Source organism: Oncorhynchus kisutch, unplaced genomic scaffold, assembly GCF_002021735.2.
Source record: "Oncorhynchus kisutch isolate 150728-3 unplaced genomic scaffold, Okis_V2 scaffold3826, whole genome shotgun sequence".
Taxonomy (NCBI): domain Eukaryota; kingdom Metazoa; phylum Chordata; class Actinopteri; order Salmoniformes; family Salmonidae; genus Oncorhynchus; species Oncorhynchus kisutch.
In genome coordinates this window covers 190040-331694 of record NW_022265771.1, presented here as the reverse complement: position 1 = coordinate 331694, position 141655 = coordinate 190040, and the positions used below count along the sequence as shown (strand labels likewise).

The 141655-nt window shown below is 41.5% G+C and overlaps 7 protein-coding genes across 7 annotated transcripts; 4 read left to right on the top strand and 3 right to left on the bottom strand.

Annotated features, from left to right (window-relative positions):
- Positions 1-4729: 4729 nt before the first annotated feature.
- Positions 4730-13492, bottom strand: LOC116371921 (zinc finger protein OZF-like). Its single transcript, XM_031821060.1, has 5 exons — positions 13315-13492; positions 12120-12368; positions 10566-10802; positions 6758-7003; positions 4730-6140 (listed from the first exon to the last, which is right to left on the bottom strand). Exons 2-5 carry the CDS (start codon positions 12220-12222, stop codon positions 5152-5154), a joined length of 1575 nt encoding a protein of 524 aa, XP_031676920.1. The 5' UTR covers positions 12223-12368; positions 13315-13492; the 3' UTR covers positions 4730-5151.
- Positions 13493-19007: 5515 nt separating this feature from the next.
- Positions 19008-35393, top strand: LOC109877139 (zinc finger protein 501-like). The gene is made up of 4 exons (XM_031821061.1): positions 19008-19099; positions 23638-23870; positions 31287-31529; positions 31784-35393. Exons 2-4 carry the CDS (start codon positions 23780-23782, stop codon positions 32764-32766), a joined length of 1317 nt encoding a protein of 438 aa, XP_031676921.1. The 5' UTR covers positions 19008-19099; positions 23638-23779; the 3' UTR covers positions 32767-35393.
- A 2357-nt stretch (positions 35394-37750) lies between these two features.
- Positions 37751-41584, bottom strand: LOC109877140 (zinc finger protein 135-like; the record flags this gene model as incomplete). The annotated part of the gene is made up of 2 exons (XM_020469459.2): positions 37751-40143; positions 40228-41584. Coding segments are annotated over 2 exons (1461 nt in total), but the record flags the coding sequence as incomplete, so codon positions are not given.
- Positions 41585-54278: 12694 nt separating this feature from the next.
- Positions 54279-59031, top strand: LOC116371919 (uncharacterized). The gene is made up of 2 exons (XM_031821058.1): positions 54279-58049; positions 58982-59031. Exon 1 carries the CDS (start codon positions 54774-54776, stop codon positions 55683-55685), a length of 912 nt encoding a protein of 303 aa, XP_031676918.1. The 5' UTR covers positions 54279-54773; the 3' UTR covers positions 55686-58049; positions 58982-59031.
- A 5253-nt stretch (positions 59032-64284) lies between these two features.
- Positions 64285-75294, top strand: LOC116371916 (zinc finger protein 501-like). The gene is made up of 3 exons (XM_031821056.1): positions 64285-64528; positions 71630-71803; positions 72621-75294. Exons 1-3 carry the CDS (start codon positions 64297-64299, stop codon positions 73718-73720), a joined length of 1506 nt encoding a protein of 501 aa, XP_031676916.1. The 5' UTR covers positions 64285-64296; the 3' UTR covers positions 73721-75294.
- Positions 75295-80280: 4986 nt separating this feature from the next.
- On the bottom strand, positions 80281-81504 carry LOC116371920 (zinc finger protein 135-like; the record flags this gene model as incomplete). The annotated part of the gene is made up of 1 exon (XM_031821059.1): positions 80281-81504. A coding segment is annotated over one exon (1146 nt), but the record flags the coding sequence as incomplete, so codon positions are not given.
- Positions 81505-109752: 28248 nt separating this feature from the next.
- Positions 109753-117812, top strand: LOC116371917 (gastrula zinc finger protein XlCGF17.1-like). Its single transcript, XM_031821057.1, has 3 exons — positions 109753-109863; positions 115217-115417; positions 115930-117812. Exons 2-3 carry the CDS (start codon positions 115315-115317, stop codon positions 116943-116945), a joined length of 1119 nt encoding a protein of 372 aa, XP_031676917.1. The 5' UTR covers positions 109753-109863; positions 115217-115314; the 3' UTR covers positions 116946-117812.
- Positions 117813-141655: the final 23843 nt, after the last annotated feature.

The window sequence follows — 141655 nt, the reverse complement described above, 5'->3', positions numbered from 1 at the left end:
GACAAGAAGTTATCTTCTTCACTGCACCGTTCTGGCGCTTTCTTTACATGAATAATGGTGCGCTTCTGTCCGGAACTTCCTGTTCCCCCCACTAACACCGTCCGGCATTCGGGATCCTTGGGATGACCCAACCCCATCACATAAGAAGTGGTCCGCCTCCTCCGGGACACATCTATTTTGCAGCGAGTTGATTGTGGCCTGTAGAATGTTGTCCAATCCCAGCTAGCACAGTGGATCTGGGCCGATTCAAGAGAGTCGCGGTACTCCGCTGAGAGTCAGACAGGTCCGACGTCTTGTGGCCCGAGTCTGGGCCGCCTTAGGCAGTATCACTAAAAGCTAGGATACCGGGATTGAGCTCGGGCCGATTCCGATGTGATAATTATTTGGCCCAAATGTATTACTTGTGGTTCGGGCCGATTGGGGCTACTCTCTGGCAGATGATTACACGGGCTGCTTTATATAATTAACATTTCATTATTAATTTATTTATCCATATTTATCATTGCTTCTGTGATCAAAAAATACTATTAAACATTTAAATTAAATAATTTAATAGTCCTGTTTAAGTTGTATTTTAGATTTTTGATACTTTGTGCAAGGCAATTGATAAGCATTTAAAACTTTTCGGATGGGGATGCACAATATATCGTTGAGCATATCGGAATCGGACGATAATAGCTAAAAATGCCAACAATCGGCCCGATTTAATGCGGATGTGAAAAACCGATGTCAAAGTAGACATGCATACCTATATAAACGTAGGTAGATGACGTAATGACGCCACAAAAAATACAGCACGACTCAGAACAAAAGCAGAAAAAATACTAAGCGCACACTTCCAACAACTAAACAAGTTCAAGTCAAGCAGTCATTTGAAAGAGTAAGAACATTTCAGCGAGACAACTCAAAGGCGAAATCCGTTAACGCCAAGATAAGGGAATTCATTACCCTTGACAATCCTCCGTCCTCTGTCGTGGATGACGTTGGCTTTCGCCGACTGGTCAATCCAGAACACAGTATTTTTCATATGGTGCCCTACCGGGGTACACAGAATTGTTAAAACGCACATCTATGGGTGTCACTGCTATTAGCTTCTCAACTGATATTTGGACAGCGATGTCAGCCCCATGAGCATACGGAGTCTGACAGCACAGTGGGTCGATGAGGATTTTTTAGAGGAAAGCCCTATTGCAACTGCAGCAGAAATGATACCCTCTGTCATGGCATTGAAACCCCTGCTCAACAAAACTGCCCGACACAGACCGTGGGGTTAACTTACAAAAGTACTTGATGCTGTGAACAAGCGATTCGATGGCATTCTCTCTGAGTCTCTTTACTGTGTCGCCATCATACACTCGATGCTCGGTACACAGGACCGCTACTTCGATGCAGACAAGTAAACAGGGTTCAGGTTACATGGTACATAAACAAACCGGACAAGATGGAAACGGACACAGTGAAAGAGCACATGAGGAAGAGAGGCTACGGACAGACAGCTGAAACTTCACTGCTTGACATGAATGATGAACTCCTGGTTGAGAATGAAACGACTGAACAAAGAAACAGCACAGCAAGTGAAATAAATAGGTTTTGATTGATGTTTTACTGGTAATGGGGACATACGTAAATGCCAACAAAATAACTGTTTGGTCGGTGTGGTTTGTGGGTTGTAACCTTTACTCAACTAGGAAGATCCTTTAAGAACAAAATGCTTATTTAAAGGACGGCCTACCCCGGACCAATTGTGCCGGCCCTATGGGACTCTCAATCACATCCGGATCCGTGTGTGTGTGTGTTAACTATTTAACTGTGCTAAAATGCTTAAAGGGCCGCTAACATTGTAAATATCGGTATCGTTCTTTCGGCAAGGAAAATATTGGATATCGTATTGGCCAAAAATGCCATATCGGTGCATCCCTAGTACAAAAATTTGAAACACCTTCCTAATATTGAGGTTGCACCCCCCTTTGCCCTCAGAACAGCCTCAAATCGTCGGGGCATAGACTGTCCAAGGTGTTGTGTGCGTTCCAAAGGGATGCTGGTCCATGTCGACTCCCATGAAGGGATGCACCTGATTGGCAATGATGTTTAGATATCCTGTGGCAAATTCCTAAGTAAATAATTTACTTTTTACTCCAAACATTTTCCTTGACACCCGAAAGTATTCTTTACATTTTTTATGATTAGCATGACAGAAAATGGTCCAATTCACGTACTTATCAAGATATCATCCCTGGTCCTCCCTACTGCTTCTGATCTGGCAGACTCACTGAACACAAATGCTTTGCTTGTAAATGGTGTTAGTGTTGCCCCATGGTATCCGTAATATAAAAAATAAAACACAATTGTGCCGTCTGGTTGCTTACTTCTTTAAGGATTGTACACTTAAAAAAAAAAAACATTTTCGCCTAAAAATACATACCCAAATCTAACTGCTTGTAGCTCAGCACCTGAAGCAAGGATATGCATATTCTTGATACCATTTGAAGTTTGTGGAAATGTCAAATGTGATGTAGGAGAATAATTCCCCATGGCTCAATTCCCAATCTGGCCCTCAACCATCATGGTCACCTAATAATCCCTAGTTGGTTACAATGGCTCATTCATCCCCTGTAACTATTCCTCAGGTCGTTGCTGTAAATGAAAATGTGTTTCTCAGTCAACTTACCTGGGAAAATAACAGGAAAATACATACTTTCAGATAGGAGTCTAGGTGTAATTTAGATTTTTGCAGTGTGCAAAGTTTCTGACTGATCCAGTAAAGAATTACATTACTGCACTGCATCAAGTCTGCCAGGAGTTTCCCCAAATGTGCTGAATTGGTCAATTGATACATTTAAGTACAAAACTATAGAGAACATATAAAAATGCTATGGTAATAAAACATTTAAGTTTACACACGACAGGAATTTTATACATGATGGATCATTAGCTTATTCACTAACTTCCACAGCTAGATGGCTGGGCAGGGTGGGTGTGGAGCCAGAGACAACAGGGGTTCAAAATGTAGAACCAGTTGCTACATTTGAACATAAAAATACAATTTAAGCAAATTAAACTATGCTACATTTGATCTTTTTATTATTTAATCTCCCTCAGGATGACAAATCAGAGCAATATTACTGAATGCAAGTACATTATTGACCTTCAGAGGTGAATGTATTATACCAGTTGCCATGATAAAAGTTGTGCACTCTCCTCAAAAAATAGCACGGTATTTTGTCACTGTAATAGCTACTGTTAAATTGGACACTGCAGAAGATTAACAAGAATTTAAGCTTTCTGCCTATATACAGTGGGGCAAAAAAGTATTTAGTCAGCCACCAATTGTGCAAGTTCTCCCACTTAAAAAGATGAGAGGCCTGTAACACTTCAACTATGACAGACAAAATGAGAGAAAAAAAATCCAGAAAATCACATTGTAGGATTTTTAATGAATTTATTTGCAAATTTTGGTGGAAAATAAGTATTTGGTCAATAACAAAAGTTTCTCAATACTTTGTTATATACCCTTTGTTGGCAATGACAGAGGCCAAACGTTTTCTGTAAGTTTTCACACACTGTTGCTGGTATTTTGGCCCATTCCTCCATGCAGATCTCCTCTAGAGCAGTGATGTTTTGGGGCTGTTGCTGGGCAACACGGACTTTCAACTCCCTCCAAAGATTTTCTATGGGGTTGAGATCTGGAGACTGGCACTGCCACTCCAGGACTTTGACATACTTCTTACGAAGCCACTCCTTCGTTGCCCGGGCGGTGTGTTTGGGATCATTGTCATGCTGAAAGACCCAGCCACGTTTCATCTTCAATGCCCTTGCTGATGGAAGGAGGTTTTCACTCAAAATCTCACGATACATAGCCCCATTCATTCTTTCCTTTACACGGATCAGTCGTCCTGGTCCCTTTGCAGAAAAACAGCCCCAAAGCATGATGTTTCCACCCCCATGCTTCACAGTAAGTATGGTGTTCTTTGGATGCAACTCAGCATTCTTTGTCCTACAAACACGACGAGTTTTTACCAAAAAGTTATCTTTGGGTTTCATCTGACCATATGACATTCTCCCAATCTTCTTCTGGATCATCCAAATGCTCTCTAGCAAACTTCAGACGGGCCTGGACATGTACTGGCTTAAGCAGGGGGACACGTCTGGCACTGCAGGATTTGATTCCATGGCGGCGTAGTGTGTTACTGATGGTAGGCTTTGTTACTTTGGTCCCAGCTCTCTGCAGGTCATTCACTAGATCCCCCCGTGTGGTTCTGGAATTTTTGCTCACCGTTCTTGTGATCATTTTGACCCCATGGGGTGAGATCTTGCGTGGAGCCCCAGATCGAGGGAGATTATCAGTGGTCTTGTATGTTTTCCATTTCCTAATCATTGCTCCCACAGTTGATTTCTTCAAACTAAGCTGCTTACCTATTGCAGATTCAGTCTTCCCAGCCTGGTGCAGGTCTACAATTTTGACAGCTTTGACAGCTCTTTGGTCTTGGCCATAGTGGAGTTTGGAGTGTGACTGTTTGAGGTTGTGGACAGGGTATTTTATACTGTTAACAAGTTCAAACAGGTGCCATTAATACAGGTAACGAGTGGAGGACAGAGGAGCCTCTTAAAGAAGAAGTTACAGGTCTGCGAGAGCCAGAAATCTTGCTTGTTTGTTGGTGACCAAATACTTATTTTCCACCATAATTTGCAAATAAATTCCTTAAAAAAGCCTACAAAGTGATTTTCTGGATTTTTTTTCTCATTTTGTCTGTCATAGTTGAAGTGTACCTTTGATGAAAATTACAGGCCTCTCATCTTTTTAAGTGGGAGAACTTGCACAATTGGTGGCTGACTAAATACTTTTTTGCCCCACTGTAAAGACATGTCTATGTCCTGGAAAGTTGGCTGTTGTATACAACATAATTCTAGTCACATTGGAGAAGTTAGCAACAACCGTCCCGGTTAAGGGACACCCATCGCGTAAAGGTTCATTTAAGGAATTTTAAATGATTCACTTTTACTTTTGATACTAAGGTATATTTACAACCAAATACTTTGACTTTCAATCAAGTTACTCTTGGCAAATTAAGAAGAGTTATAAGGCTTCTCTCCTGTGTCTGTTCTCTGATGACCTTTTAGCTTGGCTGTTTTAAAACATTTTCAACAGTCAGATCAGTGGCAAGGCTTCTCTCCTTCATGTTTACCTTGGTGTCTTTTTAAGTGGCACAATTGAGAGAAACTCTTTCCACAGTCAGAGCAGAAGTAAGGCTTCTCGCCTGTGTGTGTTCTCTGATGGACTTTTAGTTCAGTTGATGTTGTGAAGCATTTTACACAGTCAGAGCAGGAGTAAGGCTTCTCTCCTGTGTGTGTTCTGTGGTGGACTTTTTGCTCAGTTGATGTTGTGAAGCATTTTACACAGTCAGAGCAGGAGTAAGGCTTCACTCCTGTATGTATACGTTCATGTCTTTTTAAGTGGCCCAGTTGAGAGAAAATCTTCCCACAGTCAGAGCAGGAGTAAGGCTTCTCTCCTGTATGTATACGTTCATGTCTTTTTAAGTGGCCCAGTTGAGAGAAAATCTTCCCACAGTCAGAGCAGGAGTAAGGCTTCACTCCTGTATGTATACGTTCATGTCTTTTTAAGTGGCCCAGTTGAGAGAATATCTTCCCACAGTCAGAGCAGGAATAAGGCTTCACTCCTGTATGTATAAGTTCATGTGCTTTTAAAAAACCCTGTCGAGAGAAACTCTTCCCACAGTCATAGCAGGAGTAAGGCTTCTCTCCAGTGTGCACTCTCTGATGAAGTTTTAGCTCAGATGATGTTGTGTAGCATTTTACACAGTCAGAGCAAGAGTAAGGCTTCACTCCTGTATGTATATGTTTGTGTCTTTTTAAGTGGCCCAGTCGAGAGAAAATCTTTCCACAGTCAGGGCAGGAGTAAGGCTTCTCTCCAGGGTGCACTCTCTGATGAACTGTCAGAGCCCTTGATGTTGTGAATCTCTTCCCACAGTCAGTACAGGAATACGGATCCTCTCCTGTGTGTATTTTTAGCTTTGATAGAATTGGGAAAATCTCATCACAATGTGGGCAGTGGTGAGACCTCTTAGCTCCATGATCTTCCTGCTCTTTCTCTCTGGATGTAGAGAATGTCTCAACATGGTCTCCTGTGTGAACAACATCAGAAGAAGCAGTCAGCTGGTGTGATATACATGTCAATCAAATGTACATTATGAAGCCCGTTTTACATCAGCAAATATCAAAGTGCATAACAGAAACCCAGTCTAAAATCCCCAATGAGCAATGCTGATGTAGAAGCACAGTGGCCAGGAAAAACTCCCTAGAAAGCAGGGTCCTGCAGGGTAGAGAGGAACCAGACCCAGAGGGGTGGCCAGTCCTCTTCTGTCTGTACCGGGTGACATATGTATTCATATCAGTAGGCTGTACAATATAGTGGAATAAAACTATTCTAAAAGTGGGTTAGAGTCCTCCACTCACTATCACAAGGGTTAGTAACTACACAAACTAATTTCATAGAACTTTAAAACACTGGCAGTTTGTCTACTTCACTTCTTTAGTCTACTCTCTGATCACTCCAGACAGCTCAGTAAATAAAACAAATGGTGGCAATACTGATGTCAAACCATGCAAGTGTCAGTAGCATGAAATAACATCTACCTTCTCATTGAAACAGTTCATCATGAAACAGTTCTACTGCAACTTTTCCTGCACAGTGAGAAGTTGGAATGAACAACAAACTTTGTTAGATATAACCTGCTCTTACCATGAGAAAGAGATTTCCCAATCTGCTCCTCCTCTTCTTCATCTTTAATGTTGACAATCTTCTCCAGTGTTTGACCGCATTCGAGCTTCACTGATGCCATCTCTGGATCCTGCAGAGCAAACTGAGCTCTACTGTCACAATCAGGACCCAGTGACTGTAGGTTCCTACTCAGTGTGGAAGGAGAGATGCAGGCTGGGTTTGTCCTCACTGTTGATGTTACCGGCTTCAGACTTAATTCTAGTCGTCCTGTAGTAACAACGAGTAACAGAAAAATAGTTGTCTTGACAGTTCAGGCACTTTCTTTACTCTCAAAAAGATATATTATATTTATGGTTCAATTATTTAATTCAGTGCTTGACTTGGACTGAAATAGGTGCCGTTTATGTTTAGGTGCAGCAGCTCCACAATACAGTTAAAATTCTATAAGAGGAACAGGAGCTCAAACATTAGAAATTTGAGGTGGCGGTAATCAGATCCTGTCCAATCTCCTGTCCATCTCATTTCAAAAGAGGAAGTAGGTAACAAAACATGAATTCATTCAAATTGGACAAAGTACACCCTTTAAAATGAGTCTACACAACGTAAATTAACTTAACCTACAGTAGATTTCCCAAATGCGTAAATGACTCAAAAACCATTTAGTACAAGGTTGCAGTTTGTTTTAAGCAGCATTATGTACTATTTTCCTGAATAACTGTCTTCACATTAAAAACCAATCGTATTTCCCGTTCACACCATAATTTACAGCTAAATAGAGAAACTGGACGTGTCTGAATACTACTACACATGATAATCATTACATTCAGCTTCAAAACTGTAGTGTGACCGTGAAATTGTCTCTGCACCAGCACTGAAGTCTGTTGGCGCAGACAGAATGGGCGCCACCATGTTACCAGCTTGTGAATTTCACATAAAACCAATAACATGCTAAACAAACTCAAATAGATTTTTTATTAAATTACCTTGAAGTTATGTACATCCATTCAGACAAACCTTGTTTCTAGCTGTGTGACTTGAAATAGTTTCACGTTCACTTGGTTTGACACAAAAATAACAAACCATTAACCAAACGTGATAATACCTTAACGGATGTTACGTAGCGTGGTATGACATGTTATTTTGATATTAGAACGTTTATACACGCTTTTACATACCTGTCGTAATAAATAGAAACGGACACATTGACTGCACTGATCTGGCGCTTTCTTTATTGTGAAGAATGGTGCGTGTGTTACGGTTTTCTAGGTGTGAAGGAGAGTCGGACCAAACTGCAGCGTGTAGATTACGATCCATGTTTAATGAACAACGTACAACACGAATAAACACAAACACTACAAAACAAAGAACGTAACAAAAACCGAAACAGCCTATATTGGTGGTAACTAACATAGAGGACACTAAGGACAATCACCCACGACAAACTCAAAGAATATGGCTGCCTAAATATGGTTCCCAATCAGAGACAACGATAAACACCTGCCTCTGATTGAGAACCACTCCAGACAGCCATAGACTTTGCTAGATAACCCCACTAGCTACAATCCCAATACATACACACCAAAACCCCAAGACAAAACACACCATAATACAAAAACCCCATGCCACACCCTGGCCTGACCCAATACATGAAGAAAAACACAAAATACTTAGACCAGGACATGACAGCGTGCCTGCCTGGAACTTCCTGTTCCCCCACTACCACAGTGCAGCCTCAGATAAAACAATAGGGGAGTGAGAGGAAGCCCACTGGCCGGCAGTGGGAGAAGATGGATCTATGAAACATCTGATCTTAATACAGTTCTGTTCCCAAAACTAAAATCTGTTATGAACAGAGTGGACTAAGTTTTGTAGACTTCACGCTTTGCAAAAGTTTTAAATAATCACGTTATTTAGAAGGAACGCCGAGGCGAATTGAGTTATTGCACACAAGTTCTTCACAGAGCCGTTCCCTAACAGAAATATGCAGGATTTGTGCTAGAATGCACCAATAGGAGCTCGGGCTTGGCACTGCCCACTATGACTCATCTGTTCCCATTGGAAACGACCAGCTGTGGTCTATCTTGATTTAGTTATAAAAAAAGATTTGTTGCAACCGTCCATGCATTCAGGGATCCTTGGGATGGCCCTACTCCATAATATGAAAAGGTTGGTACTTCATTTGAGCCGGATCCAACCGCACCTCTCAGTTTTGTAGTCTTTCGTTCCGGGAACCCGTTTGACAGGATCAGGTAACCTACCTTTAAATATCCTAGCTGTGGATTGTGTGTAGCCAAATCACAAGGCATGACTACTGTCGGGAAAGTCTAACTTTCACATTTTGACCAATTTCTCTTCTGAAATCCGACTCAAGAATTAGTGCTAAAGCCTTAGCCAGGAGATTGGATAGACTGCTCCCATATCTAATACACCAAGACCAAAATGGTTTTGTGAAAAACCAAGGTTTTCACAATGTAAGGAGAGTACTAAACAGTGCACATGTGAAGGGTCCCCTGATACTGCCATACTCTCACTTGATGCAGAAAAGGCATTCCATAGAGTTGAGTGGTCTTATTTCAGAGATTTGGGAACTACTTCTGTAAAATGGATTAAGAGATGATATACTGACCCCACTACAGACATTGCCACTAACAACTTGATTTCACAACATTTAAAGATTTTTCGGGGGCACGAGACAAGGATGTCCAGACAGTCCAGGACTCTTTCTTTTAGCTATAGAACCCTTTGACATTGCAGTAAGGGCCCAACCGTTAATTAGTGGAATTAAAACAGATTTTGAACAAAGAGTGGAGCTGTATGCTGATGATATCCTCTTATTCCTAACAGATCTAAATAACTATTCCCTCTCCAATTTAATTAATAACTTGTCCGTTTTTTGGGTTTAAAGTTAGTAAAACCAAATCTTCCATCCTTTTCCTCAAACAAGATACTGAATCCAGTTGTACAGCATCTATTTGTGAATACAGAACAAGGTTTCACATATCTTGGTATTAAAAATCTTGGTATTAAAAATTAAAAACCAGAAATTAGCTCGAGCTCAGCAAATTATGAACCCATGGTAACAAATGCAACATAATCCATCAACAGATGGACATCATTGCTTGTATCTATTATTGGTAGAATAAATATCATTATGACTCATTCTGTAATTGTTGATTGTCCTAATTGGAACTAATAAATATGTGTAAAAAAAATTGTTCTTGGGGACCTTCAACACTTCAAGGGGCTCCCGAGTGGCGCAGCGGTCGAAGGCACTGCATCTCAGCGCTTGAGGCATCACTACAGACACGGGTTCGATTCCAGGCTGTATCTCAACTGGCCGTGATCGGGAGTCCCAAAGAGGTCAAGGGGTCTAAATACTTTCTGAATGGGAGAGGGGATACCTAGTCAGCTGTACAACAATGCATTCAACTGAAATGTGTCTTCCACATTTAACCCAACCGCTTTGAATCAGAGAGGTGCGGGGGGCTGCCATAATCGACATCCACATCTCTGGCGCCGAGGGAACAGTGGGTTAACTGCTTTGCTCAGGGGCAGAACGATCCATTTTTACCTTGTCATTCGATCCAGCAGCCTTTAATTGACTGGCCAACTCTCTAACCACTAGGCTACCTGTACGTATTCAGAAGGCTGTGCAATACAAAAGGGGAATAAAAAACTATTAAAGTAAGTGAAGAAAATTATGAGCTAAATCATCAACTCAACATCACAAGGGTTATTAGTAACTACACACTCATTCTATTGCAACTTATCATGCACAGTGGGAAGTTGGAATAAACAACAAACTTAGTTAGTTAGAACCTGCTCTTACCATGAGAAACAGATTTCCCAATCTTCTCCTCGTCTTCTTCTTCATCTTTAATGTTGACATTCAGCTCCAGTGTTTGACTGCAGTCTTCCAGCTTCACTGATGCCATCTCTGGATCCTGCAGTGTAAACTGGGCTCCACTGTCACAATCAGGACCCAGTGACTGTAGGTTTGGACTCACTGTGGAAGGAGAGAGGCAGGCTGGGTTTGTCCTCACTGTTGATGTTACCGGCCTCATACCTGAGTCAGAAAGTGGTATAAGAGAAACAGACAAACATTATTGTCTTATGTTCTGGCACTTTCTTCATTCTCTAAAAATATATAATTTTTTCTTGTTCAATTCTCTAATTCAGTGCTTGACTTGGACTGAAATAGTTGCCGATAAACATTTTGGGTGCCGGTACTGTTTATATGTAGGTGCAGGAGCTCCACAATATGGTTGAGACAATACTTAACCTATAGTAGAAAAATGCATGAATGACTCAAAAAACATTCAGTACAAGGTTGCAGTATGTTTTAGGCAGCACTGTGCTATTTTACTTACTCGTATTCACTGTTTTACTTCAAAAACCAATTGTATGTCCTGTTCACACCACAGTAACATTTATAGATGAAGACAGAAACAACTTAATGTGTCTGAATATGACACATGCAGAAAACTGATAATCATTACATTTGGTTTGAAAACAGCAGTGCAACTGTAAAATTGTCTCTCTGCTGCAACCTCACTGCCTGCACTGAAGTGTGTTGATGCAGACTGACTGGGTGCCGCCATTTTACCAGCTTGTGAATTTTTCCTTTCATGGAGCTCTACGGACAATTCCTTCAACCTCATGACTTAGTTTTAGGTCTGACATGCACTGTGAAATGTGGGACCTTATATAGACAGGTGTGTGCCTTTCCAAATCATGTCCAATCAATTGAATTTACCACAGGTTGACAACAATCAAGTTGTAGAAACATCTCAAGGATGATCAATGGAAACAAGATGCACCTGAGCTCAATGTTAAGTCGCATAGCAAAGGGTCTGAGTACTTATGTACATAAGTTATTTCTGTTTTAAATATTTTATAAATGTGAAAACATTTTTAAAAAACTGTTTTTGCTTTGTCATTATGGCGTATTGTGTGTAGATTGATGATAAAACTATTCTAAAAGTATCTCAAAAATCATGAAAATGATTAGCTATATCATCCTCTACTCACTATCACAAGGGTTAGTAACTACAGACTCATTTCATAGAACTTTAAAACACTGGCAGTTTGTCTACTTCACTTCTTTAGTCTCCTCTCTGATCACTCCAGATAGACCAGTGAATAAAACAAATGCTGACAATACTGGTGTCATCCATACAAGTCTCAGTAGCATGAAATAACATCTACCTTCTCATTGAAACCGTTATACTGCAACTTTTCATGCACAGTGGGAAGTTGTAATGAACAACAAACTTAGTTAGATGGAACCTGCTCTTACCATAAAAGGCCAACTTCTGCAAGTGTCTCCACCCCACTGCTCTATGCCAGTACACAAACTTGGATAGATAGAACCTGCTCTTACCATGACTAACAGATCCCCCAATCTTCTCCTCCTCTTCTTCATCTTTAATGTCAATATTCAGCTCCATTGTTGGACTGCAGTCTTCCAGCTTCACTGATGCCATCTCTGGATCCTGTAGTGCAAACTGGGCTCCACTGTCACAATCAGGACCCAGTGACTGTAGGTTTGGACTCAGTTTGGAAGGAGAGAGGCAGGCTGCGTTTGTCCTCACTGTTTATGTTACCGGCCTCAGACTTAATCTGAGTCGGCCTGTAGTAATAAAGAGAAAAAGACTAAAGTTATTGTCTTATCAGTTCTGGCACTTTCTTTACTCTCAAAAAATATTCTTTAAATCTAGGTGCAGGAGCTACACAATACTGTTGAGCTAATATTCTATAAGAGGAACATGAGCTCAAACAATATACATTTGAGGTGATGGTACTCAGCTCCTGTCCAAGTCACGCACTGATCTCATTTCAATAGATCTGGTAGCTCAACATTGACAACACAACATGAATTCCTTCACATTAGACAACGTTTACGCTTTAAATCAGGCTACACAGGCACTTTATCTATGGTAGATTTCCTGAATTCACATAAATGCAGAAATGACTCAAAAACCATTTAGTACAAGGTTGCAGTATGTTTCAGGCAGCACTATGTACTATTTCCTGAATAACATTGTCTTCACTGTGTTATTTAAATCAAAAACCAAATAGTATTTCCGTTCACACCATAGTAATATGTATAGACAACGATAACTTAAGAGTCTGAATATTAGTACACACGTAGAAAACTGATAATCACTACATTAAACTTTAAAACAGTAGTGTAACCGTGAAATGGTCTCTCTCTGCTGCAGCCACACTGCCTGGAATGAAGTCTGTTGACGCAGACCGAGTGGCGCCGCCATTTTACCAGCTTGTGAATTTTACACAAAACTAATATATTGTAAAACGAATTCAGAAATTTCCAGTCAATATATTCTTTATGAAAGTACCTTGAGAAAACTATGTACATCCACTCAGACAAACCCCAAAGGCTCTAACTATGCAACTTGTAAAATAGTTAACATTATCACGTTCTTCACTCGGCTTGACACAAAAATAACACATCACACCTTTACCCAACGTGATAATACCTTAACGGATGTATTACCTAAAATGGTACGACATGTTCTTTCGATATTAGAATGTTTAAACGTGCTATTACATACCTGTAGTAATAAATAGAAAAGGACAAGAATGTTATCTTATTGACTGCACCGTTCTGGCGCTTTCTTTACACTGAATAATGGTGCGCTTCTGTCCGGAACTTCCTGTTCCCCCACTAACACCGTCCGTGCATTCCGGTTTCCTTGGGATGACCCAACCCCAGTACATGAGAAGGGGTCGCTGCCTCCTCCGGCACACATCTATTTTGCATAGAGTTGATTGTGGTCTTTAGAATGATGTCCCATCCCAGCTAGCACAGTGCATCTGTGCCGATTCCGGCTGAGAGTCAGACTCGGCCGACGTCATGGCCCGAGTCTGGCCCGCCTGAGGCAGTATTACCGAGTTATCGGGCCCAAATGTATTGCTTGGGTCTCGGACCGACTGGGGCTACTCTCTGGCAGATGATTACACGGGCTGCTTTATGTAATTGACATTTCATTATTAATTTATTTGTCCATATTTTATCATTGTTTCTGTGATCAAAAAATACTATTTAAATTAAATGATTTAAGAGTCCTGTTTAAGTTGTATTTTAGTATTTTGATACTTTGTGCAAGACAATTGATAAGCATTAAAAACTTTTCGGATGGACTGTCCCGATTGGCGCAGCGGTCTAAGACACTGGGTTACTACAGTGAAGTAGAGTGTCTTAGACACTGGGTTACTGCGTTACTCCACCTGGTAGTTCGATGACGGTATTGTACCGAAAATCTCCACACTGCCCCATTTTCGGCACAACACCGGTCCCTGGAAGAGGGCCGCTTCTGGGCCGATTCCTCATTGCTAGCTGTGACTCCTCTTCAATTGCTGTGCGAAGTTCCTATATATTGGCGGGATCTGGAACAAGCTGTGGTACACGTCGATCCAGACCACCCCAAACAGGCTCAATGGGTGACATGTCTAGTGAGTATGCAGGCCATGGAAAAATTGGGACATTTGCAGCTTCCAGGAATTGTGTACAGGTCCTTCAGACATTATGGCGGATGATTGGCAGGACAATGGGCCTCGGGATCTTGTCATGGTATCTCTGTGCATTCAAATGACCATGATAAAATGCAATTGTGTTCGTTATCCCCCATACCCTAACGCTATGCTACCATGGAGTGCTTTGTTGACAACATTGACATCAGCAAACCGCTCCCCACACAACACCATACAGGTGGTCTGCAATTGAGACGCTTGTTGGGCATACTGCCAAATTCTCTAAAACAACTTGGAGGAGGCTTGTGGTAGAGAAATTAACATTAAATTATCTGGTAACAGCTCTGGTGCACATTCCTGCAGTCAGGGTTAGGGTCCTACAGTCACTGGGTCCTGATTGTGACAGTGGAGCCCAGTTTGCACTGCAGGATCCAGAGATGGCATCAGTGAAGCTGGAAGACTGCAGTCAAACACTGGAGCCGAATGTCAACATTAAAGATGAAGAGGAGGAGAACATTGGGAAATCGGTTATTCATGGTAAAACCAGGTTCTATATGCTATTCATAAATTAAACCTACATAAATTATGACCCCGTCTATTGCTGTGTTGAATTCTGACCTTACACATCCATGAAGAACTTCCGACTGCACTAATGTAGTTATGAAAGTTCAATCAGTAAGGCTGGTCTGAATGGATCGTCACTTCATTCATCTAGTAAACTCTATCCTGCAGCTCTGTGGACATAGATTAAGCCTAATCCTAGAATAAATTGCACTTTTAAACTTTAGTAACTAAATTAGTTTTTTGCAGATATGGTTTAAAATAGTATGACTTACCCTAGTCTAGATTTTCTGTCAGGATGATTTCATCTAGATCCAAGCAGTGGGGAACCATGAGGGCCTTCAGAGAAGGCTAATGGCTTGCTAAAAAAATGTAAAAAAAATACAAAACATTTAAAAAAAATAAAATGACATTTTAATTACGATCGTTTTGATTTATATTTCGTCTTTACAATAATTGTAATAATTTTCTAATTTAATCTCTTCAGTTGTTGTTGGAAAGAGAAGGGTTATTAAGAGAAAAGCATATCCAATCAGGATATTCTTTGGTGGTCTCTGGGTAGAAACATCTAGATAGCTCAGCCAGCCATTGGCTAGAGTCATGGGTAACAGCATATATAGAGTGTGTCTAAAAGTGGGCCTGTTGACAGAAGTGGGAGGATCAACAGAAGTGAGTGTATGGAAAGTGAATCAGCTAATTGAGAAGATTTGTTGCCACTCAAGACCGTTTTGTGTGGCTGATATGATTGTTGAACAACCAGTTGATTGTTTGACAACTGTAGCATTTTATCTAAGCAAAACCCTAACCTTTTTCCTAACCTTAACCTCATCATCCTAACCTCCACGTTAATTATCCTAACCATTTTCCTAACCTTAACTTCATTATCTTAATGTGAATTATCTTAACCTGCTACGTTAATTATCCCAACCTGCTAGGTTAGTTCTCTTAACCTGCTATGTAAACATTAATCTGACCAGCATGCACCTGGCTATGGCTGGTCTAACCAATAATGGAGTGCAGATGTAACACTCATCACTGTTGATCCACCCACTGATGTTACACCCATCACTGTTGATCCACCCACTGATGTTACACTCATCACTGTTGATCCACCAACTGACGTTACACTCATCACTGTCGATCCACCCACTGATGTTACACTCATCACTGTTGATCCACCCACTGATGTTACACTCATCACTGTTGATCCACCAACTGATGTTACACTCATCACTGTTGATCCACCCACTGATGTTACACTCATCACTGTTGATCCACCAACTGACGTTACACTCATCACTGTTGATCCACCCACTGATGTTACACTCATCACTGTTGATCCACCCACTGATGTTACACCCATCACTGTTGATCCACCCACTGATGTTACACTCATCACTGTTGATCCACCCACTGATGTTACACCCACTGATGTTATGCTGTGTTAACCATACTTGATTGGCCTTGCTATTCAAATGTATTAGAGCAGAATTTTAGAGTGACAAGAGAAAATAATCAGTGGGGCAAGCAGTAGTTTTCCCAAGTTAACTCTAGTAACTTTAGTTAGCTTGTGTTGTGGTAGTTGCGTGACAATGGCGGCTACAGCAGCTGTTATCAACATCAAGGTGGATGTTGTTGCTAACTTGTTAGCATCACCCATTTCAAGATTAACTTTTAAACTTTGTTTACAAATGATCATCTGGTGAGTGTCGTCGTTTTTTTGTTGTAGCTCCTTGCTGTTCGCTATCTCTTTGAAAAGAATGACTGTACAAAAGTCTAGGATGTATTTGAAGTTAATCATATCAGTAATGTTAGTCAATCTTATCAGAGCTGTAGCTCCGCCCACCGGTGAAGTGGTGCAGAGCATGCTGGGTGATCTCCAGCTCAGAGAAGATCAACTGGAGAGAAGTGAAGTATATGCCCTGTAATTGTATAGGGGTATGGTGCATATGGGTATATTTTGGTATTACATTGTATTCAGGTTCATTGTGCTGTTGTAGCTCTGTACTGAAGATGATGGTGCTGTGCTTTGTAGAAAATGTGCGGCGGCACCCCTTTGATCTCAAATGAGTGCAGTCACAGTCACGTTGTATTGAGCTGTATGGTCCTGTACAGCATTATGTCATCATAGTCATGTTCTAGCCATGCATGTTGTTTATAAGAGATGTGAATTGGAGATTGTATTCAGTTATTCACTAGTGTATCTTGATGTATTTCTTTATTTGCAGACACCCACAGACTTTGTTTGAGGCAAGTTGCCAGACCACTAAGTTCCTTAGCCCATCCATACTACTTACACTGTGCGGTGCTGTTCTGTGCCTGTACATCTTCAGTGTTATTAAGCCATTTCAACGGGAATCCTACATGTCTGTCATCTGTGCCCTTACCAGCACCAGGAAGAGAAATACATAAAGTAGAACCTAACCTAAAGAATATACTGTCCACCAAGTCCTTACTTACACCATGAATGAATCATGCACAATGTGCTTATTTTATTATTCCATTTTTTTTGTGTATGAAATTGTTTGGTGAAATATGCATAAAATGAGAGTAATTTCCCATAATTCTGCACCTTTTGATAGTTGTTCTTCCAGCTTTTTACAGGCAGTCATTTTCTTTTGATTAATGTATTTGCAATTTTGACTGTATAATATATTTTTTTATTAATGTTTTTATGTTTTAAAAAGACAACTACATTTTTGAAAAGCATTTGCTGTTTTGCAAAAGTTGTGTCTTGCTGACTCTGTTTTGCTTGTTGGCGATTGAGAGAAACTGTAATACATAAAGACGGTTGCTCCCTGATTAAATAGTGCAATAGTACACCCTGCTGGACAAAAAAGCTTACTGCACCTGGTATTCCCAGGCAGCGTACCATCCAAGTACTAAACAGGCCCGACCCTGCTTAGCTTCCGAGACCAGGCTTATAACAGCTGGTATGGCCGCAAGCCAATGACTGTATTGTATATATGATAGGTGATATGATAGGCGATATGATAGGCGACTCCGGGATGCTGGCCTTCTACTTCTAGACAGAGTTGCAAAGAAAAAGCCATATCTCAGACTGGCCAATAAAAATGAAAGATGGGCAAAAGAACACAGACACTGGACAGAGGAACTCTGCCTATATGGCCAGCATCCCGGAGTCGCCTCTTCACTGTTGATGTTGAGACTGGACAGAGGAACTCTGCCTAGATGGCCAGCATCCCGGAGTCGCCTCTTCACTGTTGATGTTGAGACCCTCTAATGTACTTGTCCTCTTGCTCATTTGTGCACCGGGGCCTCCCACTCCTCTTTCTATTCTGGTTAGAGCCAGTTTGCGCTGTTCTATGACTGGAGTAGTACGAGATCCCCCGTTTCTTGGCAATTTCTCGCATGGAATAGCCTTCATTTCTCAGAACAAGAACAGACTGACGAGTTTCAGAAGAAAGTAATTTGTTTCTGACCATTTGAGCCTGTAATTGAATCCACAAATGCTCATGCTCCAAATACTCAACTTGTCTAAAGAAGTCCAGTTTTATTGCTTCTTTAATCAGGACAACAGTTTTCCGCTGTGCTAACATAATTGAAAAATGATCAATTAGCCTTTTAAAATGATAAACTTGGATTAGCTAACACAATGTTCCTTTGGAACACAGGAGTGATGATTGCTGATAATGTAGATATTCCATTAAAAATCAGTCATTTCCAGCTACAATAGTCATTTCCAACATTAACAATGTCTACACTGTATTTCTTTAATTTTTTGGTTATTTTAATGGACAAAAAAATGCGCTTTTCTTTTCAAAACAAGGACATTTCTTTGTGACTCCAAACTTTTGAACGGTAGTGTATATATATCAAAAGTCAGTAGTCATTAGAAGTTATGTAATCTTATTGTGTTACTTAAAAAAAAAATATAATAATAATAATAATAAAAAAATATATACTTTAGTTTATTTAGCAAATATTTTCTCAACTTTATTTCTTGAACTGCATTGTTGGTTAAAGGTCTTTAAGTATGCCTTTCACGGTATACTTAAATACACCTGTTGCATTCGGAGCATGTGACAAATACAATTTGATTTGATTTGAGTGATATACTTACACTGTGTGCTTCATTGAGGTTGGCCATTTTGTATCATAAAGTGTAATGGCTTTATTTTATAGTCCAGTTGGGGGCGGTACTGCTACATATTCGATTCCAACCGCCGTTAAACTCCAAAGCAGAGGAAGAAGTAGTTCCGGGGAAGCGCGCACCATTCTTCAGATAAAGGAAGCGCTAGAACTGTGCTGTGAACACGGTATCCTTTGGGTCCATTATTACAGGTATGTAATAGCACGTTTAAACTTTCCAATGTCGAAAGACCACGTCATAACATGCTAGGTAACACATCAGTCAAGGTATTACCACGTTTGGTAAAGGTTGTGTGTGTTATTTATGTGTCAAACCGAGTGTATGAAAAACGTGATAAACGTCACGTAGCTAGATTTTTCTTTTTGAACGTGTATCATTCAAATGTAATTTAATAAAGAGTCAATGTATTTGAGATGTTATTGGCTTTGTGTAAAAATATAAAAAGTCCCACGTGCTGGTAAAATGGCGGTGCGCAATCTGTCTGCATTTAATGATATGTATTTTTATTTTATATATATATATTTATATCCAGTTTATTTTGTACTCAATTAGTTCCATCTTCTCCTCCCCTGAGAGTCCGTCTGGGGACCTCCGAGAAAGGGATGTTAATGATCACCTTTTCCTCCTCAGCTCTTCTGGTCTTAGCAAGATTACTACCATATTTTCTAAGATATTTGGACACCTCAAATTTAAAGAGCTCCCAGTTCTTGCAATAAGATTTTTCTTCACAAGCCCTTTCCCAAAAGTGTGAGAGCAGATCTTTAACCTCAAATTTTACTATATCATTATTTAATAATGAGCTATTTAGCTTCCAGTAGGATGCTCTACCAAGGTTAATATAAGGGGTAAATATTTTGATGCCAATGTAAATGGCCCTATGGTCTGTGAGGGGAGTTGTACAAATATTAGTAGTAACAAACTCACTATCAATACATTTGGATATAAGCCAAAAATCTAGTCTGGATTGTCTGGAACCTGTTTTGTTTCTCCAAGTGAATGATCCGTGGCCGGAAACCTCTCTCTCCATATATCAGTAAGATCCAACTTTTCCATAAAAAGTATTAAACGAAAATTCTGATTGGTTGGCCTACCTGGGGGCCATCTATCAGTTGAATTATCTATTGTAATGTTAAAGTCCCCTCCTATCAATAATAACGAATTGGGAAATTTAGATAACCAATGAAGTATATGTTTCTCTATAGATTCAAGCAACTCATCATTCTCATGTTTGGTGTTGTACCCGTAGAAGTTTACAGTAATGAGAGTAATGTCATTGTAACTGATCATTCTCATGTTTGGTGTTGTACCCGTAGAAGTTTACAGTAATGAGCGTAATGTCATTGTAACGGATCATTCTCATGTTTGGTGTTGTACCCGTAGAAGTTTACAGTAATGAGCGTAATGTCATTGTAACGGATCATTCTCATGTTTGGTGTTGTACCCGTAGAAGTTTACAGTAATGAGCGTAATGTCATTGTAACGGATCATTCTCATGTTTGGTGTTGTACCCGTAGAAGTTTACAGTAATGAGCGTAATGTCATTGTAACGGATCATTCTCATGTTTGGTGTTGTACCCGTAGAAGTTTACAGTAATGAGCGTAATGTCATTGTAACGGATCATTCTCATGTTTGGTGTTGTACCCGTAGAAGTTTACAGTAATGAGCGTAATGTCATTGTAACGGATCATTCTCATGTTTGGTGTTGTACCCGTAGAAGTTTACAGTAATGAGACGTAATGTCATTGTAACGGATCATTCTCATGTTTGGTGTTGTACCCGTAGAAGTTTACAGTAATGAGCGTAATGTCATTGTAACTCATCATTCTCATGTTTGGTGTTGTACCCGTAGAAGTTTACAGTAGTGAGCGTAATGTCATTGTAACGGATCATTCTCATGTTTGGTGTTGTACCCGTAGAAGTTTACAGTAATGAGCGTAATGTCATTGTAACGGATCATTCTCATGTTTGGTGTTGTACCCGTAGAAGTTTACAGTAATGAGCGTAATGTCATTGTAACGGATCATTCTCATGTTTGGTGTTGTACCCGTAGAAGTTTACAGTAATGAGCGTAATGTCATTGTAACTCATCATTCTCATGTTTGGTGTTGTACCCGTAGAAGTTTACAGTAGTGAGCGTAATGTCATTGTAACGGATCATTCTCATGTTTGGTGTTGTACCCGTAGAAGTTTACAGTAATGAGCGTAATGTCATTGTAACGGATCATTCTCATGTTTGGTGTTGTACCCGTAGAAGTTTACAGTAATGAGCGTAATGTCATTGTAACGGATCATTCTCATGTTTGGTGTTGTACCCGTAGAAGTTTACAGTAATGAGCGTAATGTCATTGTAACGGATCATTCTCATGTTTGGTGTTGTACCCGTAGAAGTTTACAGTAATGAGCGTAATGTCATTGTAACGGATCATTCTCATGTTTGGTGTTGTACCCGTAGAAGTTTACAGTAATGAGCGTAATGTCATTGTAACGGATCATTCTCATGTTTGGTGTTGTACCCGTAGAAGTTTACAGTAATGAGCGTAATGTCATTGTAACTCATCATTCTCATGTTTGGTGTTGTACCCGTAGAAGTTTACAGTAGTGAGCGTAATGTCATTGTAACGGATCATTCTCATGTTTGGTGTTGTACCCGTAGAAGTTTACAGTAATGAGCGTAATGTCATTGTAACGGATCATTCTCATGTTTGGTGTTGTACCCGTAGAAGTTTACAGTAATGAGCGTAATGTCATTGTAACGGATCATTCTCATGTTTGGTGTTGTACCCGTAGAAGTTTACAGTAATGAGCGTAATGTCATTGTAACTCATCATTCTCATGTTTGGTGTTGTACCCGTAGAAGTTTACAGTAATGAGTGTAATGTCATTGTAACGGATCACAAGACAAATAAAGTGACCAAAGGGGTCACATTCCGAGTGTAGAATATTACCACCAAAGGTATTTTTCATTGTAGTGACACCAGCGGAGCGTTCAGATCCATGGGAAAGCCAAATATCTTTGCCCCACTGTGACCTCCAGAAGTTGGCATCAGCCGAAATTGAGTGAGACTCTTGGAAAAAAGCAAAAATCTGTTGGAAATTGTTTAGCAAATAAAAACAAGGCCTTATTATTCCCATTGTTTTGTAACCCCCTAGCATTAAGATAAACTATAGACAAAGACAAAACAACAAAGATATAAAAGAATAAACTGTAGTAGGATGAGCCAAAGACGTAGGAGTAGTGAACGTAAACGATAAGGAACCGAGATCAGCACCATTTAAGTCAATTTAATGTGAAAATAGCTTATTCCATAACCTTTGAGCTAGACGTCATCCGGTTTTGAAATTCCACTCAACTGAAAATTATGTTCAAGACCAAACCAAGGGTTCTTGTAGTAAGAGAGACTAAAAACCCACTTTAGTGTAATTCAGGAACTATTCTGAGAAATAAAATGCAAAATAATCATTTAAATAAAAGGGTACCTACTATTTTAAGTGCATATGAAAACTGATCATAAAATAATTGAATCAAAAATGCTTTACACGTTCCTAAGACCTTTTTTTTGTAAATGAGTATTAATAACTAAATAGAACAATAACCGTGTAAAGTCAGAGCAGACCATGTATGCCCTTTAAAACAGTATCGTATCTGTATACATAGCAATCTGTATACATAACAAATAAATGCAGCTTGCAATCTTCTTTGTAAGTTTGTAAACAAAATAGGTCTTCTGGTGATACAAGAACAAACTAATAAATTGAAGTACCTGAGTATTCCGGGAAAAAAAATAGTCACCTGATGCTTGTTCGGTAAACAACATAAGGAAAATGAGAATAACATGGCTGAAACCATCAACCTGTTCCTTCTGGTGAGAATTTAGGGAGGAATATGGATTTATGAACTGTTGAGGAAACCTCGTCCTCTGACGAAGTAAGCAGCCTTCCCCTCACTTCGTTCTGCCTTGATCGTTGGCCACAACTTGTTCCTTCTTTCTATGTCCTCCGGGCTGAGATGCTCGGTGAAACGCATAACCATGGCTCTGAAGGAAGGCGTTCTTCCTCGCAGCTTTCCAGACAGCATCACTGTAGAATCTGGCAATGAAGAGGATGGGGTAGCAGTGCAGGTGTACTAAAGCAGTTAGCATCTCTGAATGGGGTTGCAGTGCAGGTGTACTAAAGCAGTTAGCATCTCTGAATGGGGTAGCGGTGCAGGTGTACTAAAGCAGTTAGTGTCTATGAATGGGGTAGCAGTGCAGGTGTACTAAAGCAGTTAGTGTCTATGAATGGGGTAGCAGTGCAGGTGAATGAGTGAGAGACAATTTCACGGTCGCACTATTTTGAAGCTGAATGTAATGATTATCAGTTTCTACATGTGTACTAATATTAAGACACATTCAGTTTCAATCTTTATCTATAATTGTTACTATGGTGTGAACGGGAAATACAATTGGCAGTGGTGTAAAGTAACTAAGTAAAAACACTTTGAAGTTCTGCTTAAAGGAGACGTTTTCTTTTTTATAAATGGCATGTTATGGTTACGTGCACTTGTGTTGTTTAATTTAAAGTATGTAATTTGTCTAATGTGAATTAATTAATGTTTTGTTGTTTGTTGTCAATAGCTACCTGATCTATTGTAATTACATAATTGGCTTAAAAAAATATTTTTAGAGAATTTGAACGTGACAGAACTGTCAAGACAATAACTTTTGTGTCCGTTTCTCTTTATTACTACAGGACGACTCAGATTAAGTCTGAGGTCGGTAACATCAACAGTGAGGACAAACTCAGCCTGCCTCCTTCCACACTGAGTAGAAACCTACAGTTACTGGGTCCTGATTGTGACAGTGGAGCCCAGTTTGCACTGCAGGATTCAGAGATGGCATCAGTGAAGCTGGAAGACTGCAGTCAAACACTGGAGCTGAATGTCAACATTAAAGATGAAGAAGAGGAGAAATCGGTTTCTCTTAGTAAGCACAGGTTTTTTCTAATTAAGTTTGTGTTCATTCCAACTTCCCACTGTGCATGAAAAGTTGCAGTATAACTGTTTCAATTGAAAGGTAAATGTTATTTCATGCTACTGACACTTGCATGGTTTGACATCAGTATTGTCAGCATTTGTTTTATTTACTGAGCTGTCTGGAGTGATCAGAGAGTAGACTAAAGAAGTGAAGTAGACAAACTGCCTGTGTTTTAAAGTTCTATGAAATGAGTCTGTGTAGTTACTAACCCTTGTGATAGTGAGTGGAGGAATTTTACAATTCCTACCAGGTGTGAAATTGTCATCACACCAAATGGGTGTAAAACTGGATAATACCGGGGATTCACCCAGATATTGCTGTACTTTGTGGCATATAGTTGGTGTTTTTAACAAAGGGATTAGTAGTATTCTTCTATGTTAAAGGTGGCAGAGTTGTTTTATTTGATTTAACCTTTATTTAATTAGGCAAGTCAGAACTAATTCTTATTTTCAATGATGGCCTAGTAATAGTGGGTTAACTGCCTTGTTCAAGGGCAGAACGACATGTTTTACCTTCTCAGCTCGGGGATTCGATCTAGCAGCCTTTCGGTTACTGGCCCAACGCTCTAACCATCCAAAGTTAAGCCTTTTGTGAATAGCATTTCAGTCTGCAGCCAGAGTAGGTATGGTTTCTTGGAGAACCAAAACATTGCAGCTCTAATTTGTGCAGCCCAGTAATACCACTGTATGTTGCAACCCCCCTCTGTCATAGGCCAGATAAAGAAGAGGAAGTCTAAGCCTTTGTTTTGTGTTGCTTCAGGTATCTTTCAGATCTAAAGTTGGTGGAGCCAGAGGAATTGATTGAAATAGATGAAGGAATTTGGGCAGAATATGAATCTTAATGATATTTATTCTACCAATAGTAGATACAAGCAGTAATGTTGAAATATACTTGTACAAAGATTTCGGATTGAGAGGCCTTTATTTTTGTTTTCAACACCTTTCTGGAGTTGGAACTTGCCAGCGTCTGTCTGCGTGCAAGGCCTGCTACGCCAGCGCTGGTGCACACTGAAGGTTAGGAGCGTCTGTCCGGGGGTATCATCGGATGGGGCCACAGTGTCTCCTGACCCCTCACTCACCAACCCTATTTAATCCAGAATGGCATTGAGTAAAGAGTAGGCACAGTAACAGCTACGCTACGCCAGCGCTGGTGCACACTGAAGGTTAGGAGCGTCTGTCTGCGCGCAAGGCCTGCTACGCCAGCGCTGGTGCACACTGAAGGTTAGGAGCGTCTGTCTGCGTGCAAGGCCTGCTACGCCAGCGCTGGTGCACACTGAAGGTTAGGAGCGTCTGTCTGCGTGCAAGGCCTGCTACGCCAGCGCTGGTGCACACTGAAGGTTAGGAGCGTCTGTCTGCGTTCAAGGCCTGCTACGCCAGCGCTGGTGCACACTGAAGGTTAGGAGCGTCTGTCTGCGTTCAAGGCCTGCTATGCCAGCGCTGGTCACACTGAAGGTTAGGAGCGTCTGTCTGCGTGCAAGGCCTGCTACGCCAGCGCTGGTGCACACTGAAGGTTAGGAGCGTCTGTCTGCGTTCAAGGCCTGCTACGCCAGCGCTGGTGCACACTGAAGGTTAGGAGTGTCTGTCTGCATTCAAGGCCTGCTACGCCAGCGCTGGTGCACACTGAAGGTTAGGAGCGTCTGTCTGCGTGCAAGGCCTGCTACGCCAGCGCTGGTCACACTGAAGGTTAGGAGCGTCTGTCTGCGTGCAAGGCCTGAATTTATTCAGACCCCTTGACTTTTTCCATATTTTGTTACGTTACAGCCTTATTATAAAATAGATGAAATGTTTTTTTCCCTCGTCAATCTATACACTACCCCATAATGACAAAGCAAACACAGGTTTTAGAAATTTGACAAAACAAAAACATTTACATAAGTATTCAGACCCTTTACTCAGTACTTTGTTGAAGCACCTTTTGGCAGTGATTACAGACTCGAGTCTTCTTGTATATGACGCTACAAGCTTGGCACACCTGTATTTGGGGAGTTTCTCACATTATTCTCTGCAGATCCTCTCAAGCTCTGTCAGGTTAGATGGGGAGTGTCGGCACACAGCTATTTTCTGGTCTCTCCAGAGATGTTCAAGTCTGGGCTCAGGCTGGGCCACTCAAGGACATTCAGAGACTTGTCCTGAAGCCACTCCTATGTTGTTTTGGCTGTGTATTTAGGGTTGTTGTCCTGTTGGAAGGTGAACCTTCGCCACAGTCAGAGTTCCTGAGCACCCTGGAGCAGGTTTTCATCAAGGGTCTCTCTGTATTTTGCTCCTTTCATCTTTCCACTCGATCCTGATTAGTCCCCCAGTCACCTCCCTGACCAAGGCCCTTCTCCCCCGATCTCAGTTTGGCCGGACGGCCAGCTCTAGAAAGATTATTGGTGGTTCCAAACTTCTTCCATTTGAGAATAATGGAGGATTTTCGATCATATCCTTGGACTAAAATGATTGTCACTCACATGCAAGCCTAACATCATGTGCAAAGGGCCTCTGGGTAACGTAGCACATTATTCAGTGGTATCACTTTTTCTCCACAGGCTGTTCATTTCTGATCTTTGATACTTTCTTGGTTTATTAAGGTATCATGGGATATATACTACGATAACGCTATATATGTATGGACCATTTTGTTACTTAGTATTGTTAGGTTCTAATTCTCAGAGTAAAAACTCAACGGACACTATGAAAGCTCAAACCAAGTTTATTCTTCTCAGAGGATGTAGCTGCATTAGAGAAAGACATTGCTCACACAAGCACTGATATTTAACCCTTTCTCCTAGGCTGAGTCTCCTCCTACACATCTGAACAAACAGTTAAGATACAAAGTGATACAGCCATAAACGTGTCTTTCTCACTTAACGTATTCTTATCGGCAGACTCAATAGCCTTGGTTTCTCTAATGACTGCCTCGCCTGGTTCACCAACTACTTCTCAGATATAGTTCAGTGTGTCAAATCGGAGGGCCTGTTGTCCGGACTTCTGGCAGTCTCTATGGGGGTACCACAGGGTTAAATTCTCGGGCCGACTCTTTTCTCTGTATATATCAATGATGTCGCTCTTGCTGCGGGTGATTTCCTGATCCACCTCTACGCAGACGACACCATTCTGTATACTTCTGGCCCTTCCTTGGACACTGTGCTAACTAACCTCCAAACGAGCTTCAATGCCATATAACACTCCTTCCGTGGCCTCCAACTGCTCTTAAACACTAGTAAAACCAAATTCATGCTCTTCAACCGTTCGCTGCCCTTTTAGCCACACTTCTGACCTAGAATATGTGGACAACTATAAATACCTAGGTGTCTGGCTAGACCGCAAACTCTCCTTCCAGACTCATATTAAACATCTCCAATCCAAAATTAAATCTAGAATCGGCTTTCTATTTCGCAACAAAGCCTCCTTCACTCACGCCTCCAAACTTACCCTAGTAAAACTGACTATCCTACCGATCCTCGACTTCGACGATGTCATCTACAAAATAGCTTCCAATACTCTACTCAGCAAACTGGATGCAGTCTATCACAGTGCCATCCGTTTTGTTACCAAATCACCTTATACCACCCACCACTGCAACCTGTATGCTCTAGTCGGCTGGCCCTCGCTACATATTCGTCGCCAGACCCACTGGCTCCAGGTCATCTATAAGTCTATGCTAGGTAAAGCTCCGCCTTATCTCAGCTCACGGGTCACGATAACAACACCCACCCGTAGCACACGTTCCAGCAAGTATATCTCACTGATCATCCCCAAAGCCAACACCTCCTTTGTCCGCCTTTCCTTCCAGTTCTCTGCTGCCAGTGACTGAAACGAATTGCAAAAATCGCTGAAGTTGGAGACTTATATTTCCCCCACCAACTTTAAACATCTGCTATCTGAGCAGCTAACCTATCGCTGCAGCTGTACATAGTCCATCTGTAAATAGCCCACCCAATCTACCTACCTCATCCCCATACTGTTTTTATTTTATTTACTTTTCTGCTCTTTTGCACACCAGTATCTCTACTTGCATCATCTGCTCATTTATCACTCCAGTGTTAATCTGCTAAATTGTAATTATTCACTACTATGGCCTATTTATTGCCAACCTTCTCATGCCTTTTGCACACACTGTATATAGACTTTCTTTTTTTCTACTGTGTCATTGACTTATTGTGTAATTGGTTTGTTTATTTCATGTGTAACTCTGTGTTGTTGTCTGTGTCACACTGCTTTGCTTTATCTTGAACAGGTCGCAGTTGTAAATGAGAACTTGTTCTCAACCAGCCTATACCTGGTGAAATAAAAATTAAAAATAAATAAAAATGTGACCTGACCTTAACCCCCTTCATCACTAATCCATGGCTCTCTCCCCTTATCAATACCTGACACATGATTGCTTTCCTTGCACTCAGCACATTCCAAGCTTAATTGCACACACTATATACCTTCCCCTACAGATAACCATTTACTTCTGGTGTAAGCTCTCAATATTTCAATAGGATACCTTATAATTAACCCTATCCCAAGGTCAGGAGTTAATACCCAGAATCCATCAGTAGCTACAAGCCAAATACCCTGTGTTGTGGTATCAGGCTAGGAATATGTTATTGGAAGTATGTGAATGTAACATTTTGCAACTGTGATGGGGGTCATATTCTCGAATTCCCAGAGTGCCCTGTTAGGTTGAAAGTGATTGAGGTGTCAAGGATCAGGGCTGTACAGCAAATCTCTTATGTGAAGGTGGAATAGATGTGGAGTTGGTGAAGAGAGTTATCGGGGCAAAAGGCCACAGTTCTGATGCAGATATGGAGGTGGATGCGCCGCAATTAGTTGCAAATGTTGTACGTCAATCAAGTGATCTGGATACACTTACTGTGAAGGTGGATGTTCTTAGTATTTATAACCACAGCTATTCATTGTACTGCAGAAGAAGTCCAAGAATCTGGACCTCATATCTGCAGCGGAGAAGTTTTTGGGCCTCCAAGACCTCAAGGACTACTGTTGCCAGAGAACGTAATATTAATTTCTCTACCATAAGCCGCCTTCAATGTTGTTTTAGAGAATTTGGCAGTATGCGAAACCAGCCTCACAATTGCAGACCACCAGTATGGAGTTGTGTGGGCGTGCGGTTTGCTGATGTCAATGTTGTGAACAGTGTGCCCTGTGGTGATATCGGGGTTATGGTATGGGCAGGCATAAACTACAGACAATGAACACAATTGAATTTAACAATGGCTATTTTAATGCACAGAGAAACCATGACAAGATCCTGAGGCCCATTGTCCTGCCATTCATCCTCCGCCATCACCTCATGTTTCAGCATGACAATACACTGCCCCATGTCGCAAGGATCTGTACACAATTGAAAATGTCCCAGTTCTTCCATGGCCTGCATACTCACCAGACATGTCACCCTTTGAACATGTTTGGGATGGTCTGGATCGACGTGTACGACAACTTGTCCAAATGTAATTACTCTGATTCCTTTAATTAGGATGTTTACTTTGCTAACAGTGGAGGTAGGCTACCTGATTCTGGCAAATGGGTTCCAGAACGAAAGACAAAAAAAGTGACAGGTGCTGGAGGATCCAACTGAAATTAAGCACTTCCCTTCTCATATAACAGGGTAGGGCCATTCCAAGTATCCACCAAACCAAGATAGACAACAGCCGGTCGTATCCAATGGGAAGAGATAAGTCATAGTGGGCAGAGCCAAGCACGAGCTAGTGAGATCCTATTGGCGCGTTCTAGCGCATATCTGCATATTTCTGTTAGGGAACGCCTCCTCTATGAAGCACTCGTGTGCAATAACTCAATTCGACTTTGCGTTCCTTCTCAACGTCTTTTCAACAAAAAAATTTTGCAAAGGGTGAAGTCTACAAAACTTGGTACACTCTGTTCACAACTGATTTTAGTTTTGGGAACAGAGAACTGTACTAAGATCAGATGTTTCATCGATTAGAACATTTGCAGAATGTCGACCAAAATCCTTCTCGTTCCATCTTCTCCCACTGCCGGCCAGTGGGCTTCCTCTCACTACCATATCTGATAGTGAGTGGAAATGCTAAGCAGATTCTTCACATTCCTACATCCGGTGAAATATCTGTCTCATTGTTCTACCTGTGGCTGCACTGTGGTAGTGGGGGAACAGGAAGTTCTGGGTACACAACATTCTTCAGAATAAAGAAAGAACCAGAACTGTGATGTCAAGAAGATAAACTTTTGTGTCCGTTTCTATTTATTACAACAGGTATGTAACAGCACGTTTAAACGTTCTAATATCAAAAGAATGTCATACCATGCTAGAACATGTCATACCATGCTAGAACATGTCATACCATGCTAGAACATGTCATACCATGCTAGAACATGTCATACCATGCTAGAACATGTCATACCATGCTAGAACATGTCATACCATGCTAGAACATGTCATACCATTCTAGAACATGTCATACCATGCTAGAACATGTCATACCATTCTAGAACATGTCATACCATGCTAGAACATGTCATACCACGCTAGGTAACAAACCTGTTTAGGTATTATCACGTTTGGTAAAGGTTTGATGTGTTATGTTGTGTCAAACTGAGTGAAGAACATGATAAACAATTTTACAAGTCACATAGCTAACGTTAGATACTTTGGGTTTGTCTGAATGGATGTACATCATTTCCTCAAGAATCTATTTATTTGAGATATCTGAGTTTGTTTAGCATGTTATTGGTTTTGTGTCAAATTCACAAGCTGGTAAAATGGAGCTGTCCACTCTGTCTGCTCCAACGGACTTCAGTGCTGGTCCAGAGAGACAATTTCACGGTCACACTACATTTCTGAAGCAGAATGTAATGATTATTAGTTTTCTACATGTTTACTAATATCCAGACGCATGCAGTTGTTTCTATATTTATCTATAAATGTTACTATGATGTGAACGGGAATACTATTGGTTTTTGATTGGAATAATACAGTGAAGACAAGGTTATTCAGGAAAATAGTACATAGTGCTGCCTGAAACATACTGCAACCTTGTACTAAATGGTTTTTAGTCATTTATGCGAATTCGGAAAAATCTATTATAGGTTAAGTGCACTTACGTTGTGTAGACTAATTAAAACAGGTACTTTGTCTAATTGTAATGAATTCATGTTTTGTTCTAAATGCTTATCTACCTGATCTAGTGAAATGAGATCGGTGCTTAACTTGGACAGAATATTAAGAGTATTTTGGAGCTCCTGCACCTAAAAATGAGTACCGACACCTATTTCAGTCCAAGTCCAGCACTAAAATAGATCATTTAACAAGAATAAATATTATATATTTTATTGAGAATAAAAAAGTGCCAGAACTGTCAAGACGATAACTTTCTGTGTCTGTTTCTCAATGTTACTACAGGACAACTGGAATTAAGTCTGAGACCGGTAACATCAATAGTGAGGACAAACCCAGCCTGCCTCTCTCCTTCCAAACTGAGTCCAAACCTACATTCACTGGGTCCTGATTGTGACAGTGGAGCCCAGTTTGCACTGCAGGATCCAGAGATGGCATCAGTGAAGCTGGAAGACTGCAGTCAAACACTAGAGCTGAATGTCAACATTAAAGATGAAAAAGATAAGATTGGGAAATCTCTTTCTCATGGTAAGAGAATGCCAAGATTGTGCAATGCTGTCATCAAGGCAAAGGGTGGCTATTTGAAGAATCTCAAATATAATGTATTTTGATTGGTTTAACACTTTATTGGTTACTACATGATTCCATGTGTGTATTTACTATATACAATGTAGAAAATAGTAAAAATAAAGAAAAACCATTGAATGAGTATGTGTTCTAAAACTTATGACCTGTAGTGTATATCACACAACTGACTGGTTCTTCTGATGTTGTTCACACAGGAGACCATGTTGAGACATTCTCTACATCCAGAGAGAAACAGCAGGAAGATCACAGAGCTAAGAGGTCTCACCACTGCCCACATTGTGAGGAGAATTTTTCAATTGCATCAAAGCTAAAATTACATGTAAAAATACACACAGGAGAGAATTTGTATTCCTGTACTGACTGTGGGAAGAGATTCACAACATCAAGGGCTCTGACAGTTCATCAGAGAGTGCACAGAGGAGAGAAGCCGTATTCCTGCTCTGACTGTGGGGCGAGTTTCTCTCAACTGGGCACCTTAAAAAGACATGAACGTATACACACAGGAGAGAAGCCTTACTCCTGCTCTGCCTGTGGGGCGAGTTTCTCTCAACTGGGAGACTTAAAAACACATGAACGTATACATACAGGAGAGAAACCTTACTTCTGCTCTGACTGTGAAAAATGCTTCAAAAGATCAACTGCTCTAAAAGTTCACCAAAGAAATCACACAGGAGAAAAGCCTTACTCCTGCTCTGACTGTGGAAAGAGTTTCTCTCAACTGGGCGACTTAAAAACACATGAACGTATACATACAGGAGAGAAGCCTTATTCCTGCTCTGACTGTGAAAAATGCTTCAAAACATCAACTGAGCAAAAAGTTCACCAGAGAACACACACAGGAGAGAAGCCTTACTCCTGTTCTGACTGTGGAAAGAGTTTCTCTCAACTGGGCGACTTAAAAACACATGAACGTATACATACAGGAGTGAAGCCTTACTCCTGCTCTGACTGCGGAAAGAGCTTCTCTCAACTGGGCCACTTAAAAACACATGAACGTATACATACAGGAGTGAAGCCTTACTCCTGCTCTGACTGCGGAAAGAGTTTCTCTCAACTGGACAACTTAAAAAGACATGAACGTATACATACAGGAGTGAAGCCTTACTCCTGCTCTGACTGTGGAAAAAGTTTCTCTAAACTGGACAACTTAAAAAGACATGCAGGAGAGAAGCCTTAATCCTGCTCTTAATGCGGTAAGAGTTTCTCCCGATTGGGCAATGTAAAGACACACCAACGGATACACACTTGACTAAAGCCTTATCACTGCACTGACAGTGAGAAGAGATTCTACAGATTGGGCCATTTAAAAAGACACCAATGTGTACATAAAGGAGAAAAGCCTCATCAGTTCTCTCAGACCAGCTAAGATTAGACACTCCACTTAATTGTCATGTCATTAAATAATTGGAAACATTAAATTGGATCAAATGAAGCGTTGAACGCTCTATTGTAAAAAAAAACATTAAGGACACTTTCCATGACAGACTGACCAGGTGAACCCAGGTGGGCTAAGGAATGAAAACACTGGACACTGAAAATTGTAAAACTGTTGCCTGGTCTGATGAATCCTGGTTCCTGCTGTTTCATGCTGATGGGAGGACTGGGGTATGGAGGAAACCACGAGTACATACATCCAGTGGTGGAAAAAGTACCTAACTGTCATACTGAGTGAAAGTAATGAAACCTTAATAGAAAATTACTCAATTAAAAGTGAGTCACCCAGTAAAATACTACTGGAGTAAAAGTCTAAAAGTATTTGGTTGTAAATATACTTAAGAATCAAAAGTAGAAGTGTGAATCATTTCAAATTCCTTAAATTAAGCAAACCAGATGGCACAATTGTCTTGTTTTTTTATATTACGGATAGCCAGGGGCGCACTCCAACACTCAGAAATCATTTACTAACAAAGCATTTGTGTTTAGTGAGTCTGCCAGATCAGAGGCAGTGGGGAGGACCAGGGATGTTCTCTTGATAAGTGCATGAATTGGACCATTTTCTGTCCTGCTAATCATAAAAAAATGTAACAAGTACGTTTGGGTGTCAGGGAGTAAAAAGTGCATTATTTTCTTTAGGAATGTAGTGAAATAAGTTGTCAAATATAAGTAGTCAAGTACAGATACTACTAAAGTAGTTATTTAAATACTTTTACTTAAATACTTTACACTGCCTGCATCCATGACTTGTGTCAGCATTGCAGGGTGGTGGTGTGACAGCGTGGGGTGTGTTTTCAGGGCACACTTTGGGGGGGGGACTTGATAAAAGTTGAGCAATGTTTGAATGCCACAGGATCTCTAAACATCATTGCCAATCAGGTGCATCCCTTCATGGCAGCAGTTTATCCATCTGCAAGTTGTTATTTTTCAGCAGTATTATGCCACAAGGCTTGTCCAGGAATGGTTCCAAGAACAGCTCACTGAATTCACTGTAATTGTGCATCTGTGGGAGGAGATGGAATGAGCTATTCAGAGTAGATCCACTTCCAGCCAACTTGACACAATTGTGTGAAGCATTGGAGTCAACATGGGCCAGCATCCCTGTGAAACGCACACAACACCTTTGACAGTCTATGCCCCGACGATTTGAGGCTGTTCTGAGGACAAAGGTGGGTGAAACTCCATATTAGGAAGGTGTTTCTGATGTTTTGTACTCTGTGTATATCAGAAAAGATGGTGTGATGATTAGTTTGGGTGGATTATTTTATATTACTAAATAATCTTTGTTCAATGATAAATGTAGAGCTTGTATGTTTATTATGTATTTTTTGTGTTTCTGTTTGACCCCAGGAAGAGTAGCCGCTGGGGATCCTAATAAAAATACTAAATGTATCAGATGTTGATCAGTTTTCACCATTAGTCATTTAATGAATGTTTCATTCAATGTGTTTTGATGGGATATAGTAGTAAAGGCCAAATTCTGTATTTTATCAAATCATTTTTAAATATATATTTTTTTTATACCTAATGTCCTAAAATACCAAATAAATGATCTAAACAATCCATGGTATGACCTTCTTAAAACCATCCCATATGTCAGCATTGTATTGTAATGCATTATTAGTCTTTTTATGGTGCCAAAGTCCAGGGACAGCATTACAACCAGGATCCAATAATGACCCAGTTACTATTGGGGGAATGGAACCAGAGAGGAAGCTTGTGTTACCTTTCTCACACCACTACAGTATTCATTTCAACAGACCTTTTCCACGACCCATTGTTAGAGCTCAATCTATACCAAAGACTATATAGAGGGTCAGACTGTTAATGGAGTGGTAGGCTCTATGACTGTTAATGGAGTGGTAGGCTCTATGACTGTTAATGGAGTGGTAGGCTCTATGACTGTTAATGGAGTGGTAGGCTCTATGACTGTTAATGGAGTGGTAGGCTCTATGACTGTTAATGGAGTGGTAGGCTCTATGACTGTTAATGGAGTGGTAGGCTCTATGACTGTTAATGGAGTGGTAGGCTCTATGACTGTTAATGGAGTGGTAGGCTCTATGACTGTTAATGGAGTGGTAGGCTCTATGACTGTTAATGGAGTGGTAGGCTCTATGAACACTCTAGGCTCTATGAACACTCTATTGTGCATCTATCAGCGTGGGGCGGCAGCGTAGCCTAGTGGTTAGAGCGTTGGACTAGTAACCGGAAGGTTGCAAGTTCAAACGCCCGAGCAGACAAGGTACAAATCTGTCGTTCTGCCCCTGAACAGGCAGTTAACCCACTGTTCCCAGGCCGTCATTGAAAATAAGAATGTGTTCTTAACTGACTTGCCTGGTTAAATAAAGGTAAAATAAAAATTAAAAAATATTAAAAAATGAAAGGAAAGTTACAAAAAAAGTTTCTCTGTGTATTTTGTTCATTAGTCCACTGTTACTACAATGCCAAAGGCTGCATGTTCGCAATCAAGTTAGAGCACTTTCAGTACAGAGAAAAAAGTGGGATGCTTATGCAAAATATATGCAAATGAGCCAAATATTTGCATCATCACACCTTTTGGTATGTGCTACATTGTTTTCCAATCCTGGTCCTGGGGATCCATAGAGGTGAGCTTGTTTGTTTTTGCCCTAACACTCACACACTGGATTCAACTAAACAACTCAAGCCTTTGAACTGAATATGGTATGTGAGTGTGAGGGCAAAAACACACGTGTACACCCCTTTGGGACCAGGATTGGGGAACACTGCTGTACTGAAAGTCCTCCATCTTGAGAACTTCACTGCTGAAGTGCACATTATTTGGATTGTTTGAGGAAACCAAGGTGGACATTTGTAATTTGATTGAACTATCCCTTTAATTAGAGTTCCATTAGATATGCATTTGCTCTAAGCATGCGCTAAATTCATTTATTTTATAAAAGTGCTTTTGTCATCACTTAAGAAGGCTAGACGAACCTAATGTGTGCTCGCATACTCCCTTAAAAGACCTTCGCTTGAAAAATGAGAAAAAGTGGCAGTAGCACTGTTTGTCCATTTTGAGACGCCATAGAACCCTTTCTCTGTTCACAAATTATAATTGGATTTTAAGGTTTGTATGAATGTCCTGCTTCATAAAATGTTTGTCATCACAAATCAACTGCATTATACTTAAACACTTTAATCAGTAAAATGTTTTTCGCTATAGCCTATATCAATGAACATTCTGTAATCTTAGCGACTGTTCAACAAAGAATAAAACAACATTGTAAGGGTATATAAACCCAAAGTTATTTGTTTGGAAGTAATAAAAACGTACATCTAGACTACTGCTGCCAAGAGTCGCACACCTCTGTGAGTGACGTCAGTGTGTCGAGTACAGAAAAAGGCTCTATCGCCACTTCCTCAAAATAGATAACTCAAATCTGTCATTAATGTTGAGTGCTGTTGACCAATGAAGGGGCTTAAACTTCGACTACCGACTTCAGCAGAAGACTTGCCTAGAGGAAAAAATAAAAGTATGTACATGCTAGGCCTATTAATTTAGACATTGGTGATTTTACCACTGTAATCAGATCAACATTATGTTATGGTCATTCAATTGATTAGCCCACTAACCACGTGTTAAATGTGTAGTGTAGCCTACACTGTGTAGGACTATGAATCGGGAAGCTATAGGCTATTTGTTAATAGGTCAATTATGTTCTGGCCCGCAGACTAGCTACAAGCCCAACAACAAATTGACTGGAGGCCAAACCTAGTTGCCAACCCCTGTTCTATATTGTAAATTCAATCTTCCCCTTCACCATCATCATCAGAGAATTCAAACGTGTGGATATCGTGCTAAACTTGAAGGACTCATTGTCTCTGTGAATATAAATTATATTGTTCCCCACCAGTGCCCTCAGAAGAGGAAACAACGATACAATGTAGTCTAACAACATCTCTCTCAAACAGCACAGATGTGATTCACTGTAGAAGCACTGGTCCTCTTACATTTTAATTCCAGGTTGCATATTACAATATTTAAAGGCATATCAGATGGTCTGTTCTGACCATAACAGTCACACCAAGCATAGGGTTGGTTGGTATAAGATTGAAATGGGTAAATAATGTACCCATGAAAACCCTATGAAATAGCTCCCCAATACCATCTGATGTATATATTTAATGTATTACATGACTGGTGACCACAGCCCTTCCAACAATACATTTAAATCATGTTTTACTGTGATTGTTTCCACCCTGCTGAATGTTTTCAATGTATTCCATTTCAAATGTGTCTCCCAGTGCAGCTTTACTTCCAGGCTATTATGACACATCTGGCAGTTCCTTCTATGTTTCTAGGCCCAGTACAATGGAAAACATGTAGTGTTTTGGTCACTACCATTCCACGAAAATACAATGCTGTATTGTTTTCATTGTACTACAATCTTACATTTTTGTAAGGGCTGTTCTTCACATCAGGGTGCTGCTGCAGGTTCTCTGCGTCTCTTGACCATGTAAGGCGGGCCGGGCACAAAGATCAAGACGTGCTCTCCACCTCCCTCTGGTAGTCATTTAGCCTGATAACACATCACATCCGACCGACACAGGCAAAAACTAAATGTTGCAGCCTGTACACCTAATCATTAGCGAGCTGACATGCTGTACTGCACTAACAGCAGCAGATACATAGTCTAGTTTACTATGGTCCTGTACCTCTGACCAGGGTAAACAAAGTGGTAATGTTGTGTATTGTATATACAGTATTTCACTTCAAACCATTTATTTTATTTAAGAGAAAAAAGTGGTTGCCCAGCATATATTCATGTACAAAAATGTTTCATTATATTTGTGTCATTTAGCAGATGCTCTTATCCAGAGCGACTTATAGGACAAATAAGGGTTAATTGACTTGCTGAAGGGCACAATGACAGATTTTTCACCTAGTCAGCTCGGGATTCAAACCAGCAACCTTTCAGTTACTGGCCCAACACTCTTAACCGCTAGGCTACCTGCCACCAGATCAATCGACTTCAATACAGTTATTCAAATACATTCATCATCAATGACTAAAATAATGAATCTAATGTTAAAATACAGTTTAATAAACAATTAGTTGATTCATAGCCTGTTCATCATTAAACAAAAGTTGTTTAGTAATATAAAATAATCCACCCGAACTAATGCTAAAAACTGATCATCAATCAATCCTTACCTGATATACATTGAGTGTACAAAACATAAGAAACACCTTCCTAATATTGAGTTGCAGCCCCCTTTGTCCTCAGAACACAGGGATGCTGGTCCATGTTGACTCCAATGCTTCGTACAATTGTGTCAAGTTGGCTGGGAGTGTATCTACTCTGAATAGCTCGTTCCATCTCCTCCCACAGATGCACAATTACAGTGAATTCAGTGTAATGTACTTGGAACCATTCCTGGACAAGCCTTGTGGGAGGGATACACTGCTGCCATGAAGGGAGGCACCTGATTGCCAATGATGTTTAGATATCCTGTAGCATTCAAACATTGCTCATCTTTTATCAAGGGGCCCAATGTGTGCCCTGAAAACACACCCCAACCATCACACCACCAGCCTGCAATGCTGACACACGGAGTGGATGCATGCAGTGGTGTAAAGTACTTAAGTAGTTCTTTAAATCACTTTTACTTAAGTTTTGGTGTATCTGTACTTAACTATTTATATTTTTGACAATTTTTACTTTTATTTCACCAAATTCCCCCACCCAAATTTGACTTTTTACTCCATATATTTTCCCAGACACCCAAAAGTACTAGTTACATTTTATATGATTACCAGGACAGAAAAAGGTCAAATTCCCACACTTATCAAGATAACATCCGTGGTCATCCCTACTGCCTCTGATCTGGCAGACTCACTAGTTCGCTAAAAACCTCTTAAGGATTGTACCCTTTCTTTTCTTTACATTTCCACCTAAAATGCCATACCCAAATCTTACTGCCTGTAGCTCAGCACCTGAAGCAAAGACATGCATATTCTTGATATCTTTTGAAATTAAACAATTTGAAGTTTGTGGAAATGTGAAATTAATGTAGGAGAATAACACATTAGATCTGGTAAAATCATACAAACAAAAACTTTTTTTCATTAACTTTGAAATGCAAGAAAGGTCATACTTTCAGAAAGGAGTCTAGGTGTAATTTAGATTTTGGCCACCAGATGGCAGCAGTGTGTGAAAAGTTTGACTGATCCAGTGAAGAATTACATTACTGCACTGTATCAAGTCTGCCAGGAGTTTCCCCAAATGTGCTGAATTGGTCAATTGATACATTTAAGTACAAAACTATAGAGAACATATAAAAATGCTATGGTAATAAAACATTTAAGTTTACACACTGCCAGGAATTACACACTGCCAGGAATTTTATACATGCTGGATCATTAGCTTATTCACTAACTTTCACACATCTAGATGGTCTGGCGGGGTGGGTGTGGAGCCAGAGACAACAGGGGTTCAAAAATGTAGAACCCAGTTCCTACATTTAACATAAAAATGTATTTTATCAAACAAAACTATGCTACATTTTATCTCTGGGACCCTAAGGATGACAAATCAACTGGTTTGAATGTATCAAACCAGTTGCAGTGATAAGTTGTTATTTTACACTTTACTCAAACAATAGCATGGTATTTTTTCACTGTAATAGCTACTGTTAATTTGACACTGAAGTTTGCTTAAATTCTTGTTAATCTTTCTGCCCATATAAAAGACATGTCTATGTCCCAGAAAGTTAGCTGTTGAATACAATGTCAATATAGTCACATTAGCAACTGTCCTGTTTTAGGAACAACCATCCCGTAGAGGTTAATTTAAGGAATTTGAAATGATTCATACTTTTAGTTTTGATACTTAAGTATATTTAAAACCAAATACTTTTACTCATGTGGTATTCTACTTGGTGACTTGAGTTACTCTTGCCACATTAAGAGCAGAAGTCAGGTTCCTCTCCTGTGTCTGTCTCTGATTAACTTTTAGCTCAGCTCTTGTTTTAAAACAGTTTCTAGAGTCAGATCAGCGGTGAGGAATAACTCCTGTATGTATACGTTCATGCGTTTTTAAGTTGCACAGTAGAGAGAAACTCTTTCCACAGTCAGAGCAGGAGTAAGGCTTCTCTCCTGTATGTACACGTTCATGTGTTTTTAAGTTGCACAGTAGAGAGAAACTCTTTCCACAGTCAGAGCAGGAGTAAGGCTTCTCTCCTGTGTGTGTTCTCTGATGAACTTTGAGCTGACCTGATGTTGTGAAGCATTTTACACAATCAGAGCAGGAGTAAGGCTTCACTCTTGTATGTATACGTCCATGTCTTTTTAAGAGAATCAGTTGAGAGAAACTTTTTCCACAGTCAGAGCAGGAGTAAGGCTTCTCTCCTGTGTGTGTTCTCTGGTGAACGTTTAGCTCAGCTGATGTTGTGAAGCATTTTAAACAGTCAGAGCAGGAGAAAGGCTTCACTCCTGTATGTATAAGTTCATGGCTTTTTAAGGGGCCCAGTTGAGAGAAACTCTTTCCACAGTCAGAGCAAGAGTAAGGCTTCTCTCCTGTGTGTATACGTTCATGTTGTTTTAAAGTGCCCAGTTGAGAGAAAGTCTTTCCACAGTCAGAGCAAGAGTACGGCTTCTCTCCTGTGTGTGTTCTCTGGTGAACTTTTAGGTCAGTTGATGTTGTGAAGCATTTTACACAGTCAGAGCAGGAGAAAGGCTTCACTCCTGTATGTATACGTTCATGTGTTTTTAAGTTAAACAATAGAGAGAAACTCTTTCCACAGTCAGAGCAGGAGTAAGGTTTCTCTCCTGTGTGTGTTCTCTGATGAACTTCTAGCTGACCTGATGTTGTGAAGCAATTTCTACAGTCAGAGCAGGAGTAAGGCTTCTCTCCTGTGTGTATACGTTCATGTCTTTTTAAGGGGCCAAGTTGAGAGAAAGTCTTTCCACAGTCAGAGCAGGAGTAAGGCTTCTCTCCTGTGTGTGTTCTCTGATGAATTTTTAGCTCAGCTGATGTTGTGAAGCATTTTAAACAGTCAGAGCAGGAGTAAGGCTTCACTCCTGTATGTATACGTTCATGTCTTTTTAAGGGGCCAAGTTGAGAGAAAATCTTTCCACAGTCGGAGCAGGAGTAAGGCTTCTCTCCTGTGTGTGTTCTCTGATGAACTTTTAGCTCAGCTGATGTTGTGAAGAATTTTACACATTCAGAGCAGGAGTAAGGCTTCAGTCCTGTATGTCTACGTGTATGTGTTTTTAAGAAGTCCATTCGAGAAAAACTCTTCCCACAGTCAGAGCAGGAGTAAGGCTTCACTCCATTGTGCACACTCTGATGAACTGTCAGATTCCTTGATGTTGTGAATCTCTTCCCACAGTCAGTACAGGAATACGGATTTTCTCCTGTGTGTATTTTTAGGTGTATTTTTAGCTTTGATAGAATTGGGAAAGTCTCCTCACAATGTGGGCAGTGGTGAGACCTCTTAGCTCTGTGATCTTCCTGCTGTTGCTCTCTGGATGTAGAGAATGTCTCAACATGGTCTCCTGTGTGAACAACATCAGAAGAACCAATCAGTTGGAGTGATATACATGTCAATCAAATGTATATTATGAAGCCCTTTTTACATCATCAGTTGTCACAAAGTGCTTTATAGAAACCCAGACTAAAACCCCTAAAGAGCAAGCAATGCAGATGTAGCAGATATAGATGCACAGTGGTCCCTAGAAAGCAGGAACCTTGGAAGAAACAGGCCCAAAGGGGTGGCCAGTCCTCTTCTGTCTGTACCGGGTGACATATGTATTCATATCAGTAGGCTGTACAACACAGGGGAATAAAACTATTCTAAAAGTGGGTAAGAGATGAAAGATAAAAAGGGGCGTGTCATCCTCTACTCACTATAACAAGGGTTAGTAACGACACAGACTCATTTCATAAAACTTTAAAACACTGGCAGCTTGTCAACCTCCCTTATTTAGTCTCCTCTCTGATCACTCCAGACAGCCCGGTGAATAAAACAAATGCTGGCAATACTGGTGTCAAACCATGCAAGTGTCAGTAGCATGAAATAACATCTCCATTTTCATTGAAACAGTTCCACTGCAACTTTTCATGCACAGTAGGAAGTTGGAATGAATAACACAAACTTAGTTAGATACAACCTGCTCTTACCATGACTAACAATTGTCCCAATCTTCTCCTCCTCTTCTTCATCTTTAATGTTGGCATTCAGCTCCAGTGTTTGACTGCAGTCTTCCAGCTTCACTGATGCCATCTCTGGATCCTGCAGTGCAAACTGGGCTCCACTGTCACAATCAGGACCCAGTGACTGTAGGTTCTGACTCAGTGTGGAAGGAGAGAGGCAGGCTGGGTTTGTCCTCACTGTTGATGTTACCGGCTTCAGACTTAATTCTAGTCGTCCTGTAGTAACAACGAGTAACAGACAAAAAAGGTTTGTCTATATTATTATTTCTTCTTGATCAATGATCTATTTCAGTGCTTAACTTGGACTGAAATAGGTGCCGGTACTGTTTATACTTAGATGCAGGAGCTCCACAATACTGTTGAGGTAATATTCTATAAGAGGAACATGAGCTCAAGCAGTAGAAATTTGAGGTGACGGTAATCAGCTCCTGTCCATCTAATTTCAATAGATGAGGTAGGTAAGCAGTGACAACAAAACATGAATTCATTCAAATTAGACAAAGTACACGCTTTAAAATTAGCTACGCTACACAACGTAAGTGAACTTAATCAAAAGTAGATTTCCCAAATGCATAAATGACAAGGTTAGTTTGTTTTAACCTTGTTTTCACTTCACACCATAGTAACATTTACAGATAAATCTGTTGACGCAGACAGAGTGGGCCCAGCCATGTTAACAGCTTGTGAAAATCACACAAAACCAATAACATGCCAAAAAAACTAAATGTCAAATAAATAGGTTTTTATTAAAATGACCTTGAAGAAAATGATGTACATCCATTCAGACAAACCCAAATATTCTAGCTGTGACTTTTAAAATAGTTTATCACGTTCACTTGGATTGACACAAAAAATAACAAACCTTTACCAAAAGTGAAAATCCTTTAATGGATGTTACCTAACATGGTATGACATGTTCTTTTGATATTAGATAGCACGTTTAAACTATTAAATACCTTTAGTAACAAATAGAAACAGACACAAGGTTATCTTTTTAACATCACATTTCTGGCGCTTTCTTTACTCTGAATATTCAGGATCATTGCTACTCGAACTTCCGCGATGCATTCAAAGCCCTGCCTTCGGCAAATCTGACCATGAATCAATGTTGTTGTTCCCAGCCTATAGACAGAAACTAAAACAGGAAACGTCCATGCTCAGGTCAATACAACGCTGGTCTGGCCAATCAGATTGCTTCTATCATGTGGACTGGGATATGTTCCGGATAGCCTCAGACAACATTGATGTATACGCTGACTCAGTGAGCGAGTTTATTAGCAAGTGCATCGGAGATGTCGTACCCGCTGTGACGATTAAAACCTTCCCAAACCAGAAACCGTGGATTAATGGCAGCATTGGCGTAAAACTGAAAGCGCGAACCACCGCTTTTAATCATGGCAAGGCAACCGGGAACATGACCGAATACAAACAGCGCAGCTATTCCCTCCACAAGGAAATCAAAACAACAAAAGCGTCAGTATAGAGAAAAAGTTGAGTCACAATTCAAACACGAGACGTATGTGGCAGGGTCTACAGTCAATCACGGATTACGAAAAGAAAACCAGCCCTGTCGCAGACGTCTTGCTCCCAGACAAACTAAACAACCTCTTTGTTCGATTTGAGGACAATACAGTGCAACTGACACGGCCCGTTACCAAACCTGTGGGCTCTCCTCCGTGGCCAACGTGAGTAAAACATTTAAACGTGTTAACCCTCGCAAGGCTGCCGGTCCAGTCGGCATCCATCAGAGCATGCGCAGACCAGCTGGCTGGTGTGTTTACGGACATATTCAACCAATCCCTATCCCAGTCTGTTGTCCCCACGTGCTTCAAGATGTTCACCATTGTTCCTGTTCCCAAGAAAGCATAGGTAACTGAACTAAATGACTATTGCCCCATTGCACTCACTTCTGTCATCATGAAGTGCTTTGAGAGACGAGTCAAGGATCCTATCACCTCCACCCTACCTGATACCCTAGACCCACTCCAATTTGCTTACCTCCCCAATAGGTCCACAGACGATGCAATCGCCATCACACTACACACTGACTGTCCTAACCCACCCGGACAAGAGGAATAGCTATGTAAGAATGCTGTTCATTGACTACAGCTCAGCATTTAACATCATAGTACCCTCCAAACTCATTATTAAGCTCGAAACCCTGGATCTCAACCTCGCCCTGTGCAACTGGGTCCTGGGCTTTCTGACGGGCCGCCCCCAGGTGGTGAAGGTAGGGTAGGAAACAACAGCTCCACCCCGCTGATCCTCAACACTGGAGCCCCACAAGGGTGCGTTCTCAGCCCTCTCCTGTACTCCCTGCTCCCTGACCTCGTGGCCATGCATGCTTCCAACTCAATCATCAAGTTTGCAGACGACACTACAGTGGTAGGCCTGATTATCAACAATGATGAGACGGCCTATAGGGAGGAGGTGAAGGCCCTCGGAGTGTGGTGTCAGGAAAACAACCTCTCACTCAAAGTCAACAAAACAAAAGGAGATGATCGTGAACTACAGGAAACAGCTGTTATGAACAGAGTGGACCAAGTTTTGTAGACTTTACCCTTTGCAAAAAAATATACACTGCTCAAAAAAATAAAGGGAACACTTAAACAACACAATGTAACTCCAAGCCAATCACACTTCTGTGAAATCAAACTGTCCACTTAGGAAGCAACACTGATTGACAATACATTTCACATGCTGTTGTGCAAATGGAATAGACAACAGGTGGAAATTATAGGCAATTAGCAAGACACCCCCAATAAAGGAGTGGTTCTGCAGGTGGGGACCACAGACCACTTCTCAGTTCCTATGCTTCCTGGCTGATGTTTTGGTCACTTTTGAATGCTGGCGGTGCTTTCACTCTAGTGGTAGCATGAGACGGAGTCTACAACCCACACAAGTGGCTCAGGTAGTGCAGCTCATCCAGGATGGCACATCAATGTGAGCTGTGGCAAGAAGGTTTGCTGTGTCTGTCAGCGTAGTGTCCAGAGCATGGAGGCGCTACCAGGAGACAGGCCAGTACATCAGGAGACGTGGAGGAGGCCATAGGAGGGCAATAACCCAGCAGCAGGACCGCTACCTACGCCTTTGTGCAAGGAGGAGCAGGAGGAGCACTGCCAGAGCCCTGCAAAATGACCTCCAGCAGGCCACAAATGTGCATGTGTCTGCTCAAACGGTCAGAAACAGACTCCATGAGGGTGGTATGAGGGCCCGACGTCCACAGCCCAACACCGTGCAGAACGTTTAACATTTGCCATGGATTACCAAGATTGGCTAATTCTGTGCTCTTCACAGCAGGTTCGCACTGAGCACATGTGACAGACGTGACAGTCTGGAGACGCCGTGGAGAATGTTATTCTGCCTGCAACATCCTCCAGCATGACCGGTTTGGCGGTGGGTCAGTCATGGTGTGGGGTGGCATTTCTTTGGGGGGCCGCACAGCCCTCCATGTGCTCGCCAGAGGTAGCCTGACTGCCATTAGGTACCGAGATGAGATCCTCAGACCCCTTGTGAGATCATATGCTGGTGCGGTTGGCCCTGGGTTCCTCCTAATGCAAGACAATGCTAGACCTCATGTGGCTGGAGTGTGTCAGCAGTTCCTGCAAGAGGAAGGCATTGATGCTATGGACTGGCCCGCCCATTCCCCAGACCTGGATCCAATTGAGCACATCTGGGACATCATGTCTCGCTCCATCCACCAGACTGTCCAGGAGTTGGCGGATGCTTTAGTCCAGGTCTGGGAGGAGATCCCTCAGGAGACCATCCGCCACCTCATCAGGAGCATGCCCAGGCATTGTAGGGAGGTCATACAGGCATGTGGAGGCCACACACACTACTGAGCCTAATTTTGACTTGTTTTAAGGACATTACATCAAAGTTGGATCAGCCTGTAGTGTGGTTTTCCACTTTAATTTTGAGTGTGACTCCAAATCCAGACCTCCATGGGTTGATAAATTTGATTTCCATTGATAGTTTTTGTGTGATTTTGTTGTCAGCACATTCAACTATGTAAAGAAAAAAGTATTTAATAAGAATATTTCATTCATTCAGATCTAGGATGTGTTATTTTAGTGTTCCCTTTATTTTTTTGAGCAGTGTATATAATTGCGTTATTTATAAGGAACGTAAAGGTGAATTGAGTTATTGCACACAAGCGCTTCACAGAGGAGGCGTTCCCGAACAGAAATATGCAGATGTGTTGTACAACACACCAATAGGTTCTCGCTGACTCGTGCTTGGCTCTGCCCAGGATGACTCATCTGTTCCCATTGGAAACGACCAGCTGTGGTCTGTTTTGGTTTAGTTATAAAAAGTGCAATCGTCCGTGCATTCAGGGATCCTTGGGATAGACCTACCTCATTATATGAGAAGGGCGGTGCTTAATTTGAGCCAGATCCTCCGGCACCTCTCAGTTTTGTAGTCTTTCGTTCCGAAACCCATTCACAAAGATCAGGTAGCCTACCTTGCGACGCAAAAAAATATTTCCACTGTTTGCAATGCAAAAAATCCTCATAAAAGCAAATCAGAGTAATCACATTTGGATTCCTCTGTAATTATCAGCCCCATAAAAAACACAATGTGAAAACGTGCCTGATATTCTAAGAATGTATTAATGTTGGGCCGTACTAGGTTTATGGTTTATGCAACATTGTAGCCTATTTAGACCAAGGCGTGGCCATTGCTGTGGTGAGAGAGAAGTATGCCTGTATCTCTCACAGAACTAAAATGAGATTCACTCTCTATGATCCCTCTCCCTCTCTGTGTTGTTATAGACATGAGCCTGCAACTCTCATCTCTCCTAACAGGCCTTTCACAATATTTTTAATACAAATTGCAGGAAAACAGGTTGTAAAGCAAATGGATCCTGCTGAAAAGAAATTACCAATCTTTCTTTGTTACCAAGTTATCTTTCAAATAGGCCCATTGAGCGAACAGCATTGTTTTACAAAGTAAAGCAAGAGAGAGAAGCGTTTGTCTGGTGAGTGAGCTGCACATCATTGTCTGGTGAGTGAGCTGCACATCATTGTCTGGTGAGTGAGCTGCACATCATTGTCTGGTGAGTGAGCTGCACATCATTGTCTGGTGAGTGAGCTGAACATCATTGGGTGAGTCAGTGAAACTGGAAAGCTTTGTTTAGGACTATAACTTCCTATAACTTCCTATAACTTCCATATTGTACAATGTGTTTCTCCTCACACCTGGCCTAGGCTATTGATGGATTAGAGACAAGGTTGTTTTTATTGATCTCAGATTCTCAGTTTGTCAGTGTCAAAGTAGCCTGTCAATTGTGAGGTATTTAAAAAACATTGTGCGAAAGTCTCCAGTCATCTAAAATGATGTATAATTGCATGAAATCTGTCTATAAAAGGCCAACTTCTGCAGGTGTCTCCACACCACTGCCAGTACCCAAACTTGGATAGACAGAACCTGCTCTTACCATGACTAACAGATTCCCCAATCTTCTCCTCCTCTTCTTCATCTTTAATGTTGGCATTCAGCTCCAGTGTTGGACTGCAGTCTTCCAGCTTCACTGATGCCATCTCTGGATCCTGCAGTGCAAACTGGGCTCACTGTCACAATCAGGACCCAGTGACTGTAGGTTTTGACTCAGTGTGGAAGGAGAGAGGCAGGCTGGGTTTGTCCTCACTGTTGATGTTACCGGCCTCAGACTTAATCGGAGTCAGCCTGTAGTAATAAAGAGAAACGGACACTTAAATTAGTCTTGACAGTTCTGGCACTTTATTCTCTAAAAATATGGTTTATATTTAGGTTCACTGATCTCATTTCAATAGATCTGGTAGCTAAGCATTGACAACAAAACATGAATAAGTTCACATTAGACAAAGTTAACACTTTATATTAGGCTACACAACTTAAATGCACTTAATCTATAGTAGATTTCCTGAATTCACATGAATGCATAAATTACTCAAAAACATTTAGTACATGTAGTATGTTTCAGGCAGCACTATGTACTATTTTCCTGAATAACCTTGTCTCCACTGTATTATTCCAATCAAAAAACAATAGCATTTTCCTTCACACCATAGTAACATGTATAGATAGACAGAAACAACAGAATGTCTCTGAATATTAGTACACATGTAGAAAACTGATTACATTAATAATTTAGCGCAACCGTAAAATGGTCTCTCTCTGCTGTAACCTCACTGCCTGCACTGAAGTGCGTTGATGCAGACCGAGTGGGATCCGCCATTTTACCAGCTCGTGAATTTTGTACAAAACCAAAAACGACATGTAAAACGAACCCAGAAAGCTACAACAAATTGATCGTTAATGAAATGACCTTAACGAAATGATATACATCCACTCAGACTAACCCACAGTCTCGAACTGTGACTTGTAAAAACGTCATCACGTTCACTCACGCGGTTGGACACAAAAATAACACATAAAACCTTTATCAAACGTGATAATACCTTGACGTATTTGTTACCTAGCATGTTATGACATGTTCTTTCGATATTATAACGTGCTATTACATACCAGTAATCATACATTTGAAACGGACACAGAAATAGTCGTCTCGACTGCACAATTCTGACGTTTCCTTTATTGTGAAGAATGATGTGCGCCTGCGCGGAACTTCCTGTTCCCCCACTACCAGTTTCTAAACCCAGAGACGTAACAACGCGAGACTTCAGAGAAGGCTTGCGAAGCAGACCAAGCCGGGGTTTGAGAAGTCAATGAGAGAAGTGTACAATTCTGATACTTTTGCAGCGGCTAATGGGGATCCTAATAAATACCAAAAAGATTCTGTCGTCACACAGGTGATACATGGCCATTCTTTTATCAATTTCATAACTGCAGTGGCTTATTCACAACAGCTCTCACTGCATATGAAATATCCTAGCATCACAGGTAGCCTAGTGGTTATTGCGTTGGGTTGCTGGATCGAAACCCCGAGCTGACAAGATAAAAATCTGTCGTTCTGCTCCTGAACAAGTCAGTTAATCCACTGTTCCTTTAGTAGGCCGTCATTGTAAATAAATGTTTTTTAACTGACTTGCCTAGTTTCAATAAAGTTTTTTTTAATCACATGTGTTGGTTTTATATTCAGACATTCATTCGCAAAAAACCCATTTAAATTGCAAAAATCAATAACTAATTCATTAATTGTCACAGAAACAAAAATATTCTATAAAAGTCTAGCATAAAATCTATCAAATATCATTTAAAACTGTTTAAATCAAGAACTAATTCACCGTTTGTCACAGAAACATCAAAATGTGTATGATTCATTCTATTAATGTCTAGTATACTTTTACAACCTTTGCTTTGAGTAGAAATTCCAGTTTTGATTTGATAGAAATACATAAAATATCAAGTATTGCATTTAAAGACGAAGAAATCAATAACTCATTCAGTGATTGTCTCAGAAAAAAGTGAGAATATGCATATAAAATAACTTTAAATAAATGTTAATTTCAAGTGCAATTTGTTCTATATGAAGTTAGACAATGTTTACCATCTTAAACTGTATGTCAAATCAATGTTTACCATCTTAAATTGTATGTCAAATCGATGTTTACCATCTTAAATTGTATGTCAAATCGATGTTTACCATCTTAAACTGTATGTCAAATCAATGTTTACCATCTTAAATTGTATATCAAATCAATGTTTACCATCTTAAACTATATGTCAAATCAATGTTTACAATCTTAAACTATATGTCAAATCAATATTTTCATTTTTAATGCAACAGTTCCACATGTTAAAGTAGTTACAAAGCACAACAGTCATTTATTTATACGTCTCTAATTTAACAGCAAAGCTGATATGGAGTGGGAGGATGAGGGCCTAGTATGTGAATGGTCTGTAGTGGAAAGACATAGGAAGAACAGAGATAATGATACTGGAAGCAGTGGCGCATGTGGTATAGAAACTCTAAAGAGGCCCCTGGTAGGGAGCTAGAGTAATAACATGTCACAGTGGAAAGTTGGGATGGTGTTTGAGGAGACCACAGGGCCTCATTTACACTCTGATGTAAGGTTAACCAAGGCCATAAAAAGAGAGGTGAAGTTAAACTGGGCTTCACCCGTGTAAATGAGAACTTGTTCTCAACTAGCCTACCTGGTTTAAAGGTGAAATAAAAAATTGGAAATGGTAGATTGTTAATATATTGTGCTGGTCAGTTTCAGCAAGGGAAGATTCTTCAAATAGAAAATCATAATGGAATGAAGCTCAGAAGCCATGACCCTGGAGCTGATGCTAAATTGAAAGGAGTAATAATCTCTGAGGTCCCAATATCTATGTCCATGGATGATATTGTTAAAGAACATGTGAAGGGAGACAGTGGTTGAAGCCTAAAGGTTGATCAGTAGGAAAGAGGGTTAAAGAAGTGAAAGCTTATCAGTGATGTTGAGGTGTTAGAAGGTTTTGATGGAGTTTACATGGTTGGTCCCGTAGTAAGAGGACCTACTGACAGACTGATGGAGCTTACATGGTTGGTCCCGTAGTAAGAGGATCTACTGTCAGACTGATGGAGCTTCCATGGCTGGTCCCGTAGTAAGAGGACCTACTGTCAGACTGATGGAGCTTCCATGGCTGGTCCTGTAGTAAGAGGACCTACTGTCAGACTGATGGAGCTTCCATTGCTGGTCCCGTAGTAAGAGGACCTACTGTCAGACTGATGGAGCTTCCATGGCTGGTCCCATAGTAAGAGGACCTACTGTCAGACTGATGGAGCTTCCATGGCTGGTCCTGTAGTAAGAGGACCTACTGTCAGACTGATGGAGCTTCCATGGCTGGTCCCGTAGTAAGAGGACCTACTGTCAGAATTGTCTTTCTACTAGTCCTGACATGGTTTCGAGGCCTGTTCAGAAATCTTGCGTCCATAAATGCACTGTGACAAAGGATACTTTAATAGTGAATTAAATGTACTTCATAGCTTTCATTGGTAAGGTTATCAACAACTTGGATTGTATAAAGCAGAAATACCAGGTTTAAAGTATCTTGTAAACTGCAGCAGAGTTTTTGGGGGTAACAGATGTTACTGTCGGTATGGTTTTTGATCATCTGGATAACCTAAGGGTGGATTGTCTCAGCATCATATAGACCCCAATGTTTGCAAACGCAGAAAGGGATCTATTGATATAGTTTATTGGGGGGTGTGGGAGGGGTTTTGGGGAAGGGGAGGGTGTGGTAGAAGTTAATAGGGATTTCTTGGTTTATTTTCTTAGTACAGAGTTAGACAGACATGGACCTTAAATGTTTGTTTGTGGACCTCCATGATACCATAGGAGTTCTGCATCAACAGACTTCAGTGCAGGTAGTGCCTCAGAGAGAGAACATTTCAGTTGCTCTACAGTTTTGAAGCTGAATGTAATGATTATCAGTTCTTTACATGTGTACTAATATTCAGACACATTCAGTTGTTTCTATATTTATCTATAATTCAGGGTTTTCACATGGGGCTTAAAGTAAATAAATATAAGTGCTTGAAAAAGTACTTAAGTCCTTGAATTTGACTTGCCACTGTACGAACCCTGTGAGGTTTTCTGTCTATGCTCTATAATCCACTACTGTATCACGCAAGATTGAATTGTTTGAACAGCAGTTGTGTGTGTGTGTGTGTGTGTGTGTGTGTGTCAAGGACCGAGCAACATGCTGAGACTGCTGCATGTTGCAAAACTGTAGATAACAGCCCAGCAGATGCTTTGTCCTTGTGTTTGTATGTGACAATATTGAGCACATGGTGTGACTTGCTGTATCTTACAAAGTTGTGGTTAATCAGGTATAGGGAGGAGTGGTCATCACGCGGAGGTATAACTGAGATGGAAAAATACTGAACAACACAATAGCAGGAACTGAGCAACTGTTATAACTAGGGTGTGATACCAGAACATTAAGAATCTATACATCAACGGAGGGTGGACTCCAAGAAGCGCCAAGAGATTAGGACTAGTCTGAGCGCCTGCGATAGGCTGAGCAAGTCTAAAACCACGCTCAGCCTCTACTGTGATAGGCCAACAGACGGGTTGGAACTGTGTCTATCACAGTATAAGAACAACTGTTTACGTACATCCTGTCAGTTCTCTGTTTGCCCTGCGAGGTGGGACAGAGAGCCCGTATATGCGAAAATTGCATTTAGCATGTATTGCTTGAATTTAATTAAAGATAATTAACGACAGATTCTGACTTTTATTCTTCCTGTTACCGGAACTCTAACAAGGTGACCCCGACATGATCCGGTTAAAGGCCCCCACTGGACATTGGTGTGCCAGCCGATTGGCCAATACTGTCGTCGGACGGTGTTTCTCACAAAAAGACCAGTCTACTAAAAAGGTAAGCAGATACCTATTGTAATAACTGAAATTCTGCATATTGGCATTATAAGTAAGTAACCAAATTATAACAAATTTACATTGATAAAAACAAGTCACTGGAGATACGCAGTGGTAAATGCAATGTTGACTGGCCAGATATTCTATGACATAACGAACGAATGTAATGTACTAGGTGAGATGCCAAGTGTGAATGTTTAAAGGGCGAGATGCCCTATTTTTAAGGTATGACTGAGGGTGGGAATTGATGTAACAGTGAATGAAGTGTATTAAGTTTATATGGTGTAAGTTGAAGTTTACTGGCGTGAATGAAGATTTGTGAGACTCAAATCGTGTGCATGAAATACGCTTGATATTCAGTCGGGGACTAATATCGGTATGAATGAGGTCGGGGACCTTCAGATGAGATGTCTGAGTTGTATTAATTTGAGCCTGCCAAGCTAGTGTGGTACATTAGGTATTTCAGTTGGAGCTGGTACCGGTGAGAATGTTGAAAAAGTTGCGGACTTGCAGATGAGATGTTTGCACAGAGTTATATCATAGAATATTGAGGGGGTGTGCATGACTATTGGAAAAAGTGTTAAACTCTATTAACGTAAAATTCTGTGTGTAGATTTATATTATGAGGTTTGAACCATACTAATATTGTAGAATTACATAATCAACATCTGAACATACGTTAAACATTAATTGAGCCACTGAGTAATAGATAAGACATACACTAGGTACGGAGACGAGGCGACGGGTGTGGTCGACGTAAGACGGGAGGGGTGTTATAACCAAGTCAAGCGAATAAACGTATAGCAGATAACAAACCGACAACACCCCACCATGGAATGCTTAACTATTGAAAAAGTATTGAAAACATTGAAATCCACCTTGAAAGTGAATGGTGGTAAAGAAGGCAAGGAATGGAAGCAGCGGGGTGAAACGATGTATAAAGAATGGATTGAGGAAGGCCATATCATCTCCCCCACCGGGCTCCCTGCAGAGGGCGAGCCGGGGCGCATCCTAGACTCGCTCAAACGGAAAGTGCATAAGACAAGCACCGAATGGAAGCAGGGGGGGAACCAAATAAAGGGAAGATAAGAGATGCAATGGAAATGCAATGGAAAAGGCCAAACTGAAGGAGAAAATTGGGTTGGCAATGCTGGAGAAGCTGCGGGAAATGTGCAGCGAGTCTACACCATCCACACCCAAGCCCAGCTCCACGGGGAGATTATATCCCCAACTACCCACAGCCCCTGAGCCCCCATCTTATGAAGTGTCGGAGTTGATGGCCCCAGTACTGGATGTAGCAGCAACTGTCAATTATAACAAGAGACCAGAAGGGCATCACGACCAAGCTTGGGTCCCTTTGGCTCAAGACCGAGGGCCGGAAATTGATGCGCTACTAACAGCATCCCGCTCCCTGAGAGATGGGATAAGGGAGCTGAGCAGAATACAGAGAGAGGAAAAAGGGAGGGAGTGCACAAGCGAACAACACAGTATGGAGGGCAGCCATGGGAATGGATGCTCGGGAAGCGCAGAGATGGACAGAGAAAGTGTAAACGACAGGGGTCAGGTATGGACAGAAGACAGCCTGACCCAGAGAAAGAGAGAGAACGAAGGAGAGTATGGGAGGAGCTACAGCTGAGGCGCATGAAGCAAACTCTAGATAGAATGGAAGAGGAACATAGACTGAATGAGGAAGTGAGAAAGCAGCAAGGAGGAACAGGTGACAATGGGGACACTTCATACAACATTATATTATTATTATGATGTGTGTCAGATATGGAGGAAATGGCCACTATGCCAGGAACTGTGGACGACCCCCGCATATCAACAAGGCCTAACAAGGGGCAGGGGATATTCTGGGCCCCCACGGGGACGCAGTAACTGGACACCACGTGGGCGGGGAAATTGGGGCGGATATGGAGGTGGTCACCAGCCTCAACAGCCATACTACCAGCAGCAGCCATCTGGTCCCGGTATGCCTGCTGGGGCAACAACTTCCTAATCCAAGCTTGATCCCAAGTATGGCCTGGCTAGGCCAAGAAACCGGACCTCACCAATGAAGCTGCCCAGAGACCCCAGTTAACGTAAATAACACCACCAACTACACATTTCCGCCTAGTGAGGAACCAGTAGTTAAAATTGCATGATTGGGGGTAAACAGCAGAGTATGTTGATTGACACAGGATGCACGTGGTCTTCTGTGCAAGCATCATACCGAGACATGACCGAGAGACGACCTATTGTACATAGCAGTCACTTATATGTGCTCAGAGGGCGTGGCAACAAGCTGCATTACTACAGTGCACAACTGGACAACATTGAAGACGCAAGCTTTCTCAGGGGTCTTGGGAAATATTATGAGAAAGCCATTTACCGTGCCACTGGATGTCTACTGGGATGACCTGAAAGTCACTCATCAATTCCTATACAACTCGGAATGTTCCATCGGTTTGATGGGAAGGGACCTACTCTCTAAACTTGGCTGTAGCATATACGGCAATGGACAGGGTATGCATGTAACAAACATTCCTCCAGCCGAACTAATGCCGATGCTGATGACCGAAAAGCTTGACCCTCCCCGAATGTTGTATTTGGGGGATACAGAAGAACCGGAAGAGAAATCACATGTATACTGGCTCAGGCTCCTGGATTGTGACCCAGACACTCCACGTGTCTGTCGTACTTTCCAGAGGTGGAAACCATGGATACAAACACTGAATGCTTACTACCCACCGGACGACCCACCACATGTTACAATGAACTACTCCAAGGAAAAGGACGAGATATATGAAGAAGCATGGTATGAAGACATGACCGAGAGACGACCTATTGTACATAGCAGTCCCTTATATGTGCTCAGAGGGCGTGGCAACAAGCTGCATTACTACAGTGCACAACTGGACAACATTGAATGTGGCCAAACTGATTGCGCGAGACACATTGCTGCCCTGTCTAAGGCAATAGGGAAAACAGCTCATATCGTTATGAGACATCCTCTGGAAATCAACACAGATCGCGGGGTGACCGCCTTTATTGGCTCCAAACTGTTCACCCTATGGAGCAAGAGGAAGTCGAACATCACAAAAAACGATCACGGCCAAACACATCACCTATGTGACAGAAGTAACCAACATGACGGATGGGATGGGAAACGGAGAACCGCACATTTGTGAAGACAGGGCAGCAAAACAAGTAAAGGTCAGGATGGACCTCGAATGTCCCGTTGGAAGGAACAGCAGAGACTCTGTTTACGGACGGTTGTTGTTACAGGTCACAGGCACCAGGAGAAGGTAACATAGCATCCTATGCAGTGGTGAAGCAAGGAGGAGGGACAGGAACACACGAGGTGGTAGAAGCAAAGAGATTGGACCCATCTGAGGCCTCAGCCCAGCAGGCTGAACTCCGAGCACGAAGAAGAGCTCTGGAACTGAGCAAAGGGAAAAGAGTGAACATCTACACAGATTCTGCATAAGCACATGGCATTGCACATATAGATGGTCCACAATGGATGAGGAGGGGCTACCTGACCAGCTCAAACGAACCCATAAAACACAAACAGGAAGTGCATCGACTAATTGAAGCGATACAGCTGCCAAGAAATGTGGACATCATGAAATGTAAAGGGCACAGTAAAGAGGGCACCAGTGTGAGACGAGGCAACGACAGGGCAGACCAAGAAGCTGGAGGTTACACGGCACAACAGATGGTGCAGAGAACTGGAGAAACGCAAGATGAACTAACTATGGACACAGTCAGGCAGCTGCAAGAGGCCCCGGATGTATATGAGCAGACTGTTTGGAACAGGCATGGAGCCAGAAGAGACCATCAAGGGAGTTTATAGCTCTTGGACATAATTATAGTTTGGAGAAAGTGGAATTGAGGCAGGACAGATTATGGGGAGCGGGGGAACAAACTCGAGTGAGGAAGAAGGTCAGGTTCAGGATTCCGCTTTAAATATTGGCTGTGAAAGTTTCGAATTGGCTACTTTTGATTGAGATGTCCTTATATAGGTTAATTAAGGTTTTTAGAAATTGCCACCATAGACATGTTACCCGTTACAACCATCAAATATGTTAACCCTGCTTTCCCGCATTACTATCTAGCTAGCAAATAAGTTAGTGTTAACGTTAGCTAGCTAGCATGCAGGTATCCAACCAGAGTTTCGCATGTTAGCCTAGAGAAAATAATAGTTTGCGACATTAATGGAAACTGATCATTAATATAACAACCTTATCAAATTAGAAATGTTGATGCTTACAATTATCATTGTGTCGTTGTGTTACCGTCTTGAGGAACAAATGTCGGGTGAATGACATGCTCTTTCTGCTTCTCCCAGTTTTGAGACATGACGGTTATAAATTGTAATCAATTCCATTGTGATATTGTAAACTAATGATTTGAAATTACAGGTCATTTTCAGTCATTCTGTCTATATCAGAACATCTAACAAGATATTAGATTTTTTAAATGTATTTTAAATCAATATATTTCATGATATTGTGTATATAAAAAAGATCATCAAACTTATACTATATGCAATATTGTATAGTTGTATTCGTGTATCTAATGCATTTCAATGAGTACAAGCTGATCAGCCTGACCTTCAGATATATTTGGATCAAAACAGACGGACAATTTTGGGCTAAATAAAGTCAATGATGGATGGACCTGATAGAGCCGAAATTCGCTGTCCATGGACGTCGCCACTGATGCTATGGCAAAGCCACGGTGAAATCCCCCTTTAACCTGAAGTTTTGGGCTTTTTTCAATGCAGGATTCAATGCGGGGTGTGTCTGGTTTTGGGGAGGGAAATATGGCGAAGCGGAAGTGCTGTTCAAGTCTGATATCTCCCATTTGAGTAAAATTGGTCAGAAGGAATGGAAGACGGAGACAACGAAAAATGGAGCAAACAGACCAAAAGTTGTAAACGAACATTGGTTTCTTTTGGAGTGCGATTCATCAACAATTATGTATTTTGGGGTGATCATTTGATGTCAGGAAGATGGTAAAGGAGGCATGAGGAAAGGTAGAGTCAGTCAGAGTGACCAGTAATGGTTTTGTTTTGATTATCATGCGTCTCAGAAGAGTAGGAGAGAGCATTGTTTTTCGGAGCAGGGCACCGATAAAATGTGTTATATCTGGAGTTTCGTTGAAAGAGTGAAGAATGTTTGCCTACTCATGTGACGCTGCAATATGTAAGATACGCGAATAAACCACTGCAGTTATGAAATTGATAAAAGAATGGTCATATTTCAAGTGTGTCGACTGAATATTTTTGGTATTTATTAGGATCCCCATTAGCCGCTGCAAATGTATCAGAATTGTTCACTTCTCTCATTGACTTGTCAAACCCAGGCTTGGTCTACGACAAGCCTTCTCTGAAGTCTCGCGTTGTTACGTCTCTGGGTTTAGAAACTGGTAGTGGGGGGAACAGGAAGTTCCGCGCAGGCGCACATCATTCTTCAGAATAAAGGATACGTCAGAATTGTGCCGCCGAGACGACAACTTCTGTGTCGCTTTCAAATGTATTACTACTGGTATGTAATAGCACGTTATAATATCGAAAGAACATGTAATAACATGCTAGGTAACAAATACGTCAAGGTATTATCACGTTTGATAAAGGTTTTATGTGCTATTTTTATGTCAAAACGCGTGAGTGAACGTGATCACTTTTTTTTACAAATCACATAGTGACTTTGGGTTAGTCTGAGTGGATGTATATCATTTTGTCAAGGTAAATTCATTAAGGATCAATTTATTTGAGATTTCGGGGTTCGTTTTACATGTCGTTTTTGGTTTTGTGTAAAATTCACGAAATGGTAAAATGGCGGTTCCCCCTCGGTCTGCATCAACGCACTTCGGTGCAGCAGAGATGGACCATTTTACGGTTGCACTACTGTTTTGGAGCTGAATGTAATGATTATCAGTTTTCTACATGTGTACTAATATTCAGAGACATTCAGTTGTTTCTGTCTATCTGTAAATGTTACTATGGTGTGAATGGAAATACTATTGGTTTTTGATATGAATAATACAGTGAAGACCAGGTTATTCAGGAAAATAGTACATAGTGCTGCCTAAAACATACTGCAACCTTGTACTAAATGGTTTTTGAGGCATTTATGTGAATTCAGGAAAACTACTATAGATTAAGTGAATTTAAGTTGTGTAGCCTAATTTAAAGTGTATACTTTGTCTAATGTGAATTAATTAATGTTTTGTTGCCAATGCTTAGTTACCAGATCTATTGAAATGAGATCAGTGCTAGACTTGGACTGGAGCTGAGGACCAGCACCTCAAATTTCTACTGTTTGAGCTCATGTTCCTCTTATAGAATATTAGCTCAACAGTATTGTGTAGCTCCTGCACCTAAAATAAACCATATTTTTTGAGAATAAAGTAAGTCTTGACAGTTCTGGCCCTAACTTTTGTGTCCGTTTCTCTTTATTACTACTGGCCGCCTCAGATTAAGTCTGAGGCCGGTAACATCAACAGTGAGGACAAACCCAACCTGCCTCTTTCCTTCCACACTGAGTCCAAACCTACAGTCACTTGGTCCTGATTGTGACAGTGGAGCCCAGTTTGCACTGCAGGATCCAGAGATGGCATCAGTGAAGCTGGAAGACTGCAGTCAAACACTGGAGCTGAATGTCAACATTAAAGATGAAGAAGAGGAGGAGAAGATTGGGACATCTGTTTCTCATGGTAAGAGCAGGTTCTGTCTAACTAAGTTGGTGTTTTTCATTCCAACTTCCCACTGTGCATTAAAAGTTGCTGTAGAACTGTTTAATTTTATTTCACCTTTATTTAACCAGGTAGTCCAGATGAGAACAAGTTCTCATTTACAACTGTGACCTGGCCAAGATAAAGCAAAGTAGTGCGACACAAACACAGAGTTACACATGCGATAAACAAACGTACAGTCAATAACACAATAGAAACATATATATGCGGTGTGTGAAAATGTAGTAAGATTAGGGAGGTAAGGAAATAAATAGGCCGTAGTGGTGAAATATTTACAATTTAGTATTAACACTGGAGTGATAGATGTGCAAGTAGAGATACTGGGGTGCAAAAGAGCCAAAATAAATAACAATATGGGGATGAGGTAGTTGGGTGGGCTATTTACAGATGGGCTGTGTCGGGTGCAGTGATCGGGAAGCTGCTCTGACAGCTGATGCTTAAAGTTAGTGAGGGAGATATGTCTCCAGCTAAAGCGATTTTTGCCATTTGTTCCAGTCATTTGCAGCAGAGAACTGGAAGAACATGTGGCCAAATGAGGACTTGGCTTTGGGGATGACCAGTGAAATATACCTGCTGGATCGCTTGCTACGGGTGGGTGTTGCTATGGTGACCAGTGAGCTGAGATAAGGCGGGGCTTTACCTAGCAAAGACGTATTGATGACCTGGAGCCAGTGGGTTTTGTGACCAATATGAAGCAAGGGCCCAGCCAACAAGAGCGTACAGGTGGCAGTGGTGGGTAGTATATGGGTCTTTGGTGACAAAACAGACGAGACTGTGATAGACTACATCCAATTTGCTGAGTAGAGTGTTGGAGGCTATTTTGTAAATTACGTCGCCAAAGTCAAGGATCGGTAGGATAGTCAGTTTTACAACGGTATGTTCGGCAGCATGAATGAAGGAGGCTTTGTTGCGAAATAGGAAGCCGATTCTAGATTTAATTTTGGTTTGGAGATGCTTAATGTGAGTCTGGAAGGAGAGTTTACAGTCTAACCAGACACCTAGGTATTTGTAGGTATAGAGTAGTGATGCTAGTCGGGCGGGCGGGTGCGGTCAGCGATTGGTTGTAGAGCATGGATCTAGTTTTACTAGCATTTAAGAGCAGTTGGAGGCCTTGGAAGGAGTGTTGTATGGCATTGAAGCTTGTCTGGAGGTTTGTTAACACAGTGTCCAAAGTATACAGAATGGTGTCGTCTTGCGTAGAGGTGGATTAGAGAATCACCAGCAGCAAGAGCTACATCATTGATATATACAGAGAAAAGAGTCGGCCCGAGAATTGAACCCTGTGGCACCCTCATAGAGACTGCCAGAGGTCCAGACAACAGGCCCTCCAATTTGACACACTGAACTCTATCTGAGAAGTAGTTGGTGAACCAGGCAAGGCAGTCATTTGAGAAACCAAGGCTGTTGAGTCTGCCGATAAGAATACGGTGATTGACAGTCGAAAGCCTTGGCCAGATCGATGAAGATGGCTGCACAGTACTGTCTGTTATCGATGGCGGTTATGATATCGTTCAGGACTTTGAGCGTGGCTGAGGTGCACCCGTGACCAGCTCGGAAACCAGATTGCATCGCAGAGAAGGTACGGTGGGATTCGAAATGGTCGGTGATCTGTTTGTTAACTTGGCTTTTGAATACTTTAGAAAGGCAGGGCAGGATTTCATGATGAACTGTTTTAATGAGAAGGTAGATGTTATGTCATGCTACTGAGACTTGGTGGTTTGACACCAGTATTGCCAGCATTTGTTTTATTCACTGGGCTGTCTGGAGTGATCAGAGAGTAGACTAAAGAGGTGAAGTAGACAAACTGCCAGTGTTTTAAAGTTCTATGAAATGAGTCTGTGTAGTTACTAACCCTTGTGATAGTGAGTGGAGGATGATATAGCTCATCATTTTCATGACTTATGAGATAGTTTTAGAATAGTTTTATTCCCCTTTTGTATTGCACAGCCTACTGATATGAATACGTACAGTACCAGCCTACTCATATGTATGCATACAGTGCATTCGGAAAGTATTCAGACCCCTTGACTTTTTCCACATTTCTTTACATTACAGCTTTGTTCTAAAATGGATTAAATGAAAAACGTTCCTCATCAATCTACCCACAATACCCCATAATGACAAAGCAAACGCAGGTTTTTAGAAATGTTTAAACATTTATAAAAAAAAACGTAAAACAAATGCCTTATTTACATAAGTATTCAGACCCTTTGCTATGAGACTCGACATTGAGCATCTTGTTTCCATTGATCATCCTTGAGATATTTCTTCAACTTGATTGTTGTCAACCTGTGGTAAATTCAGTTGATTGGACATGATTTGGGAAGGCACACACCTGGCTATATAAGGTCCCACAGTTTACAGTGCATGTCAGAGCAAAAACTAAGTCATGAGGTCGAAGGAATTGTCCGTAGAGCTCCATGAAAGGAAAAATTCACAAGCTGGTTAAATGGCGGCGCCCAGTCAGTCTGCGTCAACTGACTTCAGTGCAGGCAGTGTGGATGCAGCAGAGAGTCCATTTTACGGTTGCACTACTGTTTTGAAACCAAATGTAGTGATTGTGTTTTCTACATGTGTAATAATATTGACACATTCAGTTTGTGTTCATCTATAAACGTTACTATGGTGTGAACAGGAAATACAATTGTTTTTTGAAGTAAAACAATGAATAAAGGCTATTAACGAAAATATTAAAGTGTCTAAGATGTCTAAAGATGTCTAAAACAAACAGTAACCTTGTACTAAATGGTTTTTGAGTCATTTATGCATTTATCTACTACAGGTTAAGTTTTAGCTCAAAAGTATTGTGGAGCTCCTGCACCTACAGTGAGGAGAACAAGTATTTGATACAATACATTACCAAACAAAGTCTTTAATCCCAGCCTTCAGCCACTCTCAGCCCATCCCACCGAACACCATAGACTGTCCTTGTTTGGTTTCCATGTGCCGTATATTTTTCAATTGTGTTGTGATGTTTTACAAACTGTTTGAATCTTTCTAATCGTATATTATCCACAGATTGCGAGCTAAAGATGAAAACCTTTCCTACGAGTATTATTGTATTATTGATTGATTGGCTATGGCTTTCCAGATCGCCCAACACTGCTATTTGTAATGTTCATTTTAAGTGCATGTTGTGATTTTTTTAACCATTCCTGAAGGGGCAATACATAGGGGCAATACAAGAATAAGTGATCTATTGATTCTGTCTCTTCGCAACAAAATCTACAGAGCTGAGATTGTTGTATGCCCCATATACAGTGGGGAGAACAAGTATTTGATACACTGCCGATTTTGCAGGCTTTCCTACTTACAAAGCATGTAGAGGTCTGTAATTTTTATCATAGGTACACTTCAACTGTGAGAGACGGAATCTAAAACAAAAATCCAGAAAATCATATTGTATGATTTTTAAGTAATTATTTAGCATTTTATTGCATGGACATAAGTATTTGATCACATACCAACCAGTAAGAATTCCGGCTCTCACAACAGACCTGTTAGTTTTTCTTTAAGAAGCCCTCCTGTTCTCCACTCATTACCTGTATTAACTGCACCTGTTTGAACTCGTTACCTGTATAAAAGACACCTGTCCACATACTCAATCAAACAGACCCCAACCTCTCCACAATGGCCAAGACCAGAGAGCTGTGTAAGGACATCAGGGATCAAATTGTAGACCTGCACAGGGCTGGGATGGGCTACAGGACAATAGGCAAGCAGCTTGGTGAGAAGGCAACAACTGTTGGCGCAATTATTAGAAAATGGAAGAAGTTCAAGATGACGGTCAATCACCCTCGGTCTGGGGCTCCATGCAAGATCTCACCTCGTGGGGCATCAATGATCATGAGGAAGGTGAGGGATCAGCCCAGAACTACACGGCAGGACCTGGTCAATGACCTGAAGAGAGCTGGGACCACAGTCTCAAAGAAAACCATTAGTAACACACTACGCCGTCATGGATTAAAATCCTGCAGCGCACGCAAGGTCCCCCTGCTCAAGCCAGCGCATCTCCAGGCCCATCTGAAGTTTACCAATGACCATCTGGGTGATCCAGAGGAGGAATGGGATAAGGTCATGTGGTGTGATGAGACAAAAATAGAGCTCTTTGGTCTAAACTCCACTCGCCGTGTTTGGAGGAAGAAGAAGGATGAGTACAACCCCAAGAACACCATCCCAACCGTGAAGCATGGAGGTGGAAACATCATTCTTTGGGGATACTTTTCTGCAAAGGGGACAGGACGACTGCACCGTATTGAGGGAAGGATGGATGGGGCCATGTATCGCAAGATCTTGGCCAACAACTTCCTTCTCTCAGTAAGAGCATTGAAGATGGGTCGTGGCTGGGTCTTCCAGCATGACAACGACCCGAAACACACAGCCAGGGCAACTAAGGAGTGGCTCCGTAAGAAGCATCTCAAGGTCCTGGAGTGGCCTAGCCAGTCTCCAGACCTGAACCCAATAGACAATCTTTGGAGGGAGCTGAAAGTCCGTATTGCCCAGTGACAGCCCCGAAACCTGAAGGATCTGGAGAAGGTCTGTATGGAGGAGTGGGCCAAAATCCCTGCTGCAGTGTGTGCAAACCTGGTCAAAAACTACAGGAAACGTATGATCTCTGTAATTGCAAACAAATGTTTCTGTACCAAATATTAAGTTCTGCTTTTCTGATGTATCAAATACTTATGTCATGCAATAAAATGCAAATGAATTACTTAAAAATCATACAATGTGATTTTCTGGATTTTTGTTTTAGATTCCGTCTCACAGTTGAAGTGTACCTATGATAAAAAAATTGCAGAGTAAGTAGGAAAACCTGCAAAATCGGCAGTGTATCAAATACTTGTTCTCCCCACTGTAAATATAAACTGTACCGGCACCCAAAATGAGTATCGGCAACTATTTCAGTCCAAGTGAATTGAATTAGATAATTGAACAAGAAAAAATATAATATATTTAATAGAGAATAAAGAAAGTGTCAGTTCTGTCAAGAAAATAACTTTTTTGTCTGCTTCTCTTATACTACTTGCTGACTCAGGTATGAGGCCGGTAACATCAACACTGAAGACAAACCCAGCCTGCCTCTCTCCTTACAAACTGAGTCCAAACCTACAGTCACTGGGTCCTGATTGTCACAGTGGAGCCCAGTTTGCTCTGCAGGATCCAGAGATGGCATCAGTGAAGCTGGAAGACTGCAGTCAAACACTGGAGCTGAATGTCAACATTAAAGATGAAGAAGAGGAGGAGGAGATTGGGACATCTGTTAATCATGGTAAAAGCATGTTCTATCTAATATTTTTGTTCGTTACAACTTCCCACTGTGTATGAAAAGTTGCTGTAGAACTGTTTCATGATGAACTGTTTCAATGAGAAGGCGCCGACAGAGATGGCCGCCTCGCTTCGCGTTCCTAGGAAACTATGCAGTTTTTTGTTTTTTTACGTGTTATTTCTTACATTGGTACCCCAGGTCATTTTAGGTTTCATTACATACAGTCGAGAAGAACTACTGAATATAAGATCAGCGTCAACTCACCATCAGTACATCCAAGAATATGATTTTCACGAAGCGGATCCTGTGTTCTGCCTTTCAACCAGGACAACGGAGTGGATCCTCTGCGGCGACCCAAAAAAACGACTCCGTAAAAGAGGGAAACGAGACGGTCTCCTGGTCAGACTCCGGAGACGGGCACATCGTGCACCACTCCCTAGCATTCTTCTCGCCAATGTCCAGTCTCTTGACAACAAGGTTGATGAAATCCGAGCAAGGGTAGCATTCCAGAGGGACATCAGAGACTGTAACGTTCTTTGCTTCACGGAAACATGGCTCACTGGAGAGACGCTATCGGAGGCGGTGCAGCCAGCGGGTTTCTCCACGCATCGCGCCGACAGAAACAAACATCTTTCTGGTAAGAAGAGGGGCAGGGGCGTATGCCTTATGGCTAACGAGACATGGTGTGATGAAAGAAACATACAGGAACTCAAATCCTTCTGTTCACCTGATTTTAGAATTCCTCACAATCAAATGTCGACCACATTATCTACCAAGAGAATTCTCTTCGATTATAATCACAGCCGTATATATCCCCCCCCCCCAAACAGACACATCTATGGCTCTGAACGAACTTTATTTGACTCTTTGCAAACTGGAATCCATTTATCCGGAGGCTGCATTCATTGTAGCTGGGGATTTTAACAAGGATAATCTGAAAACAAGACTCCCTAAATTTTATCAGCATATCGATTGCGCAACCAGGGGTGGAAAAACCTTGGATCATTGTTACTCTAACTTCCGCGACGCATATAAGGCCCTGCCCCGCCCTCCTTTCGGAAAAGCTGACCACGACTCCATTTTGTTGATCCCTGCCTACAGACAGAAACTAAAAAAAGAAGCTCCCACGCTGAGATCTGGTCTGACCAAGCTGACTCCACACTCCAAGACTGCTTCCATCACGTGGACTGGGAGATGTTTCGTATTGCGTCAGATAACAACATTGACGAATACGCTGATTCGGTGTGCGAGTTCATTAGAACGTGCGTTGAAGATGTCGTTCCCATAGCAACGATTAAAATATTCCCTAACCAGAAACCGTGGATTGATGGCAGCATTCGCGTGAAACTGAAAGCGCGAACCACTGCTTTTAATCAGGGCAAGGTGACTGGTAACATGACCGAATACAAACAGTGCAGCTATTCCCTCCGCAAGGCTATCAAACAAGCTAAGCGCCAGTACAGAGACAAAGTAGAATCTCAATTCAACGGCTCAGACACAAGAGGTATGTGGCAGGGTCTACAGTCAATCACGGACTACAAGAAGGAAACCAGCCCAGTCACGGACCAGGATGTCTTCCTCCCAGGCAGACTAAATAACTTTTTTGCCCGCTTTGAGGACAATACAGTGCCACTGACACGGCCTGCAACGAAAACATGCGAACTCTCCTTCACTGCAGCCGAGGTGAGTAAGACATTTAAACGTGTTAACCCTCGCAAGGCTGCAGGCCCAGATGGCATCCCCAGCCGCGCCATTAGAGCATGCGCAGACCAGCTGGCCGGTGTGTTTACGGACATATTCAATCAATCCCTATACCAGTCTGCTGTTCCCACATGCTTCAAGAGGGCCACCATTGTTCCTGTTCCCAAGAAAGCTAAGGTAACTGAGCTAAACGACTACCGCCCCGTAGCACTCACTTTCGTCATCATGAAGTGCTTTGAGAGACTAGTCAAGGACCATATAACCTCCACCCTACCTGACATCCTAGACCCACTCCAATTTGCTTACCGCCCAAATAGGTCCACAGACGATGCAATCTCAACCACACTGCACACTGCCCTAACCCATCTGGACAAGAGGAATACCTATGTGAGAATGCTGTTCATCGACTACAGCTCGGCATTCAACACCATTAGTACCCTCCAAGCTCGTCATCAAGCTCGAGACCCTGGGTCTCGACCCCGCCCTGTGCAACTGGGTACTGGACTTCCTGACGGGCCGCCCCCAGGTGGTGAGGGTAGGCAACAACATCTCCACCCCGCTGTTCCTCAACACTGGGGCCCCACAAGGGTGCGTTCTGAGCCCTCTCCTGTACTCCCTGTTCACCCACGACTGCGTGGCCACGCACGCCTCCAACTCAATCATCAAGTTTGCGGACGACACAACAGTGGTAGGCTTGATTACCAACAACGACGAGACGGCCTACAGGGAGGAGGTGAGGGCCCTCGGAGTGTGGTGTCAGGAAAATAACCTCACACTCAACGTCAACAAAACTAAGGAGATGATTGTGGACTTCAGGAAACAGCAGAGGGAACACCCCCCTATCCACATCGATGGAACAGTAGTGGAGAGGGTAGCAAGTTTTAAGTTCCTCGGCATACACATCACAGACAAACTGAATTGGTCCACTCACACAGACAGCATCGTGAAGAAGGCGCAGCAGCGCCTCTTTAACCTCAGGAGGCTGAAGAAATTCGGCTTGTCACCAAAAGCACTCACAAACTTCTACAGATGCACAATCGAGAGCATCCTGGCGGGCTGCATCACCGCCTGGTACGGCAACTGCTTCTATCTCAAGGCCATCAGACTGTTAAACAGCCACCACTAACATTGAGTGGCTGCTGCCAACACACTGACACTGACTCAACTCCAGCCACTTTAATAATGGGAATTGATGGGAAATGATGTAAAATATATCACTAGCCACTTTAAACAATGCTACCTAATATAATGTTACATACCCTACATTATTCATCTCATATGCATACGTATATACTGTACTCTATATCATCTACTGCATCCTTATGTAATACATGTATCACTAGCCACTTTAACTATGCCACTTTGTTTACATACTCATCTCATATGTATATACTGTACTCGATACCATCTACTGTATCTTGCCTATGCTGCTCTGTACCATCACTCATTCATATATCTTTATGTACATATTCTTTATCCCCTTACACTGTGTATAAGACAGTAGTTTTGAAATTGTTAGTTAGATTACTTGTTGGTTATTACTGCATTGTCGGAACTAGAAGCACAAGCATTTCGCTACACTCACATTAACATCTGCTAACCATGTGTATGTGACAAATAAAATTTGATTTGAAGAAGAAAAATATATATATTTTTTAGATGTTATTTCATGGTACTGACACTTGCATGGTTTGACACCAGTATTGCCAGCATTTGTTTTATTCACTGGGCTGTCTGGAGTGTTCAGAGAGGAGACTGAAGAAGTGAAGTAGACAAACTGCCAGTGTTTTAAAATTCTAGGAAGTGAGTCTGTGTAGTTACTAACCCTTGTGATAGTGAGTAGAGGATGATATGAAATGAGTCTGTGTAGTTACTAACCCTTGTGATAGTGAGTAGAGGATGACACGCCCCTTTTTAGCTTTCATCTCTTACCCACTTTTAGAATAGTTTTATTCCCCTTTTGTATTGTACAGCCTACTGATATAAATACATACACTACCAGCCTACTGATATGAATACATACACTACCAGCCTACTGATATGAATACATACACTACCAGCCTACTGATATAAATACATACACTACCAGCCTACTGATATGAATACATACACTACCAGCCTACTGATATAAATACATACACTACCAGCCTACTGATATGAATACATACACTACCAGCCTACTGATATGAATACATACACTACCAGCCTACTGATACGAATACATACACTACCAGCCTACTGATATAAATACATACACTACCAGCCTACTGATATGAATACATACACTACCAGCCTACTGATATGAAAACATACACTACCAGCCTACTGATATGAATACATACACTACCAGCCTACTGATATGAATACATACACCACCAGCCTACTGATATGAATACATACACTACCAGCCTACTGATATGGATACATACACTACCAGCCTACTGATATGAATACATACACTACCAGCCTACTGATATGAATACATACACTACCAGCCTACTGATATGAATACATACACTACCAGCCTACTGATATGAATACATACACTACCAGCCTACGTTAATGAATACATACACTACCAGCCTACTGATATGAATACATACACTACCAGCCTACTGATATGAATACATACACTACCAGCCTACTGATATGAATACATACACTACTAGCCTACTGATATGAATACATACACTACCAGCCTACTGATATGAATACATACACTACCAGCCTACTGATATGAATACATACACTACTAGCCTACTGATATGAATACATACACTACCAGCCTACTGATATGAATACATACACTACCAGCCTACTGATATGAATACATACACTACCAGCCTACTGATATGGATACATACACTACCAGCCTACTGATATGAATACATACACTACCAGCCTACTGATATGAATACATACACTACCAGCCTACTGATATGAATACATACACTACCAGCCTACTGATATGAATACATACACTACCAGCCTACTGATATGAATACATACACTACCAGCCTACTGATATGAATACATACAGTACCAGCCAACAGTTTGGACACACCCACTCATTCAAGGGTTTTTCTTTATTTTTACTATTTTCTACATTGTAGAATAATAGTGTTGTCATCAAAACATATGAAATACACATACGCAATAATGTATTAACCAAAAAAAGTGTTAAACAAATAAAAATATATTTTATATTTGAGATTCTTCAAAGTAGCCGCCCTTTGCCTTGATGACAGCTTTGCACACTCTTGGCATTCTCTCAACCAGCTTCAAGAGGTAGTCAGTCACCTGTAATGCATTTCAATTAACATGTGTGAATTAGTGGAATTTCTTTCCCTCTTAATGTGTTTGAGCCAATCAGTTGTGTTGTGACAAGGTAGGGCTGGTATAGAGAATATAGGCCTATTTGGTAAAATACCAAGTCCATAATGTGACAAGAACAGCTCAAATAAACCATTTGTTACAGAATTTTAGTTAGTCCAGCATAATGTTAGAGCTAATTAAGTTTGTTCATTCCAACTTCCCACTGTGCATGAAAAGTTGCAGTAGAACTGTTTCAATGAGAAGGTAGATGTTATGTCATGCTACTGAGACTTGGTGGTTTGACACTGGTATTGCCAGCCATTGTTTTATTCACTGGACTATCTGGAGTGATCAGAGAGTAGACTAAAGAGGTGAAGTAGACAAACTGACAGTGTTTTAAAGTTCTATGAAATGAGTCTGTGTAGTTACTAACCCTTGTGATAGTGAGTGGAGGATGATATGAAATGAGTCTGTAGTTACTAACCCTTGTGATAGTGAGTGGAGGATGATATGAAATGAGTCTGTAGTTACTAACCCTTGTGATAGTGAGTGGAGGATGATATGAAATGAGTCTGTAGTTACTAACCCTTGTGATAGTGAGTGGAGGATGATATGAAATGAGTCTGTAGTTACTAACCCTTGTGATAGTGAGTGGAGGATGATATGAAATGAGTCTGTGTAGTTACTAACCCTTGTGATAGTGAGTGGAGGATGATATGAAATGAGTCTGTGTAGTTACTAACCCTTGTGATAGTGAGTGGAGGATGATATGAAATGAGTCTGTAGTTACTAACCCTTGTGATAGTGAGTGGAGGATGATATGAAATGAGTCTGTGGTTACTAACCCTTGTGATAGTGAGTGGAGGATGATATGAAATGAGTCTGTGTAGTTACTAACCCTTGTGATAGTGAGTGGAGGATGATATGAAATGAGTCTGTAGTTACTAACCCTTGTGATAGTGAGTGGAGGATGATATGGCTGAGATAGTTTTGGATTAGTTTTATTCCCCTTTTGTATTGCGCAGCCTACTGATATGAATTACGTACAGTTAGCCTAGTGGCTAGAGAGATGGCCAGTAATCGAAAGGTTGCTGGATCGAATCCCTGAGCTGACAAGGTAAAAATAAACTCGGCAAAAAAATAGACGTCCTCTTACTGTCAACTGCGTTTATTTTCAGCAAACTTCATGTGTAAATATTTGTATGTAAAATAACAAGATTCAACAACTGAGACAAAAACTTAAGAAGTTCCACAGACATGTGACAAACAGAAATGGAATAATGTGTCCCTGAACAAAGGGGGGTCAAAATCAAAAGTAACAGTCAGTATCTGTTATGGCCACCAGCTGCATTAAGTACTACAGTGCATCTCCTCCTCATGGACTGTATCAGATTTGCCAGTTCTTGCTGTGAGATGTTACCCCGCTCTTCGACCAAGGCACCTGCAAGATCCCGGACATTTCCTGGGGGAATGGTCCTATCCCTCACCCTCCGATCCTACAGGTCCCAGACCTGCTCAATGGGATTGAGATCCGGGCTCTTCGCTGGCCATGGCAAAACACTGACATTCCTGTCTAGCAGGTGTGATGTTCGGATGTATCGATCCTGTTCAGGTGTTGTGGTCTATTCCAAAGGCCAAAATCAACATCCTCACGAATTCTACCGATTTCATGCAGTTCTACATCATTTTAGATGACTGGAGACGTTCGCAGAATCATTTTTAATACCTCACAGATGACCAAAATGACAGACTACTTTGACACGGATAAACTGAGAATCTGAGATCAATAGAAACAACCTTGTCTATAATCCATCAATTTATTTGTTTAATTTTTATTTCAACTTTATTTAACCAGGTCGGCTAGTTGAGAACAAGTTCTCATTTACAACTGCGACCTGGCCAAGATAAAGCATAGCAGTGCAACAGAAACAACACAGTCAATAACACAATAGAAAACAAAGTCTATATACAGTGTGTGCAAATGGCATGAGGAGGTATGGCAATAAATAGCAGATGAACACTGGAGTGATAGATGAGTAGATGATGAGCAGATGAGGACAAACCCAGCCTGCTTCTCTCCTTCCACAGTGAGTCCAAACCTACAGTCACTGGGTCCTGATTGTGACAGTGAAGCCCAGTTTGCACTGCAGGATCCAGAGATGGCATCAGTGAAGCTGGAAGACTGCAGTCAAACACTGGAGTTGAATGTCAATATTAAAGATGAAGAGGAGGAGGAGGAGATTGGGAAATCTTTTTCTCATGGTAAGACCAGGTTCTATCTAAATTTGTTGTTCCTTTCAACTTCCCACTGTGTATGAAAAGTTGTAGTAGAACTGTTTCATGATGAACTGTTTCAATGAGAAGGTAGATGTTATTTCATGCTACTCAGACTTGCATACCAGTATTGCCAGCATGTGTTTAATTCACTGGGCTGATCCTGAGTGATCAGAGAGTAGAATAAAGAAGTGAAGTAGACAAACTGCCCGTGTTTTAAAGTTCTACAAAATTAGTATTTAAAAAACAAAATAAAAATATTTGACCTTTTATCTAGGCAAGTCAGTTAAGAACAAATGATTATTTACATTGACGGCCTACCTCCCGGGCCAAACCCAGACGATGCTGGTCCAATTGATCGCCACCCTATGGGACTCCTAATCACGGTCGGATGTGATACAGCCTGGTTACTAACCCTTGTGATGATGAGTGGAGGATGATATGGCTTTTACCCACTTTTAAAATAGTTTTATTCCCCTTTTCTATTGTACAGCCTACTGATATGAATACATATGTTACCAGCCTACTGATATGAATACATATGTCACCCGGTACGGCCAGAAGAGGACTGGCCACCCATTTGAGCCTGGTTCCTCTTTACGTTTCTTCCTTGGTTCCTTCTTGCTGTGGAGTTTTTCCTGGCCACTGTGCTGCTACATCTACATTGCTTGCTCTTAGGGGGTTTTAGTCTGGGTTTCAATAAAGCACTTTGACAACTGCTGATGTAAAAAGGGCTTCATAATATACATTTGATTGACATGTATATCACACCAACTGACTGTTTCTTCTGATGTTGTTCACACAGGAGACCATGTTGAGACATTCTCTACATCCAGAGAGCAACAGCAGAAAGATCACAGAGCTAAGAGGTCTCACCCCTGCCCACATTGTGAGGAAATATTCCCATTTCTATCAAAGCTAAAAGTACACCTAAAAATACACAGTGGAGAGAATCAATATTCCTATACTGACGGTGAGAAGAATTTCACAACATCCAAGACTGTGACAGTTCATCAGAGAGTGCATACAGGAGAGAAGCTGTTCTCCTGCTCTGACTGTGTAAAATGCTTCACAACATCAGCTAGGCTAAAAGTTCATCAGAGAACACACACAGGAGAGAAGCCTTACTCCTGCTCTGACTGTGCGGCGAGTTTCTCTCTACTGTGCAACTTAAAACGTCATGAACGTATACACACAGGAGAGAAGCTTTACTCCTGCTCTGACTGTGCATCAAGTTTCTCTCTACTGTGCAACTTAAAACGACATGAACGTATACACACAGGAGAGAAGCCTTATTCCTGCTCTGATTGTGGAAACAGTTATTCTCTACTGGGCCACTTAAAAAGACACCAACATATACATACAGGAGAGAAGCCTTACTCCTGCTCTGACTGTGGAAAGAGTTTCTCTCGACTGGGCCACTTAAAAACACATAAACATATACATACAGGAGAGAAGCCTTACTCCTGCTCTGACTGTGTAAAATGCTTCATAACATCAACTGAGCTAAAAGTTCATAAGAGAACACACACAGGAGAGAAGCCTTACTCCTGCTCTTATTGTGTAAAATGCTTCACAACATCAACTAGGCTAAAAGTTCATAAGAGAACACACACAGGAGAGAAGCCTTACATCTGCTCTAACTGTGCGGCAAGTTTCTCTCTACTGTGCCACTTAAAACGACATGAAAGTATACACACAGGGGTGAAGCCTTACTCCTGCTCTGACTGTGCGGCGTGTTTCTCTCTACTGTGCAACTTAAAACGACATGAACGAATACACACAGGAGAGAAGCCTTATCACTGCACTGACTGTGAGAAGAGATTCTACAGATTGGGCCATTTAAAAAGACACCAATGTGTACATAAAGGAGAGAAGCCTCATCAGCTCTCTCAGACCAGCTAAGATTAGACACTCCACTTAATTCTCATCTCATAAAATAATTGGCAACGTTGAATTGGATCAAATACATCCTGTGGTGGAAAAAGTACCTAACTGTCAGACTGAGTGAAAGTAATGAAACCTTAATAGAAAATTACTCAATTAAAAGTGAGTCACCCAGTAAAATACTACTTCAGTAAAAGTCTAAAAGTATTTGGTTGTAAATATACTTATGTATTAAAAGTAAAAGTATGAATAATTTCAAATTCCTTACATTAAGCAAACCAGACGGAACAATTGTCTTGTTTAAAAAAAATATTACAGACAGCCAGGGGTGCACTCCAACACTCAGACATAATTTACAAACGAAGCATTTGTGTTTAGTGAGTCCGCCAGATCAGAGGCAGTAGGGATGACCAGGGATGTTTTCTTGATAAGTGTGTGAATTGAACCATTTTCTGTCATGCTAATCATAAAAATGTAACGAGTACTTTTGGGTGTCAGGGAAAATGTATGGAGTAAAAAGTACATGATTTTCTTTAGGAATGTAGTGAAATAAAAGTTGCCAACAATATAAATAGTAAAGTACAGATACCCCCAAAAAACTTCTAAATTATTTTAAATAATTTTTACTTAAGTACTTTACACCACTGTATGCCTCCATGCTGTGTGTCAGCATTGCAGGCTGGTGGTGTGATGGTTGGGGTGTGTTTTCAGGGCACACATTGGGCCCCTTGATAAAAGCTGAGCAATGTTTGAATGCCACAGGATCTCTAAAGAATCCTTACCAATCAGGTGCCTCCCTTCATGGCAGCAGTGTATCCATCTGCAAATAGATTTCTTCAGCAGGATTATGCCACAAGACTTGTCCAGGAATGGTTCCAAGAACATGACAGTGAATTCAGCTTACTGCAGTGGCCTGCCGAGTCACCAGATCTCAATCCAATTGTGGGATCTGTGGGAGGAGAAGGAAGGAGCTATTCGGAGTAGAGATCCACTCCCAGCCAACTTGACACAATTGTGGGAAGCATTGGAGTCAACATGGGCCAGCATCCCTGTAGAACACCTTCAACACCTTGGATAGTCAATGCCCTGATGAACTGAGGCTGTTCTGAGGACAAAGGGGGGTGCAACTCAATATTAGGAATGTGTTCCTAATGTTTGTGCACTCAGTGTATATCAGATAAAGATGGTGTGATCAGTTCTCAGCATTATTTTCGGTGTATTATTTTATTACTAAGCTTTTGTTTAATGATAAACAGGGAATCAACTGTTTATTAAATTGTATCTTAATACTAGATTCATTATTTTAGTCATTGATGATGAATGTATTTGAATAACTGTGTTGAAGTTGATTGATCTGGTGGCAGGTAGCCTAGCGGTTAAGAGTGTTGGACCAGTAACTGAAAGGTCGCTGGTTTGAATCCCGAGCCGACTAGGTGTAAAAATCTGTCAAGGCAATTAACCCTTATTTGTCCTGTACGTCGCTCTGGATAAGAACATCTGATAAATGACAAGAATGTAATGAAAAATTATATTTGCACATACATGTTTTCTCTCTTCTGTATAATTCAATGAAATAAACTCTTTAAAAACAGCCGGAAGAGTTTGTGCATATATTATGACGACATTTTGTGAAGTTTTTGTTTTCCTTTTGGACTTTGTGTAAGGGTTTTTTCACACATTTTTTCTTGGAGGCAAGTCGGTAGCCGAAGTTTAAGCCCGTTAATTTGTGATTGGTCAACAGCACTCAACATTAATGACAGGTTTTAGTTATCTATTTTGAGGAAGTGGCGATAGACCCTTTTCAGTACTCAATACACTGACGTCACTCACAGATGTGTGCGACTCTTGGCAGCAGTCGTCTAGATGTACGTTTTTATTACTTCCAAACAAAATATCTTTGAGTTTATATACGCTTACAATGTTTTGATTCTTGCTTGAACAGTCGCTAAGATTACAGAACGCTTTCGTTCATTGATATAGGCTATAGCGAAAGCCATTTTACTGGTTAAAGTGTTGTTGTTTTTTTAAGTATAATGCAGTTGATTTGTGATGATGACACAAACATATGAAGTAGGACATTCATACAAGCCTTAAAATACCATTTTAATTTGTAAACAGAGAAAGGGTTCTATGGCGTGTCAAAATGGACAAACAGTGCTACTGACACTTTTTTTCTCGTTTTTCAAGCAAAGGTCTTTTAAGGGAGTATGAGAGCACAATCGTTAGGTTCGCCTAGCCTTTTTAAGAGATGACAAAAGCAGTTTTCTTTATTAAATAAATTAATATTTATAACACATGCTGAGAGCAAATGCCCCTCTAACTAAATGTAGCTCCAAAGGAACTCTAATTAAAGGAATAGTTCAATCAAATTACAAATGTCCACCTTGGTTTCATCACCCTGTAAACAATCCAAATAATGTGCACTTCAGCAGTGAAGTTCTCAAGATGGAGGACTTTCAGTACAGCAGTGTTCCCCAATCCTGGTCCCAAAGGGGTGTACACGTGTGTTTTTGCCCTCACACTCACATACCTTATTCAATTCAAAGGCTTGAGTTGTTTAGTTGAATCCAGTGTGTGAGTGTTAGGGCAAAAACAAACAAGCTCACCTCTATGGATCCCCAGGACCAGGATTGGAAAACAATGTAGCACATACCAGAAGGTGTGATAATGCAAATGATATGCAATTATCATTTTGCTCATTTGTTTGCATATAATTTGCATAAGCATCCCACTTTTTTCTCTGTACTGAAAGTGCTTTATATTGAAAACTTGACTGCTAACATGCAACATGCAACCTTTTTGGCATTGTAGTAACAGTGGACTAATGAACAAAACACGACGAGGACGTTTGTTGTTGTTGTTAAAACATCCCTTTCATAGAGCTCCATTAAAGGGGTAGTTCACTATTTTACAACATGAAGTCCTGTATGTAAGATTACTTGGTTTGTATTCAGGGGACTAGGTGTGTACTCAATATTTGTGGTGTTTACTCAGGAGATTAATCTCTGATTTTAGCAGTGCCATTCTTACACCTTCGCAGCATTGCACTGTGGTCCTTCAGTGTTTTCCTGCTGCTGTTCGAACAGATCAAACATTTGTTGATCTTTACAAAATGTCTCCTGTTTCTGTCGTTTCCATCCACGTTGCAATGATTGTTTTGCTAAATGTTTTTGTTGTAGACTTGGCCCAATGGAGACCTGTCCAGTGATGCCATCTCTAGATCCTGCAGTGCAACAAGTCTCCACTGTCAATCAGGACCCAGTGACTGTAGGTTTAGAATCTGTTTGGAAGGCAGTGTGAAAGGAGAGAGGCAGGCTGGGTTTGTCCTCACTGTTAATCTGTCAACTCTTGTCTGAGATCAACCTCCTGGTCCTCCTCTGTGCAGGCCACACCCCCTCCCATTGTTACTGTGTGTATGAACACATTTTGAATGGCTTCCTAAAATTCTGTGGTGCTTACTAACCCAATAGGAAAGGTTCTGGTAGATGTGGGACATTACATGTGAGGTCACAGCTCTTTCACTCTGAACATTCATATCAATGACTCACCCTGAAATGGGCCATCAATACCAGAGCTCTACAATACTATTTACATAATCAACTAGGCATTTTAACAGTCTGACCCTCTATATAGTCTTGGGTATATATAGAGCTCTAACAATGGGGCGTGGAAAAGTTCTGTTGAAATGAATACTGTAGTGATGTGAGAAAGGTAACACAAGCTTCCTCTCTGGTTCCATTCCCCCAATACTAACTGGGTCATTACATTACGATATAATGCTAACATATGGAATTGTTTTAAGAAGGTCATACCATGGATTGTTTAGATAATTTATTTAGAATTTTAAATATATATATTGAATTTGGCCTTTACTACTATATCCCATAGAAACACATTGAATGACACCTTCATTAAAAAATGAATGGTGAAAACTGATCAACACATCATCAATATCTGATACATTTAGTATTTTATTAGGATCCCCAGCGGCTACTCTTCCTGGGGTCAAACAGGAAACACTAAAAATACATACAGTGGGACAAAAAAGTATTTAGTCAGCCACCAATTGTGCAAGTTCTCCCACTTAAAAAGATGAGGCCTGTAATTTTCATCATAGGTACACTTCAACTATGACAGACAAAATGAGAGAAAAAAAATCCAGAAAATCACATTGTAGGATTTTTAATGAATTTATTTGCAATTTTATTTAAAACTATACACAAGAGAAGATGTTGCCCAGAACAAATGAATGTACAAACATATCAATTAACATCAACAGTTATTAAAATATATTAATCAATGACTAAAACAATGAATCTAGCATTAAAAGGCCATTTAATAAACACTAGTCAATTCATAGCCTGTTTATCATGAAACAAAACATGTTTGGTAATATAAAAACAATCCACCGAAACTAATGCAGAAAACTGATCATCGGTATCTGATACAGTAAATTCATAAAGTATTCAAACTGCTTGACTTTTTCCACCTTTTGTTACATTACAGCATTATTATAAAATGCATCAATCTACACACAACACTCCAAAATTACAACAAAAATCAGGTTTTTCAAAATCTTCGCAAACATTGTCTTAGCTGTGTGCTTAGGGTCATTGTGTGAGGCCCTGAGCACTCTGGAGCAGGTTTTCATCAAACCTGACTACCAAAGTCCAATTGATGTCACAAAGCTGGCCAGTACTTTAAAAAGATATCCTGTTGTCCTGGTTTCCAGTGGTTTGTAGAAGAGGATGTCTTCCTTAATTGACCCTCCAAAAACAACGGACATATACCAGGAGCTGTGCCAGGCCACGTCTGTTGACTCATCCAGCTGTAACGGACATATACCAGGAGCTGTGCCAGGCCCGCCACGTCTGTTGACTCATCCAGCTGTAACGGACATATACCAGGAGCTGTGCCAGGCCCGCCACGTCTGTTGACTCATCCAGCTGTAACGGACATATACCAGGAGCTGTGCCAGGCCCGCCACGTCTGTTGACTCATCCAGCTGTAACGGACATATACCAGGAGCTGTGCCAGGCCCGCCACGTCTGTTGACTCATCCAGCTGTAACGGACATATACCAGGAGCTGTGCCAGGCCACGTCTGTTGACTCATCCAGCTGTAACGGACATATACCAGGAGCTGTGCCAGGCCACGTCTGTTGACTCATCCAGCTGTAACGGACATATACCAGGAGCTGTGCCAGGCCCGCCATGTCTGTTGACTCATCCAGCTGTAACGGACATATACCAGGAGCTGTGCCAGGCCCGCCACGTCTGTTGACTCATCCAGCTGTAACGGACATATACCAGGAGCTGTGCCAGGCCCGCCACGTCTGTTGACTCATCCAGCTGTAACGGACATATACCAGGAGCTGTGCCAGGCCCGCCACGTCTGTTGACTCATCCAGCTGTAACGGACATATACCAGGAGCTGTGCCAGGCCCGCCACGTCTGTTGACTCATCCAGCTGTAACGGACATATACCAGGAGCTGTGCCAGGCCCGCCACGTCTGTTGACTCATCCAGCTGTAACGGACATATACCAGGAGCTGTGCCAGGCCCGCCACGTCTGTTGACTCATCCAGCTGTAACGGACATATACCAGGAGCTGTGCCAGGCCCGCCACGTCTGTTGCTTTTATACATGTCTTAGTACTCGAAAGTAGTCTCAACTCTCGCTGAAAAAACTCCTGTGGCTTATTTTTCAAATTGGCATGTTTTGTTTCTAAATGTCTGCGCAAGAGTGAAGGTTTCATCGAGTTGTGAGATAAACACTGTGGCTGAGGAAAGGCACATCCCTGTCTGTTGTTTGGTGTTTTGCCGGATAAGGAGGCAGTAGCTCTGACAGTTGTGATTCTGATGCAGCCCAGTGTCCATGCTAGCTGGGCTAACAACAAATGGAGAATTACTGATGCTAGCATTGGATGTGCTTATGGAAGCAGAACAACTTGTGTCGTTGACAGGTGCAGTACTGCTGGTAGTACCAGTACTACCAGTAGAGCTGGGATGTGTCTATGGACGGAAGCAAAAAAAAAAAAAAACACAGCAACAAACTGACAAGATGCACAATGATCAGTAAAGAGAGACTAACATTCTATGATGCTCCCTTTCCTCTTCATTGTTCTCTCACAGTGAGAAACAATAGGATTACAATAGTGTTCTACACTTTCTTCATTTGATCCAATTCAACGTTGCCATTTATTTTATGAGATGAGAATTAAGAGGAGTGTCTAATCTTAGCTGGTCTGAGAGAACTGATAAGGTTTCTCGCAAGTGTGTAGCCGTTGGTGTGTTTTACATTGCCCAAATCGGGAGAAACTGTTGCCACAGTAAGAGCAGAAGAAAGGCTTCTCTCCTGTGTGTGATCTCTGATGACTGTTTAGCTCAGCTGATGATTTAAATCATTTTCCACAGTCAGAGCAAGAGTAAGGCTACTCTCCATGATGTATACCTTGGTGTCTTTTTAACTGGCCCATTTGAGAGAAACTCTTCTTACAGTCAGAGCAGGACTAAGGATTCTCTCCTCTATGTATACCTTGGTGACTTTTTAAGTGGCTCGATTGAGATAAATTAGCCCCACAGTCAGAGCAAGAGTAAGGCTTTTCTCCTGTGTGTATACGTTCATGTTTTTTTAGGTGGCTCAGTTGAGAGAAACTCACCCTACAGTCAGAGCAGAGGGCTTTTCTCCAGTGTGTGTTCTCCGGTGAACTTTTAGAATAGTGGCTGTTGAGAAGCATTTTCCACAATCAGAGCAAGAGTAAGGCTTTTCTCCTGTGTGTATACGTTCATGTTGTTTTAGGTGGCTCCGTTGAGAGAAACTCGCGCTACAGTCAGAGCAGAAGTATTGCTTTTCTCCAGTGTGTGTTCTCTGGTGAACTTTTAGAATAGCTGATGTTCTGAAGCATTTTCCACAGTCAGAGCAGAAGTAAGGCTTCTCTCCTGTGTGTATACGTTCATGATGTTTTTGGTGGCTCGATTGAGAGAAACTCGCCCCACAGTCAGAGCAGGAGTAAGGCTTCTCTCCTGTGTGTATACGTTCATGCGTTTTAAAGTTGCTCCGTCGAGAGAAACTATTTCCACAGTCAGAGCAGGAGTAAGGCTTCTCTCCAGTGTGTGTTCTTTGATGAACTTTTAGCTCAGATGATTGTTTGAAGCATTTTCCACAGTCCGAGCAGGAGAAAGGCTTCTCTCCTGTGTGTATACGTTCATGCGTTTTAAAGTTGCTCCGTCGAGAGAAACTATTTCCACAGTCAGAGCAGGAGTAAGGCTTCTCTCCGGTGTGTGTTCTTTGATGAAGTTTTAGCTCAGATGATTGTGTGAAGCATTTTCCACAGTCAGAGCAGGAGTAAGGCTTCTCTCCTGTGTGTATACGTTCATGTTGTTTTAGGTGGCTCAGTTGAGAGAAACTCTTTCCACAGTCAGAGCAGAAGTAAGGCCTTTCTCCAGTGTGTGTTCTCCAGTGAACTTTTAGAACAGCTGATGTTATGAAGCATTTTCCACAGTCAGAGCAAAAGTAAGGCTTCTCTCCTTTGTGTATACGTTCATGTTGTTTTAGATAGCTCGATTGAGAGAAACTCTTTTCACAATCAGAACAGGAGTAAGGCTTCTCTCCTGTGTGTATACGTTCATGTGTTTTAAAGTTGCTCAGTCGAGAGAAACCATTTCCACAGTCAGAGCAGGAGTAAGGCTTCTCTCCTGTGTGTGTTCTCTGGTGAACTTTTAGCTGAGCTGATGTTGTAAATCTCTTCCCACAGTCAGTGCAGGAATACAGATTCTCTCCTGTGTGTATTTTTAGGTGTATTTTTTAGCTTTGATAGAACTGGGAAAATCTTCTCACAATGTGGGCAGTGGTGAGACCTCTTAGCTCTGTGATCTTCCTGCTGTTGCTCTCTGGATGTAGAGAATGTCTCAACATGATCTCCTGTGTGAACATCAGAAGAACCAGTCAGTTGGTGTAATATACAGTACCAGTCAAAAGTGTGGACACACCTACTCATTCAAGGGTTTTTCTTCATTTTTACTATTTTCTACATTAAATAATAAAAGTGAAACATCAAAACCATGGTATTACACATATGGAATCATGTAGTAACCCCCCTCCCAAACAAGTGTTAAATCAAAATAGCTTGTATTTTAGATTGTTCAAAGTAGCCACCCCTTGCCTTGACAGCTTGGCACAGTCTTGGCACTCTATCAACCAGCTTCACCAGGAATGCTTTTCCAACAGTCTTGGCACTCTATCACTTATAAAAATGTCCTCGTTTTGAAAGAAAACATTTTTTTTGTAAAATAAAATATCAAATTGATCAATAGTGTAGACATTGTTAATGTTGTAAATGACTATCGTGGCTGGAAACGGTTGATTTTTGTATAGAATATCTACATAGGCATACAGAGGCTCCTGTGTTCCAATGGCACGTTGTGTTAGCTAATCCAAGTTTATCATTTTAAAAAGGCTAATTGATCATTACAAAACTTTTTTTAAATGATACACTTGGATTAGCTAACACAACATTACATTGGAACACAGGAGTGATGATAATGGGCCTCTGTACACCTATGTAGATATTCAATATAAAAATATAAATTATTTTTTTAAAGCAGTTTCCAGCCACAATAGTCATTTGCAACATTAACAATGTCTACACTGTTTTTATGATAAATTTTATATTTTATTGGACAAAAAAGTGCTTTTCTTTCAAAACAAGGACATTTCTAAGTGACCACAAACTTTTGAACGGTAGTGTATGTATTCATCTTAGTAGGCTGGTAGTGTATGTATTCATGTCAGTAGGCTGGTAGTGTATGTATTCATGTCAGTAGGCTGTACAATACAAAAGGGGAATAAAACAGTCTTGAAGGAGTTCCCACATATGCTGAGCACTTGTTGGCTGCTTTTCCCTCACTCATAGAACTTTTAAAAACACAAGCAGTTTGTCTACTTCACTTCTTTAAATCTGCTAACACTTGGCAACCCCTACCCCGGTCAACAGCCCTGCACCCCCCCACAGCAACTTTCCCAAGCCTCCCCCATTTCTCCTTCACGCAAATCCAGATAGCTGATGTTCTGAAAGAGGTGCAAAATCTGGACCCCTACAATTCAGCTGTGCTAGACAATCTAGACCATTTCTTTCTAAAATTATCCACCGCAATTGTTGCAACCTCTATTACTAGCCGGTTCAACCTCTTTCATATCGTCTGAGATCCCCAAAGATTGGAAAGCTGCCGCAGTCATCCCCCTCTTCAAAGGGGGAGACACTCTAGACCCAAACTGTTACAGACCTATATCTATCCTACCCGGCCTTTCTAAGTTCTTCGAAAGCCAAGTTAACAAACAGATCACCGACCATTTCGAATCCCACCGTACCTTCTCCGCAATGCAATCTGGTTTCCGAGCTGGTCATGGGTGCACCTCAGCCCCGCTGAGGGGGGGTGCCACAGGGTTCAATTCTCGGGATGACTCTTTTCTCTGTATACATAAATGATGTTGCTCTTGCTGCTGTTGATTCTCTGATCCACCTCTATGCAGACAACACCATTCTGTATACCTCTGGCCCTTCTTTGGACACTGTTAACTAACCTCCAGACGAGCTTCAATGCCATAAAACTCTCCTACCGTGGCCACCAACTGGTCTTAAATGCAAGTAAAACTAAGTGCATGCTCTTCAACTGATCGCTGCCTGCACCTGGCTGCCCATCCAGCATCACTACTCTGGACGGTTCTGACTGCACATATATCACTCCAGTGTTTAATTGCTCAATTGTAATTACTTCCCCACTACGGCCTATTTATTGCCTTACCTCATTTGCACCCAGTGTATATAGACTTTTCTATTGTGTTATTGACTATACGTTTGTTTATCCCATGTGTAACTGTGTTGTTGTTTGTGTCGCACTGCTTTGCTTTATCTTGGCCAGGTCGCAGTTGTAAATGGCCTACCTGGTTAAATAAAGGTGAAATAAAAAATAAATAAAATACAGATAGCCCAGCACTCCAGATAGCCCAGGGAATGAAACAAATGCTGACAATACTGGTGTCAAACCATACAAGCCTCCGTAGCATGAAATAACATCTACTTTCTCATTGAAACAGTTCTACACCAACTTTTCATACACAGTGGGAAGTTGGAATGAACAACACACTTAGATAGAACCTGATCTTACCATGAGAAACAGATTTCCCAATCTTCTGCTCCTCTTCTTCATCTTTCATGTTGACATTCAGCTCCAGTGTTTGACTGCAGTCTTCCAGCTTCACTGATGCCATCTCTGGATCCTGCAGTGCAAACTGGGCTCCACTCTCACAATCAGCACCCAGTGACTGTGGGTTTGGACTCAGTGTGGAAGGAGAGAGGCAGGCTGGGTTTGTCCTCACTGTTGATGTTACCGGCCTCAGACTTAATCTGAGTCGGCAAGTAGTAATAAAGAGAAAAAGACAGAAGTTAGTCTTGACAGTTCAGGCACTTTATTCCCTAAAAATATATTATATTTCTTGTTCAATTATCTAATTCAGTGCTTGACTTGGACTGAAATAGGTGCCTGTGCTCATTTTGGGTGCCTGTACTGTTTATATTTAGGGGCAGGAACTACACAATACTGTTGAGCTAATATTCTATAAGAGGAACATGATCTCAAGCAGTAGAAATGTAAGTACTCTGCTCCGGTAAGCTCCTGTCCAAATCAAGCACGGATCTAATTTCAGTAGATCAGGTAGCTAAGCATTGGCAACAAATACAGGACTAACATCAGGACAAAGATCGAATCGTACTACACCGGCTCCAACGCTCATCCGATGTGGCAGGGTTTGCAAACTATTACAGACTACAAAGGGAAGCACAGCCGAGAGCTGCCCAGTAACACGAGCCTACCAGACGAGCTAAATAACTTCTATGATCACGTTGAGGCAAGGAACACTGAAACATGCATGAGAGCATCAGCTGTTCCAGACGACTTTGTGATCATGCTCTCCGCAGCTGATGTGAGTAAGACCTTTAAACAGGTCATCATTCACAAGGCCGCTGGGCCAGACGGATTACCAGAACGTGTACTCCAAGCATGCGCTGACCAACTGGCAAGTGTCTTCACTGATATTTTCAACCTCTCCCTGTCTGAGTCTGTAATACCAACATGTTTCAAGCAGACCACCATGGTCCCTGTGCCCAAGAACACTAAGGCAACCTGCCTAAATGACTACCGACCCGTAGCACTCATGAACTGTAACAGTGAAATGCTTCGAAAGGCTGGTCATGGCTCACAACAGCATTATCCCAGAAACCCTAGACCCACTCCAATTTGTATACTGCACCAACAGATGATGCAATCTCTATTCCACTCCACACTGCCCTTTCTCACCTGGACAAAAGGAACACCTACGTGAGAATGCTATTCATTGACTACAGCTCAGCGTTCAACACCATAGTGCGCATCACTAAGCTAAGGACCCTGGGACTAAACACCTTCATCTGCAAATGGATCCTGGACTTCCTGACAGGCCACCCCCAGGTGGCAAGGGTAGGTAACAACACATCCACCATACTGATCCTCAACGCGGGAGCCCCTCAGGGGTGTGTACTCAGTCCCCTCCTGTACTCCCTGTTCACTCATGACTGTACGGCCAGGCACGACTCCAATACCACCATTAAGTTTGCTGATGACACAACAGTGGTGGGCCTAATCACCGACAATGATGAGAAAGCTTATAGGGAAGAGATCAGAGACCTGACTGTGTGGTGCAAGGACAACAACCTCTCCCGCAATGTGATCAAGACAAAAGGAGATGATTGTGGACTACAGGAAAAGGAAGACTGAGAATGGGAGTGTGCTCATTGACGGGGCTGTAGTGGAGCAGGTTGAGAGCTTCAAGTTTCTTGGAGTCCACATCACCAACAAACTAACATGGTCCAAGCACACCAAGACAGTAGTGAAGAGGACACAACAAAACCTATTCCCCTCAGGAGACTGAAAAGATTTGGCATGGGTCCTCAGATCCTCAAAATGTTATTCAGCTGTACCATCGAGAGCATGGGACTAAACTGGTTGCATCACTGCTTGGCCTTGGCAACTGCTTGGCCTTGGCAACTGCTTGGCCTTGGCAACTGCTTGGCCTTGGCAACTGCTTGGCCTTGGCAACTGCTTGGCCTTGGCAACTGCAAGGCACTACAGAGTAGAGGTCGACCGATTATGATTTTTCAACGCCAATACCAATACCGATTATTGGAGGACCAAAAAAGCCGGTACCGATTAATTTGCCGATTTAAAAAAATATATATATTTGTAATAATGACAATTACAACAATACTGAATTAACACTTATTTTAACTTAATATAATACACCAATAAACTCAATTTAGCCTCAAGTAGATAATGAAGCATGTTCAATTTGGTTTAAATAATGCAAAAACAACGTGTTGGAGAAGAACGTAAAAGTGCAATATGTGCCATGTAAGAAAGCTAACGTTTCAGTTCCTTGCTCAGAACATATGAAAGCTGGTGGTTCCTTTTAACATGAGTCTTCAATATTCCCAGGTAAGAAGTTTTAGGTTGTAGTTATTATAGGACTATTTCCCTCTATACCATTTGTATTGCATTAACCTTTGACTATTGGACGTTCTTATAGGCACTTTAGTATTGCCAGTGTAACAGTATAGCTTCCGTCCCTCTCCTCGCTCCTCCCTGGGCTCGAACCAACAACACAACGACAACAGCCACCACATCGAAGCAGCGTTACCCATGCAGAGCAAGGGAAACAACCATCCCAAGGCTCGGAGCGAGTGAAGTTTGAAACGCTATTAGCGCGCGCTAACTAGCCAGACATTTCACTTCGGTAACACCAGCCTCATCTCGGGAATTGATAGGCTTGAAGTCATAAACAGCGCAATGCTTGACGCACAACGAAGAGCTGCTGACAAAACGCACAAAAGTGCTGTTTGAATGAATGTTTACGTGCCTGCTTCTGCCTACCACCGCTCAGTCAGATACTTAGATACTTGTATGCTTGTCTGCTCAGTCAGATTATATGCAACACAGGACACGCTAGATAATATCTAGTAATATCCTCAACCATGTGTAGTTAACTAGTGATTATGATTGATTGTTTTTTATAAGATAAGTTTAATGCTAGCTAGCAATTTACCTTGGTTTACTGCATTTGCGTAACAGGCAATCAGTCTCCTTGTGGAGTGCAACGAGAGAGAGGCAGGTCGTTATTGCGTTGGACTCATTAACTGTGAGGTTGCAAGATTGCAAGATTCCCCGAGCTGACAAGGTGAAAATCTGTCTTTCTGCCCCTGAACGAGGCAGTTAACCCACCGTTCCTAGGCCGTCATTGAAAATAAGAATGTGTTTTTAACTGACTCGCCTAGTTAAATAAAGATTAAATAAAAGGTGTAAAAATAATAATCTTAAAATTAAAATCGGCACCCAAAAATTCCGATTTCTGATTGTTATGAAAACTTGAAATCGGCCCTAATTAATCTGCCATTCCGATTAATCGGTCGACCTCTACTACTATGTACGGCCCAGTACATCACCAGGGCCAAGCTTCCTGCCATCCAGGACCTCTATACCAGGTGGTGTCGGAGGAAGGCCCTACAATTGTCCAAGACTCCAGCCACCCCAGTCATAGACTGTTCTCTCTGCTACCGGATGGCAAACGGTACCAGAGCGCAAAGTCTTGGTCCAAGAGGCTTCTAAACAGCTTCTACCCCCAAGCCATAAGACTCCTGAACAGCTAATCAAATGGCTACCCAGACTATTTGCATCCCCCCACCCACCGGCGCTACTACTTTTATCTATGCATAACCACTTTAATAACTCTACCTACACATTGACTCTGTACAGGTCATTGACTCTGTACCACTTTAATAACTCTACCTACACATTGACTCTGTACAGGTACCCCCTGTACATTGCCCGCTCTTGTTATTTAGTGCTGCTCTTTAATTATCCTTCTCTTACTTTAAGGTATTTTCTTAAAACTGCACTGTTGGTTAAGGGCTTGTAGTAAGTAAGCATTTCACTTTAAGGTCTATACATGTTGTATTTGGCGCTTGTGACAAATAAAATGTGATTTGAAAACATGAACTCATTCACATTAGACACAAAGGACAACGTAAGAGCACTTTATAGTAGATTTCCTAAATTCACATAAAATGACTCAAAACCATGTAGTACATTGCAGGGTTACGGTTTGTTTTAGGCAGCACTGTTACTATTTTCCTGAACAACCGCGTCTTCGTTGTATTATTTCAATCAAAAAACAATTGTATTACCGGTTCAGTAACAGACCGAGTGGGGGCCGCCATTTTACCAGCTCGTCAATTTGACAGAAAACCAATAACATGCTACAAAGAAATCTCAAAGAAATGGATTCTTTATGAAATTACCTTGAGAAAAATATGTACATCCGCTCAGACAAACCCAAAGTCTCTAACTATGTGACTTGAAAAATAGTTTACCACGTTCTTCACTCGGTTGACACAGAAATTACACATCAAACCTTTACCAAACGTGATAATACCCTAATGGATTTGTTACCTAGCATAGAATGACATGTTCTTTCGACATTGTAAAGTTTAAACGCGCTATTACATACCTGTAGTAGTAAATTGAAACGGACACAAAGGTTATCTTCTTGACTGCACCGCTCTGGCGCTATCTTTATTCTGAAGAATGGTGTCCGCGTGCCGGGAACTTCCTGTTCCCCACTACCACAGTGCAACCTTCCGTGCATTCCGGGATCCTTGGGATGGCCCTATCCCATGCCACAAGAAGGCGGTAGATGCTACTACTGCTGCCGCCGCCGCCGCCGCCTCCTCAGTGGCGTAAACTAAAGTACAAAGGTAAACAACAATTAAGAGATGACAAAAGCCGTTTCTTTATAAAATAATGTTAATTTATAACACATGCTGAGAGCAAATGCATCTCTAACTAAATGTAGCTCCAAAGGAACTCTAATTAAAGGGATAGTTCAATCAAATTACAAATGTCCACCTTGGTTTCATCACCCTGTAAACAATCCAAATAATGTGCACTTCAGCAGTGAAGTTCTCAAGATGGAGGACTTTCAGTACAGCAGTGTTCCCCAATCCTGGTCCCAAAGGGGTGTACATGTGTGTTTTTGCCCTCGCACTCACATACCTTATTCAGTTCAAAGGCTTGAGTTGCTTAGTTGAATCCAGTGTGTGAGTGTTAGGGCAAAACAAAAAAGCACACCTCTATGGATCCCCAGGACCAGGATTAGGGTACACTGCAGTACACAACAAAAAAGCACACCTCTATGGATCCCCAGGACCAGGATTAGGCTACACTGCAGTACACAACAAAAAAGCACACCTCTATGGATCCCCAGGACTAGGATTAGGGTACACAACAAAAAAGTGTGATGATGCAAATTACAGGCAATTGTCATTTTCATATCATTATTATCATCATCACACTTTTTAATTTGTACTGAAAGTTCTTGAAAACGTGATTGCAGTGTACTAATGAACAAAATACTACAATAACGTTTTTTGGGTGAAACATCCCTTTCACATGCACACTCCATTAAAGGAGTAGTTCACTATTTTACAACTTGAAGTCCTGTATGTAAGATCAAATCAAATGTATTTATAAAGCCCTTCTTACATCAGCTGATGCCAAAGTACTGTACAGAAACCCAGCCTAAAACCCCAAACAGCACGCAATGCAGGTGTAGAAGCACGGTGGCTAGGAAAAACTCCCTAGAAAGGCCTAAACCTAGGAAGAAACCTAGAGAGGAACCAGGCTATGAGAGCTAGCCAGTCCTCTTCTGACTGTGCCGGGTGGAGATTATAACAGAACATGGCCAAGATGTTCAAATAAATGACCAACATGGTCAAGTAATAATAATCACAGTAGTTGTCAAGGGTGCAACAGGTCAGCACCTCAGGAGTAAATGTCAGAAGGCTTTTCATAGCCGATCATTGAGAGTATCTCTACCGCTCCTGCTGTTTCTAGAGAGCTGAAAACAGCAGGTCTGGGACAGGTAGCACGTCCGGTGAACAGGTCAGTGTTCCAAAGGCACAGGCAGAACAGTTGAAACTGGAGCAGCAGCACGGCCAGGTGGATTGGAAACAGCAAGGAGTCATCATGCCAGGAAGTCCAGAGGCATGGTCCTATGGCTCAGGTCCTAAGAGAGAGAAAGAAAGAAAGAGATAATTAAAGAGAGCATCCTTATATTCACACAGGACACTGGATAAGACAGGTTAAATACTCCAGATATAACAGACTGACCCTAGCCCCCCCGACACATAAACTACTGCAGCATAAATACTGGAGGCTGAGGCAGGAGGGGTCAGGAGACACTGTGGCCCCATCTGATGATACCCACGGACAGGGCCAAACAGGCAGGATATAACCCCACCCACTTTGCCAAAGCACAGCCCCCACACCACTAGAGGGGTATATTCAACCACCAACTTACCATCCTGAGACGAGGCAGAGTATAGCCCACAAAGATCTCCGCCACAGCACAACCCAAGGGGGGGGGGCGCCAACCCAGACAGGAAGACCACGTCAGTGACTCAACCCACTCAAGTGACGCACCCCTCCTAGGGACGGCATGGAAGAGCACCAGTAAGCCAGTGACTCAGCCTCTGTAATAGGGTTAGAGAATGTAATAGAGAATCCCAGTGGAGAGAGGGGAACCGGCCAGGCAGAGACAGCAAGGGCGGTTCGTTGCTCCAGTGCCTTTCCGTTCACCCTCACACTCCTGGGCCAGACTACACTCAATCATAAGACCTACTGAGGAGATGAGTCTTCAATAAAGACTTAAAGGTTTAAAGGTTGAGACCGAGTCTGCATCTCTCACATGGGTAGGCAGACCATTTCATAAAAATGGAGCTCTATAGGAGAAAGCCCTGCCTCCAGCTGTTTGCTTAGAAATTCTAGGGACAATTAGGAGGCCTGCGTCTTGTGACCGTATCGTATGTGTAGGTATGTACGGCAGGACCAAGTTGGAAAGATAGGTAGGAGCAAGCCCATGTAATGCTTTGTAGGTTAGCAGTAAAACCTTGAAATCAGCCCTTGCCTTAATAACAGGAAGCCAGTGTAGGGAGGCTAGCACTGGAGTAATATGATCAAATCCTTTAGTTCCAGTCAGGACTCTAGCAGTCCTATTTAGCACTAACTGAAGTTTATTTAGTGCTTTATCCGGGTAGCCGGAAAGTAGAGAATTGCAGTAGTCTAACCTAGAAGTGGCAAAAGCATGGATACATTTTTCTGCATCATTTTTGATTTTTGCAATGTTACGTAGAAGGAAAAAAGCTGTCATTGAAACAGTCTTGATATGTTCGTCAAAAGAGAGATCAGAGTCCAGAGTAACGCCGAGGTCCTTCACAGTTTTATTTTAGACGACTGTACAACCATCAACATTAATTGTCAGATTCAACAGAAGATATCTTTGTTTCTTGGGACCTAGAACAAGCATCTCTGTTTTGTCCGAGTTTAAAAGTAGAAAGTTTGCAGCCATCCACTTCCTTATGTCTGAAACACAGGCTTCCAATGAGGGAAATTTTGGGGCTTCACCATGTGTCATCAAAATGTACAGCCGTGTGTCATTCGCATAGCAGTGAAAGTTAACATTATGTTTTCGAATGACATCCCCAAGAGGTAAAATATATAGTGAAAACAATAGTAGTCCTAAAACGGAACCTTGAGGAACACCGAAATTTACTGTTGATTTGTCAGAGGACAAACCATCCACAGAGACAAACTGATATCTTTCCGACAGATAAGATCTAAACCAGGCCAGAACTTGTCCGTGTAGACCAATTTGGGTTTCCAATCTCTCCAAAAGAATGTGGTGATCGATGGTATCAAAGGCAGCAAGCACTAAGTTCTAGGAGCACGAGGACAGATGCAGAGCCTCGGTCTGACGCCATTAAAAGGTAATTTACCACCTTTACAAGTGCAGTCTCAGTGCTATGATGGGGTCTAAAACCAGACTGAAGCATTTTGTATACATTGTTTGTCTTCAGGAAGGCAGTGAGTTGCTGCGCAGCAGCTTTTTAAATTTTCTTTGAGAGGAATGGGAGATTCGATATAGGCCGATAGTTTTTCATATTTTCTGGGTCAAGGTTTGGCTTTTTCAAGAGAGGATTTATTACTGTCACTTTTAGTGAGTTTGGTACACATCCCGTGGATAGAGAGCCGTTTATTATGTTCAACATAGCAGGGCCAAGCACAGGAAGCAGCTCTTTCAGTAGTTTAGTTGGAATAGGGTCCAGTATGAAGCTTGAAGGTTTACAGGCCATGCTTATTTTCATCATTGTGTCAAGAGATATAGTACTAAAACACTTGAGTGTCTCCCTTGATCCTAGGTCCTGGCAGAGTTGTGCAGACTCTGGACAACTGAGCTTTGGAGGAATACATAGATTTAAAGAGGAGTCCGTAATTTGCTTTTTAATGATCATGATCTTTTCCTCAAAGAAGTTCATGAATTTATTACTGCTGAAGTGAAAGCAATCCTCTCTTGGGGAATGTTGTTTTTCAGTTAGCTTTGCGACAGTATCAAAAATAAATGTTGGATTGTTCTTATTTTCCTCAATTAAGTTGGAAAAATAGGATGATCGAGCAGCAGTGAGGGCTCTTCGATACTGCACGGTACTGTCTTTCCAAGCTTGTCGGAAGACTTCCAGTTTGGTGTGGCACCACTTCCGTTACAATTTTCTGGAAGCTTGCTTCAGAGCTTGGGTATTTTCTGTATACCAGGGAGCTAGTTTCTTGTGACAAATAAATTGTAGTTTTTAGGGGTGCGACTGCATCTAGGGTATTGCTCAAGGTTAAATTGAGATCCTCAGTTAGGTGGTTAACTGATTTCTTTCCTCTGACGTCCTTGGGTAGACAGAGGGAGTCTGAAAGGGCATCAAGCAATCTTTGGGTTGTCTGAGAATTTATAGCACGACTTTTGATGATTCTTGGTTGGAGTCTGAGCAGATTATTTGTTGCGATTGCAAACGTAATAAAATGGTGGTCCAATAGTCCAGGATTATGAGGAAAAACATGAATTAAGATCCACAACATTTATATCATGGGACAAAACTAGGTCCAGAGTATCACTGTGGCAGTGAGTAGGTCCGGAGACATGTTGGACAAAACCCACTGAGTCCGTGAGGAACGCTGTATATGGCCCAGGAGGCCTGTAAACAGTAGCTATAAAAAGTGATTGAGTAGGCTGCATAGATTTCATGACTAGAAGCTCAAAAGACGAAAACGTTGTTTTTGTAAATTGAAATTTGCTATCGTAGATGTTAGCAACACCTCCGCCTTTGCGGGATGCGCAGGGGATATGGTCACTAGTGTAACCAGGAGGTGAGGCCTCATTTACCATAGTAAATTCATCAGGCTTAAGCCATGTTTCAGTCAGGCCAATCACATCAAGATTATGATCAGTGATTAGTTAATTGACTATAACTGCCTTGGAAGTGAGGGATCTAACATTAAGTAGCCCTATTTTGAGATGTGTGGTATCACAATCTCTTTCAATAATGACAGGAATGGAGGAGGTCTTTATTCCAGGGAGATTACTAAGGCAAACACCGCCATGTTTAGCTTTGCCCAACCTAGGTCGAGGCACAGACACGGTCTCAATGGGGATAGCTGAGCTGACTACACTGACTGTGCTAGTGGCAGACTCCACTAAGCTGGCAGCCTGCTACCTGGCCTGCACCCTATTTCATTGTGGAGCTAGGGGAGTTAGAGCGCTCTCTATGTTCGTAGATAAGATGAGAGCACCCCTCCAGCTAGGATGGAGTCCGTCACTCCTCAACAGGGCATGCTTGGTCCTGTTTGTGGGTGAGTCCCAGAAAGAGGGCCAATTATCTACAAATTCTATCTTTTGGGAGGGGCAGAAAACAGTTTTCAACCAGCGATTGAGTTGTGAGACTGCTGTAGAGCTCATCACTCCCTCTAACTGGGAGGGGGCCAGAGAAAATTACTCGATGCCAACACATCTTTCTAGCTGATTTACACGCTGAAGCTATGTTGCGCTTGGTGACCTCTGACTGTTTCATCCTAACATAGTTGGTGCCGACGTGGATAACAATATCCCTATACGCTCTACACTCGCTAGTTTTAGCTTTAGCCAGCACCTTCTTCAGATTAGCCTTAACGTCGGTAGCCCTGCCCCCTGGTAAACAGTGTATGATCGCTGAATGATTTTAAGTCTAATACTGCGGGTAATGGAGTCGCCAATGACTAGGGTTTTCAATTTGTCAGAGCTAATGGTGGGAGGCTTCGGCGTCTCAGACCCCGTAACGGGAGGAGTAGAGACCAGAGAATGCTCGACCTCTGGCTCCGACTTGCTGCTTAATGGGGAGAACCGGTTGAAAGTTTCTGTCGGCTGAATGAGTGACACCGGTTGAGCATTCCTACATCATTTCCCTCTAGAAGCCATGAGAAAATTGTCCGGCTGCGGGGACTGTGCGAGGGGATTTATACTACAATCTGTACATACTGGTGACACAGATGCTGTTTCATCCTTTCCTACACTGAAATGACCCTTGCCTAACGATTGCGTCTGAAGCTGGGCTTGCAGCACAGCTATCCTCGTACTCCTGTATATTATGAGTACAGCGACTGCAATTAGAAGGCATCATGTTAATGTTACTACTTAGCTTCGGCTGGTGGAGGTCCTGACGAACCACGTCCAAGGGAAAAAACGGAGGGAAAAACTAAAAATATAAACGATAATTTGATTTGATTTGATTTGATTTAATTAGAAGTCAGATTACTTGGTTGGTATTCAGGGGACGAGGTACAGTATGTACTCAGGAGATAAATCTCTGATCTTAGCAGCGCCATTCTTACGCCTCCACGTAATGTCACTGTGGTTCTTCAATGTTTCTCGATTTTTTTTCTGTGGGATATTTTGTCTAATTAACCTGGGTCAATGGAAACCTGCCTACTGATGCCATCTCTGGATCCTGCAGTGCAAACTAGACTCCACTGTCACAATCAGGACCCAGTGACTGTAGATTTACAGTGTGGAAAGAGAGAGGCAGGCTGGATTTGTCTCCACTGTCAATCTGTCAACTCTGAATAGAATCTGAGATCAACCTCCTGGTCCTCCCCCGTGCATCCTACACCCCCTCCCGTTGTTACTGTGTGTATGAACACATTTTGAACAATAGCTTCCTAAAATGCTGTGGTGCTTACTAACACAATAGGAAAGGTTGTGGTAGACGTGGGCCATCACAGGAGAGTTCACAGCTCTTTCACTCTGAACATTCATATCAATGACTCACCCTCAAATAGACCATCAATACCAGAGTTCTACAAGACTATTTACATAATCAACTGCATTTCAACAGCCTGATCCTCTATGTAGTCCCAGTAGTACAGTATATAAAGCTCTAACAATGGTGTGTTGAAAGGATTTGCAAGTTGGAAGGCCACCTCAATTCAAGAATGAATGTTCCATGTAGTGTCACTATTGTTTGGTCACCTCACCAGACCTCCATTTTGGTTGCTCCCTGTTTGACTATTATATCTTCTATCCTTATTGAACCACATTGAAATAACACTGTGTAGTTAAACCAAGTGTATTCGTAATTTTGTTAAATTAAAAGTACTTAAAATGTTTTAATTGTGTTCACTCACTGAGTGCACTTTCTTTGAGAGCGTTTTATTACACTGGCCAGGGTTGAACCGGGCAATGGCCCGTCATGTCAACGGAAAAAGCGGAGAGGGAGGAGCTCCCATCTCAAATCAAACAATAATCTTTGCCGCGCTGTCAAATTTTCCACACTCACAAAAAGATCATTTCTCTCAAATGTTGTGCAACATCCTTGTTAGTGAGCATTTCTCCTTTGCCAAGATGATTGTATCAAGTGCAGTTAGTTTGCTTTCCGAATGCACTGTACATAGCTTATATGCTCAGTCTAACTGTGCATCTCTGCGCTAAGGTTAACTAATTTAGTGCTAAGACATAGATTGTAAGATATAAGCTCCTTGTTCCTCAGCCTCTTAATAATTGCAGAACGGTAAACCTAGACACTTGCATCTTATAGTATTCTGAGTGGTGACTAAAGGTTTGCAACCTTGGCTATACCCACTGGATACGATTATAGGTCTGTAGCATTCACATAGTAATGGAGTCAGATTGATGAGTGTAGTTTATTGTTATATTCAATATAATGTCTGGATCATTTCCATCCACCTACATAATAGTGACTCATCCAGTTGATGGGATTTTCTATTTTTTCCAGCTACAATATCAGTTATTGTTAAATCTTGGTTCCAGTAGTTTTTCTAAGAGATTGTCAGTTGTATAGGTTTTCTGCAAAGTTTTCTATAGCTTACCTATCATATTAATATCATTTTCTGACTCAAATATAATTCCCTCAAGATTGCTGTGATGTCCAAAAGATTCCAAATCAACATTGTGATATAAAACCTTTAAGTTGAGTGTATTTGAAACTATCTACATTGGTCCTTCCAAAGTGGCTTTTTAGAGCTGTCACTGAGATACATGTATTTCCTATTACCACGTCTTTTACAGTTTATTTTATTTGTCCATATACAGTGTTATGACAGTATACTTTTTAAAGAATGTGGGGTAAATGGTATTATGGAAAATAAATACTAAAACTTTGGGAGCCATGCCATTCTTTAGAGGTTTATTCTACCTGCCAGATTGGGAGGATTATTCCATTTAAATACATCTGCTGTCATATTGTTAAGTAATGGAATACAGTTATCTTTATATAGTGTTTTGTTATTTGTTGTCACTTATTAAGCATCCAAAGTATTTCATATTTTGTGGTGCACAAAAGCAGGCGGGCCTACCGGGTTTAAATCGCCCAAAACAAAACCCAAACAAGAAACAGGTGAAGCTAATCAGACAAAACTAACTGAAACAGAAAAGGGTGGCAGCTAGTTGGCCGGCGACGACGACCGCCGAGCGCCGGTCGAACAGGAAGAGGCACCATCTTCGGCGGGATTCGTGACACTTGTGCTCCTTAATAAAACTATTTCATCAGGTAATATATTTTTGTATATTTTAGCTTTCTGACATTTATACAATCTTTTTATAAATATATATTTTTTTCTGCTCAAATTTTAAGTTTCTAAAGTTTTGAATAGAAAAGGCCCTTCAAGACAGTCGAAAGCCTTTTCGGCATCAACCACCATTTTTGATAAATATATATTGTTTTTTTGCGTATTGTTTTAAACTGAAATGTGTTTTTGTTTGTCTATTTTTAATAAACTCTGTTTGTTTGATGTTAAGTCTGGTAATACTTTTGCCATTCTTATAAGCTTTATAATTTGATAGTCACAGTTTGTTAAACTTGTGGGTCTATAATCAGTAGGGGACTCTCCAGATGTTCCTGAATTTAATATAACTGAAATTGTGTTGTCATTTGAGTAAATTGGGCAGCTACTTTGATCCAGAATGTCAAATAAAATTATATGGGAAAGCTGGTGCTTTACATACCTGGTGCTTTCCATACCTGGTGCTTTCCATACCTGGTGCTTTCCATACCTGGTGCTTTCCATACCTGGTGCTGTCCATACCTGGTGCTTTCCATACCTGGTGCTTTCCATACCTGGTGCTGTCCATACCTGGTGCTTTCCATACCTGGTGCTTTCCATACCTGGTGCTTTACATACCTGGTGCTTTCCATACCTGGTGCTTTCCATACCTGGTGCTTTCCATACCTGGTGCTTTCCATACCTGGTGCTTTCCATACCTGGTGCTTTCCATACCTGGTGCTTTCCATACCTGGTGCTTTCCATACCTGGTGCTTTCCATACCTGGTGCTTTCCATACCTGGTGCTTTCCATACCTGGTGCTTTTCTTCACTCGAATGTTTAACAGTTTCTAATATTTACTTTTAGGTGATTTCTTTGATCCTTGTTTTGCTGATAGTTGAGTCTAATGAGGCTGTAGATCAGTCCAACTGTTATTTCATTCTGATTGATATTGATTTTCATAGAAGCTTTTTAAGTTGATATTAATAGCTTTATTTGTTTTATAATTAGAACTGGTTTGACATGTTTTAGTTTTGTGAGGGCTGTGATTGGCTATTGAGATTGACTGTAGGCCTAGGTTGGACTTGAGACACCCCATTAGAAAATCTGGATTTAGAGTTTTTTTATAGAAGGGTCTGCTCAGCGTAATTATAAATAAGACCCCATACAGTCACTGGTGTCTCTCCACACGAGGTGCTGTCTGGCCATCCTATGCAAATGACAAACGCACATTTTGCCCAGAACAGGTTGTCCCTGCAAGGGATAGAGGAAGACATGGTTGAGTATTGTGTCACCCTTAACAGTATTCTTAAGGCTCTTTTCCCCCCCCCGGGCAAAGGCTTCCTTGCCAGATCTAGCAGGTGGAACTGAATACTGTTTTAACCCAGGTGATTTTGTGGTGGTGAAGGACTTCAGGAGAAAGAGTTGAAAGGACCCCCATTGGAGAGGCCAGTACCAAGTTCTTCTGACCACTCCCACCATGGTGAAGGTTACTGAGAGAGATACCTGGATCCACGTGTAGCACCTCAGACGAGTTCCTGATCCAGAAGACGATGGGCCCCCGCCAGTTCCAGTGGTGCAGTGTGGCCCTCCTCTGCATTAGCACAGGAGTGCTAATGAGAACAGTAGGTTGTCCCCTTGTGGGAACCTGACAGAGGGTAGAAGGAGCCCTGAGCGAAAGGGACCGACGCTGGTCCGGAGCAGTAACCCAGAAGCAGATGGTCATCGTGGAAAGATTAATGTAATTCTACATCTGGACAAAAGAGTGTTGGGTTTGTGGTTTGGGGCCAGTTAAGGTAGGAGCAGGTTTACAGCTGGTGGGAGTTCCCATAGAGGTAAATCTGTCTATGCAAATGGCCTTACCATTCTTAGTGGCAATGCCACTTAACCCTGACCACATGACATTCTCTGCATTGTACAACCACAGAGGTCGACACTGGGGAACCTGATAATGTTACTTATGGTATTTCAGTCTATAATGTTATTATCCCTTTCAGAGGAGCTCCGAATGGAACCTATTGGTTGTGTGGAAAAATGGCTTACTACAACATTCCATGGAACTGGGGAGGGACATGTACTGTAGGGTTTGTGGTGACTGGGGAGGGACATGTACTGTAGGGTTTGTGTTGACAGCTGTAAGAACCGTTCAGAATAATGAGAGGGATCTGAAGGCTTCGTTCACAGACTACAGACCTCCTGGAATGAGGAGAGATAAGAGATCTCTATCTGGCGTCACTCGCACTCAGGCGCCGGCCTCCAGGTTCTTTGCAGTGTTTTTTCCTGGGTATGGAGTTGCATGTGCGTTAGATGAAATTCCAGACATCTCTAGACACAGAAAGAAAATTGGCAATGCTACTCGAAATGCCCTGGAAGAATTAAATGGGGACATGAAAGAATTGCATAAGTTAGCCCTGCAAAACAAACTATATTTTGGCAGGTCAAGGGGGTACTTGTGCAGTCATTGGTGATGAATGTGGTGTCCCAGATCACTCTTCTAATGTGACTGATCTTGCTGAATACAGTGTCACTGTTGCTAAGCGGTATGGAAACAATGGATAACATTGAGAGATTTATTCACCTCTGAATCTACAGGTCCTTTCTCTGTATTATTTTTTATATAGTCACTCCAGTTGATTATAACTTTTTGATTGTCGATTTTAGCTTTATTGCGATTTATTATATAATTTAGAGATTAAATCTGTTTTACAAGTTTCTTACACTTTGAAAATGTCTTGTAGGTACTGTAGGTCGGTAGAAAAAATGAAAGATGTCACCCCTATTAAGATTTAAGCAGGCAAAATTTAAAGGTGTGTGTAGACTTTCACTGCGACTCTATACACATGGATTTGTGCTATAAATGCTACAAAGTAGTTTTTTTTAAAACAGTAGCCAGAGTAACAATATATACCCAGGACTATAATGAGGGTCACGCTGTTGTAATGCCCAGTTGATTATGTAAATAGTCTTGTAGAACTCTGGTATTGATGGTCCATTTCAGGGTGAGTCATTGATATGAATGTTCAGAGTGAAAGCCGCTGTTCAAAATGTGTTCATACATACAGTACAATTGGAGTGGGTGTGGCCTGCACAGGGGAGAACCAGGAGGTTGATCTCAGACTTCTATTTTCGGACTGGGATCTTTCTGTAGGCCGGGCTTTTCAGAATATCTCTCGATTCTCTTTTAAAACATACTAGAAACCTGAGGGACAGTCTAGTAGGAGCAGATAAACCTGCTAGAAACCTGAGGGGCAGTCTGGTAGGAGCAGATAAACCTGCTAGAAACCTGAGGGACAGTCTGGTAGGAGCAGACAAACATAGTAGAAACCTGAGGGACAGTCTGGTAGGAACAGATAAACCTGCTAGAAACCTGAGGGGCAGTCTGGTAGGAGCAGATAAACCTGCTAGAAACCTGAGGGACAGTCTGGTAGGAGCAGACAAACATAGTAGAAACCTGAGGGACAGTCTGGTAGGAACAGATAAACCTGCTAGAAACCTGAGGGACAGTCTGGTAGGATCAGATAAACCTGCTAGAAACCTGAGGGGCAGTCTGGTAGGAGCAGATAAACAGTAGAAACCTGAGGGACAGTCTAGTAGGAGCAGATAAACAGTAGAAACCTGAGGGACAGTCTAGTAGGAACAGATAAACCTGCTAGAAACCTGAGGGACAGTCTGGTAGGATCAGATAAACCTGCTAGAAACCTGAGGGACAGTCTGGTAGGAGCAGATAAACCTGCTAGAAACCTGAGGGACAGTCTGGTAGGAACAGATAAACCTGCTAGAAACCTGAGGGACAGTCTGGTAGGAACAGATAAACCTGCTAGAAACCTGAGGGACAGTCTGGTAGGAGCAGATAAACCTGCTAGAAACCTGAGGGACAGTCTGGTAGGAACAGATAAACCTGCTAGAAACCTGAGGGACAGTCTGGTAGGAACAGATAAACCTGCTAGAAACCTGAGGGACAGTCTGGTAGGAACAGATAAACCTGCTAGAAACCTGAGGGACAGTCTGGTAGGAGCAGATAAACCTGCTAGAAACCTGAGGGACAGTCTGGTAGGAACAGATAAACCTGCTAGAAACCTGAGGGACAGTCTGGTAGGAACAGATGAATATGTTCCCCCTCAGCATTTCCTATCCACCCTCCCTTCAGATCATTGTGACAACTGGAATGTAATGATCAAGGAGGATTTCTTTCTTCATCCTCATACGGGAAAGAAAATATGTCACGGGTAGAATTTCCTCAAAATATGTGGTATATTTCCTGTAAAACAACATGTGTGGTATATTTCCTGTAAAACAACATGTGTGGTATATTTCCTGTAAAACAACATGTCTGGTATATTTCCTGATGTGCCCATGTGGCTATTATGATGTTGGGAAGTTTAAAATAGAATGGAAAGTTCGTATTACAGAGAACAAGAGCAACATCAGAACTGGTGACGAGAAATCCCCTGTAGCCAGAAACTAATGTGGTCGGACATGATGCTAGCAAACTGAGGTTCCAGGACTTAGATGTTGGAAAGCCACTTAAGGGAGGGGATGGAGATGAATTGTTATTGCAGAGAGAGACATATTATATCCATGACTTACAAACAGAGAGACATATTATATCCATGACTAACAAACAGAGAGATATATTATATCCATGACTAACAAACAGAGAGATATATTATATCCATGACTTACAAACAGACAGTGACATATTATATAGTGCTGGCTAGCGGAATAGAACACCTGTTGAGTTGAGGTGCTGGCTGGCGGAGTAGAACACCTGTTGAGTTGAGGTGCTGGCTGGCGGAGTAGAACACCTGTTGAGTTGAGGTGCTGGCTAGCGGAGTAGAACACTTGGTAAAGGAAAGGAGAGACCCACACTTTAGAAGCTCTGATGCAATAATGTAATAACCTAATATGCAAAGTTTCGACAGACGAGCTGTCTTCATCAGGGTATAATGACAAATACTGTGGGTCACTAGTTTATATAGTGTTAAAGGACACACAGGTGTCTGTAATCATGGCAGGGTGTGCCCTGATATCATTGGTTAATTCTCAGATAAAAATAACATATCAAAAACATGAATGAGAGCACACGATCATAGATACAATTTTCCTACAATAGGCCAACAAACATTTACAATGAATAGCAACACCACAACAATCACAAGAATGGCTTCAGATCAAGATCTTCAGGTGGTAAATGACATTTTAATGGCATCGGACCGAGGCTCTGCATCTGTCCTCGTGCTCCTAGACCTTAGTGCTGCTTTTGATACCATCGATCACCACATTCTTTTGGAGAGATTGGAAACCCAAATTGGTCTACACGGACATGTTCTGGCCTGGTTTAGATCTTATCTGTCGGAAAGATATCAGTTTGTCTCTGTGAATGGTTTGTCCTCTGACAAATCAACTGTACATTTCGGTGTTCCTCAAGGTTCCGTTTTAGGACCACTATTGTTTTCACTATATATTTTACCTCTTGGGGATGTTATTCGAAAACATAATGTAAACTTTCACTGCTATGCGGATGACACACAGCTGTACATTTCAATGAAACATGGTGAAGCCTCAAAATTGCCCTCGCTAGAAGCATGTGTTTCAGACATAAGGAAGTGGATGGCTGCAAACTTTCTACTATTAAACTCGGACAAAACAGAGATGCTTGTTCTAGGTCCCAAGAAACAAAGAGATCTTCTGTTGAATCTGACAATTAATCTTAATGGTTGTACAGTCGTCTCAAATAAAACTGTGAAGGACCTCGGCGTTACTCTGGACCCTGATCTCTCTTTTGAAGAACATATCAAGACCATTTCGAGGACAGCTTTTTTCCATCTACGTAACATTGCAAAAATCAGAAACTTTCTGTCCAAAAATGATGCAGAAAAATTAATCCATGCTTTTGTCACTTCTAGGTTAGACTACTGCAATGCTCTATTTTCCGGCTACCCGGATAAAGCACTAAATAAACTTCAGTTAGTGCTAAATACGGCTGCTAGAATCCTGACTAGAACCAAAAAATTTGATCATATTACTCCAGTGCTAGCCTCTCTACACTGGCTTCCTGTCAAAGCAAGGGCTGATTTCAAGGTTTTACTGCTAACCTACAAAGCATTACATGGGCTTGCTCCTACCTATCTCTCTGATTTGGTCCTGCCGTACATACCTACACGTACGCTACGGTCACAAGACGCAGGCCTAATTGTCCCTAGAATTTCTAAGCAAACAGCTGGGGGCAGGGCTTTCTCCTATAGAGCTCCATTTTTATGGAACGGTCTGCCTACCCATGTCAGAGACGCAAACTCGGTCTCAACCTTTAAGTCTTTACTGAAGACTCATCTCTTCAGTGGGTCATATGATTGAGTGTAGTCTGGCCCAGGAGTGGGAAGGTGAACGGAAAGGCTCTGGAGCAACGAACCGCCCTTGCTGTCTCTGCCTGGCCGGTTCCCCTCTTTCCACTGGGATTCTCTGCCTCTAACCCTATTACAGGGGCTGAGTCACTGGCTTGCTGGGGCTCTCTCATGCCGTCCCTGGAGGGGGTGCGTCACCTGAGTGGGTTGATTCACTGTTGTGGTCATCCTGTCTGGGTTGGCGCCCCCCCCCCCTTGGGTTGTGCCGTGGCGGAGATCTTTGTGGGCTATACTCAGCCTTGTCTCAGGATGGTAAGTTGGTGGTTGAAGATATCCCTCTAGTGGTGTGGGGGCTGTGCTTTGGCAAAGTGGGTGGGGTTATATCCTTCCTGTTTGGCCCTGTCCGGGGGTGTCCTCGGATGGGGCCACAGTGTCTCCTGACCCCTCCTGTCTCAGCCTCCAGTATTTATGCTGCAGTAGTTTATGTGTCGGGGGGCTGGGGTCAGTTTGTTATATCTGGAGTACTTCTCCTGTCCTATTCGGTGTCCTGTGTGAATCTAAGTGTGCGTTCTCTAATTCTCTCCTTCTCTCTTTCTTTCTCTCTCTCGGAGGACCTGAGCCCTAGGACCATGCCCCAGGACTACCTGACATGATGACTCCTTGCTGTCCCCAGTCCACCTGGCCATGCTGCTGTTCCAGTTTCAACTGACCTGAGCCCTAGGACCATGCCCCAGGACTACCTGACATGATGACTCCTTGCTGTCCCCAGTCCACCTGGCCATGCTGCTGCTCCAGTTTCAACTTCCACCTGACTGTGCTGCTGCTCCAGTTTCAACTGTTCTGCCTTATTATTATTCGACCATGCTGGTCATTTATGAACATTTGAACATCTTGGCCATGTTCTGTTATAATCTCCACCCGGCACAGCCAGAAGAGGACTGGCCACCCCACATAGCCTGGTTCCTCTCTAGGTTTCTTCCTAGGTATTGGCCTTTCTAGGGAGTTTTTCCTAGCCACCGTGCTTCTACACCTGCATTGCTTGCTGTTTGGGGTTTTTAGGCTGGGTTTCTGTACAGCACTTTGAGATATCAGCTGATGTACGAAGGGCTATATAAATAAATTTGATTTGATTTGATCAAAGTATACGCTGAGACCGAAGAGAGCAAGGGTCTTTAAATGAAAGATCCAGGTAGCCTCTCGTTTTAATAAATTGTCGAGGTCACCTCCTCTCATAAGGAGGGTGACATGTTCAATGCCGATATAACGCAGGGACGAAATCGAGTGGTTCGCTTCCAAAAAGTGGGCCGCAACTAGGTAAGTGGATTTCCTGCACCTAATGGTGCTACGACGCTCCGAGATTCAAACTTTAAATTCACACTTTGTTTTACCCACATCATTTTTACCACAAGGAAAAGTTAAGGGACACAAGCAAAAATGTAGCAGCCTGTACATCTAATCATTAGTGATCTGACATGCTGTGTTGCATGGAAACTCTAGGCTACTAACAACAGCAGTTACATAGTCTAGTTTACTATGGTCCTGTCCCTCTGGCCAGGGTAAACAAAGTGGTAATGTTGTGTATTGTATATACAGTATTTCACTTCAAACAGTTTATTTCATTTAATTATACACAAGAGAAGAGGAGGTTGCCCAGCATAAATTCATGTAAAAAAAATGTTTCATTACATTTGTGTCATTTAGCAGATCTCTGGATAAGAGTGACTTACAGGACAAATAATGGTTAATTGCTTTGCTCAAGGGCACAATGACATTTTTCACCTAGTCGGATCGGGATTCAAACCAGCAACCTTTCAGTTACTGGCCCAACACTCTTAACCACTAGGCTACCTGCCGCCAGATCAATTAACTTCTATACAGTTATTCAAACACATTCATCATCAATGACTAAAATAACGGATCTAGTATTAAAATACTATTTAATAAACACAAGTAGTCGATTCATAGCCTGTTTATCATTAAACAAAAGTTATATAGTAATATAAAATAATCCACCAAAACTAAATGCTGAAAACTGATCATCATCAGCTCGTTCCATCTCCTCCCACAGATGAACAATTGGATTGAGATCTGGTGACTCGGCAGGCCACTGCAGTAAACTGAATTGACTGTCATGCTCTTGGAACCTTAACTGGACAAGCCTTGTGGCATAATCCTGCTGAAAAAAATATATTTGCAGATGGATAAACTGCTGCCATGAAGGGATGCACCTGATTGGAAATGATGTTTAGATATCCTGTGGCATTCAAATGTTGCTCAACTTTTATCAAGGGGCCCAATGTGTGTCCTGAAAACACACCCCAACCATCACACCACCAGCCTGCAATGCTGACACACGGCATGGATGCATGCAGTGGTGTAAAGTACTTAAGTAAAAATGATACATAATTAATACACAGAATTGCCCTGCCAACTACTAGTCCTCTAAAAAAAATATTTAAAAAATGTTCTTGGTTCGTGCAGGTGACTGATCTCCTCAGACCAATTGGCAGCTGCATTAAGTACTGCAGTGCATCTCCTCCTCATGGACTGCACCAGATTTTCCAGTTCTTGCTGTGAGACGTTACCCCACTCTTCCACCAAGGCTCCTGCACGTTCCCGGACATTTCTGGGGGGGAAATGGCCCTAGCCCTCACCCTCCGATCCAACAGGTCCCAGACGTGCTTAATGGTATTGAGATCCGGGCTCTTCTCTGGCCATGGCAGAACACTGACATTCCTGTCTTGTAGGAAATCACACACAGAACGAGCAGTATAGCTGGTGGCATTGTCATGCTGGAGGGTCATGTCAGGATGAGCCTGCAGGAAGGGTACCACATGAGGGAGGAGGATGTCTTCCCTGTAATGCACAGCGTTGAGATTTCCTGCAATGACAACATGCTCAGTCCGATGATGCTGTGACACACTGCCCCAGACAATGACGGACCCTCCACCTCCAAATCGATCCTTCTCCAGAGTACAGGCCTCATAACGCTCATTCCTTCGACGGTAAAGCCGAATCTGACCATTGCCCCTGGTGAGACAAAAACGCGACTCGTCAGGGAAGAGCACTTTTTGCCAGTCCTGTCTGGTCCATCAATGGTGGGTTTGTGCCCATAGGCGACGTTGTTACTGGTGATGTCTGGTGAGGACCTGCCTTACAACAGGCCTACAAGCCCTCAGTCCAGCCTCTCTCAGCCTATTGCGGACAGTCTGAGGACTGATAAAGGGATTGTCCATTCCTGGTGTAACTCGGGCAGTTGTTGTTGCCATCCTGTACCTGTCCTGCAGGTGTGATGTTCGGATGTACCGATCCTGTACAGGTGTTGTTACACATGGTCTGCCACTGTGAGGATGATCAGCTGTCCGTCCTGTCTCCCTGTAGCACTGTCTTAGGCGTCTCACAGTACAGACATTGCAATGTATTTCCCTGGCCACATCTGCAGTCCTCATGCCTCCTTGTAGCATGCCTGAGGCACGTTCACGCAGATGGTATTTTTAAAGAGTCCGTAGAAACGTCTCTTTAGTGTCCTAAGTTTTCATAACTGTGACCTTAATTGCTTAAGCTGTTCGTGTCTTAACGACCGTTCCACAGGTGCATGTTCATTAATTGTTTATGGTTCATTGAACAAGCATGGGAAACAGTGTTTATACCCTTTACAATGAAGACATGAGAAGTTATTTGGATTTTTACAAATTATCTTTGAAAGACAGAGTCCTGAAAGAGGGACGTTTCTTTTGTTGCTGAGTTTTTCAATCGGCGCCATCTTGAACAACCACATGAGTACATGCATCCATCATGCCTCGTGTCAACATTGAAGGCTGGTGGTAATGGTGTGGAGTGTGTTTTCATGGCACATATTGGGCCCCTTGATAAAAGTGGAGCAATGTTTGAATGCCACAGGATATCTAAAACAACATTGCCAATCAGGTGCCTCCCTTCATGGCAGCAGTGTATCCATCTGCAAATAGATTTTCTTCAGCAGGATTATGCCCCAAGTCTTGTCCAGGAATGGTTCCAAGAACATGACAGGGAATTCAGCCAACTTGACACAAGCGTGAGAAGCATTGTAGTCAACAGGGGCCAGTCCCTGTAGAACACTTGACACCTTGTAGAGTCCATGCCCCGATGAATTGAGGCTGTTCTGAGGGCAAAGGGGGTCCAACTCAGTATTAAGGTGTTTCTAATGTTTTGTACACTCAGTGTCTATTGACACACATTACAGACAGTAGCCAGCCTACAAGTAGAAAAATAGAACTCACTTGGTTGAATATTACATTGAAATAGGCCTATAGCCAACTGATTATACACTACATCACCAAAAGTATGTGGACACACCTTCAAATGAGTGGATTCGGCTATTTTAGTCACACCCGTTTCTGACAGGTGTATACAATTGAGCACACAGCCATGCATTCTCCATAGACAAACTATTAAGGCTCAGGAGAAGACCCAGATGCAGACATTTTCGAAGTAACAAAAGTTTATTACTAAAACAAGGGGGCAGGCAAACGACAGGTGAAGGGCAGGTAGAGGTCAGTAATCCAGGGTGGTGTGACAAGGTACATGACGGCAGGCAGGCAGAATGGTCAAAACCGGGAAAACAGGAACGAGAAAAAAAATAGGAGCACCGGGAAAATGGTTTTACGCTTGATGAGACCAATTGAACTGGCAACAGACAGAGAACACAGGTATAAATACATTGGGGATCATGGTGGAAGATGGGCGACACTTGGAGGGGGGCGGAGACAAGCACAAAGACAAGTGAAACAGATCAGGGTGTGACACAAACATTGGCAGTAGAATGGCCTTACTGAAGAGCTCAGTGACGTTCAACATGGCACTGTCATAGGATGCCACCTGTCCAGAAAGATCATTCCAATAGAAGCCACCATAGAGAAGGCAATTCGTTATCACCTTTGTGCCAAACAAATCCATCTATTTTTATTTTTTTTCATGAATTGTCTTCGAGCCTGATTTTTGTCCCCCACCAATCACAGCCAAAGTTATTAACGTTTTATATTCATGCTATTACATGGAAGAGCTTGTGACACATGCAGAAGGAAAAACAATGGAATTCACTCATGTGCTCTCATCCAGGACCTGCTCCTTCAATGTGATTGATTCCTGACATTGGAAGATGAGACAGACTGACTGAAGTAAATGGATAGTCCAGGATCTGCTGTTTGCATGTAGTTGCTTTGAAAGTGAACTGTGTTTGTGTGTGATCAGGGGTGTATTTATTCCGACCGATTCTGTAGAAAAACGTTTCTTAAACGGAAGTAAACGGAACGAAACAGGGATAAACATACTGGAATTTGTCCAATAGAAACTCTTTGTTTGCAACTGTTGGACTAATGATTACACCCTAGATCAGCTAGATACATGCAAGAGTGTGCAAGGCGGTATTGAATATGTCAATGTCTGTCTCACATTTCTCTCGACCTGTGCACCTACGTTGTAAACTTTCATTCATAGGCTAAGTTGTAACAAGCACAGGATGGGTATGGAGAAAATTAGAGTACCATGTAGTAGCCTAAACCTATTGATGTTACATTGAGCTGGTTGAATGGCATATGAATGGCAGTCATCCAACATACTCTTACAGAAATAAGGCCGTGGTCATGAAAAAAAGAACGGACCTCCCTCTCTTAAACTCCACCGACCTCCACTGGCATTTACTAATGGGCTCCTGAAACCGGAACTAGCAAGATGTCAACCTCCATGAACAGGCATATGCAACCGTGAGTAGATAAAGTTCAAAACAACGGTCGGCCATCTTGGAGGCTGTCTCTAGTTCTTATTATAACTAAATGCATTGTGGACTTCCACCATTTTAATGTAGTCAACTGTGTGGGACTTCCAAATTCATTGGCTGATCCCTCCTGGTGACTCCGTTGGAGTCATGTCCAACTGGCTCATCAGTAGGGATAAACCAATCGTGAAGAAGAAAATGTACCACTTCAAATGGTGAATTGGCAGATTTGATTATGCTGAGCCACAGGGCATCGTTTTATGGCCTGTGATGTAAACGGTAAACAGGCAAATGCGGCAAGGGACTTTAACTATGCCACTTTGTTTACATACTCATCTCATATGTTATACTGTACTCGATATCATCTACTGTATCTTGCCTATGCTGCTCTGTACCATCACTCATTCATATATCCTTATGTACATATTCCTTATCCCCTTACACTGTGTATAAGACAGTAGTTTTTTAGGAATTGTTAGTTAGATTACTTGTTCGTTATTACTGCATTGTCGGAACTAGAAGCACAAGCATTTAGCTACACTCGCATTAACATCTGCTAACCATGTGTATGTGACAAATAAAATTTGATTTGATTTGAATCGCTCTTCTCCAATAGAACAGTAATCTGTGCCTTTCTGTCATTTAGTCAACAAGGTGCATCATCCAGAAAACATACATCTCTTTCCATAAAATATTTGTTAGAATTTTTTTTCATGTGAAAACACAGAATCCTACTCATTACTCCAAGTGCTTAATTACATCACTTTTGTTTTGAGGAGACTTCTCTGTGGGCTTTGAATGTGGCACCTGGCTCCCATCTGGAAGGCAACCCAGTTCCAAAACGAATGACATCCATTTTCACCTCCTTGCAAAAACACGCCTATCCGGGAGCCCAGGCCAGATGAATTGAATCCCCTCAATGCCGCTGCGTATTGTCACAGACGCTATAATTACACAGATACAAAGATGAGTCCTCTATCCATCTCTATGGACATGCACCATTGTTCAGAATAAAGAAAGCAGCAGATGTGAAGACGATCATTTTTGTTTCCGTTTCTATGTATTACTACAGGTTGGTAATAGCACGTTTACACTTCCTAATATCGACAGAACATGTCATAACATGATAGGTAACAAATCCGTCAAGGGATTACCAGATTTTATGTTATTTTTGTGTCGTGGTGAAAACGATTTTACAAGTCATATAACTTGAGATTTGGGGTTTGTCTGCGTTAATGTACACAATTTCGTCAAGGTAATTTAAAAAGAATCAATTTATTTGAGATTTCTGAGTTCATTTTATATGGTTCTTGGTTGTGTAAAAAATAACTATCACGAGCTGGTAAAATGGCGGCGACCGCTGTCAGCGTTTTAAAGTCCAGATAGAAGACAGTGGACCCGTTCATATATTTATGTAGTCGGTACAGTATATTAACTAATATACATTGGTTCTAACTTATACCATTATTTATTCGTTTACAATTGTACAATTTATGCTCCCCTCATATATAAACCACGTACAGAAGATGGTAATTTTGATGACACATGGTGAGTTTACTGCCTACTGTACATAGTAAAATGGTGCGCACCAAATTGTAGTTCACATTTTGGTATGGCAAACGGCTGTGAGGATTTTTCTTCAATATTAATCAGATATGAACACAATTACAATCTTTAGATAATACAAATATCATTTAATGTATGGAAAAACGTATTTGAGTGAACATTATCAAGCCAGCAGCAGGTGAAACAGAACCTGAATTATCTCCCCATCTCCATGGTTTTATCTGGCTGCCACAGCTGCTATCACTGTCTAGGTTTAGGATAATTAGCCCATACCAGTGACAAACTTGGCTATGTTATTGACACATGGCAGGACCAAACAAAGTTCAGCTCACTGATTTTGCCAGCTAGAAAGAAACGGACACAAATTTATTCAGAATAGGAGCAAGCTAAGGTTGGCTGATGTCTCTTCAACAAGAAACTGTGACAACATTGATCCTAAACTCCCAAAATAAACTTTCCCATTGAGCAAAATCCACAATCCACCCCTCTAAAGAAAACCTGGCTCCTGGACTACTCCAAAATGCCAACCGATCCACGATGGAATACATGGCCACATTTTGGTTTAGCACACCATCCACACACACACACACACACACACACACACACACACACACACACACACACACACACACACACACACACACACACACACACACACACACACACAGTTTCGACCCCAGCCACAGGGCTCTATACAGAGCCATGCCCAGACCTTTTGGGAAGCATGTGCTCAAGCTAAAAAAGGGCAGCCCCCCCAAAAATCATTCCCAGCAGCTATGGTCACAGACTCATAGAGTACCTAGTCGTTAGAGTTTTGGGCCAGTAACCGAAAGGTTGCTGGATCGAATCCCTGAGCTGACAAGGAAAACATTTGTCGTTCTGCCCCTGAGCAAGGCATTTTAACCCACTGCCCCGGGCGCCGATGATGTGGATGTCAATTTAAGGCAGCCCCCCGCACCTCTCTGATTCAGAGGGGTTGGGTTCAATTTGGAAGACACATTTCAGTTGAAGGCATTCAGTTGTACAACTGACTAGGTGTCCCCCTGTCCTTTCCTAATACCCATAAAACCTAGCAGTCAAACGTGAAATGGTTCCAAATCATTTTTCCACCATTCATTTTTCCCATAGGGGATTTTAGAAACACTTAAAATAAGGGCTGCGTTTCGCATAGACTTATCCCAGCATAACATTTTGATAACATTAAATACACCCCCCCTCCCCCTCCAAAAAAGAAGCACTAATTAGCTTCTAATGTGGCTATCATAAAGAACTACAAATGCCATGTTGATCTGGATGAGACTGCTGAAGTGAGGAAAAAGTAAGAATCTATGGATTAACTATTTAACCTTAGCTAAATGTATTAATGAATAAATTGGCTACATTTATTTAAATGACCAATTCTGTGTACTGTCTTGTGCAAGTTTTAAATTGACATAATATCTGTTAGCAAAGGTGTCAGCTAGAGATGACGTGCAGACGCTTGCAGGGAATTGTAGTTTTTCATGATGTCTACGTTGACTCTAATTAGCATTTTCAAATCTGAGAGGAAATAGAGCCAAATATATTGGAGGGAAAAAAAGTTGCCTCGTCTGAGAGAGATTTACATGGTTATTAATAAATCCCCTATGATCTGTCCACAGTTCCTGACATTGTACAGCTCTTATTCTGTAATTTCTGGATTTAAAACTTTTTTTTTCTGGTTTTCTGTGGCCTCTTCCAAATTGTGTTCTTATTCAGACTCTTGAAATATTTGCTCTATACAGGCAAAATGTTCCCATAACATGTGAATGTAATTCCGCTCCTTTGTAAAGACAGCAAATATATGTTGTGTATGTATGGTACATGTTCTTTATGTGCCCTTCAATACAAATGAATGACAAAAATCCTAATAGAAATCCCCTATGGATTGGAACCATTTCCTTTCTTGACCGCTAGGTTTTATGGGTATCATGACACCTACACTGTGGGGCTCTATTGAGCTATTATTACAAGGGGAAAGCATCACCATCTGAGGAGTAAAGTATTCAGATAAACTAATTAGAACAGGAAATGCAAAACTTCAAGTGTAACTGAGGTTTAAAAAGGCTTCTGAATTCCAGTCAAAATAGAAGATTGTAAGACTTACTTTAGCCTACCATGACTATATCCAACCCAACTCCATTTGTTGCCACTATCATGTATCCTACCATGACTATATCCAACCCAACTCCATTTGTTGCCACTATCATGTATCCTACCATGACTATATCCAACCCAACTCCATTTGTTGCCACTATCATGTATCCTACCATGACTATATCCAACCCAACTCTATTTGTTGCCACTATCATGTATCCTACCATGACTATATCCAACCCAACTCCATTTGTTGCCACTATCATGTATCCTACCATGACTATATCCAACCCAACTCCATTTGTTGCCACTATCATGTATCCTACCATGACTATATCCAACCCAACTCCATTTGTTGCCACTATCATGTATCCTACCATGACTATATCCAACCCAACTCTATGTGTTGCCACTATCATGTATCCTACCATGACTATATCCAACCCAACTCCATTTGTTGCCACTATCATGTATCCTACCATGACTATATCCAACCCAACTCAATTTGTTGCCACTATCATGTATCCTACCATGACTATATGCAACCCAACTCCATTTGTTGCCACTATCGTGTATCCCAGTGGTTTGCAAACTTTTTTGACCCGTGACCCACAAAAAGGAGTGGTACAATATTGTGCAATATGCGTGCACACGCCAACATGAGTGCACAATTGCTACGCAAATGTAACCTGTCATTACAGCCATAAAATGCAAGCTAGGCTACAGAAACAAACTGCGTTTTACACCTGCATTTGGAGCTGAAAGTCATTCATGTTAGCAGGCAATATCATGTCACTTCTCTGGAGTCCAGAGCAGAATCAACTAGGGATATATCATGTCACTTCTCTAGAGTCTAGAGCAGAATCAACTAGGGATATATCATGTCACTTCTCTAGAGTCTAGAGCAGAATTAACTAGGGATATATCATGTCACTTCTCTAGAGTCTAGACATGTTACTTTAGAGTTAATCAGTGTGATTAAGGTTATGTTTAAAAATCACATTTTAAGAAGAGATGGCAAAGTTGATTTAGATGGAAGACGTGAGCTGAATGCGGTAGCTCTGTAGCTAGCGAGCCTTAGCATAGTAAGCTAGCACTGCCACTTACCAGGTGAAACTATAATGATCGGTCTCTGCTGCTGCTGGCTGTTTGTGATACTTTCTAACCACGTTGTTGGTATGGACAGCATCCAATTTGAAAAGTAACGTTTTGCTGAAGCCCTCCTTCCATTGTTGATAGCCATGAAAGTTAAATGTCCCCCGCAGATTGACGAGTAGATGTCAAATTCGCCCGCATTGTGGCCACAAATGTATCCCACTTTTTAAAGCGTTTCATTTGCGTGGCCATTGAGAAAATCACATTTGCACAGCAAGTGTTGCTACAACCTGCTACCACACAAAGCTTGGTCATCTTGATGAATAAAAATGCAGTTGCTAGCTAGCTCTATCCATAATACTAACCCACAAGGTTGTTTTGTTTACCCACGAGGACAGTGCATTCGAAAAGTATTCAGACCCTTTGTCTTTTTCCACATTGTTACGTTGCAGCCTTATTCTAAAATGGATGAAATAAAATGTTTTCATCAATCTACACACAATACCCCATAATGACAAAGCGAAACTGGGTAAGCAATTTTTGCAAATGTAAAATCAAAATAACAGAATAACAGAAATACCTTATTTGGGTACATATTCAGACCCTTTGCTATGAGACTCGAAATTGAGCTCAGGTGCATCCTGTTTCCATTGATCATCCTTGAGATGTTTCTACAACTTGAGTGGAGTCCACCTGGTGTAAATTCAATGCATTGGACATGATTTGGAAAGGCATATACCTTTTTATATAAGGTCCCACAGTTGACAGTGCATGTCAGAGCAAAAGCCAAGCCATTTGGTAGAAGGAATTGTCCGGAGAGTGCCGAGACAGTAGTTGATATAGTAATAATTTAGGCTAATAATATAATTCAATCTCTGTTTGCAAAAAAGTCTGTTCAATGCATGGCTGAGCACGTAGAATAGAATAGGCGAGCTATATCAGATACGTTTCTTGGCCTTTTAGAAAGATATTTAATGCTATTCTAGTACACTCTATATGACTGGACACATTAGCAGAATATTTGTCAAATCGAAAAAAAATCCGGGGTAGCCTAGTCTACTCTGCTAACAATGATAAACAGATCAATACATATGACGTATCCATAAAATAGGCCTACGAGAAGGGGAGACGCACAAAGTTGTCAATTATGTCTGCGTGTTGGAGTGTGCCCCTTGCGTCTGTAAATAAATACATAACAAAATTGAAAATCATCAGCTTAATATTAGGAATTTGATGTATGACATTTACTTTTTACTTTTTACTTTCACTCAAGTATGAATATTTAGTAGTTTTTCCACCACTGACTAATGGTTTTGTGTGAAACAATACAGTGTAGACAAGGTTATTCAATAAAATATTACATAGTGCTCCCTACAACATACTGTAACCTTGTACTAGATGGTTTGTGATTCATTTTATGCATTATTTGAATTTAGGAAATCTACTATAGGTTAAATGCACTTACGTTGTGTAATTTAACATGTGCACTTGTCTAATGTGAATGAATGTTGTCAATGCTTAGCTACTTGAGCTGTTGAAATGAGATAGTTGAAAAATGAAATATATATTTTTTAGAATAAGAAAGTGCCAGAACTGTCAAGAAAATAACTTTTGTGTCCGTTGCTCTTTAATACTACTGTCCAACTCAGATTAAGTCTGAGGCTGGTAACATCAACAGTGAGGACAAACCCAGTCACTGGGTCCTGATTGTGAGAGTGGAGCCCAGTTTGCACTGCAGGATCCAGAGATGACATCAGTGAAACTGGAAGACTGCAGTCAAACACTGGAGCTGAAAGTCAACATTAAAGATGAAGAAGAGGAGGAGAAGATTGGCACATCTGTTAGTCATGGTAAGAGCAGGTTCTATCTATTTATAAGTTATCTTCATAAGCTAGACCTCCATAAGCTATCACCCAGTCTATTGCTAGGTAGTATTCTGTAATTCTGACATCACACATGACCCCTGACATTCTTTCGCTTGTGTTGTTCATTCCAATTTCCCACTGTGCATGAAATGTTACAGTAGAACTGTTTCATGATGAACTGTTTCAGTGAGAAGGTAGATGTTACTTCATTCTACTGAGACTTGCATAGTTTGACACCAGTATTGTCAGAATTTGTTTGATTAAATTCCAGTTATTTCAGGAAGATCACTGAAATTACAATTCTCTTCAATGCCTTTCAAAGAGGAACATTTTAAATAGAACTTTGGTTTATTTGAATTGGCTAATTAAAAATGGAATTGACCTCAACTCTGGTAGTTACTAACCCTTGTGATAATGAGTGGAGGGTGATATGGCATGTATACATTTGACATGTATATCACACCAACTGACTGGTTCTTCTGATGTTGTTCACACAGGAGACCATGTTGAGACATTATCTGCATCCAGAGAGCAACAGCAGGAACATCCCAGAGCTAAGAGGCCTCACCACTGCCCACATTGTGAGGAGATTTTCCCATTTCTATCAAAGCTAAAAATACACCTACAAATACACACAGGAGAGAAGCCTTATTCCTGCACTGACTGTGGGACACACTTCACAACATCAAAGGCTCTGACAGTTCATCAGAGAGTGCACACTGGAGAGAAGCCTTACTCCTGCTCTGACTGTGGGAAGAGTTTCTCAGGATTGGGTCACTTAAAAAGACACCAACGTATACACACAGGAGAGAAGCCTTACTCCTGCTCTGACTGTGGGAAGAGTTTCTCGCAACAGAGCAGCTTAAACTCGCACAAACATATACACACAGGAGAGAAGCCGTACTACTGCTCTGACTGTGGAAAATGCTTCACAGCATCATTTGAGTTAAAAGTTCATCAGAGGACACACACAGGAGAGAAGCCTTACTACTGCTCTGACTGTGGGATGAGTTTCTCTCAACAGAGCAGCTTAAAGTCACACCAACGTATACACACAGGAGAGAAGCCTTACTCCTGCTCTGATTGTGGCAAGAGTTTCTCTCATCAAAGCAGCTTAAAATCACACCAACATATACATAAAGCAGAGAAGCCTTACTCCTGCTCTGACTGTGGGAAGTACTTCACAACATCAGCTGAGCTAAAAGTTCACCTGAGAACACACACAGGGGAGAAGCCTTACTGCTGCTCTGACTGTGGGAAGAGTTTCTCTCAAAAGAGCAACTTAAAAACACACCAACTTATACATACAGGAGAGAAGCCTTTCTCATGCTCTGACTGTGTGAAGTGCTTCACAACATCATCTGAGCTAAAAGTTCACCAGAGAACACACACAGGAGAGAAGCCTTACTCCTGCTCTGACTGTGGGAAGAGTTTCTCTCAACAGAGCAACTTAATAACACACCAACGTATACATAAAGGAAAGAAGCCTCATCAGTTCTCTCAGGCCAGTTAAGATTAGTCACTCCATCACTTCATTCTCATCTCATAAAGGAAGTGGTAACAGTGTATTTGATAACATTACCAGAGAGTAACACTATTGTAATCCTATTGTTTCTCACTGTGAGAGAACTGTGCAGAGAAAAGGGAGCGTTATAGAATGTTAGCCTCTCTTTACTTTACTGATCAGTGTGCACCTTGTCAGTTCTGGTGTGTTTTGTTTGCTTCTACTGTAAAGATATTGAGATTACTTTGGATTTGCCCTTAGCGTTGAAAACCCTCTGAGGGATCGCTTGTTAAAACAATGGAGGGAGGTACTGCTTCCCTCTGCAGTTTTCTGTGGGAATGAGTTAGTAGACACAACATGTGTCAGATAGAGATGGTGTGATGATCAGTTTTCTGTGGGAATGAGTTAGTAGACACAACATGTGTCAGATAGAGATGATGTGATGATCAGTTTTCACCTTTAGTTTGGGTGGATACTTTTATTCCTACTAAATGTGTTTTGTTTAATGATACAAATTGGTTTATTAAATTGTCTTTTAAAACTAGATTCACTATTTTAGTCATTGATGATTAATGTATTTGGATAACTGCAATGAATTTCATTGAATTACTAATGAAAAATAAATGTTCTACATTCATTTTGCTGGTCAACCTCTGGGTTATCTTTCAGAAAATACAATGTTTTTGTTGCCAATCAAAATATATTTACATGAATCTACTCAAAAACATGTCAATACACCTTTACACATCACCACGGGGACAAGCCATTTTGCTAGCCACCAGTATTTTTCTACAATGCATACAAATATATGTTAATCAGTATAAAGGACTTACATGTTTTCTTATGTAAAACCAGTTAAATAAAATGAAAAATGTATTTGTCTTGTTTCATTTTCAATAGTTTTATAAGGTGCCACAGTCCAGGGACAGCATTACCACAACAATTCAAGAATGGCCCACTTACTATTGGGGAATTAGAATTCAAGAATTCTATTTAGCATTTTGGGACAAAGTAGCTCCCGTGTTTACACATGACAACACATATGTCACTTAATTCAGTGCTTCCTAGTTCCATGTATCAAACAGTTATTTCAGTTATACTAAAATCTGTACAAATCTGTAGTATCCCCTGCTGTTTACAAGGTGCACCTGTGTAATGATCATGCTGTTTAAATCAGCTTCTTGATATGCCATACCTGTCAGGTGGATGGATTATCTTGGCAAAGGAGAAATGCTCACTAACAGGGACGTAACCAAATTTGTGCACAAAAGTTGAGAGAAATAAGCTTTTTGTGCATGTAGAACATTTCTTTAAATTTTTACATGTTTGTTCAGTATAGTCTGAACATGTACTTTTTTATGGAAAAGAAATGCATGTTTCTGGTCGATGCACCTAGCTGCCTTGTTGACAACATAACAGAGGCAAAGATGACTGTTTGGAGGGCTCCTCCCTCCCTGCTTTTTGCACTCAGTGAGAGCACACAATTAAAAATGTTTTAAGTACTTTTAATTTAACAAAATGATGAATACGCTTGGTTTGACTGCACAATGTTATTTCAATATGGTTCAATAAGGATAGAGGATAGATTAGTGAAACAGGGAGCAACCAGAATGGAGGTCTGGTGAGGTGACCAAACAATAGTGACACTACATGGAACATTAATTCTTGAACTGGGGTGGTCTTCCATCTTGCAAACCCTTTCATAAACCCCATTGTTAGAGTTTAATATACTGTATCCCCAGTACTATATTGAGCATCAGGCTGTTGAAAAGCAGTTGATTATGTAAATAGTCTTGTAGAGCTCTGGTATTGATGGTCTATTTGAGGGTGAGTCATTGATATGAATGTTCAGAGTGAAACAGCTGTGAACTCTCCTGTGATGGCCCACTTCTACCAGAACCTTTCCTATTGTGTTAGTAAGCGCCACCGCATTTTAGGCAGCCAGTGTAACACAATGAGAGGGGGTGTGGCCTGCACAGAGGAGAACCAGGAAGTTGATCTCAGACTTCTATTTAGAACTGGGATCCTATCCAGAGTTGACAGATTAACAGTGTGGACAAACCTGGCCTGTCTCTCCTTCCACACTCTGAACCCACAGTCACTGGGTCTTGGCATCAGCAGACAGGTTTCCATTAACCCAGGTTAATTAAACAAAAAAATCAACAAGGGGGGCCCCCCCAAAAAAATCTGGAAAACATTGAAGAACCACAGCACAATGACGTGAAGGTGGAAGAATGGCGCTGCTAAGATCAAACATTAATCTCCTGAGTACAAACCATCGAATCTTGAGTACATACCTAGTCCCCTGAATACAAACCTAGTAATCTTACATACAGGCCTTCAAATAGTGAACTACTCTTTTAATGGACTGGTAGGTGCTATGAAAGGGATGTTTAAAAAAATGAAATCTTTGTATTTCCTTCATTAGTCCACTGTTAATACAATGCCAAAAATGTTGCATGTTTCCTGTTAGCAATCAAGTTAAGATAGAGCACATTCAGTACTGAGGAAAAAGTGTGATGATGCAAATTATACGCAAATGAGCAAAATGATAATTGCATCATCACACGTTTTGCTCTGTACTGCAGTGTTTCTTAATTTTGCCCTAATCCCCATACACTGGATTCAACTAAGCAACTCAAGCCTTTGAATTGAATAAGGTATGTGAGTGCGAGGGCAAAAACACACATGTACACCCCTTTGGGACCAGGATTGGGGAACACGGCTGAACTGAAAGTCCTCCATCTTCAGAACTTCACTGTTGACGTACACATTATTTGGATTGCATACAGGGTGATGAAAACAATCTGTACATTTGTAATTTGAATGAACTATCCCTTTAATTGGAGTTCCATTGGAGTTTCATTTAGTTAGAGGTGCATTTGCTCTAAGCATGTGCTATAAATAAACATTCATTTATTTTATAAAGAGAACTGCTTTTGTCATCTCTTAAGGAGGCTAGGCGAACCTAGCGAGTGTGCTCTCATACTCCCTTAAAGACCTTTGCTTAAAAAAAGAGAAAGAAGCGGCTGCTGTATGTCCACTTTGAGACGCCATAGACCCCTTTCTGTGTTTACAAACAGGTCACAAAATGTCATCGTAATATATGCACATAATTCTTCCAAACTCTTTCGAATGGGAAGCATGCTTGCAACTTAGACAAACTGATGTGAAAAAATTATGTGTTACAAATGATTTCAGTAGTCCTACATTGTCAGAAGTTAGGGTACAATGGGGGAATTGCTGACACAAAACAAAGCAACGTTTGGGGGAAAAAATGGTATGTAGATTAAGGTCACGCTTAGGTGAGTAAACTGTAAAGGGAAATAAATGGCTACAGTTACCCTGGTAGAAGATTATGGCATAGGGTTTCACACAGGTGTGTTAATCTATTTGATCAGTTTTATTTAGAAATTATTTGGTAAGTAACACTTAAAAGCCAAGTCTAGTTGTCTTATTTGAATTATTTTAATAAAATATGTGGGGGGTGGAAATGGTGTTGCACATGTCACCGTTAATATCAGCACTACCTGCATTTTCATTTTCATGGTACTTTATTTGTGGATCCTTTTCCATACAATCCATTATGTACAATTGCACTAAATATTATTTTAAGATTTTAAATCCCAGCAGTCTTTAAAATGACATTCAGGAGCAAAAGGTTTTCAATAGTTGTTTTAAATTCATGAAACAAATTGGAATGGAAAAGAACATTAAAGAACACTGGAATATAACATTTTACAATAATAACTTAACTAATTAATTCAGTGTAACATTGATGTCTCAACTCTCTTATGCTCTGCTATTGCACAATTCTAATTTCTATATAGGTCAAAAATAAAGCTATCCCCAGTAAAATTGGAGCACAACTCATGAGTTCCACCTCCTGCACTGCTCAGACCTAATCTAGCCCCCACTGAAATAGGGGGAGAGATGCCAATTTAAAAGCTCTCTCAAACGCTTAGCTAGCTATCTAGCTACATGACATAAAATGCTGTGTAAAAATATCTAAAAGGCTATGAAGTAACATTAACTCTAAAGCTGTCAGTCACTAGTGCAAACATTTACAACTGTAATTAAGCTACGGTATCTTTTTAATGTATTTTACCTCAGACGATCTGGTAGGAAGGTTGTTAACTAGCACTCCTAGCAGCTTTTGCTGACGAGCTAGCATTTACTGCTAGTGAAGTTGCTAGCTAGCAAGTTAGAATAAACTAGTGCTAACTGTGTCATTAACTGTGTTCGAATACTAACATACTGTATACAACATACTTAATGAGTGTATGCTACATACTATTAATTCATTTTAGTATACTGTAAATGAACAGTATGCTCTCAGTTGAGCGTGCTAGCTCTTAGCATGTCTAGCTAGTTAGCGTAACAAATGACTAGTTAGACATTTTACGACTTTGGGTGTGTTCTTAAATTCAATCTGGGGTGCCTGGGTGTGTTCTTAAATTCAATCTGGAGTGCCTGGGTGTGTTCTTAAATTCAATCTGGAGTGCCTGGGTGTGTTCTTAAATTCAATCTGGAGTGCCAGAGTGTGCTCCAAAATTCAGAGCATTGTCAGATTGTCCGTTTTGTAAATTCAGAGCGCACACTAGACACTCGGGCTGAGGAATAGGGTTGATTTGAGCACTCTGTCCTTACAACAGCATTCAAACACCCAAGCTAACATTGGCTAGCTTGCTAGCTACTTCCAGACTCAAATGAGACCACTCGGACCATTTTACTCGCCCTAGCAGAGCTAGTTAAGCAGTTTTCATGTTATCCAGAGCGTTGGTGACTGTAACTGTGCTGCTGGCAACAATTTAATTACGCTTTTTTTGCGTTTACTGACACCGGCCATATTCAACGAGTGTTGAGCGCTCGTAAATTCATTATTCTGCGTTCTGGTACACTCAGATGAGAAAAATCAGGGTAGATAACTCTGAAATCGGTGTGGATAGCCCGAGCAAATGTATGAAAGAACCCGAATGTACATTGAGATTGCACAACGTCTATACCATTTAGCTAAGCTAAGAATGACGGAAATAATCAAGTCAATAAACGTTGGGTAGTTACTTAGATAGCCTATAGTTAATGTACTGGCAAGTTGGATGTATATTTAGTCAACTAATGTTAGGTAGCTAGCTAACAACATACTGGGACATACTGCTGTAATGATACGCTATGTGGTTCGTAAGGACAGCGTAGCTAACGAATTGTCAGCTAATATAACGTGTAAGGTAACTTATTTGAAAAGGTATTACTTTAACTATATCCTAACTATGACGAATAAGGATACTATATACTCAATTCCCATCACAAATAGTACGGTTAGTGCGGTCAGTACGAGTATTCGAACACAGTTATTGCCTAAATGACAGGTCGAAACACATTCATAACCATTAAGGGATAACTAGCCCCCAGGGGCCAGTTACCCCCAAGTAGGGCGAGTTGCCCCCAACACACTCATCCACCATATTACAACTTTACAATTTTCCCCCCAAATGTTTCTCTCTAAACAAGTTATTATTTATCTTAAGGCTTTCCTACTTGTATGTTTAAAAAACTATTATAGATCTAACTAATAGATCTAATAATCTTTTACCACAAAATCATTTGGTTTAAATATCTCCAAAAGTTGTGATGACACAAAGGAAATTGGGAAAATAATTTGGTGTGGTCCTAATGTGAATTACAGGGGGGTTGAACAACTCTGGAGAGACCTGAAAATAACTGTGCAGCGACACTCCCCATCTAACCTAACAGAGCTTGAGAGGATGTTTCCCTCAATCCCGACCAGTCTTTTATTTTTTATTTTTTTATTTCACCTTTATTTAACCAGGTAGGCTAGTTGAGAACAAGTTCTCATTTGCAACTGCGACCTGGCCAAGATAAAGCATAGCAGTGTGAACAGACAACACAGAGTTACACATGGAGTAAACAATTAACAAGTCAATAACACAGTAGAAAAAAAAGGGGAGTCTATAATCATTGTGTGCAAAAGGCATGAGGAGGTAGGCGAATAATTACAATTTTGCAGATTAACACTGGAGTGATAAATGATCAGATGGTCATGTACAGGTAGAGATATTGGTGTGCAAAAGAGCAGAAAAGTAAATAAATAAAAACAGTATGGGGATGAGGTAGGTAAAAATGGGTGGGCTATTTACCGATAGACTATGTACAGCTGCAGCGATCGGTTAGCTGCTCAGATAGCAGATGTTTGAAGTTGGTGAGGGAGATGAAAGTCTCCAACTTCAGCGATTTTTGCAATTCGTTCCAGTCACAGGCAGCAGAGAACTGGAACGAAAGGCGGCCAAATGAGGTGTTGGCTTTAGGGATGATCAGTGAGATACACCTGCTGGAGCGCGTGCTACGGATGCGTGTTGCCATCGTGACCAGTGAACTGAGATAAGGCGGAGCTTTACCTAGCATGGACTTGTAGATGACCTGGAGCCAGTGGGTCTGGCGACGAATATGTAGCGAGGACCAGCCGACTAGAGCAAACAAGTCGCAGTGGTGGGTGGTATAAGGTGCTTTAGTGACAAAGCGGATGGCACTGTGATAAACTGCATCCAGTTTGCTGAGTAGAGTGTTGGAAGCAATTTTGTAGATGACATCGCCGAAGTCGAGGATTGGTAGGATAGTCAGTTTTACTAGGGTAAGTTTGGCGGTGTGAGTGAAAGAGGCGTTTGTTGCGGAATAGAAAGCCGACTCTTGATTTGATTTTCGATTGGAGATAATTGATATGAGTCTGGAAGGAGAGTTTACAGTCTAGCCAGACACCTAGGTACTTATAGATGTCCACATATTCAAGGTCGGAACCATCCAGGGTGGTGATGCTGGTCAGTCTCCCAGTCGCTGCCACTGAAAAACATCCCCACAGCATGATGTTGTCACCACCATGCTTTACCGTAGGGATGGTGCCAGGTTTCCTCGAGATGTGACGCTTGGCATTCAGGCCATAGAGTTTAATCTTGGTTTCATCAGACCAGAGAATCTTGTTTCTCATGGTCAGAGTCCTTTAGGTGCCTTTTGGCAAACTCCAAGCGTACTGTGATGTCACCATTTACTGTGGAGTGGCTTCCGTCTGGCCACTCTACCATAAAGGCCTGAATGGTGGAGTGCTGCAGAGATGGTTGTCCTTCTGGAAGGGTCTCCCATCTCAAGAGGAACTCTGGAGCTCTGTCAGACTGACAATCGGGTTCTTGGTCACCTCCCTGACCAAGGCCCTTCTCCCCCAAATGCTCAGTTTGGCCAGCTCTAGGAAGAATCTTGGTGGTTCTAAACTTCTTCCATTTAAGAATGATGGAAGCCACTGTGTTACTGGGGACCTTCAATGCTGCAGAAATGTTTTGGCACACTTCCCCAGATCTGTGCTGACACAATCCTGTCTCGGGGGGTCTATACGGACAATTAATACGACCCCATGTCTTGGTTTTTGTCCAAGGAATTGAATTTACCACAGGTGGACTCCAATCAAGTTGTAGAATGATCTCAAGGATGATCAATGGAACAGGATGCACCTGAGCTCAATTTCGAGTCTCATAGCAAAGGGTCTGAATAATTATGTACATAAGGTATTTCTGTTTTATATTTTTTATACATTTGGAAAAAGGTCTAAAAACCTGTTTTCACTTTGTCATTATGGGGTATTGTCTGCATATTTTATCAATTTTAGAATAAGGCTGTAAAGTAACAAAATGTGTAAAAAAAAAAAGTCAAGGGGTCTGAATATTTAAAGAATACTCTGCAAGACATGGCAGAGCCAGGGTGAACTTCCCCTTTAACCTGTAGTTGTTGGCTTTTTACAGGAAGCTCCGCGCATGCGCGCAACATTCTTCAGGATAAAGGATACGCCAGAATTGTGCAGTCGAGACGAAACTTCTGTATCCGTTTAAAATATATTACTACTGGTATGTAATAGCACGTTTTAAGATCGAAAGAACATGTCATAACATGATAGGTAACAAAAACGTCAAGGTATTATCACGTTTGTTAAAGGTTTTTTTGTGCTATTTTTGGGTCAAACCGCGTGAGTGAACTTGATCACTTTTTTACAAGTCACATAGTTAGATCATTTGTGTTAGTCTGAGTGGATGTATATCATTTCGTCAAGGTAATTTCATAAAGGATACATTTATTTGAGATTTCTGGGTTCGTTTTACATGTCGTTTTTGGTTTTGTGTAAAATGGCGGCTCCTATCAGGTCTGCGTCAACACACTTCAGTGTCGGCACTGAGGGTGGAGCAGAGAGACAATTTCACGGTTGCACTACTGTTTTGAAGCTAAATGTAATGATTATCAGTTTTCTACATGTGTAGTAATATTCAGAGACATTCAGTTGTTTCTGTCTATCTGTAAATGTTACTATGGTGTGAATGGAAATACTATTGGTTTTTGATTGGAATAATACAGTGAAGACAAGTTTATTCAGGAAAATAGTACAGTGCTGCCTAAAACATACTGTAACCTTGTACTAAATGGTTTTTGTTGTTGTTGTAATTTATGCATTTATGTGAATTCAGAAATCTACTATAGATTAAGTGCATTTAAGTTCTATAGCCTAATTTATAGTGTATACTTTGTCTTGTGTGAATTAACTAATGTTTTGTCAATGCTTAGTTACCAGATCTATTGAAATGAGATCAGTGCTTGACTTGGACAGGAACTCACCGGGGCTGAGTACCAGCACCTCTAATTTCTACTGTTTGAGCTCATGTTCCTCTTATAGAATATTAGCTCAACGGTGTTGTGGAGTTCCTGCACCTAAATATAAACACTATTAATAAAGAAAGTGCCAGAACTGTCAAGAGTAACTTTTGTGTCCGTTTCTCTTTATTACTACTGGCCGACTCAGATTAAGCCTGAGGCTGGTAACATCAACAGTGAGGACAGACCCCAGCCTGCCTCTTATTGGGAATTTTCCAGTAAATGTGAGCGCACATTATACATCTTAGAGTAGTCAGCAGAATAAGTGCACTCTATAGGTGTCTAGGTCATTAGGCACCATTAAACATGCATCTGTCTTGGGAGTGGGCATGTCTGTTTATTTTTGTACCATTGCTATGGCCTAATATTTACTGTTGCTATGGTTACACCACAAATGCCCTACATGCACCTGTCTTGGGAGTGGGCGTGTCTGTTTATTTTTGTACCAATGCTATGGCCTAATATTTACTGTTGCTATGGTTACACCACAAATGGAATCTATGCCCTAATGTGAAACCAAGCTAAAATTGGTGCAAGGCAATAAGATAAGGGTGGGTAAATGCCAGCGGGGATGAAACATTAACATAAAGAAGAGTTACTATGTGTGTGAGGTAAGGAGGAAAACTGTATAAAAAGTTTGTGCCAAGGCTGGAAAGACATTGACTGAATATTTCCATTACACTCTCTCCTTCCACACTGAGTCCAAACCTACAGTCACTGGGTCCTGATTGTGACAGTGGAGCCCATTTTGCACTGCAGGATCAGTGAAGCTGGAAGACTGCAGTCAAACACTGGAATTGAATGCCAACATTAAAGATGAAGAAGAGGAGGAGAAGATTGGGAAATCTGTTTCTCATGGTAAGAGCAGGTTCTAAGTTTGTGTTTTTCATTCCAACTTCCCACTGCATGAAACGTTGCTGTAGAACTGTTTCATGATGAACTGTTTCTATGAGAAGGTAGATGTTATTTCATGCTACTGCCTAGGGATGCATGATATATCGGTGAACATATCGGATGTGTAGTTTGACGCCGATGTGCAAAACTGATGTCAAAGCTGACGTGCATTTCTTTATATAGCCCTCCTTACATCAGCTAATATATCAAAGTACTGTACAGAAACTCAGCCTAAAACTCCAAACAGCAAGCAATGCAGGTGTAGAAGCACGGTGTCTAGGAAAAACTCCCTAGAAAGGCTATTACCAAGGAAGATACCTAGAGAGGAACCAGGCTATGAGGGGTGGCCATTCCTCTTCTGGCTGTGCCCGGGTGGAGATTATAACAGAACATGGCCAAGATGTTCAAATGTTCATAAATGACCAGCATGGTCAAATAATAATAATCACAGTAGTTGTCGAGGGTGCAACAAGTCAGCACTTCAGGACTAAATGTCAGTTGGCTTTTCATAGCCGATAATTGAAAGTATCTCTACTGCTCCTGTTGTCTCTAGAGAGTTGAAAACAGCAGGTCTGGGAAGGTAGCATGTCCGGCATGTTCCATAGCCGCAGGCAGTTGAACAGTTGAAACTAAACTGGAGCAGCAGCACGGCCAGGTGGACTGGGGACAGCAAGAAGTCATCATGCCAGGTAGTCCCGAGGCATGGTCCTAGGGCTCAGGTCCTCCGAGAGAGAGAGAAAGAAAGAGGGAATTAGAGAGAGCATACTTAAGTTCACACAGGACACCAGATAAGACAGGAGAAACACTCTAGATATAACAGACTGACCCTAGCCCCCCGACACATAAACTACTGCAGCATAAATACTGGAGGCTGAGACAGGAGGGGTCAGGAGACACTGTGGCCCCACCTGATGATAACCCCGGACAGGGCCAAACAGGCAGGATATAACCACCCACATTGCCGAAAGCACAGCCCCCACACCCCTAGAGGGATATCAACCACTAACTTACCATCCTGAGACAAGGCTGAGTATAGCTCACAAAGATCTCCGCCACGGCACAACCCAAGGGGGGACGCCAACCCAGACAGGAAGACCACATCAGCGACTCAACACACTCAAGTGATGCACCCCTCCTAAGGATGGCATGGAAGAGCACCAGTAAGCCAGTGACTCAGCCCCTGTAATTAGAGTTAGAGGTTAGAGGCAGAGAATCCCAGTGGAGAGAGGGGAACCGGCCAGGCAGAGACAGCAAGGGCGGTTCGTTGCTCCAGAGCCATTCTGTTCACCTTCACACTCCTGGGCCAGACTACACTCAATCATATGACCTACTGAAGAGATGAGTCTTCAGTAAAGACTTAAAGGTTGAGACCGAGTTTGCAAGTCTCTCACATTGGTAGGCAGACCATTCCATAAAAATAGAGATCTATAGGAGAAAGCCCTGCCTCCAACCTATATAACGTAGGTACAGGACGTAATGAACTCACGTGAAATTTTGCGCTACACGTGCAACACAGCATTCCTAACCTAGCCCACCATGTCTGCTGTGTGGATCGAGCAGTCATTTGAAAGAGTAAGGACATTTCAGTGAAACAAAGGCAAAATCCATTAAAGCCAAGATAATGGAATTCATTGCCCTTGACAATCAACCGTTATCTGCGGTGGGTGATGTTGGCTTTCGCCGACTGGTCAAGCACCGGTTAACACAACCAAGTGCGCTAATTTTCCGATGTTGCCCTACCGGAGTTACACAGTAATATTGTCACTGCTATTAGCTTCACGACATACATACTATGGAACGCCGTTTGGGTCTTTGCGTGTCAAAAAAGACACAGTTGCACTGTCAAAGCTGTACAACAAAGGTCTGCAAACAAGCAAACACCGGCCACGAACTATGTGTTTACAATACCACGTTGGTAATAAGGCATCATTTGTTCGAACGCAACTTTTGGGGTAGCTAGCTTTAGCCTGGTACCTTAGCTAGCAACAATACAACCAGCCAATGACCAGTAGAAACTGCAGTCATTTTCATTATTCTTAGCAATGATTTAGGAATCCTTGTGAGTAAGTATTAGCTAGGTTGCCACTTGATGTTTGCCTATTGAAAATGTACTTCAGTTCATGAAAATAAATAGCTAGCCAGCTACTTAGCCCTTTTGCCGAATGTTTCCGTTATAAGCAGCAAGCTTGCTTCATCTGGCTAGTGAGGCTCGACTGGACCGGGTTATGTGTTGTGATGCTAGCCACAATAAGGATTAGGCACAAAAGTGGAATTTGCCGTTGGTCTTCAAAATAAAAGTATGTCATTGACAGTGATGCCAATGAATACAAATAGTAGAATTATGCCATACTTTTATTTTGAAAGCTACCCGCAAAGTCCACTATTGTGGCTAGCAACTGAAACAGTGTATGTCGGTTTGCTATGTTTTTGGCGAAGAACATTGTTTGCATCCATTAGCTTTTTTAAAATGACCAGCACTGTAGGTGTACGAGACAAATAGCATATGTAGTGATTAATCGTTGACATATGAAATACAACTGAGAGTGTAATCAATGTGTAATAACTACGTAAACCTGTACAATTAATATGTGACGGGAAGTCATATTCAGGTCCTGATTGGTCAACAAGCTTATTTGACACGTATTTGACATGTATCTTTTTCGACACTCAAAGACCCAAACGGCGTTCCATAGAAATCCTGGTTGAGAAAGAAACGACTGAACAAATAAACGAAACAGCACAACAAGAAAGTTAAATAACTAGGTTTTTATTATGTTGTACTTATAATGGGGACATATGTAAATGTCAACAAAATAACTTTTTGGTGTGTGTGTGTCCGTAACCTTTATTTAACTACGCAAGTCGGTTAATTAAGAACAAATTATTTTTTACAATAACGGCCCGGACTACGCTGGGCAAATTGTGCGCCGCCCTATGGGACTCCCAATCACGGCCGGTTGTGATACAGCCGAGAATCAAACCAGGGTCTGTAGTGAAGCCTCTAGCACTGAGATGCAGTGCCTTAGACCGCTGCGTCACTCGGGAGCCCCTTGAAGTGTTGAAGGTCCCCAAGAACACAGTGGCCTCCATCATTCATTCTTTAAATTTGTATTTTATTTGTTCCTAGTAGGACAATCAACAATTACAGAAATACAATTGATTTTTTTAGTCCCAGTTCTTCCATGGCCTGCATACTCAGACATGTCACCCTTTGAGCATGTTCGGGATGGTCCGGATCGAAGTGTACGACAGCTTATTCCAGTTCCCTCCTATATCCAGGAAGCCTTTGAAGAGTGGGATACCATTCCAGATGCCACAATCAACAGCCCGATGAACTCTATGCAAAGGAGACGTGTCCCGGAGGAGGGAGCAGCAGCTATCCACTTCTCCGGTGCTTCATTTGTAAATTGGGAGGTGCCGGTACAAAAAGGGAGCGCGAGAAGGGGTAACCTGGGGGTCTCTGATGTATCAGAACGCATAAAAAATAAAAATCACCTTTATAATAAAGCATTGCATTTATTATCATGGCTTTTGTGTACTGGGATATTATTCTTTTTTAATATGATTTATTTAATCTTTATTTAACTAGGCAAGTCAAATAAGAGCAAATTCTTATTTACAGTTACGGCCTACCCTGGCAAAACCGGGACGATGCTGGGCTAATTGTGCACTGCCCTATGGGACTCCCTCCCACGTCAGAATGTGATAGAGACTGGATTTGAACCAGGGACTGTCGTGATGCCTCTTGCACTGAGATGCATTGCCTTAGACCGCTGCGCCACTCGGGAGCAGTGGTGTTGAGCCGCTTACAGAAGTTACACACATGGAGTACATTTATTGTAGCCTTTTATAAACCGATTTCATGCAGTTCTACATCATTTTAGATGACTGGAGACTTTTGAAGAATCATTTTTAATACCTCACAAATGACCAAAATGACAGACTACTTTGACACGGATAAACTGAGAATCTGAGATCAATAGAAAGACATTGTCTTCAATCTATCAATAGCCTAGGCCATGTGTGAGGAGAAACACATTGTACAATATGAGGAGGAAGTTATAGTCCTAAACAAGCTTTCCATCACTCACCCAATGATGTGCAGCTTACTCACCTGTATTTTCTTTTCAGCAGGATCCATTTGCTTTACAACCTGTGTTTTCCAGTGATTGTATTAGAAATATTGCTAAAGGCCTGTTTTGGCTGCTTGCTGTTCACTGACAGATTTGCCACATGTTCCTGACTGTAGAAATGCCTTGTGATTTGGCTACACACAATCCACAACTAGGCTATTTAAAAAAAAAAAGATATTGATCCTCTGTGGATAAATTATAGTCTTACTCCTGGTTTAGTATTGGGAATTATTTCATTTCTTTCTGAACAGACTGCAGAGTTCGCACAGCTATTATTCTATTAGGAAATAAATGAAATGCAATGCTGGAGAGATGAGAGTTGTCAACTCATCTAAACTCAGCAAAATGTTTTACTTCCTCCCACTGTCAACTGCATTTATTTTCAGCAAACTTAACATGTGTACATTTTTGTATGAACATAAGATTCAACAACTGAGACATAAACTGAACAAGCTCCACAGACGTGATTAACAGAGATGGAATAATGTGTCCCTGAACAAGGGGGGGGGGGGGGTCAAAATCAAAAGTGGCTACCAGCTGCATTAAGTGCTGCAGTGTATCTCCTCCTCATGGACTGCACCTGATCTCTAGGACACATCTGCATATTTCTCGAGCTCTGAAGTGCTCGTGTGCAATAACTCAATTCACCTTTGCATTCCTTCTAAACAATGCAATTAAAAAATTAAAAAACTTCTGCAAAGGGTAATGTCTACAAATATTAGTCCACTCTGTTCATAACAGATTTTAGTTTTGGGAACAGAAAAATGTTTTGAGTCATTTATTAATTTATGTAAATTCAAGAAATCTACTATAAGTTAAGTTTAGTTACGTTGTGTAGTGTGTACTTTTGTCTAATTTGAATTCATTCATGTTTTGTTGTCAATGCTTACCTACCTCATCTATTGAAATGAGATGGACAGGAGCTCACCGGAGCTGAGGACCAGCACCTCAATGTTCTACTGCTTGAGCTCATGTTCCTCTTCTAGAAAAATAGCTCAACAGTATTGTGGAGCTCCTGTATCTAAATAATAACAGTACTGGCACCCACAATGAGTACATACACCTATTTCAGTCCAAGTCAAGCACTGAATTTGATAATTGAACAAGAAGAAATAGAATATATTTTAATTGAGAATAAAGAAAGTGTCAGAACTGTCAAGACAATTAACTTCTTGTGTCTGTTTCACATTGTTACTACAGGACGACTAGAATTAAGTCTGAGGCCAGTAACATCAATTGTGAGGACAAACCCAGCCTGCCCCTCTCCTTCCACACTATGTCCAAACCTACATTCACTGGGTCTTGATTGTGACAGTGGAGCCCAGTTTGCACTGCAGGATCCAGAGATGGCATCAGTGAAGTTGGAAGACTGCAGTCAAACGCTGAATGTCAACATTAAAGATGAAGAAGAGGAGGAGAAGATTGGGAAATCTGTTTCTCATGGTAAGAACAGGTTCTATCTATCCAAGTTTGTTATTCATTCCAACTTCCCACTGTGCATGAAAAGTTGCAGTAGAACTGTTTCATGATGAACTGTTTCAATGAGAAGGTAGATTATATTTCATGCTACTGACACTTGCATGGTTTGACACCAGTATTGCCAGCATTTGTTTTATTCACTGGGCTGTCTGGAGTGATCAGAGAGGAGACTAAAGAAGTGACGGAGACAAACTGCTGGTGTTTTTAAAGTTCTATGATTGAATTTATTTACATTTTTTAAATGTACCTTTATTTATGATTTACATTGGCATCCTACACCCTGCCAAACCCGGACGACACTGGGCCAATTGTGCTCCGCCCTATGGGACTTCCAATCATGTGACACAGCCTTGTTACCAACCCTTGTGATAGTGAGTGGAAGATGATATGACTCATAATTTTAACGACTTTAAGAAAGGTTTTATTCTCTTTTGTTTTGTACAGCCTACTGATATGAATAAATATGTCACCTGGTACAGCAGAAGAGGACTGGCCACCTCTTTTAGCATGGTTCCTCTCTACGTTTCTTCCTAGGTTCCTGCTTGCTAGGGAGTTTTTTGTGTGACCACTTTGCATCTACATCTGCATTGCTTGCTCTTTGGGGATGGAGGCTGGGTTACTGTAAAGCACTTTGTGACAACTTCTGATGTAATAAGGGCTACATAAATACATGTGATTGACATGAATATCACATCAACTGACTGGTTCTTCTGATGTTGTTCACACAGGAGATCATGTTGAGACATTCTCTACATCCAGAGAGCAACAGCAGGAAGATCACAGAGCTAAGAGGTCTCACCACTGCCCACATTGTGAGGAGATTTTCCCATTTCTATCAAAGCTAAAAATACACCTAAAAATACACACAATAGAGAATCGGTATTCCTGTACTGACAGTAGGAAGAATTTCACAACATCAAAGGCTCTGACAGTTCATCAGAGAGTGCATGCAGGAGAGAAGCCGTATTCCTGCGCTGACTGTGTAAAATGCTTCACAACATCAACTGAGCTAAAAGTTCACCAGAGAACACACACAGGAGAGAAGCCTTACTCCTGCTCTGATTGTGGAAAGAGTTTCTCTCAACTAGGCACCTTAAAACACCATGAACGTATACACACGGGAGAGAAGCCTTACTCCTGCTCTGACTGTGGAAAGAGTTTCTCTGTACTGGAACACTTGAAAGCACATGAACGTATACATACAGGTGAGAAGCCTTACTCTTGCTCTGAATGTGTTAAATGCTTCACAACATCAACTGGGCTAAAAGTTCATCAGAGAACACATACAGGAGAGAAGCCTTACTCCTGCTCTGATTGTGTAAAATGCTTCACAACATCATCTAGGCTAAAAGTTCATCAGAGAACCCATACAGGAGAGAAGCCTTTCTTCTGCTCTGACTGTGCTGTGAGTTTCTCTCTACTGAGCCACTTAAAACGACATACACATATACACACAGGAGAAAAGCCTTACTCCTGCTCTGACTGTGGAACGAGTTTCTCTCTACTGAGCCACTTAAAACGACATACACATATACACACAGGAGAGAAGCCTTACTCCTGCTCTGAATGTGGAAAGAGTTTCTCTGTACTGGGTCACTTAAAAAGACACCGACATGTACATACGGGAGAGAAGCCTTACTCCTGCTCTGACTGTGTAAAATGCTTCACAACATCAACTGAGCTAAAAGTTCATCAGAGAACACACACAGGAGAGAAGCCTTACTCTTGCTCTGATTGTGAAAAATGCTTCACAACATCAACTGGGCTAAAAGTTCATCAGAGAAAACACACAGGAGAGAAGCCTTACTCCTGCTCTGATTGTGTAAAATTCTTCACAACATCAACTGGGCTAAAAGTTCATCAGAGAATACACACAGGAGAGAAGCCTTACTCCTGCTCTGACTGTGGAAAGGGTCTCTCTCGAATGGGCCAGTTAAGAAGACACCAACGTAAACATAAAGGAAATAGGCCTTACCACTGATCTGATTAGAAAATGTTTTAAAACAACAGCTGAGCTAAACGTTTATCAAAGAACACACAGGAGAGAAGCCAGACTCTTGCTCTGATTTTGTTAAATGCTTCACAACATCAACTGGGCTAAAAGTTCATCAGAGCACACACACAGGAGAGAAGCCTTATGTCTGTTTATAGAATGTTAGCCTCTCTTTATTTTACTGATCGGTATGCACCTTGTCAGTTTTGGTGTGTTTTGTACTGTAAAGATATTGAGCTCACCTTGGATTTGCCCTTAAGGTTGAATCTCCTCTGTGAGGCGTCTCACAATGGATTCTGATGGTTGACTGTGTGGTACTGCTTCACTCTGCAGTTTTCTGTGGGAATGAGCTAGTAGATACAACATACACTGAGTGTACCAAACATTAAGGACACCTGCTCTTTCCATGACATAGACTGACCAGGTGAACCCAGGTGAAAGCTCTGTTCCTTAATGATGTAGTTTTTGTGTATTTATTATGGATCCTCAATAGCTTTCAGCAAAAAAACAAGAAACTGCCGTTGCAGTGGGCTAAGGAATGAAAACACTGGAAAGTTGGAAACATACTGCCTGGTCTGATGAATCCCTGTTCCTGCTGTTTCATGCTGATGGGAGGACTGGGGTATGTAGGAAACCACGAGTACATACATCCAGTGGTGGAAAATGTACCTAACTGTCATACTGAGTGAAAGTAATGAAACCTTAATAGAAAATTACTCAATTAAAAGTGAGTTACTCAGTAAAATACTACTTGAGTAAAAGTCTAAAAGTATTTGGTTGTAAATATACTTAAGTATCAAAAGTAAAAGTGTGAATCATTTCAAATTCCTTAAATTAAGCAAACCAGACTGTACAACTGTGTTGTGTTTTTAATATTACGGATAGCCATGGGCTCACTCCAACACTCAGACATAATTTACAAATGAAGCATTTGTGTTTAGTGAGTCCGTCAGATCAGAGGCAGTAGGGATGACCAGAGATGTTCTCTGTTTAGTGAGTCTGCCAGATCAGAGGCAGTAGGGAGGACCAGAGATGTTCTCTGTTTAGTGAGTCTGCCAGATCAGAGGCAGTAGGGAGGACCAGAGATGTTATCTTGATTAGTGAGTCCACCAGATCAGAGGCAGTAGGGATGACCAGGGATGTTCTCTGTTTAGTGAGTCTGCCAGATCAGAGGCAGTAGGGATGACCAGGGATGTTCTCTGTTTTAGTGAGTCCACTAGATCAGAGGCAGTAGGGAGGACCAGAGATGTTCTCTGTTTAGTGAGTCCACCAGATCAGAGGCAGTAGGGATGACCAGAGATGTTCTCTGTTTAGTGAGTCCGCCAGATCAGAGGCATTAGGGAGGACCAGAGATGTTATCTGTTTAGTGAGTCCGCCAGATCAGAGGCAGTAGGGAGGACCAGGGATGTTATCTTGATTAGTGAGTCCACCAGATCAGAGGCAGTAGGGATAACCAGGGATGTTCTCTGTTTAGAGAGTCCACCAGATCAGAGGCAGTAGGGAGGACCAGGGATGTTCTCTGTTTAGAGAGTCCACCAGATCAGAGGCAGTAGGGAGGACCAGAGATGTTCTCTGTTTAGAGAGTCCACCAGATCAGAGGCAGTAGGGAGGACCAGGGATGTTCTCTGTTTAGAGAGTACACCAGATCAGAGGCAGTAGGGAGGACCAGGGATGTTCTCTGTTTAGAGAGTCTACCAGATCAGAGGCAGTAGGGAGGACCAGGGATGTTCTCTGTTTAGTTTGTGAACTGGACCATTTTATTTCCGGTTCTAATCGTAAAAACATCCTTTTGCCTGTCAGGGGAAATGTATGTAGTAAACGGCACATTATTTTCTTTAGGAATGTAGTGAGATAAAAAGTAATTGTCAAAAATATAAATAGTAAAGTACAGATACCCCCCCAAAACTACTAAAGTAGTTCTTTAAAGCTTTTTTTGCTTTAGTTCTTTACACCACTTTACACCACTTTACACCACTGTACACCACTTTACACCACTTTACACCACTGTACACCACTTTACACCACTTTACACCACTGTACACCACTGTACACCACTTTACACCACTTTACACCACTGTACACCACTTTACACCACTTTACACCACTGTACACCACTTTACACCACTGTACACCACTTTACACCACTGTACACCACTGTACACCACTTTACACCACTGTACACCACTTTACACCACTGTACACCACTGTACACCACTTTACACCACTGTACACCACTGTACACCCCTTTACACCACTGTACACCACTGTACACCCCTTTACACCACTTTACACCACTGTACACCACTGTACACCACTTTGCACCACTGTACACCCCTTTACACCCCTTTACACCACTGTACACCACTGTACACCACTTTACACCACTGTACACCACTGTACACCACTTTACACCACTGTACACCACTTTACACCACTTTACACCACTGTACACCACTTTACACCACTGCATGCATCCATGCCCTGTGTCAGCATTACAGGCTGGTGGTGTGATGGTTGGGGTGTGTTTTCAGGAAACACACTGGGCCCCTTGATAAAAGATGAACAACATTTGAATGCCACAGGATATCTAAACATCATTTCCAGTCAGGTGCCTCCCTTCATGGCAGCAGTTTATCCATCTGCAAATAGATTTATTCAGCAGGATTATGCCACAAGGCTTGTCCAGGAATGGTTCCAAGAACATGACAGTGAATTCAGTTTACTGCAGTGGCCTGACGAGTCACCAGATCTCAATCCAATTGTGCATCTGTGGGAGGAGATGGAACAAGCTATTCTGAGTAGATATCATTTCCCAGCCAACTTGACACAATTGTGGGAAGCATTGGAGTCAACATGGGCCAGCATCCCTGTGGAACACTCTCAACACCTTGTAGAGTCTATGTCCTGATGCATTGAGGCTGTTCTGAGGACAAAGGGGGTTGCAACTCAATATTATGAAGGTGTTTCTAATGTTTTGTACACTCTGTGTATGTCAGAAAAGATGGTGTGATGATCAGTTTTTAGCATTAATTTGAGTGGATTGTTTTATATTACTAAACAACTTTTGTTTAATGATGAACAGGCTATGAATCGACTACTTGTGTTTATTAAACTGTATTTTAATACTAGATCCATTATTTTAGTCATTGATGATGAATGTATTTGAATAACTGTATTGAAGTTAATTGATCTGGTGGCAGGTAGAAATGAGTAAAAAATAAAGAAAAACCCTTGACTGAGTAGGTGTGTCTCTTGAGCATAACATACCCCAATACACTGTACATATCCAGAAGTGGACCTAGAAGTTGGTCCTTAATTATCTTCTAAATATCTATTGGGAGCCCGTCTGGACCTGCCTTTTTACCTCCCTTCATATTGAAAATAGATGTTTCAACACCATCCAATTCCTTTTCCAGATCCAATTGAGTGTCTTCTGACATAGAGGGAAAATGAAAACCTGATTAGTTAAGTTCTCAGGAGATTCAAAGGTATAAAATGTATAACTGGCCCATAATACTAGTATGTGCTTTGAAAGCCTTCCATCTGGTACTCCATGACGTTTGGTCAGTGTTCAATGTAAAATAAACATCTATATGCACTCCAACATAATGTAAGACGTCTGGGTCCTGTAACCATCTGGGATGCAAACGCCATCTAGGAGGATCCTTTTACCAGTTTTGTATCCCTATAGAATAATGATACAGGGGAACGGTCACTCAGAACAATACTATCATATCCACTTCCTGCTACATTGGGAAGCAATGAGCAAGAAACTAAAAAGTAATCTATACAAGAATGATTTAAATGTTGAAGAGTAACGTGTTTACTCCCTTTTCCTCGGGTTCTGAATCCTCCAAGGATCACATAGTCCTTAAAGAAATGCTGTACTTTCTTTCTACTTTGCAAATGGAAAGTGTCTAAATCAGAAGAGCGATCTAGAGGAGGACCAATTAAAATCCCCTGCCATTTGGAAGGAAGGTTATCAATAGAAATGGGATCATCATCATTAGGACCATAAACATTAACCAGATGAATATGCTCATTCAAAGAGGTTCCTGTATCAAAATGTATCTACCAGATGTATCAGTTATAATGTTATCCACTTGAAACAGAACCGATTTGTGAATTAAAACCATAACAGAATGAGAATGAGAGGAGAAACAGGATGCTATTACTTGCCCTTGCCATCTCCTGCGTACTTTAAGTAGCACATCCTTCAACAAGTGGATTTCTTGTAGGAACACAATAGACGAATGAAGTTGTTTAAGCCTAGTAATCACCTGTTTAAGCTTGGATAGTTTACAAACTCCACAGACATTCCACAAAGTAAATTTCATTTTTGAATTTGAAGTAATTTAACCAAGATGTAAACATGGAATAAGCTATAGCATAAAGGAATATCTCAAATATATTTAGTAACCACAACCTCATTAATATTTTGTAGTGAGAAAAATATGTAAAGATCTGTTGGAACAAACAAAAATAAATATATGCTAACAACAGTAGAACACTGAACCCCATTCCACTATCTCCCTAACCGAGACTCCCAACTCTTCCCCTCCCACCTCCCCCTAATCGTAGCCTGGTGGACGACTGATCCATTAAAGGGAGCAGTCTAACCTAATGACGCTAAACAAAACAAAGTGTCTCCTGCCTTCTCTCGGCCATTACTCCTCACGAGCAAAACAAAAGGCATATCTAGCAAGATGATATGTGATATATCACAACAAAAGGCATATCTGGCAAGATATGTGAAATATCAAATCAAATCAAATGTATTGATATAGTCCTTCGTACATCAGCTGATATCTCAAAGTGCTGTACAGAAACCCAGCCTAAAACCCCAAACAGCATGCAATGCAGGTGTTGAAGCACGTTGGCTAGGAAAAACTCCCTAGAAAGGCCAAAACCTAGGAAGAAACCTAGAGAGGAACCAGGCTATGAGGGTGGCCAGCCCACTTCTGGCTGTGTTGGGTGGAGATTATAACAGAACATAGCCAAGATGTTCAAATGTTGATAAATGACCAGCATGGTCAAATAATAGGTCTGGGACAGGTAGCACGTCCGGTGAACAGGTCAGGATTCCATAGCTGCAGGCAGAACAGTTGAAACTGGAGCAGCAGCATGGCCAGGTGGACTGGGGACAGCAAGGAGTCATCATGCCAGGTAGTCCTGAGGCATGGTCCTATGGCTCAGGTCCTCAGAGAGAGAGAGAGAAAGAAAGAGAGAATTAGAGAGAGCATACTTAAATTCACACAGGACACCGGATAAGACAGGAGAAACACTCTAGATATAACAGACTGACCCTAGCCCCCGACACATACACTACTGCAGCATAAATACTGGAGGCTGAGACAGGAGGGGTCAGGAGACACTGTGGCCCCATCCGATGATACCCCCGGACAGGGCCAAACAGGAAGGATATAACCCCACCCACTTTGCCAAAGCACAGCCCCACCAACTTACCATCCTCAGCAGAGTATAGTATATCACAACAAAAGGCATATCCCAAGAAACAAAGAGATTTTCTGTTGAATCTGACAATTCATCTTAATGGTTGTACAGTCGTCTCAAATAAAACTGTGAAGGACCTCGGTGTTACTCTGGACCCTGATCTCTCTTTTGAACAACATATCAAGACTGTTTCAAGGACAGCTTTTTTCCATCTACGTAACATTGCAAAAATCAGAAACTTTCTGTACAAAACTGAATCCATGCTTTTGTCACTTCTAGGTTAGACTACTGCAATGCTCTACTTTCCGGCTACCTGGATAAAGCACTAAATAAACTTCAGTTAGTGCTAAATACGGCTGCTAGAATCCTGACTAGAACCCCCAAAAATGATCATATTACTCCAGTGCTAGCCTCCCTACACTGGCTTCCTGTCAAGGCAAGGGCTGATTTCAAGGTTTTACTGCTAACCTACAAAGCATTACATGGGCTTGCTCCTACCTATCTCTCTGATTTGGTCCTGCCATACATACCTACACATACGCTACGGTCACAAGACGCAGGCCTCCTAATTGTCCCTAAAATTTCTAAGCAAACAGCTGGAGGCAGGGCTTTCTCCTTTAGAGCTCCATTTTTATGGAATGGTCTGCCTAACAATGTGAGAGACGCAAACTCGGTCTCAACCTTTAAGTCTTTACTGAAGACTCATCTCTTCAGTGGGTCATATGATTGAGTGTAGTCTGGCCCAGGAGTGTGAAGTTGAACGGAAAGGCTCAACTCGTCGTGTTTGGAGGACAAAGAATACTGAGTTGCATCCAAAGAACACCATACCTACTGTGAAGCATGGGGGTGGAAACAGCATGCTTTGGGGTGTTTTTTCATCAAAGGGACCAGGACGACTGATCCGTGTAAAGGAAAGAATGAATGGGGCCATGTATCGTGAGATTTTGAGTGAAAACCTTCTTCCATCAGCAAGGGCATTGAAGATGAAACGTGCCTGGGTCTTTCAGCATGACAATGATCCCAAACACACCGCCCGGGGCAACGAAGGAGTGGCTTCGTAAGAAGCATTTCAAGGTCCTGGAGTGGCCTAGCCAGTCTCCAGATCTCAACCCCATAGAAAATCTTTGGAGGGAGTTGAAAGTCCGTGTTGCCCAGCAACAGCCCCAAAACATTACTGCTCTAGAGGAGATCTGCATGGAGGAATGGGCCAAAATACCAGCAACAGTGTGTGAAAACCTTGTGAAGACTTACAGAAAACGTTTGACCTCTGTCATTGCCAACAAAGGGTATATAACAAAGTATTGAGATAAACTTTTGTTATTGACCAAATACTTATTTTCCACCATAATTTGCAAATAAATCCATAAAAAAATCCTACAATGTGATTTTCTGGATTTTTCCCCCTCATTTTGTCTGTCATAGTTGAAGTGTACCTATGATGAAAATTACAGGCCTCTCTCGTCTTTTTAAGTGGGAGAACTTGCACAATTGGTGGCTGACTAAATACTTTTTTGCCCCACTGTATGCACAAACTCTTCCGAACTGTTTCGCTGTTTTTATTTAACCTTTATTTAACTAGGCAGTTCTTATCAACTTACACTGTAGAAGCACTGGTCCTCTTACATTTTAATTCCAGGTTGCATATTACAATATTTAAGGGCAGATGGTCTGCTCTGTCCATAACAGTCACACCAAGCATAGGGTTGGTTGGTATAAGATTGAAATGGGAAAATAATGTACCCATGAAAACCCTATGAAATAGCTCCCCAATACCATCTGATGTATATATTTAATGTATTACATGACTGGTGACCACAGCCCTTCCAACAATACATTTAAATCATGTTTTACTGTGATTGTTTCCACCCTGCTGAATGTTTTCAATGTATTCCATTTCAAATGTGTCTCCCAGTGCAGCTTTACTTCCAGGCTATTATGACACATCTGGCAGTTTCTTCTATGTTCCTAGGCCCAGTACAATGGAAAACATGTTGTTTTTTGGTCACTACCATTGCAGGAAAATACCATGCTACTGGTGCAACTAGCAAACCAAAAACAACATAATA

What these genes read in the sequence shown, in the direction of transcription:
- LOC116371921 (XM_031821060.1), bottom strand. Translation starts at nt 12,222, where the DNA reads ATGGCATCAGTGAAGCTGGAAGACTGCAGTCCAACAATGGAGCTGAAT. An exon ending in TGGGAAATCTGTTTCTCATG is followed by an intron (nt 7,004 to 10,565) that starts GTAAGAGCAGGT and finishes TTGTTACTACAG; the next exon opens with GACGACTAGAATTAAGTCTG. An exon ending in TGGGAAATCTCTTTCTCATG is followed by an intron (nt 6,141 to 6,757) that starts GTAAGAGCAGGT and finishes TTGTTCACACAG; the next exon opens with GAGACCATGTTGAGACATTC.
- LOC109877139 (XM_031821061.1), top strand. Translation starts at nt 23,780, where the DNA reads ATGGCATCAGTGAAGCTGGAAGACTGCAGTCAAACACTGGAGCTGAAT. An exon ending in GGAGAAATCGGTTTCTCTTA is followed by an intron (nt 23,871 to 31,286) that starts GTAAGCACAGGT and finishes ATGTTACTACAG; the next exon opens with GACAACTGGAATTAAGTCTG. An exon ending in TGGGAAATCTCTTTCTCATG is followed by an intron (nt 31,530 to 31,783) that starts GTAAGAGAATGC and finishes TTGTTCACACAG; the next exon opens with GAGACCATGTTGAGACATTC.
- LOC116371919 (XM_031821058.1), top strand. Translation starts at nt 54,774, where the DNA reads ATGTGCTCAGAGGGCGTGGCAACAAGCTGCATTACTACAGTGCACAAC.
- LOC116371916 (XM_031821056.1), top strand. Translation starts at nt 64,297, where the DNA reads ATGAGGCCGGTAACATCAACACTGAAGACAAACCCAGCCTGCCTCTCT. An exon ending in TGGGACATCTGTTAATCATG is followed by an intron (nt 64,529 to 71,629) that starts GTAAAAGCATGT and finishes CTCCTTCCACAG; the next exon opens with TGAGTCCAAACCTACAGTCA. An exon ending in TGGGAAATCTTTTTCTCATG is followed by an intron (nt 71,804 to 72,620) that starts GTAAGACCAGGT and finishes TTGTTCACACAG; the next exon opens with GAGACCATGTTGAGACATTC.
- LOC116371917 (XM_031821057.1), top strand. Translation starts at nt 115,315, where the DNA reads ATGACATCAGTGAAACTGGAAGACTGCAGTCAAACACTGGAGCTGAAA. An exon ending in TGGCACATCTGTTAGTCATG is followed by an intron (nt 115,418 to 115,929) that starts GTAAGAGCAGGT and finishes TTGTTCACACAG; the next exon opens with GAGACCATGTTGAGACATTA.